The sequence below is a fragment of the Poromitra crassiceps genome (assembly GCF_964638095.1).
Source record: "Poromitra crassiceps genome assembly, chromosome: 2".
Classification (NCBI taxonomy): Eukaryota; Metazoa; Chordata; class Actinopteri; order Beryciformes; family Melamphaidae; genus Poromitra; species Poromitra crassiceps.
In genome coordinates, this window is record NC_139624.1 from 75,393,618 (window position 1) to 75,537,796 (window position 144,179).

Below are 144,179 nucleotides of genomic sequence, written 5' to 3' on the forward strand. Positions count from 1 at the left end.
AAGCAAATTGGTGGGGGTCTATGAGATGTTCTACCTCCTCACGTAGTTTTTCTACTATAATACGTTCTAATGATTTCATCACTATTGATGTTAATGCTACTGGTCTGAAATCATTATTTTCCTTAGGACATGATTTTTTTGCAACAGGAATGATTACAGCTTTGACATCATATACTCACCCTAGCACTGTGTCACGTTGTCCTCTGGCTGGTTTACAGAGTTGAGACCATGAGACCTGCTGCGACCCAAGTAACAGACTGGGTGAAGCAGATAATAGTCTCTGAACTACTGAACAAAACTCAACCAAAGCAGTTTCTCATGCTGCCATTTCCTACAGTAATATTTTGAGTATGGTAGGACCTTTAATCATCAAATGAAGCAGAAAGAGCATGGTGCAGATTTAAAACAGCACAGTGCTGAACAGCAACAGCCCATTCACACTCACCCAGCAGCCAGACTGGGTGCGTGATATCACGAGTGTTATACGCCCAGATTTATTTTTTTGCTGAGCATGTGCCAGCTGCTTTACAAAAATGTGTCTACAGTACATGCAGCTATGTGTGGAAAACAAAAGAGATTACTTTTACATTTGAGTAACATACCTGAAGCATCCAGTCTTCCTAGCAGAAATATCCCTGTGGTCATCACTAAGGTCAGTATCCTGTGACCTTTTGAAATTTCAAAACTGCGGAGAAGCAATAATGCAAAGGAACCACTTTAAATAGTCAGAAACGTCACTCCCATCATATGCTGATGTGCTGCCATAAGAGCAGGGTTGTGTGCATAATATATAACTCTTGGTGAAGTTTTTCTAAGGACTGATTCAAGATTCAATATTGATTTGCCATGTCAACAAGTTGATTGGGATTTGTCTTAGTGAGCTCACATACAAAGACAAGCACATAAAGTCATGCATTCACACAATACAAAACAACAATGGAAAGAGCATGATTTGACAATATTGCATCATAATACATTATTGCACTGTGGTCGCTCGCTCTTTCTGTCACATGGGGGAAAGTGTGCCGCAGACCCTCAACCAGGAGACCAGAGTTCGATTCCCAGCAGGGGGAAAAATTCGATTAAAAAATTAAATGTCACGAGACTGTTCGACTCTACTTTTGTTTTTAATTACGTGTGCACAACACTGCGTGCATGTGCGTTTTGTGCATGTTTAGTAGTGGGCGTGGCTTGGGTTGTTTGAGGGTGCATGATGTGGCACAGGAATTGGGCCATGGCCTGTTTGGCTATAGTGTAAGGTTACGGGTTAGAACGGTTACAATACCATGAGGGGGGCTCTACTATCACAACAATTTTAACTCCTTTTGGGTGCAAATAAAATTCAGAGGCAGGCTAAACATAGAAGAAGGGATAAATATGCACTGTGAGTTTACTGGTCAAACAGCCTCTTTTCATAAACAAACAACTTCAAGTGCCGGAGAGGTTTGAAACCACTTGGGCTCATAAAAAAATACCTCACAGAGAGAATACAATTATAAGATGTATACAATAGAAATATACATCATTAATGTACATTATCCGATGTTGTGGTAGCTTATGCGTGTACACACATGCACCGGTCAATTTGTATATTTACCGACAGCATGGTACATGTACGTAGGCTTATATGATGTAGCCTACGTAGGCGTAGCGTAGCCTATATGGAGTGGTCAGTTTGTACATTTACCGGTGATGTCAATGTACAAGTAGCTCTCCAAACATTCCCACCTAACCCCTGGTTGTCTGCACATGCCCTGGTTCATGTGAAAACTATTCACATTTACAAGTGCTGTCGCAGATTTCCCTCTGCGTTATTCAGTCATCTGACTCACTGGAGGCAGGCTGCAGGTATTCACTCTGCCATTGGCTCCATCCATTTCAGTGGGGGTGAAGGGAAATCCCTTTCCGCTCCCTGCGTGTCGCTCTCAAATGCCTCCGCCCCTGTGAAACAACAACGCTAGCAAGCAAGCTAGCAACACATGCTGAAAATGGCAAGTTTTGATGAAGATTTGGATTGTGCAATAAAGCAGTCCTGCTTGGTACTTTCGGTGGATGGTTGTAAAGATAACAGAGCCTCCCCCCCCCACACGCTATACCAGAGTGAGCTAGTTTCTCCTGCGCTGGTACAAGCAAGTCAAGCAAGACTATTTATTGAGTGCCTCTCAAACTTTACTCCAATATAAACAAGACGCATGTTCAGCGTACAGTATGTGCTTTATGTAGCTGTCATGTTTTTAAAATCTAATTATTGACTTACAGTAGACCTTCGATGCAGAATCAAGATTTTTTTTGGTGCATCTAAGAATTAATTCATTTCCATTCATTGTTTCATTTTTGCACCTAAATAATCATTGGACAATAAAGGTCAAATGAGTCCTTGCAATAGACCCTTTCGAGGTGTCAAAAAGCAATGTCTCGTCATAGACGCTGGGTTAGCTGGCTCAGCCTGGCTGGGGGCATGGTCAGGGTGGGGTAAATCCCCTGTTCCATCCATTCAACAAAGTTAGAATTTAGCTGCTAGCCCAGCCCAGGCCGACACGATCGGCGATTTGACCACCACATTAAACGCCCATCTGAACAGACGTCTTGTGTTCTGCTTTAGAATCCCCTTTATTTTATTTATTTTATTCATTTATTTGGACGGGACAGTGCAAAATTAATGAACACAGAAACCACAGAACAGATAGTAAAACCTGGAACATAGTAAAAGTGTAAAAATTGCCGGATTTAGCACGAGGCTAACTTCCATCCGTTGTCCCCCAAACCTGTAGTTTAGAGTCGCAGCACCGACCTGTGGTGAGTCAGCCCATGAGATATATGGACGGTTTTACCCCACTCGCGCACCAGCCGTATAACTTTTTGTGGGCGTTCCCACACATGCCGACTGTCTCTATTGGTAACTTAGGGAGGCCCCCCATTTAAAAAGTCATAGCATCGCCACTGTCTGAAGACCCCAAATAAAACATGTTGAAACTTGAGAATACTTCACCCAATGATGCCTTCAAATGCTCCTCGTAAACTCTGTCATCTGAGCTTGACAGACAGACATTCAAATGCTTTTGGTCAGCAATATTAACAAATGGACCCTGCTACTAAAGTAGCGTTTTGGGTGCTGGGTCTTTCCCAAAATGCATTTTCGTGCGTTCATGTGTCCTTCATGACACAGACAGGGGACAGATTTTTTATCCTATTTTGGAGTGCCCATTGGACCTCTTTCCCTCATTATAACGTTGTCATCTTGGCAGTTTTGGATTTGATTCACCTAATTTTTCAAGTTCGACTTTCCCAGTCGTGTGCATTCACCACTCGCTCAGGGGTGTCAAACAACATTTTCCGACAGCACTTGAAGGCAGCACTAGCAAACCGAAGGGGGAAAACTATCCAGCCAACCAAGTCCTGCGGCGAGGCTGGCGCGTGGAGGCGTGACAGGCGGGAGGGAATGAACATTGAGTAACCCAACTCGTTTCATGCTTGAGACTCACTCGAGTCGGAGCAGTTGAAGAGAGAGAGAAAGAAGCAGCTACACACACAGTTCCCTATCATCTCACCGCAGGCTACTCGACTGGTAAGAGCTGATAAGAAACACAAACATTCACTCACACAAATAGTAGCTACACGCTGCGTGTGGCAGTCGGCTTTTTTGTGAGCGTGTCGCCGTTATGTTGCAGGTGTCCCAGTGAAGACAGACATGTCGGGGCAGCAGGGGCTGAACGGTCACGGTGACCGGGGCAAGGTGCTGACGGTGGACAACATGAACCCCAACGTGAAGCGGGTGGAGTACGCTGTCCGCGGGCCCATCGTGCTGCGCGCCGTGCAGATTGAGAAGGAGCTCCAAGAGGTAACGTTAAAGCCCACGAGCACGAGCCTGCTGTGTGCACGCGCCTCGGTGCAAGTTTCAGCATGTAGGCAAAACGGGTAATTAACGTATAATAGAATGTTCCCCCTGCGGAGCGATCATATCATCCTCATAATCAGGGCCGATCCTGGCCATTTGGGTGCCCTAAGCGTAATTGTTCTGTGGTGCCCCCCCCCCCCCCGTAAAACTTTCAATAACTGTCAAACGAAAGACTGCAAAATCATTAATTATGAACGATACTAGTGTATCTCACATTTCATTACATGTGGGAAACAAACAATTGTTAGAATTACTTTACATGTCAGCAAACAAGTGATTGTTAAACTGTACATGCAAGCAGGGGTGGACTGGGATCATAATTCAGGCCGGGCATTAGATACCAAGCAGGCCAGGCCGACGTGCGTGCCGGCGTCCGAAGGGCGGCGGCGAAAAATTTGGGCTGTTTGAAGCCCAATTTGGGCCGTTTGAAGCCAGATTTGGGCTGTTTGAAGCCAGATTTGGACCGTCTGAAGCCCGATTTGGGCCAGTTGAAGCCAGATTTGGGCCGGTTGAAGCCAGATTTGGGCCGCTTGAAGCCCAATTTGGGCCGTTTGAAGCCCAATTTGGGCCGAGTCCAATTTTACAATGAGATGCACCCTGAATAAAGTAATAAACCCACTAGTAAACCAGTAGGCGGCGCCTGGCCTGCTGTTCAGTGAGTGGCCTGACTGAGGGCACCAAAAAAAAAAAAAAAAATTTTTTTTTTTTTTTTTTTTTTTTGGTGCCCTCAGTCACGTGATGCCCTACGCAGTCTGCGTACTCTGCGTAATGGGTTGGAGCGGGCCTGCTCATAATAATAATAATGCTCCAATGGGGATTTACCTTATGTATGTGCGTACAACGGAGTGACCTCATTGTAGCTAGTAGGCTACTCTGTATTTGGTAACTAGGCAGTATCACTATGGACACTTGCCTGTTGTAAAATTTCATACGACTATTATAGTTCTTTTTCATGAGGCTAAGGCCTTGGCCACACTGATCCGTCAGAAAATGGACAGAACGGATAGACGGATAGATGTATGTCCGTTGCATGTACAAGTAACCTACTTGTACAGCAGGTGGCGGTAAGCACCTTGAAGGTGTCAGCGACCCGCCTATAAACCGAGAGAAGAAGAAAGCTGGCGTCAGCTAGCCAAAGAGCATGGAAGGAAAGAGACGAAACTCCGGCCATTTTTGGAAACAGAATGCGCCTCGCAGTGGTCAGCTGCGGTAGCGCGGGCCCCTATAATCAGCCTCTCTAAACAGTAACTCAACGGGAGAACACTCTAAATTTCGTGGATTCACATCTTTTCTGGGCGTACTGTAAATCTTGATTTAAGTGGTGTAGTGCAGGGATGTAAAACAACAACCATATTGTGGAAACTAAGCAAAATTTTTCGTTTTTTTCTTTTAGTTTTTTCAAGATAAATAGTAAATGCAAAGGACCCGAGGTTAAAACCACGGCAACGCACTTCTGACGGAGTGGACGACAGCCGCATTAGCTATTTATCTTGAAAAAACTAAACAAAGAAAACGAAACATTTTGCTTAGTTTCCACAATATGGTTGTTGTTTTACATCCCTGCACTACACCACTTCAATCAAGATTTGCAGTACGCCCAGAAAAGATGTGAATCCACGAAATTTAGAGTGTTCTCCCGTTGAGTTACTGTTTAGAGAGGCTGATTATAGGGGCCCGCGCTACCGCAGCTGACCACTGCGAGCCTGTGCGAGGTTCTTTTGGCGCTGTCACGCTTCCAAAAAAAAAAAATGGCGGAGGCTGCTGGGCGCTGATGTTGCAATGGGGCAATATGGAGCTTTCAGTTCTTTCCATAAAAGTTCTTTGAGCTAGCTGTTAGCTCTGTGCGCTACGTTACTTATGTGGCAATAAAATGCCACCGAATGACCAGATTAGATGGTGAAATCAGACGGTGACACTGACTATCACGTTGTACAACAGCGGGATGGTGTACACAGCAAATTATAGCCTCCTTCACTGCCTCGGCCGCCATCTTTGAAAAGTTGAAACAAATCTCGGAACGCCTCCTCTCGAGACCTCGACTCTGATTGGCTAAACGGACAGCGACTATCCGACCATCCGATACGTCCATCCAGAAAAAGTTCATCCCTCTTCAACTTTCTGTCCATCAAAACGTATGCAAATTTTCTGGATACGTACGCTTCTGAGTGCTCCACGGACAGTCGGACAGCTGTCATTGAAAATGAATGGAAGTGAACAGAGAAATGAACGCACACGGACAGACACCACGGATCAGTGTGGCCAAGGCCTAAGACAGCACACGTGACAATATCCTCCCGTGTGTGTGTGTGTGTGTGATGGAGGGAGAGAGAGAGATGGACGGACAGACAGATGATGAAACACTCAACTCTACAACAGCTGTAATTTAATTTCAGCCACATGCTTGCACTTGCAGCGCAGATTTGAGGTGACAGCGAGAAGTTGGTCTGCTAGAAAGCTAGAAGCTAGAAAAACATTGAAAGTCCCCGGGTGATTTGTGATTTTAGCAATCCACCAGCTAAAAAAAGAAGAAAAAAGTTGTTTTCCTGCTCTGTGTCCACATGATAGCGTATGGAAGGAACTGCGTTGCATAATGGTATGGAAAGAGAGGGATGTAGGAAGACCCTAGCCTACAGGGTGTTTTGCTGAGCGGTTGAGGGGGTCATAGCAGGACAGACAACAGCTCAGCTTTTAAAACGGCTTGAGTGACAGTCAGAGGTACTAGACCCTTTATCATTCACTTCTGCAATGCTGCACAGAACAGACCACTGTGGCCATATTGACCCACCATGCTTTCCTGAGGAATGGCGAGCAGGATGCACATTACAGAGCTGTAATGCAAGAAGCTCTTCAGCTCCGTCCTCTGCACCGACAGCCAGTCGGGTCAATCAGCTGGATAAGGAGCAGGTGGAGTTGGCCTGCCCGTACACTTCACTCCCTCCTCTAGCCTGCCATGCTGCAGGGTCTTTACATAAGCGGGGTGCATTCTCTCTCCCCTCTTTTGTCTGGTCTCTCCTTTGAGTTTGCGTGTCTCTTCTTGGGGAATGAATTGACTGGACTGGACTGAGCGGGAGCTGAGAGGCCTCGGGGTGTCAGAGCTCTTTCCTCTGTGAGGAAGGCTTCTGCACAAAGTACTCAGGTTCTCTGCTTTCCCTCCCTCTGTGACAGGAGAGAGGCCACGCTGTGTGAGGTCACTGAGGGTTGCAGAGAGTGAACCATAACCATATCTGCAATGCCATAAAGATATCTTATTAGTCCAACATTATGTAACACAGCTTGTTCTGCCATTATAGCTTGCTGTTTTTCCCTGTGCTGCTGTGTTGAAAATTAATGCAAACTAACTATAGAAAAAGGAGCGCATCTTTTATTTCCACCTGCACCTTAAAATCACATGGTGTGATTTATGATGTGACTCATGAGTGAAAACAGCCCGTATTGAGTTTCTGCTGCAGCTGCCCGGTCAGCTGAGACACCGCTTCCTGTCTGTCAGATCTGTGACTGGCGCACTTTTACTGGCTCAACAGATTGTGTGTGTGTGTGTGTGTGTGTGTGTGTGTGTGTGTGTGTGTGTGTGTGTGTGTGTGTGTGTGTGTGTGTGTGTGTGTGTGTGTGTGTGTGTGTGTGTGTGTGTGTGTGTGTGTGTGTGTGGGGTACACGCGTGTGATGATGACCCTCAGATCCTTAGCCAGACATCTGGCATGACACTGTAGAAAGCTAATTCAGGCTTGGATCTCTCAACTGCTGGGGACGTGACAGCGTCGACGTGACAATAGAAAGAGCGAATAGGGAAAGAAGAAGTTTTGAAAATTTGACTGAGTTGTCAGAATCACACAAAGTTTCTCATCATCGGTTTGCATTGCCAGAGATGGCTGGAACAACATTTCTACGGACGTTCCTGTACTTCTATATCCATCTATGTTTCTCTTATTAAACACTTAATGGGAAATTTAGCAGAAGTAGGCATCGCGCGTGCCTCTATGACATCGTAATTAGTGCAATCACCTAATTAAAGAATCCGGCTCCGTCAGGTCACTCGCGCACAGCCCAGGGGCCGAAGCCTTCGTCTCCATCTGATTCCTACCTATTCTACCTACTTATACTCCTATCACTTATAGCCTCATACTGATGACATCACTGATGACATCATCACTTATGACATCTTCACTGAACTATAGCCTCAGCCTTAGGGCAATCAGCCTTAGGGCAATTAAGGTCATTAATCTGCCCTAATAAAAACAAATACCGCTCAGTCAGTCAGGTCACCCACACGGGTGCCCTTTACACACCCTGAAGGTTTCAGCCCGATCGCACTTAAAACGGCATAGCTGTGGCCGAACACAGAACTTGAAACAAACAAACATTGCCCACATACTCACTTTTATATATACACTGTATAGATAACAATAGAGAACAATCAAGTTCGTTTTGGTAGAATTCCACTGTAATCAGTGTGTGGATGTCTCAGGGGTTTGGCAGTGTGAATTTAATTTAATTCGGTGTCCCGTCAAAAACAGTAATGGGTCAGATGATCAAACAGTTGTGATTTGATTTTCAATAATCATTGTTAAATGTTGAGGGAAGATCAGGGGATGACCGCTTCGCACTAAAGCCCTTTTCCCACATGCGCTTTGTACCGCAAAATGACCGGAACGTGGTCTAATGCCTGCATGTGAGAAAGGTGTCGTGCCGGTATAAGCGCGACCCCGTCGTCGCGGAGATTTCACCACTTTCGATCCAGTCAGAAGAGCGGTATGCGCTTTAGCGGATACTAGTGAGAAACGGGTGCAGTCATTTTCCGCGACACTCTCATGGGCGAGGTGTACACACGTTGCTTAATGTTCCAGCGGGCATAATCTAATCATTCGCGCACATTAAAGCAAACTGGCGAAATGATCTTGTGATAATAAGAGCAGTAGCCTATGTCAGCTTCATGTGTGGGTGTGCTGATTTTCCCCTCTCCTCTCTGCTCGCTCTCTGGCCACAGTCCGTCCTCCTCCTTCAGTCACAGCCCGACAGGGACTAAGCAACATTGCCGACAGCGAAGTCAAGCCCGGACACATCAAACGAAGCCAGTCTGTAAAAAGTGCTTCAACGCGACGCAGGTGAACGGATAAACAAGCAAACTTATTTCACCATTCGGAGTTTTGCCGACACGTCACTCCCCACTCGCTCTGCAGTGCCGCCCCCCCCCCCCCCCACATACAGGCAATTTCGCTGGTAGATTCCGACATGCCAGAGGAGAGGTGTGAAAGGAAATGTCCGATATTGACTTACAGGTAATTTTCCGGTACGCATGTGGGAAAACGGCTTAAGTGAAGTGTGAATTGAGGATGGTTGTCAGGGCAGGCTCTGTGCTGCTGACTGTAGCCTGGGAAGCAGCAGGGTAGGGCGGTCAGGTTCTGCTGGTGTAATGGGTGCCTGGTGCTGCTGACTGTAGCCTGGTGAGAAGCAGGGTATGGAGGTCAGGTTCTGCTGGTGTAATGGGTGCCTGGTGCTGAGTGAGCAGGAGACTGGTCCCTCTCTCACAGGGAGAACAGCAGTCTCTTTGTTGGCCGAGGACTAGAAAGGAACTGCGCTGCGTCCAATGATTCAGATCTTAAACAAACTCACCTCTCTCTTGAGGCTAACCCACATAAGCTTGCAGGCCGTGCTTGTCCTTGGCGTGTAAAGACACACACAGAGAAATGCAAATATTGTCTCAAACCTTAAGTGGTGTGTCACGTGTGTGTACACTTGAAGGCAGTTACCCTGACATTTTGTCACACAGAGCACTGAATTATGGGAAGCAACATGCAAACAAGACAATTTGACATTATTATACGGTTTGCATGATTCAAATGATCAATCATGGGGTGTTTATTGTTACTGTATCTGTAAAAAACCTGAGTTACAGTTACTTATCCTGCAACTCAGATTATGAGGAGAGACCGGTTGAATGTGGGAAGGTCAGAGAGATTACTCGGACTTGGGACAGCAGCCCAGTCGAGCGAGTTAGACCCTTAAACCCTGTTCTAGTGTGTCAGAAGAGAGACTCTGGTTCTGATTGTTTATTAGATTCGATTACCGGTAGATTAAATTTAAATTGAATTTAGGTCATTGCAGCAATATACTGCCACTTGGTTTATCAGTGATTATGGCCGAGCTCTAGGAGCAAACAGCCATACAGAGGTGTTGTTTTGCCACCATATATAATCCAGTTATCACAGAGCTACTGGACATGAGACTTATATGAGTCATGTTGTGAACTACTGTAGGTATAGTCTAAAGGTAAGGCTCTAAAGGTAAGGCTGCTTTTGGTTTTGGTGACTGTAGCTCTGTTAAGTCATGCCTGAATGAATCGTGCCTCCTGGGTCAAACGCAATCCAGCCCATCCAGTTTCGTCACAGCTATCCCATCATTACTGTAATTACTGTAACAGCTGTCACTCGATCATCACTGGAGGAATCTGCCATGTGACTTTCTTCTGTCGACTCTTTGCTCTGATACATTCATATTGTCTTTGCAAAATGCCTTAGCAGATGCATTGAGGTGATCGCCACACATATGACATTGTGACAAAGGGCATAGAGAGCCGCAGGAATGAGTCCAGAAGTATACTTCCGGGTTCTTCAGTGGAAAAGTATGGGATTTAACAATTTTAACAATTTATTATTTTACGATTTAACAAACAACAATAAGGTCTGTGGTTAACACAAGTTTATAGGAACGCAAATCTGGGTTCTGCATGATAATCTTCACAAACGTGAATAACTTTTAAGACTTTTGGAAAGTTTTTTTTAAACGTGATTTTTATAAAACGCTTCAAAAGGCATAAAAGTCATTCACGTTTGTGAAGAGTATCATGCTGAACCCAAATTCACGTTCCCATAAACATTTGGTAACCACAGACCTTATTTTATGCATTTAAGTGAAATCCCCATTCTAAAACTGGCCGCGATTTCTGGATAAAGCCTACAAAAAGACGTCATCCCTGCGGTACTCTATTGACTACAACATCAAGACAAGCCGCAGTAGGTTCTGTAAAGAGAAATACTACTCAGAGGGATGTTTCTGCCCTAGTACTTTAGTACATCCAGATATTGTCCAAGCTTCAGTAAAATGGCACGGAACTTGAAGAAAACAGTTAAATGAATCAACACGTGAACCTGGGACACAGCAAATCGCAGCACCTCATCTGCAGTGCTAACTTTAAAAGCATGCTGAAATACCTGCACTTCCTCAAACATTCAAAGCAGATTTGTCTCCTGGCAAATCACTTACATCACATCCTATCTCCTGGCAAATTGCTTACATCACATCCTATCTCCTGGTAAATCACTTACATCACATCCTATCTCCTGGCAAATCACTTACATCACATCCTATCTCCTGGCAAATCACTTGCATCACATCCTATCTCCTGGTAAATCACTTACATCACATCCTATCTCCTGGCAAATCACTTACATCACATCCTATCTCCTGGTAAATCACTTACATCACATCCTATCTCCTGGCAAATCACTTACATCACATCCTATCTCCTGGCAAATCACTTGCATCACATCCTATCTCCTGGTAAATCACTTACATCACATCCTATCTCCTGGCAAATCACTTACATCACATCCTATCTCCTGGCAAATCACTTGCATCACATCCTATCTCCTGGTAAATCACTTACATCACATCCTATCTCCTGGCAAATCACTTACATCACATCCTATCTCCTGGCAAATCACTTGCATCACATCCTATCTCCTGGTAAATCACTTGCATCACATCCTATCTCCTGGCAAATCACTTACATCACATCCTATCTCCTGGTAAATCACTTACATCACATCCTATCTCCTGGCAAATTGCTTACATCACATCCTATCTCCTGGTAAATCACTTGCATCACATCCTATCTCCTGGCAAATCACTTACATCACATCCTATCTCCTGGCAAATAGCTTACATCACATCCTATCTCCTGGCAAATCACTTGCATCACATCCTATCTCTGGGTAAATCACTTACATCACATCCTATCTCCGGGGGAATCACTTACATCACATCCTATCTCCTGGCAAATCACTTACATCACATCCTATCTCCTGGCAAATCACTTACATCACATCCTATCTCCGGGGGAATCACTTACATCACATCCTATCTCCTGGCAAATCACTTACATCACATCCTATCTCATGGCAAATCACTTACATCACATCCTATCTCCTGGCAAATCACTTACATCACATCCTATCTCCTGGCAAATCACTTGCATCACATCCTATCTCCTGGCAAATCACTTACATCACATCCTATCTCCTGGCAAATCACTTCCATCACATCCTATCTCCTGGCAAATCGCTTACATCACATCCTATCTCCTGGCAAATCACTTGCATCACATCCTATCTCTGGGTAAATCACTTGCATCACATCCTATCTCCGGGGGAATCACTTACATCACATCCTATCTGCTGGCAAATCACTTACATCACATCCTGTCTCCTGGCAAATCACTTACATCACATCCTGTCTCCTGGCAAATCACTTACATCACATCCTATCTCCTGGCAAATCACTTGCATCACATCCTATCTCTTGGCAAATCACTTGCATCACATCCTATCTGCTGGCAAATCACTTACATCACATCCTATCTGCTGGCAAATCACTTACATCACATCCTGTCTCCTGGCAAGGCCTACATTTTTTTTTGTTCGGTTCCGGTTTCCGACCGACCCTGTCAATTTACGTGCGACCCAAATTTATTTTATGAGCTTGTTGATTTGACGGTGGCGCTAAGGGGCGGGGTTTGCCACTGCGCAAAGGTGCTTTCCGCTACGGATACTTTAAAACGAAAATGGCAGGGAGCATGACGGACATGTGCTTTGTGTCGCTTCTCTGCCCATGCAGCACTAGCGTGCCAACCAAAATTGTGAGATTGGGGTTAAAATCATTTGAAAACGTGCTTCAGGAAGTTAAACAGTGCCCTTGTATATTCGTATCAGCAGCCGGCAAAGTGGACAGAGCTGACAAATGGACGGATATCGCCAGCGATGTGGTGTCGACCCCCACTCATGTCGTCATTTCCACCACATATAACAGCACAGTACAGCTCTACTCGACCTGGTCTTACTCGTCTCTACTTGATATAGACTCGGTTTCCATTAGCAAGTTTACTCACCTCCGCCCACACCTGGTCGTCATAGCGACCGCATATCTGCCCTCCGCCCATAGCCCAAGTAGGCTATAACGTATAACGTTAAAATTAAATCCATACACAGAACTTTTCAACTGGAATACTGGTGCCTCTAAATGACCTACATGTACATGTACTGTACATGGGCAATTGTGGCAATCGGCCAGGAGAATGGATATCACTTTGTTGTTACTCAAACTCACATGCATGCACTGCGCGAGGGACGGGAGTCACGCTACGGGGAGAAGTGAAGCCACTTCCCCGGTGGCAACTCACCAGGCAAGACCGCGGCTTCGCTAAACCCCCGCCTCCGGCCTAGCGGAGCTGACGTTACACACAACTCAAAGGGCTTCCAGAGGAGCGGACTTTTTCTCTCTCAAAACAATTGAAAACCACCGTCATGTTAAAACTGAGCAAGGAGATCGATTTTATTTCACCAGAGCCGAAGGCAGCAACACAAAAGACTGATGGAAATATGGTTAGCTCGTCAGTGGCGTCATGGCTTTATTTCAATTCAGGTATTTAGCACTGAAGTGCACGGCAGAGCTAGAACCAGTGCCCTCGACGGCTCAAAGTATTTAAAATCAGCACGTTTTAATAACATTGAAGCATTCATATTGACTTAAATATTTTGTTCATATAAAAATGTGTGTAGAGCACAGTGGTAGAGTACCGTACATCTAGGCTATGTTATGAAAAAAGTATCCATCGCTGCTGTAATTTTAAGGAAAATAAAAATATATAAATATTTCCTATCTATCCCTTGCTGCCACTGGAAAAAAACAAATAAATAAAATAAAATAAATTCCCTACTGACCCATCACCTCAACTGACAACCAACAGGAACCAAACTTTATTTTTCTTTAGGCCCAAATCACTTGCATCACATTCTGTCTCCTGGCAAATCACTTACATCACATCGTGTCTCCTGGCAAATCACAGGCAGAAACTGAGATTGAATGGAGAAATTAGAGAAGTTGAAGACAAATGCAATCTTTTATGAATTGTGAATGAATCAAACACTAGTATACAGCAGTGTTTCCCATACATAGGGGCATTTATGGCACACCGCCACAATGGGATTTTGACCACCACAACAAGATGTTGATGTTGATGTTGATTTTTTTTTTTTTTTTTTTTTACAGTGCACCTGAACGCTACATGCAAGATACCCGCTGAATAAGTGTCCAAATGTTCATGTCATTCTGGCCAATACTCCACTTCTGTTATAGCATTTCAGTCTGGAATATGGAATATCTTTCAATAATCTATGATTTAGCTGCTAAATTGTCAAATACCGCCATCTGCTCGCTACCCAGGCACTTATGTATGTACTTAACCTAACTAGCTTAACCTAACTAACTATCCGGTAGGGATGGGCATTTCTAGCAAAAACACTATTCGAAATTCGCTGGCCAAATTCGAATTTAATTCGAAATTCGAAAATAAAAATAAAAATGTAATTTTTTTTTTTTTTTTTTTTTTTTTGGTGAGTGAAATGTTGCATTGTCTCCCCTGATTCTAAGTCTACGGCTTTATTAATTAATATAAAAAGCTTCTGCTGTGGATTTTTAGCTCAAACAAGCATTGCACCACTGAAGTAAAGAACATGTTACATGACATTGACATTTTCGAAAATAAAAAACAGTTTTGACAATCATGAGTGGTTCATTAAATATTTAGTAGGCTCAGGTCTGAGTGCCAAAGGGGTGCCAAAGTCACCCCCTCTCCCTCTTCATGGGATTTCATCCGCCATTCATTTTTCCATAAACCTTGCTTAAAATGCTTATAAAAATTGTTTTACTTGCTCAAACCAAGCGATTTGACTATACTTAGAATCAGGGGAGACAATGCAACATTTCACTAATTTTTTTTTTTTTTTTTTTTTTTTCCGAATTTCAATAATAAAAGTCGACCTTGATAATAACAACGATTATTCGAAAATTCGAAATTCGATGCCCATCCCTACTATCCGGTGTGTACAACATTGTCAGCCTAAACTCCGGCTGACACCCCAAAAACCTACAATCCGCTACAGAAAAATGTATATTGTTTGTTTATTAACTGGCCCCTCGCCTTCTATCATTTCACGAAAGTGGCCCCCGGGCAAAGTATAGTATCCCTGACCTATAGGGAGAAATTTAGTTTGTCATTGTAAACCCACAGCACAGTAATGATGACATGTTCTTCATAGATCTAGCCTTTTCATTTTGCTCTTAAAGGAACACTCTGCCCATTTTCACCCAGCTTTGTATCATTAGAACATCAGTAGTATATCAGAAAACTGTAAAATGTTTTGAAGTCTATCATTTAAATTGACAGTTATTGAGTGTTAAAGTGTGGACCAGTGACATCACTGGTCCACACTAACTCAAATTAATAACTCATTAACTCAAATCAACTCTAAATAACTGACAAACTAGATGAATGACTTCAAAACCGTTTACAGTTTGAGAGTTGATTTGAGTGAATGAGTTATTAATTTGAGTTAGTGTGGACCAGTGATGTCACTGGTCCACACTTTAACAGTCAATAACTGTCAAATTAAATGACAGACTTCAAAACCGTTTACAGTTTTCTGATATACTACTGATGTTCTAATGATACAAAGCTGGTTGAAAATGGGCGGAATGTTCCTTTAAGTGCTTTCTCAAAGTACACCAAATTCATGCATTTTACTTTAAACTGTTAAAAAAAAATCTCGCGGGGGAGCATGACCCCGTCTGTGGTCCCCCACCATTGAGATATAATATTTTTTAGACCACCATCACCATGTCGATGTCCCCCACCACAATAACTCTAAATCCTGTGGGAAACACTGTGTCTCTGTCATGGGTATTTAACAGCTGCAGTACACACATAAAAACACCATTGAGAAAGGGTCTGGCCATACGCGTTATTCACTTTTGTTCTCGTGTGTGTGTGTGTGTGTGTGTGTGTGTGTGTGTGACGTGTGTGTGTGTGCTCTGTGCGCCGTGTGTTTGTTTTCTGGCAGTGTTGCTATGTTGATGATCTGTGTTTAGTGTAATGTTCACTGGCTTTGTGCAGCACTTGAACTTCCGTTGGTTTTTAAATGTACTTTTTAAATGTTTGACTTGACCTGAGTACGGTTTTTCTGAAAGTACCATGGGGGGGCGCTGTGGCTCAGGAGGTCGTCCACTAATCAGAAGGTCGGTGGTTCGATTCCCCGGCTCCTCCAGTCCGCATGTCGAAGTGTCCTTGGGCAAGAAGACACTGAACGCCAAATTTCTCCCGATGGCTGTGCCAGCACCCTGCGTGGCAGCTGGCCGCCTTCGGTGTGTGAATGGGAGAATGTAGGTACATTGTAAAGCGCTTTGGATAAAAGCGCTATATAAATGCAGTCCATTTACCTTTACCATGGTCTGTGGTGTCCATCGTGCCTGAAGTGAAACTGAAAGGCAGATTTGATGAGTCAGACACTCTGACATATGATGAGTCAGACACATATGCTTCCTCTGTCTGGAGCCAATGAGGCAACTGGCTGCCAGCAACAGGGAGCAGCACCCAACGTGATGTCACATGACCATCTAAAGCTTGTGGCATACTCTTCGCGCCCAGCCAAGCACATAGGGCGCACGGCGATTATGACGTCATCGCACGGGGCGTGTCGGAGGGCGAGGCCTGAGCGCAGCGCGGCGCGTCCATGGAGATTTTTCTATCAGCGCGTCGGGTTTTGCTGCCTGTGCCTGTGAGATCTCCGTGGTAGGCTATCAGTGGATATCTGCTGTGATTGAGTCCTCACCGTCGTAAAGTTGCCTTTGAAGCATGGCGTTCGATTATAACGAACTAGTTGTGTGGCTTAGCCTTCCCAAATGTTGAGGGTCGTTTTTTAGAATTTAATACATAGAATTGGGAACGTTACATTCAATTTCATTCAGACTGCCTGGAGCCTGGAGCTGCGCACTGAGTATGTTCTGTTTTGGCCCGTGCAGAGTGCGCGCGCCCTCCTCCAAGCCCCGCCTCCAGCGCGTGCGCGAAGAGTATGCCAGAAGCTTAATGTGACTGTAGCAATACCAGGAGCAGCTTATCTAATGTGACTGTAGCAATACCAGGAGCACGCAGCTTATCTAATGTGACTGTAGCAATACCAGGAGCAGCTTATCTAATGTGACTGTAGCAATACCAGGAGCAGCTTATCTAATGTGACTGTAGCAATACCAGGAGCAGCTTATCTAATGTGACTGTAGCAATACCAGGAGCAGCTTATCTAATGTGACTGTAGCAATACCAGGAGCAGCTTATCTAATGTGACTGTAGCAATACCAGGAGCAGCTTATCTAATGTGACTGTAGCAATACCAGGAGCACGCAGCTTATCTAATGTGACTGTAGCAATACCAGGAGCAGCTTATCTAATGTGACTGTAGCAATACCAGGAGCAGCTTATTACACACAGGCACCAAATCACATCATGCAGGTGTCGCTCAGGGCGGAGAGCTGAAGGAGCTGTTGATTCAGTGGAGATGAATAGCCAGTGGATAGATGGATAATGTATTAGGAACAAAATTAAAATAGACTATTTCACCCTGCGGTTTGATTAAGGCAGCAATTATTGAGTAACGGTACTTCCCCAACCAAAACAGTGGAGTTTCTGTCTGTGAGCCCCTCCGTGCCCCCCAGTGTCTCTGCCAAAGCCCACCCTTCCTCTTCCATAGGCCCAGTGCCAAGCTGACTCTGTGCCAGTGTCAAGGTTGCTAATGAGGTGTGTGTGTGTGTGTGTGTGTGTGTGTGTGTGTGTGTGTGTGTGTGTGTGTGTGAGATGAACAGGCATCACTGATTTAATTTACATGCTAAGCCATCAGGTGGCAGGGAAACCAGACAGTGGGAGGTGTCCTGTAGTCATCAGTTCTCTCTCTCTCTCTCTCTCTCTCTCTCTCTCTGGTTTGTTCAAACAAATGCTTGCAATTTAGTGGAGGAGAGAGGGACAAGGCATCAATAGATCTAATCGAAGATGCTATTTTCCCACCGCCGTCAGAGAAGAGAGGATTCTGAGGGAGAACTTGAAGCAGCACTAAATCTAATAGAAAACATGTTGGTGTTCCTACCATGATGCACTTTCCAATTCAAAACAAACACATGAGTTTTCTTTCACTCTCTCTGTTAGAGATTTCAGATTTCAGATTTCTTTTTATTCACACACACTTGAAAAAATATATACGGTAACTTGAAAAATGAAGGAAACCAGAGTGTGCAAAAGGGAACCCCGAGGAAGCTTTCTGAGCTTTTGGTGGGGACCCACAAGAAACATAATTTCTGACATTAAATAAACAATTGTCATACAATATAGAACAGACAAAACAAACAAAACAAAATAGGACAGGGTACTGGCCTAATACCCCCACAACGTGTAATACAGGACATAGGACAGACAAGACAATTCCCAGACAATTTCAATTCAGATATGTGGCTAATAGTTGATTCTTCAGTATTTTTTTAAAAGAGGAGACAGAGTGTGACATTTTTATAGTTTCATCGAGCTCGTTCCAGATCTGCGGGCCCCTACACGCAACACTAAGATTAGTGCAATGCAGTTTTCTAGTTTTGCCACGAATAAGATGTTTCGTCCTAGTGTCGTGTGCGTGCAGAGGCACACAGATTGGAACGAGCTCACATAGGCGGCGGTTTAAATTGTATGTAACCTGATACATCAAACAGGCGTTCTGGAAATAATTATATTCAGTAAGGCGTAGGAGATTATAATGATAAAATAAAGGAGCAGTTGGTGAGTTGAAATCAGCCCATGATAGTGCTCTGATAATTTTTTTCTGAAGCGTCTGAAGCTTTTTCAAATGTGTGGGGTAAGTGTTGCACCATATAACATTACAATAATTCAAGTGAGGCTCAAAGAGTGTTTTATATAAAGTCAGAAGGGCAGAAAGAGGAAGAAAATGTCGTAGTTTAAAGAATAGACCAACATATTTGCTCAGTTTTTTACATAAAGCATCTATGTGGCTCTTGAAATTTAAAAGCTCGTCTATAATGACCCCCAGGAATTTAGTGTAACTGACTTTTTCGATGGCCCGACCATTGATTTGGGGCCGGACAAGTTCAGCTTTGTTATCATTTTTCTTTGAGCGGAATAAAATATACGGTAGTTTGTTTTGGTAATGTTAAGAGAAAGTTTATTACAGATGAACCAGGTGGCAACTTTTGATAGCTCTTCATTTAGGATTTGGTCTAGCTCAGTTGGGTTTTTGTGGGAAATGAATAGATTGGTGTCATCGGCAAATATTATTTTATGGAAAACTTCAGAGGAGTTGACAAAATCATTAATATATAAAATAAAAAGAAGTGGACCCAAAATGGAACCCTGGGGGACCCCATAGTTGATGGTTTTGAGGGAAGATGAGACATTGTTTATGGAGACATATTGCTGTCTGCAGTTCATGTAACTTTTAAACCAGCTGAGTGCTAGCCCTCTGATGCCATAATGCTGAAGTTTATAAATTAAAATATCAAAATCAATGGTATCAAAAGCTTTAGACAGATCTAGAAAGACACCCACTCCACAATCACCTCTGTCACGGGCATCATTAACTTTTTCAATCAGATCAAGAATGGCCATGCAAGTGGTACTCTTCTTCCTGAAGCCATACTGAGCAGGCACGATGATGTTCATTATTTCCAGGTATGAGGCTAGTCTGTTGTAAATAATTCTTTCCAAGATCTTAGAGAGTGTGGGGAGGATGGATATGGGTCGGTAATTGCCTAGATTGTTTTTGTCACCGGTTTTAAAAATTGGAATGATTTTTGCTATTTTTGCTATTTTGGGTACGGTTCCGGAGTGAATTGAGAGGTTACAATATGATAGAGGTTCGGCAATGACATTGGCTATAGTTTTTAGAATACGGCTGGAAATTTCATCAGCACCAGATGAGTTTGAGCTTTTCATGTGCATGATGATTTTGAGGACTTCGTGCCTGTCAGTTGGCTCCAGGAAGAACGAGTTGATGAAGTTGCCAGATAGAAATTGCTTATAAGATGCACCTATTGGTTTGTTTATGTTTTTGGCTAGGTTCTCTCCAATGGAAACAAAGTAATTATTGAAGCTATCTGATAGACCGGCATTGCGAGTGGTGTGTGAATGTATTTGTGTCAGGGTCAGGGAGCACAGTGTGCTTCTGTCCCCTGTTCAGGACATCATTCAATACTAGGGATGGGCATTTCTAGCAAAAACACTATTCGAAATTCGCTGGCCAAATTCGAATTTAATTCGAATTTCGAAAAAAAAATGTAAAAAAAAAAAAAAAAAAAAAAAAAAAATTTTTTTTTGTGAGTGAAATGTTGCATTGTCTCCCCTGATTCTAAATCTACGGCTTTATTAATTAATATAAAAAGCTTCTGCTGTGGATTTTTAGCTCAAACAAGCATTGCACCACTGAAGTAAAGAACATGTTACATGACATTGACATTTTCGAAAATAAAAAACAGTTTTGACAATCATGAGTGGTTCATTAAATATTTAGTAGGCTCAGGTCTGAGTGCCAAAGGGGTGCCAAAGTCACCCCCTCTCCCTCTTCATGGGATTTCATCCGCCATTCATTTTTCCATAAACCTTGCTTAACTCATTGAGTGCCAGCCACTTTTGGAGAACGGATGCTCCCAGTGCCAGAGTTTCAGAGCGTTTCAGGGATTTCTCGAGGCCCACAGAATATTGTGTGATATTACTATGTAAACACTGAACACGCACAAAGAACGATGAGACTCTATTCTATCATCTGCAAAAAAAAGTTTATTGATCCCATTTTCCGTTCTTTAGTTATGAGCCGGAGAAGATGGCATGATTCATCCAAAAACAGCAATTTTTTTCTAGAAGCTGAGATAATTGGCCTTTTGTGAAATTAAACATTTCAAGCACATCACTGACTCTGAAGCTAATCTTTTCTAATGTAGTCACACCTCAAAAATAATTTCCTTCAATAAAACAGTGAAGGCCAGGGAATTCTGTTTGGCAGAATAATATTTTTTAGCTACAACCAGCAGCGCTGGCCCCTGCATGCGCTGCTGGTTGCAGCTTCTTGCTGGTCTTGATTTGCTGCTGGTGGGCATCGGATATTCTGGCTTGCGTTTGTCAATCCTGTCCTGCTGCCTGGGTCTGTCTGGGTGTTGCGCGCTGCTCTGCGTGCCCCCCCCCCCCCCCCCCGCCCCGCCCCGCCTCGCCCCGCCTCGCCTCAACTGCACACTCCTCCTCCTGTCTGTGGTGGCTCTCTGCTGAGTTTGCTGTGCGCACAGTGAAGGGACATCGACATCCTGCTTTTTTACAGCGTTCCGCGTGTGTTTGTCACCAGCAACGATGCTTCAAGTTGAGAATAATAACAACTCCACGGTGTGGATGTGCGGATGTGCTGTCCGGCTCAATTGTGGGAGCAGATTGGCTGCTGCAGGCACAGCTGCAGTAACGTGCTTCAGCATATCGATGCATACGGATGCGATGCGATTTCCGTTTCCATAACGACTTCTTCTTTGTTTTTTCCTTGCCTTTCTGTTATGTGGAGAGCACTGTCGCCACCTAAGGGTTCTGTAAAATAGGTTAGACACATCCAATAGCTATAATATTTGTACAGGAGAGGCAGAAGGCTTTGATCGACGCCCCACCGTCAAAAAACGCAATTGACGAACATGTCCGTCCTTGGCACTCTACGTTACTATTTGAAATGACGAACATGTCCGTCCTTGGCACTCAATGAGTTAAAATGCTTATAAAAATTGTTTTACTTGCTCAAACCAAGCGATTTGACTATACTTAGAATCAGGGGAGACAATGCAACATTTCACTCAAAAAAAAAAAAAAAAAAAAAGATTTTTTTTTTTTTTTTCGAATTTCGAATTTCAATAATAAAAGTCGACCTTGATAATAACAACGATTATTCGAAAATTCGAAATTCGATGCCCATCCCTATTCAATACCTGCCACGACTTTTTAGAATCACCTTGCGAGCCTAGAATAAGTTCTGTGTAATAGTCTTTTTTAGTTTTCCTTATAATATGAGTAAGCTTATTTCTATATAATATGTATGTATTTTTATTTATGCTACTAGGATTTTTAATATAATATTTATAGAGATTATTCTTATGCTTTATAGATTTTAGGATGCCCTTAGTGAGCCAAGGATTACCGGTAGTTGTTGCCGAGCGGCGCATGATAGTTTTTTCCGGAATAGTGGTTCGTATTGCATTGGTGATTGTCGTGGTCAAGTTATTGAATGCAGTGTCGGTGTTGTTGCAGGTATAAATGTTATTCCATGCTTCTGCTTTCAAACTGTCATTGAGGCGCTGGAGGGTCTCCTCATTTATTACTTTTGATTTTGAATTAAGGTATGGGGGTGGAGGCCCGCCAGCAGAACCAATGGACAGTATTACCGGAAAGTGGTCAGAGATGTCAGAAAGTACCACACCAGATGCTAATTTGGAGTTATTGATGTTAGTGATGACATTGTCTATGATGGTCTTTGTGGAGTCAGTGACTCTGGTATAGGTGTTGATAGTGGGAAAGAAAGAAAAAGAATGTAGGGAATTTAAGAAAACATTTTTTGCAAAGTCATCTTTAGATAAATCGACATTAAAATCTCCAAGCAGCACACAGTTCTTATTTTTAGCATTTATAAGAAACAGCGTTTCTTCTAGTTTGGATTTAAATGTGTCGAGGTCTGCGTCGGGAGGGCGATATAAAACACCCACCACAAGATTCTTGCCATTTCTACAGCTTAACTCATGGACAGTACAATATAGCTTAACTCCACAGAGAGACACAACTTGACATTCTTTGTGCATTAGGTTTTCCTCCAGGCAGGTTACTTGTCCAGCCATATAGCAAGACAATCAATCAGTTTAAATTGGACACATGCTCATTGCTTGATGAAATGTATTTAATTCTTACACTGAAGGCCCTACCACTTTCTGTTGTATCAAAGTCCAATTTTCATGAATCGTAACAGTAAAAAAAAATGTCACAACTGTTGCAAAAGTTTAAGCACTTTGTGTTGTATTTCTTTCTGGTACTTTCCAGGATGCCATTGAATTTTGCCCACAAGAGAGGAAGGAATAGTGACCGAAGGGAAATCCAGCTGTTGCACAGCAGCCTGTTTCTTGGATCAAATCTGTCAATCAACTACTTTCAGTTGTGTTCTGACCCCTCTCTCTCTCTCTCTCTCGCTCTCTCTCTCTCTGAGCATGCTCAGACACATTCAGGCATCCTTTACATACATTACACTTAAGGCGGCGTTCACACAGGACGTGTGTGAACGCTTTGGAAATCATGTCGAGAGCGCTTCCATTGTGCACAAAACAGCGCACGGAGCGTTTTTTTTTTTTGCACGTTGTTTTGTTTCCCCCTGCAGTCGCGTGCAGTACAGTTCAGGACACAACGATCACATGGACAGTAGCCAGCTGCTTTTGTCTGTTTGATGTTGTTGACTGTCAACATGAAAGCCAGATTATTGCCAATTCTGTCAGCAGCGGAGGTTGAAGATCCCTCTGGGAGGAGAAGAGGTAGGAGAAGTGGAAAAGACGAGCAGCATGCTTTTCCTCCAAATGTTCAACCTTTTTCAGTTTAAAACGCCCAGAGCGCTCCGCCAAAAAAATGAGACACCACCAGCGCTTAAACGCCAGGTGCGCCAGGTCCTTGAAAGAGGAGTGCACTTAGCGCGTCCTTACATAGAGAATGAATTGCAGAAAGACGCTGGCAGCTCAAATAAGCGCGCTGGGTGTGAACGCCGCCTAAGAATGAGATAATAGAAACGACATTTATCTTTCTTCCTCTGTTTCTGTATTGAATATAATACTTATACCAACTATACTTGTACATTACTTATCTATAAACTTTTTTTTTTCCGGTAATAATTTTGTGTTATATCTTCTTTTATGTGACCTACCGGAGCAAATCATCCAGTCAGCATCCTTCTATGTGTGTGTGTGTGTCTGCAGGGAGTCAAGAAGCCTTTCACAGAAGTCATCAAGGCCAACATTGGCGACGCCCATGCCGTGGGGCAAAAGCCAATCACATTTCTCAGACAGGTTGGATCACCTTGTACAGTTTTGCTTAGAGTGCAATTGAATTACTTACGTACCTGTGCATGATGTCAGGGAGCCATCCATTCATTCATCGTGTATACAAAAGACTGTCTTGTATTTCCCTCTCAGGTCTTGGCTCTGTGCTCTTACCCCGACCTCCTGGAGGACAACAAGTTTCCGGAGGACGCCAAGAACAGAGCGCGACGCATTCTCCAGGCCTGTGGAGGACACAGCATAGGTCAGACTACTGTCTTTCACTTCCGCACGCAGGTCTATCTGCCCCTCTGCCACCATCATCTACCTCCTACTATTTCCATCCATCTATCTACTAGGGCTGTGAATCTTCACTGGCCTCTCGATTCGATTACGATTCAGAGGGCTACGATTCGATTATAAAACAATTATCGATGCATCTCGATGCATCTTAAAACGATGCATCACTTTTTTCCCCCAATACATGATTTATTTTTTCTCACTTTCTTTTTTCTCACTATGTGGCTACTTTTAAAATAAAGTGCATTTGGAATTGCATTGTATTATGATACATAATTAAAATAAACAAATGCATTTACTTCCATTATATTTTATTAATACAAATGCTGCCCTCTGTTACAAGAGTTAGCCAACAGGTGGCAGTCAGGGTTCCAAGAATGCAGGAAAGCCACAGTAAAAGTGGAGAGTGCAGAAGAAGGAGAGTGCAGAAGAAGAAGAAGCACAAGCTTCACTGACGTTAAGCTTTACTCACGTTAAGTTGCAATAAAGAACGAGTCAAAACATATAACCTGACTGGGCATCCATCATATAAACATGCATGGTACCAGAAGCAGAACCTTGATGATGCGACAGGACACCATTCCACCAGAGCTAAGTTCAACACATGATAAGCAAAAGTGCTAAAGCTAGCTGCTAGCCGACGAACGGCTTGTATCTCCGTAACCATAACTCGTAGAGACTCAGGGGTGGCAGGTATGTTTTACAAGAAAGTGCTCGTCATTGTCGACGATAATGTTATCTGACCTGACTAACAGTGGATACTCCGCTTGCTGGCTGTGTACCGAGCTCAAAGTAGTAGGCTGTTTTACCCCCTGCACTGTCCGCTACAAAAACAACTCTCTTCTTCATGACGTTCATTTGTATTTCGCGCCTTGACGGCCGGAAGTGTTACCATGACCCGGAGGAATTTGGCCCACTCCCACATCTGAACATAAGGTGAATAGGCTACATACAGTAAAACACAAAAGGCTGTTATTTACCCTTTGTCGCCACCTGGTGAGTAAATATATATGTAACTAAAACCATTAAAATTGACAACCGGTCCGCAACTTTTTTTTCCATGTATCTACCGGGCCTTGGCACAAAAAAGGTTGGGAACCCCTGCTCTAGAGGCATCGCGAGGCATTTCTATTTGACCGTAGAAATGTAATAATAGATTTTTGACATTTGTGAATCGATGCAGAATCGCTAAAGCTAGCTGCTAGCTGACGAACGGCTTGTATCTCCGTAACCGTAACTCGTAGAGACTCGGGGTGGCAGCGTTAGATTCGGGGTGAAAAAATACATATAGTCCGTTGATGGCATCGCGATTTGACCTTCCGTTTCCCAGAAAATGTAAATAATTTAATAATCGATTTTTGACATTTGTGACACACATTTGTGACACATGTGTTTCAAGTGTATCTTCCTCTGTTTCCCAGGTTCCTACAGTGCCAGCCAGGGCATCGAGTGCATCCGTCAGGATGTGGCTCGCTACATAGAGAAGAGAGATGGTGGAATCCCCTCCAACCCCGACAACATCTACCTTTCCACAGGCGCCAGCGACGCCATCGTGGTATGAGCCCTTCTTATTGTCTCCTCTCACAGCGGCGTGCTCACTTAGACCAGCGGTCCCCAACCACCGGGCCGGACCGGTACCGGGCCGCAACGGATTTGGTACCGGGCCATGAGCCCGGTCCACCGAATTAAAAAATAAAAATAAACATAGGCTATAATATTAGGCTATAGGCTGTGTGTGGGAATTGCATTGAACTTGGCGTTCTCGTACAGTATGTCTGCGCTGCACCTTTACTCACCCCTGCCACACCCACAAACACACATGCACACGAGGTAATTAAATGGTGATGGCCCGCTGACACATGTTGGGTGCAGCGAGCTTGACAAAACGTCACTTGAGTTTCTTCAGAATAGGCGGGGGAGATACTGTAAAAGGAGACAAGACAGCGCGGACGGTGCGCCGCGCGACTTAGGTCTCATAGAAAGAAAGAAAGAAAAGCTGAGGAAGGCTGCAGCCCAGGCGCGCTGGAACTATAATTAAGTAGGGGGTGCTGCAAGGAAGGGACGGATTTGATGTTTTTTTTTACTTTTAGCCATATTTAGAGGAATATTTAATATTAAATTAACAGTAAGAAAGAAAAGCTTTCAACTTGACATATACGCTTGCAAATGACGGTGGGCTGAAAAGTAGGCTATGTTTGACATCTCTGCATTCTGGATCAAAGTTGAGGCTAAATATCATGAGATAACGCAAAAGCACCAAAAACGTTGCTTCGATTTCCAACATCATCATCATCATCTCTCCCACCACCCCTCGATGATGTCTTGTCTTTTTGCAGACAGCCCAGGGCTCCATATTGATGAGTTACAATGTTTTTAGGTTGTATAATAAAGTGCAAGTTCATGCAAGGAAAATACGTGCTGTGTGTCTAATATCACGACCGGCCCCTGCCGGTCCGCAGCAAGATTGTCAGTATTAAAAAGGTCCACGTTGCAAAAAAGGTTGGGGACCCCTGACTTAGCCCTTCTTATTGTCTCCTCTCACAGCAGCATGCTGACTTAGACCAGCATGCTGCTGTGTCTTCATGCTAAAGCCACAGTACTGTAGGGAGGTTTTCTGAGTTGACAGTTTGTTTGAGCAAAAGTAATCCCCATGTTGGGTGAACAAACTGAACATTAGCCACTCTTGACAGTGCCCCCTGTCTGAAACCACTTCTGCTATGTTTGTTGTGGGGGAAGTGGTTGTGTGTAGGGCAGGCCTATTCAATTGGCGGCACGCGGGCCACATCCGGCCCGCAACCAACCTCCGACTGGCCCAACGAGCATATAGAGGCCATAGACGGCTATGACCTGTCACCCAGGTCTGGACCTCTGGAATCATGGCACAGCGCAGTCCGTGTTTGACGGCCTCTCCCGAGCTTTTTAAGCTACAGTGGGGCTTCTGGTATCACCAGAAACTAGACATCCAGATGAATGCATAGGCAGCCATGTTATAGTGTTGCACGGTTTACTGGTTCCTACCATCTACCCCGGTGCCTAAACGTCACGGTGCCTACTATACCAGCTGCTTTAAACGACGCTACTACCGTGGGACACACTACTACCATGGACTGATGGTGCCAACCAAGCACAATGTGTTACCCCTGTTCTCAAACTCACTGGTTTCAGTCAGAATATTGACATTAGCACACCCTCTTCTGGAACAAACGAGTATTGCCTGCGAGGCAGCAACACGTGTGAGTGTTTATGTTTGTGAGCCAGCGGTCGGTGGAATTGGAAAGAGCTAATGAGGTTTGTATTGGTGTCATTACAATAGGCCTACTTCTTAAACCGTGTGCTGTAACGTGCTATTAATGTTAGCTAATGGGGTGCTTGCTTGCTATCATGCTTGCTTTTGTAGCGTAGCATTCGCAATGTAACACTATAATGTTGTAATCATGTTTGCTAGTAGTTGCTAGCGTTAGCAACGCAACTAACGTGTGTCGGGTTAACGTTAATTAATGTGACCTACTTCAGAAGCACAATGCTCACACCCTTTCCCCCACCAGATACAGCAGGTTAGTACGCCCTTTCCCCCAGACAATATGGCTCCGTCATCTCACACACTGAGACAACGTTTAGAGCAGGAGGGCTTTGCTCCAAGCTGTCAATCAGCAGCACACCATTGCTGCAGGCTAGGTTACCTAGCCTGCAGCAATGGTCTAAAGTCTAAAGTTTCAAACTTTGAAATCCATAACAAATCAGGCATACGTGCTACGACTTTGCAACTTTAACCGAAATGTGGGCCCAAATGAGGAGAAACTTTTGTACACTGCAACCTATGGCCAATATTGAAGTCTAAAGACTGCAAAACTGCTAAAACTAATTAAACCCTACTCCTCCCACATTTTTTCTTCAAACGACACCAAACTCCAGCATCTGCATCTGGGGCTGCAAATCTGTCCTTGAATCATCTTTTGTTAAATATCAACCAAGTTGTACTTTGCACATCTGTGATTTTACTGCACTGGCAGATGCTTGTCACTCTGTTATTCCCTACCCGTGCCTGTTTTCCCTACCCACTACTGCACTATTAGTAGACATTCACTGCCCCCTCTCTACTGTTCCAGGTAACTACACTGGGACAATTTTATGGCTTAGAATGTATACTTGTAATGTTTAGTCTCATTATAAATGTGTGAGTTCCTCTCATTCCTTTTTAGGGTGTCAGTCTTATTTTATGCAACTGTCTTGTAATGTGGCAGCACCAAGTGGCAACCCCCGGAGCTGAAAATTGAAGCCAATGCGGAAGTGTCTTAAACCTGCATTCTCAACAGGGGGCAACTCCACTGGCTGCAAAAAGAAGCCATGCTAGCTGCTTCTGGCTAAAAAAAAAAGAAAAAAGTGGCGATGATCAAAATGCCAAACTCGAGGCTTCAAAACAGGTATCCACAAACCAATGGGTGACATCGCGGTGGCTACTTCTCTTATTATTATACAGTCTACGGTCAGCGCCAAATTATCACGTCTTAATTTGTTGTGCATCTGTTGAACCTGGTAACTAAAATCTATTCTGAAACGTCCTGCAACTCCCCGCCCGTCTGTACATCCATATACAGTACATTCTCCAAGATGAGAGCTCCGTATCCTCCTTACATCCACATTCCTCCTCCCTTCTCCCCTCTTCCTCCCAGACGGTGCTGAAGCTGCTGGTGTCCGGTGAGGGTCGGGACCGCACAGGCGTGATGATCTCTGTCCCTCAGTACCCTCTGTACTCGGCCAGCCTGGCAGACCTGGGCGCCGTGCAGATCAACTACTACCTGGACGAGGACACGTGCTGGAGTCTGAACGTGGCGGAGCTGAAGAGATCCCTCACTGCAGCCAGGCAGCACTGCAACCCCCGCGTCCTCTGCATCATCAACCCTGGAAACCCCACAGGTAGGTGTGCCCAGGCTGCTTTCTGTATTAAGGGGAATTTTAAAACTTTAACTCAATGCTTGAAAACTTCCACGGGCAATTGACACATCATGGAACAAAGAAGAATCGGGTCTGCACACTGTAGCTCAATTTTAGTCCATTTAATATCCATCCACAGATGTAACGTCTGGAGCTACTGCTCCTCTTCAGACAAAGTACCAAATGCAGAAGCCATCTTTACATACACACCTGTGATCTGGTCATGTGATCGTCACATGATCCCAGTGAATAGACATAAAACCCACGGATACACATACACAGTAGAAAATACAGAGACATGTTACAAAAACATCAATATACAACTATAATACAGGAAATATAGATAATATTAAGATAATAACATCAGGCCGAGTGGCCGTTAGGGATGGGCATCGAATTTTCGAATAATCGTTGTTATTATCAAGGTCGACTTTTATTATTGAAAGTCGAAATTCGGAAAAAACAAACAAAAAAAATACTTTTTTAAGTAAAGTAAAACAATTTTTATAAGCATTTTAAGCAAGGTTTATGGAAAAATGAATGGCGGATGAAATCCCATGAAGAGGGAGAAGGGGTGACTTTGGCACCCCTTTGGCACTCAGACCTGAGCCTACTAAATATTTAATGAACCACTCATGATTGTCAAAACTTTTTTATTTTCGAAAATGTCAATGTCATGTAACATGTTCTTTACTTCAGTGGTGCAATGCTTGTTTGAGCTAAAAATCCACAGCAGAAGCTTTTTTTTTTTTTTTTTTTTTTACTTTTTTTTTTTCTTTTCCGAATTTTGATTAAAAGTCGACTTTGGCCAGCGAATTTCGAATAGTGTTTTTGCTAGAAATGCCCATCCCTAGTGGCCGTCATAGCTTAAATATGGCTAGACCAAAAGAAGCACATCTACAGATCCTTTCCAAAAGATTAGAATATCATGGAAATACCATGGATGACCGTGGGCTTCAGCGGATTGTCAAGCAAAGACGATTCAAAAATTTGGCGGAGATTCAGAGGGAGTGGACTGAGGCTGGAGTCAGTCATAACTGAGAAGTAACTGCTGATTTTCTTCACACTATTCTAATTTCTTGTATATTAAAGAAGGGATGACCCTACAAAATTGGCATTAGCAATCAGTAATACTGTATCTAATAAGCTCTGATTGTCGGAGACCTTAAAGCATTTTAGTGGACAGCACAGGAGTCATTTACTGTAATTGACACCCGATTTACACGTCATACAACATATTTTGACACTTCTCTCACTCTTGTCTCTTTTTCTGCAAGAACAGAACGTACCCTAATGGTCAAACTGTGTTGTTCTGTGTGATAGGTCAGGTCCAGAGCAGACAGTGCATTGAAGATGTGATCCGATTTGCTAAAGAGGAGCAGCTCTTCCTCATGGCTGATGAAGTAACTTACCCATGTCATTTCCTCTTTTCAAAAGTGTTTCCCTTTCTGTGTCTGCTTACATAATACTAATCTCAACTCATCCCCTTGGTCCAACTAAATTGAATCAACTGTAATAAATGTTCAGTGACTTTGTAACGTTGGCTGAGCTCTTCCCGTAAGGGGGTGACTTCTGAAAAACAATGTATCCCTCTTGTATTTCATGTACTGTAGTACGGGATGCCAAAATGTTACCCATCTACCATTCCTGATGTTGAATTTGAACAAATTGCCTACTCAGCTTTCAAGTATTCCATTTAAAGCGCATTCCTTGTGTATTTTCTTCTTTTCTTTTTTATACATAACCACCATTATTGTGAAAACAACACGCAGTAACTGTACACATTGATGTTTACCAACTCTAATAATCCTTTTGTATGGATAATTATATCTTTAAAAACAATCTTATCCAAAATGCTCTCCTTTCAGTAAATCTATATTGATAAGGATGTCTTCTCAATCAAGTCTTATGCACTAACGTTGTTTTCCCAATCCAGGTCTACCAGGATAATGTGTATGCAAAAGGCTGTGAGTTTCACTCCTTTAAGAAGGTTCTGTTTGAGATGGGAGCAGAGTACTCCAGCACAGTGGAGATGGCCTCCTTCCACTCCACCTCCAAGTGCTACATGGGAGAGTGAGTCGCTATGGCTGCACACGGCAGCACGCACATACTGTATGCACACGCACACACACACACACACACACACACACACACACACACACACACACACACAGACACACTCACAAATAAGGCACATGGAAATATGGATACATTACAGTATATTCATTTATTTTACATAACTTTTTACATAACTTTATGGATTTATTAATTCATTTATTTATTTAATTAGTGTTATTCTCTATGTTCCCTTGTTGTAATTAGTTGCATTACCTTCAGTACTCTTGTTGTAGCTCTATCCTTCTCTCTGCTGCTGCAACATCGGCCATCTATCTGCTAGGGGCGGGACAAAATATCGATATATCGTGATACTTCCTCTTGCGATACATTTATCGATACACTGGCGCCCGTATCGTGATACCATATTGTGCTGCCATATCGTGACATTTATCCTGAAATGTGTAAACTTAATTTACACAGATTAAAAAGATTTTAGTGAGGCATTATTTTGTATCCTTACTTTAAACATTTTAAATTCACACGTGGAGTCCTGGCAAGTGTCAGTCAGTGTGTGTTACACTGCTTTCACACATGTCTGGAATTCAGGAGTTATCTAGAGCAGCGTTTCTCAACTGGTGGGTCGTGACCCAAAGGTGGGTCGCGGGCCGTTTTGATTGGGTCGCTGACATTGGGCCAAAAAAAATAAATATATATATATATATATATATTTTTATATTTCATTTGAGTTAAATTCAGATTATTGAAACTGGATTAGCCTGACCAGTTTTACTTGTTTAACAAGCTGAAGCATATGCTCTGCCTGTAATTCAAGAGAAGTCTGCCTTTTCATTTCATATTTAATTTTAGTTCAATTCAGATGATTGAAACTGGATTAGCATGGCCCCAGTTTAATTAAAAGTTATGACCAGTTTAACTAAAAAGCATATAGCCTGCCTGTGATTCAAGAAAAGTCTGCCTTTTTATTTCATATTAGTTCAATTCAGACTATTGAAACTGGATTAGCATGACCAGGTTAACTTGTTTTATTATTATTATTATTATTAACTTGTTTAAAAACATATAGGCATGTAAGTCAAGATAAGTCTGCCTTTTATTTCATATTTCATACAGTTCAAATAAGACTTTCTGAGCATGACCAGTTTGACTTGTTTAAATTTAAAAACATATAGGCCTGTAATTCAAGTCTGCCTTATTTCAATTGGTTTTTAGCCCTAGTTGCACTTCTGTTGCACTTTTTTGTTCATTTGAGGTTTTTAACAGTGCATGAAGGCATTGTGTATTAAATTAATGCGCTATTTTTTGTGCAATAAATTTGAGTGATTAAAAAAAAAAATCAGAAATTTGGGTCGCGACTTCATGACAAGGAAAATAGTGGGTCCTGAGGCTCCACCAGTTGAGAACCACTGATATAGAGGGCATCCGTATGGCATTGTATGTGTGAACAAATTTTGGTGGCTCATGCGCGCTCCCGCGAGACTCCTCCTAGCCGGAGGGAAGTGTACCCCCAGCCATAGTGGCAGGAGCGGATTGTCCCCCCCCCCCTCCAGTGCTCCGTGAAGTAGCCAGGTCAGTGAGTGCATGAGGACAGAGACAGAAAGCAAGCGTGACAGATTATTATTATATAAATAGTCGATGTGAATGAGCGAGCAAAAAAAACATCATGCCATCATGTTTCAGTGTTTCCAAATGAAGCTCAAACCTGCTCCGTGTGCGACAGCCAACATGTTGCTGGATTGAAAGGCTCATGGCTCTGATCTGATTTCATGTCTGCTTCGCACAGCACACACATTTAATAAGCATTTTTGGACGCGAGGGTCGTCCCGCTTCCCAGTATTGGACATCGCTAGGTAGGGTATCTGGATCTGGTTGCGTTCATGCCTTTGATTTAACGTTTACACAGCGTTTGTGAAGATTCAATGGCAGAACCGTAAATTCCAAGTAGCGTCAAGTCAGGCAGTACAAAACGAAAACTTCCGGGTATAACCTTCGCAATAATGGCAATTAAATAAAGTAAATGCACGTGTAATGTTTTTTTGTGTGTGTTTCGAAAGATACAGAACGGAGATAAACTGGAAGAATATCTGCTCCCTTCGAAAAGTCAATTTTAACCCGTAGTGAGTCGACCATTCTGATTTTTTGTTACTAAGTAATACAACATTTATTTTATTTTGAAGGTAAAAACGTCTAGCTTCCTCTATTCTGTATAATTCTAGTAGGTTTGATGCATTTTAGGACTGAACATGGCAACGACCTGTTTTCTTTGTAGTGCTTGCGACTCGAGGAAATCGATGCATCTGGGCGTGAGTTGTAGGGTTGTTTAATTAATTACTAACGTTATGCGCAAACGATTATATGCCGTGAACGTTAGGCAGTTATCGCCCATTATGTATTTTTAGTTTTCACAACTTCCCATTGTGTGGTCATGCCCAAATTCCCCCACCCCCGCCGCCCGCCCCCTCTCTACTTTACAAACTCTGCAGAGGTGCTACTCATGTGAGAATGCAACATGCCTCATGTGTGAAAGGGTACACTTCACGTATCATCCGGGGCAGGCTCAGTGGAGAGTAGGGATGTTCATTTTGAAAAATTTCCATAATCGAAAATTAACGATCAATTATCGATTATCGATCATATTAATAATAATAATAATATATATATATATATATATATATATATATATATTTTTTAAACAAAATGAATGCCTATGGCAGAAAATACGAAAGACAACGTGTTCTCCTCAATGAACTCTTTATTTCAATGTCTCTCCTCTCCAACACTCTGCTGTCCCCGGCGCATGCCGGTGTGAATTCCCCATGTTTAAAACAGTTTTGTTGGCACAAAGGCCCGTGCCCAGCCAGAAAACTAGAGACTATATGAAGCTCCACCTCACGTTAGTCGGCTGTGCAATGGAGTGGGGCGAGGAGGAACGAATTCCACCCAAACCTAGTCCGCAATTATTATTATTATTATTATTATTTTTTTAATAATAACAAAATCGATAAAAATTCCACATGATCGATTCCATTCCTTAACGATCAATTATCGATTTTCGATAACTGATGAACATCCCTAGTGGGGAGCAACCCTCACCTGATCCGCAGTTCATGTGTGAAAGTAGCTTAAAGAGGCACTATGCAGACTGCACTTTGTTGTACATTGTTTCATTTCATGTCGTAGATTAAATTTCTTGCAATGTAGCTATTATTGCAAAATCGCCGTATCGTGATTCCATTGTTATCGAGTAGGGATGGGCATCGAATTTCGAATTTTCGAATAATCGTTGTTATTATCAAGGTCGACTTTTATTATTGAAATTCGAAATTCAAAATTCAAAAAAAAAAAAAAAAAATGTTTTGAGTGAAATGTTGCATTGTCTCCCCTGATTCTAAGTATAGTCAAATCGCTTGGTTTGAGCAAGTAAAACAATTTTTATAAGCATTTTAAGCAAGGTTTATGGAAAAATGAATGGTGGATGAAATCCCATGAAGAGGGAGAGGGGGTGACTTTGGCACCCCTTTGGCACTCAGACCTGAGCCTACTAAATATTTAATTAACCACTCATGATTGTCAAAACTGTTTTTTATTTTCGAAAATGTCAATGTCATGTAACATGTTCTTTACTTCAGTGGTGCAATGCTTGTTTGAGCTAAAACTCCACAGCAGAAGCTTTTTATATTAATTAATAAAGCCGTAGACTTAGAATCAGGGGAGACAATGCAACATTTCACTCACAAAAAAAAAAAAAAAAAAAAAAATTTTTTTTTACATTTTTATTTTTATTTTCGAATTTCGAATTAAATTCGAATTTGGCCAGCGAATTTCGAATAGTGTTTTTGCTAGAAATGCCCATCCCTATTATCGAGGGCCAAGTATCGTGAGTTACTCTGCGATTTCCATGCCTACTATCTGCAGTGCATACCTTCCACATTTGTTTTTGGAAATAATACCTCAGTTTCTATTGCTGACTGGCACATCACCCACGGGGCCATGCTTTGTGTTGACCCTGGCTCTGTTGGTGACTGGTGTATCAGGTGTGGCTTCCGTGGAGGCTACATGGAGGTGATAAACATGGACCCTGAGGTGAAAGCCCAGCTCACCAAACTGGTGTCGGTGCGTCTGTGCCCCCCCGTCCCTGGACAGGCTCTCCTGGACCTGGTGGTCAACCCCCCACAGCCCGACGAGCCCTCCTACAACACATTCATGAAGGTGAAACTGACCTGCGCGCTGGCTGTGCTCTTACTGTGTTCACATACACAGTTTACTCATGCAAACACACCCCATCGTCACACCACACACATGCCATATGTCATGCAGATGCACAAGTCATATGTCATGCAGGTTTTTTCCTGTATAGAGGAATGTTTGACACCCCCAAATATATCAGGCCTTTTGGGGATGGCTAAAACCATCCCCAAAAGGCCTGATATATTTGAGTTCAGGACAACCCTGACTGCACACCAACTCAAAATCAAGCATTTTTACTGGATCATTTTAGAAAATTTCACAGTTAAAGTCCCACATTTGTACCTTCAAACGGCTTCCCTTCTAAACCTTTTGGTGCTGTAAAAAGACATTGCTCCATAAGTTCTGATAATGACTGATATATTTGAGATCAGAACAACTCTGACTACACATCAACTCAAAATCAAGCATTTTTTACTCTATCAAATTAGAGAAAAGTTAATGTCTCACATTTGTACGTTGAAATTACTGTCTGAAACGTGGGGTGCTGTGAGAACGCATTGCTCCATAATTTCTGACAATGACTGGTATAGTTGTGTTCAGGATAACCCTGACTATACTATACACACAAACCCAAAAGTCAAATGTACGCATGACAGTAAGCATGATGGGACATGCTTACTGTCATGCATAGTCACCCCCCAAAAGAGCCATTCTGAGCCAGGAAAAACCCTGCACATCAAACCTGCCTTTGCAGTTGCTCACTCAGTGCTCAGTCGTTGCCAATAATCAGATTTGGGAAGTATTCTGATGAAAAGCTTATTGCAGGTATTTCAGTTCTGTACTCTTGTTGGGATAATAGTGCAATATTCATTCTACTGAATTGTATTTCCTTAATTTCATTTCAACAATCATCATACATAAATAAATCAGTCAGTCATTAAAACATGTTTGTTTATTACTGTGGTACCTCTTCCAGAGTAGCATGGAGATTTGAGCTTTGCAAAGAACAATGCATGCATCATGGATACCACCAAGCACCGCGGAACCGGTCAGGCCAAATTCTTTGGTAGCCACTTACTGTATATCAGATTGAGTGATGGCTATGTGCACACAATTTCCCCCCTGGAACATACTGTACCGCAAATGACACCAGTACGACGGCCTACAGGGCATGCTAGACGGATGTGAAGTCTCTCCCTCTCTTTCTCCTCTCTTCCACTGACCAACTCGGCACAAACCAAACTCCATGTAAAACAATTTCACATATGATTGCATACCTTTTAGAACAGCAGTGTGTTGAGACTCAGAGCTCCTGGACATGAAATGTGAGATGTCCCATCTGTGGATAAACTAAAAGATGAATCGCAATAAATAATGTGCTTCTGTATTTCCAATGATTTGATGGAGAGAGCTCATTATACTGTATATCTACAAATATTTCACATTTAGCAAATGTTATCCATACTGCTTATTTCCTATGATTTCACTCTATATAGCACTGTAAGGTCGGCTGTAGGAAATGTGAGCCGAGTGCTGCATAATGGTGCATTCCAAGGATTCCATGTGTAACCCGTGATATGTAGCTGGGAAGCGAACCAAGAACCGCATGGGGGACAGACGCTCTAGCAAGGAGGCTAAAGCCCATGAGCTCTAGTAGGTCCCAGAGACTGAGGTTTACTCACTGCACAGCACTGTGCGCTGGCTACCGTTACACATGTGTGAAAGAGCCTGTCAGGTTTATTTTGTTTTTAATACCCGTTTGTAGGGATGTCTCAATATATCGTCCCACAATATATTGCGATATCAAAACGTGACAATACGTATCGTTGAGATAAAATCTCATATCGTGAGAAAAAGAAGCTGAACATGGTGTGTCACTGATCTGCATCTGATTGCACGCTCGCTCTCCTTTTCATTGCTTTGTTTGAACAGACGAGGGATGTTACAGACACGGAGGATGAAAATGGTGAAATTACTCAAATCAGCGTGGAGGATGCCCCCTCAACTTACAAATCAATCGCAAAAAAATATTGTTAAAGTATCGTATCGTTATCGTGAACCCAATATCGTGTATCGCATTGTGACACCCCTACCTGTTTGTTATTGTTTCATCATTTAATTACTCAGTACTTTGTGCCATTTTGTCTGACTATTAAGCACGTTTGCAATGTGCCAGTAATATTTACGAGCCTTGGAAATATTTGTAATTGTTTGTAGTTTGGAAGTGCTAACTACATGTTTCAGAGTCAAGGACATATAAACTTGTTGATGAATGTATAAAAGTTTTCCTATCCACTTTTCAGGCATAATAATGAGTACACATTTTATTTGGCAGAGATGAGTTACTCCTGTGCACCAGCAGAGGGCGTGATGTGGTGTGCACTTGAAAAAATCACTGCCAGGGAAAACTGTCCCTCAGATTTTCTGATGATGACTCTTCTCCCTATCGCTGAGCACTCTGACCTGCTGCCCCTGCAGGAGCGGACAGCGGTGTTAGCAGACTTGGCAGAGAAGGCCCAGATGACGGAGGACATCCTCAACACGGTGCCTGGTATCAGCTGTAACCCTGTGCAGGGAGCCATGTACACCTTCCCGCGCATCACCCTGCCCCAGAAGGCCATCGACCAGGCCGAGGTGTGCTCTCTGCATGCACACTTTATTATCTTGACTTTTTTTTGTCTCTTTCATTCTTTTGAAGAGAAACTCCACACATCTTTCAGGACAGGGCAAAGACAAAAACGTCCGTAATTAGTGAAAAAAGAGTCCCGCACACTGTTAAGTTGCAATCAAATTTGATTGCAACTTAACAGTGTGCGGGACTCTTTTTTCACGTCTCTTTCATTCTTACCTAAGTCCTGATTTGCTCCTGTGATCATGTCTACAGGAGAATGGCCAGGCCCCGGACATGTTCTACTGTATGAAGCTGCTGGAGGAGATGGGTATCTGCCTGGTGCCAGGTAGTGGCTTCGGACAGAGAGAGGGAACCTACCATTTCAGGTTAGCCTTGACTCCACCTCTGTTCTGGGCCAACATTCTGTTTAAAACTACTATTTCCTGTGTAATGGCAATATCATGATAGCTATACACTGATTCTACTATGGGCTAAAGATGGGTATTTTGTACCATTCACCTGCTAATCCAATACTAACATCTGATTCTCTATTGTCTCCAGTGGTTTAATTTGTTCAATGTTACAAATGCAAAGCACACTTTATGGTCAAAATGCCATACTCAATGCACATAAAATGCACATAATACAGAATACTGTGTCTCACTACTTCATCATGTGAGTGGGCTCTGTCTTTCTGTCTGTCTGCGATTTTGTTATTTGTTATTTATTTATTTGTTCCGATCATGATGTTACATACATGATAATACATACATGCAATTCAATATATACACATTCCATGGCCGGAAAGGAGCAGGAAGAAGATTCTACATTGTGAGATTTGTGATGATTTTGGTCCGTAATGATGTCACTGATGATGTCACAATGTCTATGACATCATCAGTGATGTCACTCGAGCACTCGATGTCATCAGTGATGGTCACTCGAGCAATTGTAATGTCACTGATGATGTCACAATGTCTATGACCTCATCAGTGATGTCACTCGAGCAATGGGAGTCTATTATGCAATGTGCGGACTCTACTTTTCTCACTACTGATCACTCACTGACGTCATCAGTGATGCGAAGTTGGGAAGTTGTGCGCTGAGTGATGTTACTGGAGCACTCCATAATGTGATCAGTGAAAGGTCACTCGAGGAATTGTGATATCATCAGTGAGTGATGTCATCAGTGATGCGAAGTTGAGCAGGCGAGGCCACGCAGCAGCCGAGCTGCGGGCGAGTAGCTAAAATTGGCTAAGTGGTGTCTGTGGTGGTGCTGTCTGTGGCGGTGTCAGTCACAATTTGTCACAGAAGTGATGTCATCAGTGATGTCACTTGAGCAATTGTGACGTCATTAGTCATGTCACTCCAGCAACTGTGATGTAATATGAGCCGATGGCGCCTAGGTCGGTGTGCGGTGTCTGTCAGTCATGATTTTGGGAGCCCACGGAGCGGGTGATTTCCATAACTGCAGCCATGGCACATCATCTCCAGTCTCCACCCTAGGAATCGATTCCTAGTTTGACAAAATTACCTGATTAAAATACAACGAATAAAACTTTCCCAAAATCACACTTTCCCTTACCTCGCTTCTGCTTTTATCCGTCTCTGTCCAGGATGACCATCTTGCCTCCCGTGGAGAAGCTGAAGGTTGTTTTGGAGAGGATCCGGGAGTTCCACCAGCGGTTCACAAAAGAGTTTTCATAACACGGTTCCTCAACCTTTCTTCGATTTCATCATCTATAATCTACGCCTCGGAATCAATAGCAGAAACTGACATTTCCACTACCATTTCCGTCCATCCAACAGTGCCAGTATGTCTTAAAGTGCCTTGGTGTGACTGAAGCAGCAATCCTAACATTGCCTTGTGTGGCCCAGCTCTCTCCTGTGTCCAAGGCTATAAGAAGAGAACATGGTATTTTTTTTATACCGTTATGGTTTTTTCACTGTTTTTAAATCAGGGAAGACAATGTGTAAATACAACATAAAATGTGCCATAATTTACATGATGCACTTTTCCCAAACTGGCCAGGTGTACTGGTAAGAGAAGATGATGTGTAATAGTGTTGTGGTGTATTGTCACTGTCGGTATCAAATTAACAAAGGCATTTCAGCTGTCCTAGTGTCATAAATGCTGCTACTGTGGGGTGGTAACTCTCCTGTCAAGAGGTTTACTGTACAGCCAAACTAGTTAATGTGTCATACTTTTAACAGCATGGTCCAAAAGAACGTGATTGTCTCAAGTACTGTAGTCTTTGGGTGCAGAGGGTGACATACGTAGTGAAAGGGTACCTAGGAGAACTGTGTTCCAGCTATGTAGCCATTTGTAATAATAACTAATGGTGAAATTGTTTTCAAATGTGAAAATAAAAGTTAATTTCTCCGATGCACCTCATTACTGACAATTATGCTATGCCTGCTGCTATTACATTTGAAATAAGTATGACGCACATATCAGGGTTCCTACACATTTTCCATTTCAAAATTCCAAACTTTTTGAGACTTATCTTGAGATTTTTCAGACCATATTTGACATCTGAGTACACAACGCCAAAAACAACCTCACAAAGGGACCTGTCAATTTCTCTGGGCTTTGGTGTCTGATTTGAAAGAGAAAGGTGGGATTTGAACCAGCGAACTGTGCCAAGCAGCTGTTTATCTGACTGAGCTCGAGTCGGGGACTTCATCCAGTCTCCTTCAGCTTATTTGTATCTTCAAACTACTGGTGCTAAAGATGCATTACTGCATAATTGCCGCAGATATTGGTCATGGATGTTGTTGGACTTGGTACAATTAATAAGGCACTTGGGGCAGAGCTGTTGGCTGTGCCGTACAGGCGTCGAAAACAAAATAGGGACAATAGTCTGGAAACACATTTTACATACTCTTTTCCTTTTTCCATATTTATCCAGACCTGGAAATGACTAAAATCAAATTCCATACTGCGTAGGAACCCAGTGCTCATGGTGGATAAAGATACAGTATAATTCTGTTTCTCAGGCACGACTCCAGGATTTTTTCTAAGGGGGGGGGGGGGGGGGGCTTGGGGAAGCCTAGCCCAATATGTGGGTGTGTTAAGAAAATAACCGCTTTTCATGACTTCAGTTACTTTATAATGAAGTCTCCCGCCCCCAAATAAAATCAGATATGGCACACAGCACATTCAAAATAAATTTAGTTTTCAAATGAATTTGGCAGAATATAAAAACATATATATAGCTATAATACTACACTACAAGTGACCACAAGGCAATGATAAAAACTTTCACATGCAAAGGTTTAGGCATGAGGAGTGATTGGTTAGGTTTAGACATAGTGATGATTGGTTGGGTTTAGGCATGATGAGTGATAATTGGTTGGGTTTAGGCATGAGGAGTGATGATTGGTTAGGTTAATATCAGGGTAAGAAAAAGTCCACAATGGAAAAAGCCGTGCTTATCTCTATCACATCTATATCCCATAGAGATAAATCTCTATGCAATCTAAATCCCATAGAGATAAACAGTGTCTATCTCTATCACTTTTATATCTCATAGAGATATATCTCTATCACATCTATATCCCATAGACATAAACACTGTTTATTTATGCAGTGTGATGATTGGTTGGGTTTAGGCATGAGGAGTGATGATTGGTTGGGTTTAGGCATGAGGAGTGATGATTGGTTAGGTTAATATCAGGGTAAGAAAAAGTCCACAATGGAAATAAGTCTTTTGATTGATTGACTTTATTCATGGATATAGAGACAATAAAAGATCCAAGGGATAGCATGTAAAAGTGTAAACACTTATTTCCAACATGGTCCCTGATGTTTTATTGTTTTCATCCTCAATTTTCTTAAATGTATGTATTCCTGCTGGGCAGTTGTATAGTATCTTTTTTATCAAATAAATTCAATCAATCAATCAAGAATGACTGGTTATTAACTTTAAACATTTGTTTATTTAAAAATAAAAAAGACACTAAAATGTTTGAGGGGGCTTAACCGGGGTTTGGCAGATTTGTGAGGGGGCAGTGGGTGTTGCACGTCTCTGCTGTTTCTCAATCATGTTCCAAGTTGACCGGTGTCATATGCTCCATTACAACCTTAATAAGCAGGTAATAAGAAAATAAATCATTTTACACCAGTAGCCTCACTTCAGTGCTGGCCAAAAAAGAGCCATCATTTTAAGTTTTATTTAAAAAGACTTAAATCTCCAATAGTGCTTACATGCTTTTAGAAACAGAAGAAAGCAGAATCTCTTGGTATGAACAGAAACTAAAACAACGATTGAACATTGTAATCACAGCAACTCAGTAACACCCTTCTCCTCTGCTGCCCTCCCTTCCTTCACCCTCCCAGAAGACTCTGCGCTAGCATGGTAACTAAGAGTTCTTAGCTACGTGGTGAGAGAGAAACTCTCAAAGTTCATCTTTGTTCTGTGACAGCGTCGTGGCGTGTTCTTCCAAGAACTTGCTGAACCCTTCCAGTGTTCTGTCGCCGCCCTCGAATTTGATGGGGGCCTGCTTGCTGTTGCTGGGGGCGAGGTATATCGTGGGGAAGCCCTCCAATTTGTAGTTCTCGTTGGGCACGTCATTGGCCGTGGCATCCATTTTGGCAATCACCAGGTTCTTCTCCCCCTTGTACTTCTTGCCCAGAGCCACGTAGTCAGGCTCCAGCTTCTTACAGTGGCCGCACCACGGGGCGTAGAACTCGATGAGGACGTCCTTCTTGTTATCCATGACGATCTCATCGAAGGTCTTGCCCACCACCACCTTCACTGCTCCTTTGTTACTCTTTGGCACTGGCTGGGACTTGATGATGGGCTTCAGCTTGCCTGTGGATTGGGACACATGCACAAAATACATTCTGAGAAATTGTGATTTTAGATTCAGTGTGAATGGTGAGCAAAGTGCACCCTTCAGGTTTCCTACACATTTTGCACGCCAATTTTTTCCAGACAACTAGTTTTTATTTTGTTGACTAGATTGGTCAGTGTTCAGTATTATGTATGGTGACAGTGGCCGGGCAATATGTCAACTAGGTCATATCGCTGCATAGCTGAAGATTATTGTTCATACCAGACATCACTGTGTATATAATGGTGTATGAAGATTGAACGAGCCTTTATCCTCACCCCCCGCCCCCCAACCTTTGTAAAATGTAAGACCTGGAGTCTGGACATGAACACATTTGTTTTTCAGACCCAAATATTGTTGAAATGGTGCAACTCTACTGAAGAGAAGTAATTTGTCATGTGAGAAACTACACTTGCAACATCACAACTCAAATAAGACCTGCGCTTGGTGCTGCATTGACATCATGTCACCCTTCAAAATGTACAACTTTGTAAGGACACAAACTATATGACGCACCTTTCTTGAAGGCCATAACAAAGTCTCTCAACACGTCAGAGTCTAACTCCTCGGGCTCCATGGCAAATCTCTTGCCTCCCTCTGCCAAGATGGCCACATTGACCTCCTCTCCACTCTCACTGAGGCCCAGGCCCTTCAGCTCGTCAGAGTAGTCCTCCTCGTCAGCGATGGCAAAGGTGTACTCTGGGAAATCCATGGCCACCTCTAGCACCTTGGACCTCCAGAATTGAGTGGCTATGAATAGGAGAAACAAAGAGTAAGGAGATGTGTTACAAAGATGTACTTAATAACAGGTGTTGGTGATTATTTGAAAATCACATTATTGTAGTTGGTGGTGGGAGTAAATGTTGGTGTGTTGAACATATTTTCAACCATCAGAGAAACTCACCAATCCTGTAGTCAAAACTGAAGTCGATGCCATAATACACGACCACCAGTGGCCTTTTGGTGTAGCGCTTCAGGCCATTGCTCTGCTTCCTATGACCCACCAGAGGAACCACATGCTTTTGAAAGAACTCCTGCACCTCTGACACTGGCGTGGAGTCCTACATGAGGAAGAAATCAATGCAAGTTATGTATCTGAAACTAAAGAGACTCTTTTTGCTGTTGTCAGGAAAGAACCTTATCGCTTCATTTTGCATTTTAACCAAACTGAAAGCCCATTCAGAGTTTCATAACCCACCAAATCTGTTCAAAACTCCACGTGATTTTTTTTTATATGCACTGAAAGCCACAGACGAAAGAGAGGGAGAATAGCTGACATTTTTTTTAAGTCAACTTTCTGCAGAGATGTTTTCATTTGGCAGCAACATTTTTCTGCTAGTGACAGTAATTACAAGGCTCTGGCCTCATCACCCAGCCTCTGTGTTTCACCGTGCAGCTGGAAAGTGACAGCGAGTGACGGGAAGAAAAGATAAAAATGAGGGAAATACCTTCACAGTGAGCGTATGTGACTCTGGCTCGTACTTGGAGCGGAACTTTTCGGGCTGAACCATGACGATCTGCCCGGGGGAGGCCTTGAGCAGTTTGGCCACATCCGAGTTGAAGGCGTGGCGGAAAGTGAAGTCTTCCCTCAGTGTATTACCTGACAGACGGACACGTACAGTCGATTGGCTCAAAGATGACCTTTTTGCTACGTTGCTTTAGACCAGGGGTTCCCAACCTTTTTTGGCTTATGACCCTATTTTGACGTCGCAAAAATCTAGGGACCCGCGACATTCAAATTCCGGCACACCATTGATAATGTCATCAGTGACATCGTCAGTGATGTCACATACTATGCATCTTTTTCTCCGCAGAATTCTGACTCAATTAATTAGTAATGTCACATAATGCAACACCTGCAATTACCACTCATCGCCATAGGTGTCACCCAAGAGAACAAAGCTGAAATCTTAGAGATGATCACTTTAAACTCAGAACTAAAATTTAAAAAAAAATCTCAAGTGACCCTAATCATCTTCAGTAGTATTAAATTGGGTCTGGTGTGTAAAAAAAAAGAAAAAGAAAAATCAGGCGACCCTATTTGAATTCCAGGTGACCCTACTTAGCTATGGTTGGGAACCACTGCTTTAGACACACCAATTGTAGTGTTGTGTACTTACAGGCCTCAATGTAGATCTCAAAGGCTGCATCCTGCTCACTGGAGAACAGCCCCACGATGACAGCATCATCACTGTCCTTGATGAGCTCTTGCACCTGTTTCACTGTCTGCAACTTCTTAGAGGGAGGACCTGCCTGCTCACCCATGTACTCAACAATGCCTAGAGACACACACACACACACACACACACGTGTAGGTCAGCGACAGTCTTTGAATCAGAAAAGGGGACTTGAAATGTGCAGTCTCTCTCTCTCTCTCTCACTCACACACACACACAGGTAGGGCTGCACAATGAATCGAATCACAATCAAAATTGCAATGGCGAAGTGACTCAAGTGAGTGCAATATCCAAATCGCAAGAGCCTGCAATTATTATTTGATCAAGGTCAAATGTGTCACAACAACATACCATTAACCATCATCAATTGTTAATTAACACTTCACTAATCTTTATATTAAATGAAGCATTGTGGTGCGACAGAGATGCCAGCAGCCTACAAAATCCTATTATCCAGATGTAAGGGAACATGCTTGTTTGGTACAGATCCCAGTAAAAATCACATCACATTTTTATTTTTTTCAGTGAAAATGAAATGCAAAAATGACCATTCCCACTAAAATTGCATCTCAATATCTGTCAGTTTTTTTTTTTGCATATCATGCAGCCCTACTATGCACACACACATAACCGCCTTAGCATGCAGTGAAAAACAGAAATGTGAGTGGCAAGGTTGGACGTGAACCCTTAGAGGTGGCATCACATGTATACATTGAGCCTATTCCATCAGTAACACTGGGATCGCTCCTACATGATACATGACCTACCATGCTGCTCTCTGGGTCCATTGTATTCAAAGATCTTGCCCTTCCTGAACATCTTGAGGGAGGGATAGCCGGTCACCTCGAAGCGTGTGGCGAGCTCTGTCTCAATGGTGGCGTCCACCTTGGCCAGAGGAATGGGAGGGGTGCGCTCGCTCAGCTCCTTGGCTGCCTTCTCATATTCTGGGGCCAAGCTCTTACAGTGTCCGCACCTGAAGGTCCAATTAAAACAAGCCATTGATTAGGGAAGCTTCAATATTCTTAAGAGTTGCAATAGAGAGTCAAAACTCACTTTTAAGCCAACAAAACCAGTATTGATAGTGAAATAACTTAAGATTAACCAATTTCCACTTTCCAGCTACAGCTGATGGCAAAACATTGCTTTGAGCTGCTACTTGTACTGATAGTATTTCATGCCATTTCCAGTGATGACTGACCATGGAGCGTAGAACTCCACCAGGATGATGTCGGCGTTGTTAACAGTCTCATCAAAGTTGTCCTTGGTCAGCACCAGCGTGGCCTCAGGCGGCGGCTTCCAATCTGGCTGAGCCACCTCCAGCACCCGGGCCACAATAGCTGCAACAAACAGGCATTTACCACATTATCCACAATGGCTTTGATAGCTATTCTTTTTGGAAAGAGGACAGGTACACATCCCATTTTGTTCTGCATCTCTCCTACCCTCCACTGCCCTGGCTCCATTGTATTCCACAATTTCCCCCTTCTTCAGGATCTTGATGGTGGGATAGCCCGAAATGTCGAACTTGCTCGCCACCTCAGTGGCCTTGGTGGCATCCACCTTGGCCACAGGTATAGGCGGGTCATTCTCCTTGAGAGTCTGAGCGATTTTCTCATACTCTCCGGCAAACTGTTTGCAGTGGCCACACCTGAGAAGCAAAGAATCCAGAAAGATCCACAAATTATGAAGTTGACAAGGACGTGGGAAAAGAGTCATAACTTTAAAATATGTTTGTAAATATGGTGGGACTTAAAATCCTAAAAGCTATATCATTTTAAGATGTGACAGATCCTCATCAGGTTGCATTTTTCAACAAGCCACAATGTCAAGTTAAGCAGGTTTAGCTCGTCATGATCATGGTAGATTCCTCTAGCTGAGGATGTAAAAACTTACCATGGAGCATAAAACTCAATCAGCACTGTGTCCTTGCCCTCCATGAAAGTATCATAGCTCTCGTCTGTGAGAACCAGCACTCCATTCTCTTCCTTCACCGTCCCATCATCTTCATCCTCCTCCTCTTCACCATCACTATCACTATCTTCATCGTCAGTCGTCTCCTCCTCCTTCTCCTCTGCAACATCTTACACAAGGAACGAAAGAAATAAAGATATAAGCCATTTTAACGTTTCTCCAATCAAAATGCTACTTGCTACTAAGAGGCTTTTCCGTTTGCCTTCACTACCAACAGGATGCATGTTAGTGAGCAAGACTGTAACGTTACCCGACTTATTTTCAATGAGCTCTTTGCCACACCTAAGAGATGCAAAGAGTTATTTTAAAATAAGTCAGGTAACGTTACTATGGGTCTTGCTCACCAACATGCATCCTGTTAGCTAGTAGTGAAGGCAAACCCGGATAATATGATAGAGATAATACTTTATGACAGGCCTGCTGCCAAGTGTTAACACGGTCTGCACCATTTGTGTCATAGACTGTGATTTGTGTAACTCACTTGACCATGACAACCATGTTAACGTTTACTAGCTCGTTCTATTAGCTAGCATGCTAACAACAGGACTAGCAGAGTATTTAGCGAACACAGCTAACGTTAGTTTGAACTACCATTGCGTCAGTGGTCGCAATGTTTATCACAGTTCCTCGCTCATACAGTAACTCCATAAGCTTGCAAAAGAGGCGACACTCACCATCTTCACATCTGACGACAGTTGCAAAATGTGCAACGCCAAGCAGCACAATCAGCAGCAGTGCAACCTTCCTCATTGTCAAGAGATGATGCGGTCAGTCTCATGCGATGTAGCCGGCTAGCTAATAACGCTAATGGCTGTCATGTAAATACTGATTAGCAGCTGTGTAGTCAGTTGAGTGGGGTCAATACTGATGTGTGGTGATAAGTGTCTTCACTCTTTAGTTTCATACAAACTAAACACTACTGAAAGCACGCACGTACCTCCTCCGCCTGGAACTTGTATGACTTGCCACGTTCTGATTGGTCCTCATCAGCAGCCGTCCTCCAATGGTATTTCGCCACTCAATTCCTCAATAGTGTACGTTGGAAACTGCCATTGGCTAGTTGGGCTCATTGTTTGCTTCTTGGAGACTTTTCAAGGGACCTGTCACCTCAGTCTGACAGTAGCCTACTACGTGTGTGTGAGCTAGTGGCGAAGCAGTGATTCTCAACTTTTTTCACATCACGGACCCTTAATTTAGTATAGATTTTAGGGCCATCAAATGAGGTCCCATTTGATTTGATTTTGTCCAGGTCCCCCCATCTGAAAATATTTTTTGCTTTAAATGTTTTATTACAGAAAGTGACATTCTGTCATTATGTTAGTTATGGATGGCATTATAGTTCAAATAAAATATTCGCCTTTTTTGCTGGGGACCCCCTGGAACCCCCACATTGAGAACCACACCACCACACCATTAACAAACTTGTGTCCTGTCAAAGTTTCCTAGTGCAAGACATTGAAGCCCTACTAGGTTCAAAAACGATTCCAAAGTAGTTGCACACACACAGTAATATATCTAAAAATAGACCCCAAAAGATGCTAGTTGTATCAATCATCAGTACTGTTATGTGGGCCTGGTAACATTGATATGAAAATAACACCACCTCTGTCCCTACCCTCTAACTTTTGAATCCTCTCCTTACTGCTTGCTCTGATGCGGTCAGTCATGCAATTTCAGTGCACACTCTGAAAAGTCTTTATTGAAACACTGTTCGTTCAGCTAATGATAGCTTACATGATGGCTTGAGTGAAAACTGAAAAAAGTCCACACATCTGTGATCGGTTATGACACAAAACAATATACCGTAGTTAGTTACACAGCCCCTTTACCTCTCACAGTCATGTCCTATAAGTGTCACGGTGTAGCAACGGTAATAACAAATATTTATAGAGCAAAGTAACCGAGGGCAATATTTAGAAAAAAATCCTTTCAGGCTCTTTGAGGTTCCACCTCAGTCTGCCTGCGGTGTGCAATCTGTTTGCATTTTAAGATAATCCCACTGGCTCTGATGTGCAAGACAAAATCAGTCAAACACAGAAAATTCAAGTAAAATGTGACCCAACAAATAGTTATTTGACAAAAGTGGATGCCTATAGCAAGAGATGGTGGACCCACTTATAAAATACTAGTAATCTCGCTATGTGCTGTCGATTCCTATGGTGGAGACTCTGGAGATGATGCATCATGGTTGCAGTTATGGAAATCGCCCGGTCTGCGGGATCCCAAAATCGTGACAGAAAGACAGACACCACCCACCCACCTAGGCACCATCATGCAACTTTGCGCCATTATGACATCACTGATGACATCACAATTGCTCAATCACTGATGACATCACTTCCATCACAAATTGTGACTGACACCAAGCCCACAGACAGACAGCACTTAGCCAATTTCAACTAAAGATGATTGAGATGATACATGGTAGGAATCCTCACAACCTAGACTTTTAAGATCCTCTCGCTAATCACTTGCACTGTCCCAGCACTGTCAGACTGGCTCCAGCTGTGGCTCTCCGGATGGATCACTGTTTCCCCATCTCTCCACTCCAAGGCTTCTCATGGACCAGAACCTCCACCACTACCTCTGTACATGTGTACCTGGCGGCCTGACTGCCTAAGTTAGAGTCTGTCCCACCCTTACTGAGACCCCTGTAATCCTTTTTACTTAACCAACAACAGCTGTCAGTGGTCGTAGTCCACTGGCTGGTTTGATTCTGCAGAACATCACTCTGGAGCGATGCAGGCGCTGACCGCTTACTGGGCCGGTGATCTGGTGTCCAAACTGACCCCAGGAGGGAAAGGCAGCTTTGTCCCCTTGATGAAGGCTGGAGCTGTCTGTCTGTTGGAGGAGCTTTAGATGTTGCTGTATTTCCTTCATATCTTGCTTCAGCTTGCAGAGGAATACTGATGGTGTCTAAGGAGAGACTACTGTCTTTGCTCTGGCCTTGTTGCTGTAGGAATTGCACTGTCTCCAATTCAAGCTGAGACCTGGTGGTGCTGGAATAAATTGCCATGTAAAGATTTTGTAGCAGTAAAAAGTGAAATTCATATAATTTTTTTAAATGTAAGGATTTTTCTCTATAGGCTCAATAAATGCTGGTCTAACTTTATTACCTGAACAGGTGAGATGCAGGTGAGTGTTCTTCATGGCTTGGCAGACAGAGATCACTGATGTCTGTGTGGTAATTTGCTATCGTCTCTTCTGTCATGTGTGTCTTTACAAAGCACTGTAAACAGAAACAGTGTTCAAACAGCAATATAAGCTGCTTGTGTGCTATAGACCCTTCTCATGGGGGCCATTTTGTGTCGAAAAGGCAGGCTAAACACAGGTGCAAGCAAAACACTAATGAGGGTTTCCTACTTCCATGATTGGAATTTGGAAACCCTCATTAATGTTTTGCTTGCACCTGTGTTTATTCGGCCTTTTCGACACAAAATGCCCCCCGTGAAAAGGGTCTATTGTGCTTTATGCATGTGTCTGAATCTTTTTCTGGATGTCTGTGTCTCACCCCAGGCCTGCTCACCTGTGTGTCCACACTGCAGGGCTTCTGTGTGGGGCAGGTGGAGGGACTGTCCTCTCTGTAGCGATGGGCCTCGGGTGGCAGAGTGTGGTGCAAGCTGCCGGAGAGTGCGTTGAGCCTGAACAAGAGCTCATCCACCAGGCTTTCAAACTCCTCGAGGTAGTAGTTCTAAAAATACAAGGAAAAACAAATGGCTTGAGATCGTCTTGTCCATGGTCTCATCTGTTTACTGTAATTATACCAAGATATCACAATTTATTTGACAATATGTTGATTTAAAAAAATTCTATACATATATATCTCACTATATAAGGAGGAGGGCTCAACTGCGCATGCTCAGAACAGCGCGCAATATTTCTAGTTATTATTCGTATTCAAAGTAGTTTGTTCGCTGTTTAAGTAGGCATTTTCTCACCTTCCTCCCACTGTGGTTCTCTGTCCATCTTGGTCTACGCTGGCCAGTGAACGCAGAAACCCTGCGTCTGATGTAGGTGGCTGTCTCTGTCAGAGTGAAGACATCTCTCCTACAGTGAGCTCTTTTGGCAACTCTGACCAACGAAGACACCACACACATCACCTGGGAGGAAGAGAGATGGCTGTTAGAACATCATAGATAGCTGGATCTCTACTCATTAGTCCATGTACGAATGTATAGCAGGCACTTCTACAAAGAATGACAACCAAGGGACATATTTAAGGGCATAGCTCATTCATCCATCCACTCAACACCCCAATTCATTCAAGCATCATTATGCAGAAATCATCCATTCTCTCATATATTCATTCACTCACAATCTGGCTGTCTAGAATGGTTTTAAACTCACGTCTGACACCGTTGAGTGAGTAAAGCATTGATGGCAGATATGTTCAAATGAGAATGTAACTGCTTTTGTACCTAGTTTTAAGTTTTTACATGATGATATTGTTTTCTTCAGTTTTTTCTTTTGCTATGAGTGTTTAAATAAATGCTACAACCGATTACATTTCCTTTTTACAAAAAAGAAGAAGAATCAGAAATGTTCATACCACTGCTGTCCACACCACAGAGAAGATGAGAGAGAGAGGGTAGACAATATCTGAGAAGCTGCTAGGAGCCCCGCGTCCCGAGAGGAAGAGGCCCCTGGCGGCCCTGAGGCCCCGGCTGTGAGACAGCAGGGTCTGAAGGGAGCTGAACGCATGGGACCTTTGTATGAACAGCAGGTTCCCCACACAGGACAGCGCCACCAACAGGAGAATTCCTGACACCTGTAACACCAGGAGGGCCGGATTATTAGCACTTCTGACATTTTGATAAGAAATAGCTCTGTAAACAGTATTTAATATGGCTGCAGCAGATTTGAGAACATGTTTTTTGAATGGGTTAAAAAAAATCGCATCAGTATCACGTGTGTGGGACACTCATATCTCAAAACTAATCTTGAGCAAAGACAGACCCTTACCATGTACGCACATAACCTCTCCATAATCTTGTTTATAATATAATATAATATAATATAATATAATATAATATAATATAATATAATATAATTGTGACTATTTAATATCATTTAACACATTCTTTTCTCTCAAATTGATTGTAGATTGATTTGGAATGAAGGCCTTTCATAATGTCAATGACAAAGGAGTATTATCATTCTCACTGTGTGGTACTGTGTGTTTATACAGTACCATTGGCCAGAAGAGGCTGGAGAGTGACTGTGTGAAGACTGTAACAGATGTAGCCATGGTCCTGTTCACCTTCAACACAGACACACACCTCACAGAGAGGAGGAAGAGCATCACGCCACGCAGTGTACGGATATGCTGCAGACACAAAGGACATGGCCATCATCATCATCATCAGTCATTGTCATCATCCTCAGCATCAATGCCTAAAAAATCTCTAAAAGCAACTCAAGTGTTGATAAATGGATGCAGACAGACATACAGTTTTCCTCATTATAATAGCATAGTAGGATATAATAGGATAGTGTGTCTTCTTAAAAAGTAGTGTATGGCATGTTAAATGCAAAAGTTGTTTTGGTAATGTTATATCAATAAATTACTCAGACCTGGCCTATTCAAGCCATTATAAACTAAACATGAAGCAGGACATACACTGAACTGTTACTCAAGAGTAAATATTAGTTTTCCTTTCTCTCTCTACCTCCCTCTCATCTCTTGTTCTCTCACTCTCGTCTTCCCTCCCTCCCTCCCTCCCTCCCTCCCTCTCTCTCACTTGTTCCCAGACAGCCAGGAGGCTGACATCGACGTGTCCTCCTCTGTAGTCGTGTCTCTGCAGCAGGTCCACAACCTCCAGGGTAATAATGGAGTGACAGATGTAATAAACACAGTACACGATGATTACTGTCAGCAGACTGACCTGCAGAGAGAGAGAGAGAGAGGGGGGGTTATACTGCATGTACAGTATAAAAAAAACACGATTTCAGACGGACAAGCCCGTCTTTTATTGTCACACGATCACACATCAACACATGAATGGCCACAAGCACACGGTGAAATTTGTCCTCTGCATTTGACCCATCCTGGCTTGTCCTTTCCTCCGGGGGGCAGGCCAGGAGCAGTGGTCGCTTTCTCGTACAGCGCCCGGGGACCAACTTCGGGTGTTGTCGTCACTGGTCGGATGACGATGACGATCTGATCTTCTGCATGTTTTTAGTGGGGGGGGTTATATACGGAGGAACCCCCTGGGGGAGCACGGGGAGAACATGCAAACTCCACACAGACAGAAAGGCCCTTACGACGAGATACCCCTCCTGGGCAGTGGGCACTGAAGATATGGGGGGAACACAACCACAGCGCCCACAGTGTCCCAGGCGAGAATCGAACTCAGGACCTTCTGACTGTGAGGCGACAGCTCTACCACTGAGCCCTGTATGTATACTGTATATATATATATATATATATATATATATATATATATATATATATATATATATATATATATATATATATATATATATATATATATATATATATATATATATATTTATATTTATATATATATATAAAACCAGTAACATTTCATTGACCACCATGCCCTTCAGATACTTTTCCCCTGTGACTTATTTGACTGGTTTGTTTGTTAAAGACCAGTTTGCCCTTTCAGCTAGGTCACTGCGATCTTGTTTGTGTGCATTTGTGCCTCTGTGTGTATGTGTGTGTTTGTGTACACGTGTACACACTACTAGACTAATGATACTGTAACTTTTTCACCTCCAGCCAGTTGCAGGGTGTCCTCCAATATCCCATCAGCCCTTGCTGCCCGACAGAGTGCGCTTGGCGACAGAGTTGCAGCAGAGACAAGAGGAGGAAGAGGAGCTGAAGGGGAGGACGAGGAAACATGGTGAACCTTCAAGCCTCTCGACCAATCAAGAAAACATCCTGAAGTTTTACTCCAATTACCAAATGTGTGACTTTCTTGTCCTAATAGGAATTCATACCTCTGGCTATTTCCATTACTGAGATACTGAGATAGTGGCTATTTTGTAGGGATTCATAGGAGTCAACGCTATCTAACAAAAAGCTAACTGACAAAAAGCTGGCCCAAAATCTCATTAGCCATGTCATATGTCAGCAAAATATACAGTCTTATCATTTAAATCAAGTCCTTGTGCGCACTTATTTGGATTATAGTCATACTTATTAAAAAGAAAATAGCAGGGATATTGAACTTATGGAAGGCAGATGTCCTCCTACTCATACTAGCACCTAATTCAGGGGTGGGCAACTATTTTTCATGGGGGGCCACATGAGAAACCCAGATTGTTGCCGGGGGCCGAACAAATATTGTCATGCCATAACCCATGGATGGGCAACTTTGATGATAGAGAGGGCCACAAAAAAATGTCCTCGCTACCAGTTTTTGCTGAGGGCTGAACATTTTGGGCATTTGAAGGCAGGTTTAAAGGAATAACTAATTTTAAATTAACAGTTGTGATATCATTATTCAGTCTTAGCCACCAATATTTGATCCTTTTCTCACTCACTCCTATGTCACCACCTGCTCTCCCTGCAGGGCTTGAAATTAACTTTTTTCACCATCTGCCAATATGGCTGCTAGATTTTAAAGTTACCAGCCAATTAGAATTTCCACTAGCCGAAATGTTTTTCTTGAAATAAACCAGAATATGAGTGGGTTAATTTAAGCATAAGTATCAGTAAGTGGCTCAATTTCTACTTCAATGTAGAACAGTCATTTCTTACACATGAGATTACTTTTAGCCTTTTAGTCATAAATATTATTGAAAGATATTCCATATTCCAGAGTGAAATGCTATAACAGAAGAGTATTGGCCAGAATGACATGAACATTTGGACACTTATTCAGCGGGTATCTTGCATGTTGCGTTCAGGTGCACTGTAAAAAAAAAAAAAAAAAAAAAATGTTTTTGCAATTCCATCGCGGGCCACACAGGGGGCGCCCGCGGGCCGCAGGGCTGTATGTTGCCCATGTGACCTAATTCATAAGCTGATTATAGTTTAATTTTTTTTACCTGGCAGATCATAATGCCATAGCCCCATACAGACGGAGTGTGATAGATCCTAACTGATTGGACTTTGGCAGAGGTCAGTAAGACACCGGTGGGGCTCTGCTCAGTGAGCAAGGTCACACTGCTGAACAAACTGGGTGCAGGGCTGTACAAGGTGATCTGGACCTTCAGGGCCACCGTTCGTCTGCCCAGCCAGTCACCTGAAATCAAGAACTTTAGTTTGGACGCAGCCTCGGACCTGGAGAGGGTAGAGGAGATCTGGTTAATGATGATGTTCGCGTTGGTCAGGAACAAAGAACAGGTTTCACAGATGGGGATTAAAGTTAATCTCACAGGAAATTATTTCAATAGAGATCTCCATTTGGAAAATATTTTTCTTATATGACCAAGGCTCAATCCATATGCACAAAACCACCTTGAAGCTGACAAAAAAACACACACAGATACAAACACTTAAATAGAGTGTAAAATGAGTGTGTGTGTGTGTGTGTGTGTGTGTGTGTGTGTGTGTGTGTGTGTGTGTGTGTGTGTGTGTGTGTGTGTGTGCGCGTGCGTGCGTGCGTGCGTGCGTGCGTGCGTGCGTGCGTGCGTGTGTGTGTGGATCTGACCTCGTGAGGCCGAGGCCAGCCGTAGAGCTTGGTCCTGAGTAGCAGCCCAGACGACCACACATCTGTTGAGTCGCCGCCGTGGGAAAGATGAGAGCGGAGCTCGGATAAAATAAATCTCTGCTCCTAAACCAGAAGAGGGGAGGACAGTCTGTGACCCGGCCAGCCGTCCCACCAGAGACCTGGGCAGAAATGAACTCAACACCCTGCAACGCCTGGAGAGAAACACACCAAAGTCAATAGTCGCCTACAAACACACAGTCGGAGGATACAGTCCATCAAGTCAAAGGCAAATGCAAAAGATTATTTGTAGTAGCTGTGATACTGTGGTAGCATAAGGAAACTTAGTTGAGTATCTCCAGTATCACTATCAAGTATCGACTGCATCAGGGCAGAGCTTTCAATTCCGTCAATCCAAAATGTAAATAGTCACTGCAATTGATCATAACTAAATAGATATGGATATTACAGTATTTTCATCCCAAAAGTTCAATATTTGAAGATGTATTTATTCTTTTAGATAGGACACTGTAGGTTGACAGGAAAGGAGAGAGAGAGGATGACATGCGGCAAATGGCACAGGTCAGATTCGAACCCGGGGCGGCCACAGGAAGGACTAAGCCTTTGTTTATTCCTTCTTGAATTGTGTGTATTGAAAATTAATTGTACCCAACCCTGGAGTGAGTGGCATTGGTTCAGTTGTGGCCCTGGCCAATATTGGTGAAATGGCACCCACTGCTGGAGGATATGACTGCATATAAAGCAGCTGTTCTATGAGGAGTATTATATTTCCAGAACTAGGAAGGAAACTGGCGAAATATAATGCATAACAGGTGACTGATTATTTGCTTGAAATTGTAATTGTAATTGGTAAAAATATATCACTCAAGATGGTTGATCCAGTGTTTCACTTTTGGATTATTTTACGATCACAAACCACAATCATTCTTGGTTCAGTAATAATAATAATAATAATAATAATAATAATAATAATAATAATAATAATAATAATAATAATAATAATAATAATAACTCAGTAGTAATCCTTATATTATAAAAGGGAGCATGTGTGCATTCTCTGTTCTCTCGCTCTGTTTAAATTTTTGTTTGTTTGTTTGTTTGTTTGAGAGAGAGAGAGAGAGAGAGAGAGAGAGAGAGAGAGAGAGAGAGAGAGACAGACACATTGTGCACGCGAGATGCCTAGTACTAATTATAATGTCCAGTGTTTGTAATCAAATGAGTCAGTAAAGGTTAAGTAGTCTAATCCTACATAATGAAACTGCATGTAACCTGGTTATGAACATAATACTAGTATAATGTCAGTTGGGCTACCTGACACTGAGATGAGTTGGAAACCTCACTCTTCCAGAGGATTGGCTCTCCAATCAGAATGTGTGTTTCTTGGATGGCACCAACCTGAGGAGCAGTGAAGAATGTTTCAAACATCATGCCTAGTCCTAGGCAAAGACAAATGTTCTTTTAATGTGTGGAAACGAATCAATGTATCACAAACTAGCTAAGAGCTAACTACAAGTCCATTGACCATTTCTTTTATTACTTTTATTATACTTTTTACATAAGTGAAGTGATTCCTACCAAACTGAAACTCAGTTAAAGTTATCTTGTCATTTGGACCGTGGATGAATCCTTTCCAGAGAAGCTTAGAAATTGAGAAAGTGTGGAAAGTCCCTGGAGAGCTTGTCTCCGCTCACCTTGGTTGGAGCAGAAGACTTCTTGTACAGTATGTTCAGCAGACTGGTCTGAGTCCACTTCCACCAATCATCATGGGTTTGGATGGACAGAAATAGATTATGTTGGTCCCTAAGTAAAGATAAAATAAGATTATGGAGTGTGTGTGTGTGTGTGTGTGTGTGTGTGTGTGTGTGTGTGTGTGTGTGTGTGTGTGTGTGTGTGTGTGTGTGTGTGTGTGTGTGTGTTTGTCTTTGTGTGTGTGTGTGTGTGTGTGTGTGTGTGTGTGTGTGTGTGAGAGAGAGAGAGAGAGAGCATGTTCATGTGTTACCTTGTGAACTGTATTCTGATAGCTTTGTTGAGGCGGTAATGGTCACTGAAGGAGCCGTCGTAGGTTAGACACAGTAACAAAACCAGCATGGATACATTGAGAAACAACTCCCTGGATGAGAGAGTGTGAGAAAGAATGTCTCATTTCGACGTGCACACACAGACGCACACGCACGCTTGCACACACACACACACACACACACACACACACACACACACACACACACACACACACACACACACACACACACAGGCAAACACACACCTGAGTGTTTTATGGATGAGAGTTTCTTTTCTTTTCTTCTCCCGAGTTTTCTTCAGCTCTGCTGGAGTGGGCGGGCGCACAAGACGCAGGTACCGGGCTCGCTGACGGGTTACAAGCAGCTGTCAATCAAAAATAATTGGCTTAATGGTCTTAAGGAATAGAATAGAATAGAATAGAATAGAATAGAATAGAATAGAATAGAATAGAATAGCCAATACCCTTTCAAGGTATGAGCATCCTTCCTGAGGGAAGGCAGATGGCCTGGACTGGAGCTCTTCAGGTCGATAACCACCATGTTGGCTCCACAGCTTTGAAGCCTCTATCTCAAACCCAGTGATACCAGAGAAACTAGAATAGTCCGGCCTCTTCCTGTACCACAAGGACACGATCACTGCCACTATAAGTATCTGAGAAAAACAGAACAATGCAAAGTGTTGACTGGCTAAGAATAGTGCTTGGCTGTTTGTGTGTGTGTTTTTTGTTGTTGCTCAAATTTAATGACGTTCATGTTGTGGGTAATATTAGTTTGGGATTAGGAATTATACAATAGATTTGTTCAGTAAAACATGTGATTTAAGACTGGTTGGTATTTGATATGTTGGGCTTGGATCAGGTTTGAGTGTTTAGGTGGGTTTACCATGGCTGGCTGGATGAGGAAGATACAGGTGATCAGGGAGAAGAAAAGGGAGTGGATCCAGAGCAGGACGTTGCTGCTGGTGAACCTGAGACACACACAATTATAGTGAGATATATAGAATATATAATACATGTGATATGTTATATTACAGGACTGATATGGCATACTATATTATATTACACCATATCAATTAAGCATGATCTGCTCCACTGGCTTCACACTCAGGACCTCACACAGTTTCATGATGGCCCAGGACGTTATCTCATGCCCCCTACCTTATTGCCAGCAGTACAGAGAGCAGCAGGCAGCAGAGGGACAGCAGCAGACACAGTGCCCAGGCCAGGTGGAGACACCAGTGAGGTCTTGGTCTGACTCTTCTCCCTGACAGCAAACGCTTGCCGTCCTCAAAGTCAGAGTCTGATGAGCCTTTCATTTGGGCGACTGGATCCTTCACTAAATCCCCATTTGTCTCTAGATCTTTGTTCACCAGATCTTTCTGCGTTACTAGATTCAAATCCTTCCTATTTGTTGACAGAGCTTTCTGTGTTGCATTATTCCTGCTGCTCTGGCTTACCAGATCCCTATCTTTTCCCTGAGGTACTGGGTCAACATTGTTCCCCTCACTAATCAGATCTTGGAGAGCCGGTTCCCTATTGTCCTGGATCTCAGGAGTGTCCTCCATCCTGCTGACTAAATCTTTTTGGATGACAGGTTCTTCGCTTTTGTCTTTATTCACCAGATCCCCAGTGGACACTGAGAGCAGGTCTGCGCCCTACAGAAAACAAAATAGATGTAAGATGCCAGATAGGGATGAAGAAATGTTGTTAGAGAGCGGGACAGGGGCAGAGACACAATAAGAGATCCATAGATTTTTGTATATGGTGCAACCTGGTATTTCTTCCTCCAGGCTTCCTGCGCCCACTGCTGAAGACCGCTCCAAGAGAGATGGGACTCCAATATACTGTCATTCACTAACATGGCATCTGGAGAGGCATGACAAGCACAGAGATGATGAGGCAAGACAAGATGAAAAGATGCCAAATTGTATGAAAGAAGGAGAAAATGAACTTCTTCTATAAGGTTGACATTTTCATTCTCCCTTCTTGGGATAGAGGAGAAATTGTGTGCTGAAGCTCGACTCATTCCATGTCAGTCCAAATCTCACCTTCAAAAGACTCATTTTCAGGCTTTCTTTCCAGCTTCACTCCTGACCTCATCAGCTTGACCTCACGCAAACGGAACAGGAAGGATATCATCGTTGCCACGGGCAACACTGCCAGCACACTACACACGCCCGTCGTCACCGAAACAGCCGATACATCGATAAGGCCCAGCTCAAAAGCCAACTGCAATCAAGGGACCAGTAATCAATCAATGATGCTTTGTGGGCAGTGTGACGCAGAACTGTGCACAGATAAACGCAGTACTTTGAGGCTAACTGGGTGCCAAGCAGCTAACATGCACAATAGTTGACCTACCTGGTCCTCCATCTGTGATATGAGTAGTGTGTTGACACATATGTACCCCAACAGCAGCAGCAGACAGACACTGAGCCGCTGAGTGTGTGTGAATGAGCTAGTGGAGGGGCGGCTGTACACAGACATCCAGAGATGGAAGTCAGCCAAGTAGTCAGATAGCTTGAGATACAGCAACTGCAGGTGGAGAAAAACACACAGGGTCATATTGTAGGTTACAAAGATTCAAATGCATGGTTTGTTTGTGTATGCATGTGTCTTACCTTGGAAAAGCCAATTCCCTGAGTGCAAACCCTGAGCCTTCTCTCCACCCGGCCGTCACTCTCGCTGACAGCCAACCAGCATTGACCGAGGAAGAGCCAAGCGCGTCCCATCACATGCCCTCCATTCACCTACATTCAAAGTAGAAAAACGATCAGTCCCCATAGAAAGTCCAAGCAAAAACCTCTGATTCTGTACTGAGATTTGTGAAGAAGTAGACTGGTATAGGAGGAAAGGAGACACACACACACACACACACACACACACACACACACACACACACACACACACACACGACACTTACCTCACACACCTCCACTTGTTTGAGGTACCAGTTTGGAGAGGGTCCAGAGTTGTCATGCCAGAGGTGAAGCCCCCACACCGGACCTAGGATGTCTGGTGCACTGGGGAGTCAGAACCAGACATTATCGTACATTAGGATTCCAAAGATTTCATCACTGACTACATTTATAAGCACACCTGTATAATTATTCAGAATCCTGATTAATAATCAAGACAAGTAGTAGTTGCAAGTAGTTTTCAACACAGATTACAGATCTTAACCTCAACATGAGAAATCCAAATAAAATTCAGCGCATATACAGATGAATGAACATCTTATGCTTTTCATTCTATAGTTTTTTTTCCGTTAGCTCCGTTTATATTGGGATACTTGTGATTAAGAATGAAGATACATAAAATAACTTAACATGATGAAAAATGCTCGAGCTCAACTCAATGCTAATAATATTACCTGAGTATAAATGTGTCTTGAGAGTTCCTCCTGAATAGAGTGCATTCTGGGACTTGTAGTTCTCTAGTCTGTGAGGACCCATCTTCCCCATATAGCACAATGTAAACCTGATAAACATACACAAATTAAACAAAGGTCAAGATGTAAAAAAAAAATAGTGGTCTTTGCTACTAGTTTGATTGAATCAGAAGCTGTGGGACCATTTACTGCTGAAATTCAGTTTTTACAATGTAGTCTTCACCAGCAGCATTAGCCAAGACTATAATTAATGTAAGACCTGAAATCATACAGTACATTATAAGGGTTATATTATAAAAAATAAAAATAAAAAAAACATTGTTTTTCACAGTCTAGTTCTATTGCCTACTTTTGCCAGCCTACTCAGTGTCCAGGGATTGTTGTTGGTGTTATATTTACACTTGTTATCAAAGAACATCTGTTGAATTCTCACAGAGCAGCTCAGTTGTTTGTGTATAAAGAAGGGAACTGAGGCTCGTTAGCGACATGATTTCTAGAGTTGATATTTCAGAATGAAGAGTGCTGTAGCTCTGCTGGTGCTGCTGCTCTGTCTGTGCAGGACGTGGGCTCCGACAGAGAGTAGAGGGGTCTCAGAGGATGACATCACACAACTGGGTGTCAGTGCAGGAGGACAGAGCGAGAGGACAGAGGCTGAGGCCCAGGGTATAGAGACAGCCCATGAGCAGAGCAGCAGCAGGCAGACGTTCTTCACCCCAGACATCTGGGCTGAGCTGAAGGAGCTGAGAGACATGGTGGTCGAACAGAGGGTGGAGCTGAGGAACAGCAAGAGCAAGATGGAGAAACTGGAGCAAGAGAACACAGGTAATGCAAGTGTTGCAAATCACACTGACAAACAAGAGATTAATATGTGATCAAGGGGAAAACGGTCTGTCTGAAAACACCCAACTAAACCTACTTCACACAAATAATATTCAAATGTGTTTAGATCTGGAAGGCAGAGTGCGTGTCAGTGAGATGGATGTGGAAGACCTCAAGAGGAAGAATGCAGGTATGCATAAACCATTACTTACCTCCTGCGACTAAAAATGAATTATTCTGTTTGCACTGAGAATTAGGGGTATACGAAAATATTGATAGACTTGAGTATCGCAATATTATGTTTTGTGACACTGTATTGATTCTCAAAAACAAAAATATGTTAATGAATAGTCTACATGCAAGATTCATGGCAGTTGTTTAAACCCCCAACCACTATATAGCAGTGTTGTATCTTCAGTCGTTAAGACTCTTCCACTTTTTTTTAACTCAGATTTTATGCATATGGTGGTGGCTTTATACTATGATAGTTTTTCCTAAAATTAGATTTAAAAAAAATCACAATATACTGTATCTCTCCTTCCTTACAGTATCGAGATATGCATCATATAGATTGGCAGATTCTTGCCAATACACAGTCCTACCGAGGATGACAGTGGCTAACCGAGGAGCATTGAGTGCAACAGGATGTAGATGACATCAACATCTATGAAATTAAATGAGGGAGAAGTGTTTGACATTATGCAGCTGTGATTTAAATGGAATGAAATGCCTGATGGCTGTTAGCAGCCACGCAGCTGCAGTGTAGTGAGGCTCTACTGTAGCCTATGAGGACCCTTCAATACTGACATCACACTCAAGTTCAGCAAAGTCTTCACCAACATCGGCCAGGCCTACAACCCGACTACAGGTCAGAGATGCTCACAGGTCATTTTTTGTCAAGTCTCAATGCTTTGAGGGGCAAGTCCAAGTCAAGTCTCAAGTCTTTGGTCACAAGTCCAAGTCAAGTTTCAAGGCTTTGAGGGGAAAGTCCAAGTCAAGTCTCAAGTCTTTGGGCACAAGTCCAAGTCAAGTCTCAAGTCTTTGGTCACAAGTCCAAGTCAAGTCTCAATGCTTTGAGGGGCAAGTCCAAGTCAAGTCTCAAGTCTTTGAGGGGCAAGTCTAAGTCAAGTCTCAAGTCTTTGGTCACAAGTCCAAGTCACCGTTTACTTGCAACGGTGATGAACTGTAGAAACTGAATTGCCCCCCGGGGATAAATAAAGTTTTCTCAACTCAACTCAACTCAACTCAACTCAACTCAACTCAACTCAACTCAACTCAAGTCTCAAGTCTTTGGTCACAAGTCCAAGTCAAGTCTCAATGCTTTGAGGGGCAAGTCCAAGTCAAGTCTCAAGTCTTTGAGGGGCAAGTCCAAGTCGAGTCTCAAGTCTTTGGTCACAAGTCCAAGTCAAGTCTCAAGTCTTTGGTCACAAGTCCAAGTCAAGTCTCAAGTATTTGAGGGGCAAGTCCAAGTCAAGTCTCAAGTCTTTGGTCACAAGTCCAAGTCAAGACTCAAGTCTTTGGTCACAAGTCCAAGTCAAGTCTCAAGTCGTTGGTCACAAGTCCAAGTCAAGTCTCAAGTCTTTGGTCACAAGTCCAAGTCAAGTCTCAAGTCGTTGGTCACAAGTCCAAGTCAAGTCTCAAGTCTTTGGTCACAAGTCCAAGTCAAGTCTCAAGTATTTGAGGGGCAAGTCCAAGTCAAGTCTCAAGTCTTTGAGGGGCAAGTCCAAGTCAAGTCTCAAGTCTTTGGTCACAAGTCCAAGTCAAGTCTCAAGTCTTTGGTCACAAGTCCAAGTCAAGTATCAAGTCTTTGGTCACAAGTCCAAGTCAAGTTTCAAGTCTTTGGGCACAAGTCCAAGTCAAGTCTCAAGTCTTTGGTCACAAGTCCAAGTCAAGTCTCAATGCTTTGAGGGGCAAGTCCAAGTCAAGTCTCAAGTCTTTGAGGGGCAAGTCCAAGTCAAGTCTCAAGTCTTTGGTCACAAGTCCAAGTCAAGTCTCAAGTATTTGGTCATAAGTCCAAGTCAAGTCTCGAGTATTTGAGGGGCAAACCAAGTCAAGTCTCAAGTCTTTGGTCACAAGTCCAAGTCAAGTCTCAAGTCTTTGGTCACAAGTCCAAGTCAAGTCTCAAGTATTTGGTCACAAGTCCAAGTCAAGTCTCAAGTCTTTGGTCACAAGTCCAAGTCAAGTCTCAAGTATTTGGTCACAAGTCCAAGTCAAGTCTCAAGTCTTTGGTCACAAGTCCAAGTCAAGTCTCAAGTCTTTGGTCACAAGTCCAAGTCAAGTCTCAAGTCTTTTGACTTTGAAGTATTTGAGGGGCAAGTCCAAGTCAAGTCTCAAGTCTTTGAGGGGCAAGTCCAAGTCAAGTCTCAAGTGTTTGAGGGGCAAGTCCAAGTCAAGTCTCAAGTCTTTGGTCACAAGTCCAAGTCAAGTCTCAAGTCTTTGGTCACAAGTCCAAGTCAAGTCTCAAGTCTTTGGTCACAAGTCCAAGTCAAGTCTCAAGTCTTTTGAGGATGAGTCTCAAGTCAAGTCTCAAGTCTTTGGTCACAAGTCCAAATCAAGTCTCAAGTCTTTGGTCACAAGTCCAAGTCAAGTCTCAAGTCTTTGGTCACAAGTCCAAGTCTCAAGTCTTTTGAGGACGAGTCTCAAGTCAAGTCTCAAGTCACTGTGTGTGTGACTTAAGTGCGACTCAAGTCCAAGTCTCAAGTCCAAGTCCCCATCTCTGCTACAGGTAGCCTACTGACCTCTCACCTACACACACTAGCAACTTAGGATTCTTCAGTGAAGTCAATATGTGACTCAGTGACTGTGATGGGCTTTGCTTTGTGCTTAAAGTCATTTGTGGAATGTCTGTTTTGCATTGTTTGCATGTTTTGGATGTTTTACAGCCGCTGGCCACAAAGGGGCGTGGCAATGGCATGTCTTAATCACAAAAAGGTGCAACTTCCGCACAGATTCATGTAACACCATGAAACTTTGTAGAAGTTTGGTCATGGGCCAAGGACGAACGAACTGATTAACTTTCCACAGCCACTGGCCAAAAGGGGGTGTGGTAACAGGTGTGGCCATTCTGGCCAATCACAAAAAGGCACCGAACTTCCAAATGGATTCATGACGCCACGAAACATTGTAGAAAGGTTGGAGGAGGTATGTCTCTACCGAGTGCCCTCTAGTCTAGTTTATTATGTTAACCCCACCCCCACCCCCTCAGTAACACTACATTATGGTTTGCTAGTTAATGTTTAATTATGTTAATGAATCCTTGATTAATCAGTATTGATATAGCTACTCACCACCTCTTAAGTCACTATGAAGTGATTAAGCACTAATGAATTAATGAAGACAACAGCAAAATTGTTAATTGACACAATCACAGTTTATGCATGTGTTTATTGTATCCTGTATTCTGGCTCCCCCGTCTTTAAAATATATATTTGTATGGCTGATAACAGATTTTGTGGGTGAGTATGGTTGGCTAATCAAACAATCTGTTTTCGGGCTCCTCTCACTGATGTTCTCCTCTGTAGGCATCTTCACAGCCCCAGTCAGAGGAGTCTACTACATCAGATTCACAGCCTGGGAGGAACGCACGTCGATATCTATCGGTGCTAATCTCTATCACAATGACAAGAGGATGACGTGGAACTCCCATTACAATGGCGAGATTGAACGCGTGAACATGTCTAACACACTGGCCCTGGAGCTGCAGGAAGGGGATGTAGTCTACATGCTCCTCCCCTCAGGCCATGGTATCTGGGATGATGCCTATAATCGAACCACCTTTAGCGGCTTTCTGCTCTTCCCTTTTTGAGGGAAACAACACTGTTGGCTCTCAGATGCCAACAGTTAATTTGCTAAACGTTTCAACTCAATAAAGCATTTAACAAGTCCAAATTAGACCAAGAAAGAGATTACACACCCTGACATAATAGAACACAACCATATTATTTCCCCTATTCTGTTTGTAACGATCTTTTTCAGTTTCATTTGAAGAAAAAAATTGATTTATTGTCTATGGGAAAATAAATTGCGGAAGAAAATCTCTAGTACAGTGCTGAAGCAGGAAGTGACGTTCACTTTGCCTCTCTATTGAAAGTCTTACCTTGGCGCTCATGTGGGCTGCGGAGCAGAGGCCGGTGTGGATGGTGACAACATAGAGGTATGGGTCAGATGGAGAGTTGTCAGAAAGGTAGTGGACCCTCCGACTCTTCTCTGAGACCACATCAGCTTTCTTACATGCTGCCAAGCCCAGGGTGTACAGGCACACACACAACAGCAACACAGCAGCCACTGTCACATCACTGACCACACTGAAGTCACATGGAGGGACAGACAGTGTGAGAGGAAGCTGTGTTAGGCATTTCATCTCCATTCTCACTAACAAAAGCCACAACAAACAGGCAACAATGAACATTGATAGAAAGAATAGAACCCGCACACACTTATGCTCCAAAGATGAATACTTCAGATCATCATCAGAAGATGACCTGATGAAGAGCTGAGGCTCGAAACGTTGTCTTAGTAAAGCATTCAACTTTGGAGCATAAAAGTGTGTGCGGGTTCTATTTTTTCTATTGTGATTTCTATCTAACCCAGCACCCCTCAAAGTGATGTGTGTATTTTTTCCACATTTTATGAAACAATGAACATTGAAAGGCATGTTGTTAACATGTATTTGCGGTTTGTGTTTGTGTTGTATTGAAGCCTGCATGCGCACTAAAAGCAAAAATGTTGACAGTAAATGTATATTGATTTATATTGATGAGGATGAGGTCACCTTAGGAACTGGTCCAGATCGGCTGCTTCATGGCTGCTCTGGATCTGATGCTGCACCACAGTCAGTGGCCTCAACTGGTTACAACTGAACAACAACAAATAACACGAGTGAAGGAGTGATTCCGTTATGTAATGCATAGGTTTAGCTGTGTGTGTGTGTGTGTGTGTGTGTGAGAGAGTGAGTGAGTGAGTGAGTGAGTGAGTGAGTGAGTGTGTGTGTGTGTGTGTGTGTGTGTGCGTGCGTGCGTGCGTGCGTGCGTGCGTGCGTGTGTGTGTGTGTAGTTTATTAGGATGCCCATTAGCTGCAACAAATGCTACAGCTATTCTTACTGGGGTCTGACGTGTGTGTGAGAGAGTGCCTGCATGTGTATTGTTATTATTTTTGTGTGACTGCATGTGTGTATGCCCACACACACGTAACGTAACACATGTCTTACCTGCAGTTGACAGCAGTGGTTGTCTTTCCTTGCTGTGTTGCACAGCCGTGGGGTGTCCACGCCCCCTGGTGGGCATCCCAGGACAAACACAGGCTGCTCTGCAGTGTGACGCTGTAGCTCACCTGGCTACTCAGGTACTTGTGTCTGGGAGGCTTCCCATAGTCAGCGTTCAGCAGGGCCAGGTAACCCACACCTACTGCTATTTTTCGCATTTAATGAAAGAACACGCCAATGAAAGTGCATAATAATAATTAAAGAAAAATCGGAGACACTCATCACACTAACTAAGCATTCTGTTATGTTGAATAATAATCTGCTACTCTAATATGATCACAAGATGTTTTTACGTGACCTTTCTGTTTCACAAAAACAGAGTAAATGAGAATTTAGTCATTTAATGGTTAGCATAATACAAAATCATCATCTCCTGTGGTGACAGGTGTCTCTGAAATTCTTCTTCTGCATTGTACATCGCAAAAACCTAATTTAGTAGTTTTAGTATGTATTAAGAAAACAACAACAACAACAAAATATGAAAGATCTTTGTGGATGATGATCTTCATAGATTTGAGCAGCAGATGAAAAGAGCAGGAGAGAGTAAAAGAGGGCAGAAAACTGAAAGACTAGAAGGAGAACGGAGAGTTTCTTACTATTGAGGTAGGAGGGAGGCAGAGTGAGTTTTGTGGTGTTGGTGTCCCAATGATGAATCGTGTGCAGATGGTACAGGCTAGGAGTCGGCCTCTCCAACATCCTGGCACAACAAAGATACACACAGGTAAGACCATTCTCTGTATTACTCCATGGCTTTCCCTATTGACTTTGATGAATTAACAAATGACTATTATCACAACATACTGTATAACCTTACCGTTGATGGTGGTTGTGTTGCTGCTAGGTGTTGCTTTAAATACTGTAAGATTATGGCTATGAACCAACACACATCACTGTGAGTCTACCTGAAGAGCAGCATGATGGGAAACGTCTTGTTGGGCGGCTGCGTGAACGCCACACTCAGCTGGATGGCCTGCTGCAAGTGCTGCTGGGTAATGTTGAGGCTGTGGTAGTTGACCTGGCTGCGCAGGAGGATGTACTCTCTCACAGAGCTCTTCTACAGCAGAGATGTCATTGCGCTTACTCATTCATGAATCACAAACTCAAAAGTCATAAAATGTTTTGAATAAGATAACAATTTACATTTTCTGATATCACCGGTCACCTACTTGCGTGGAAGTATGTGTTGTAGTAGAGTTGAACAAAACCGGTTTATGCTAGTAATAAACATAATTTATAATGTCTACAGTATATCTGTTCAGGTATCAACAGAGTTGACTTGACCATGGCCAGTCAATCCACAACAAAGAAAAACTAGAACGACCGCAAGGTGGACTTATGCCTCCGCCATTAGTTCATTCTGGGGTCCAAATCGCCATTTGAGGCAAATTGGAAGAGATTCCGTCAAGGCGCTCCTGTGATGTTGTGTTACAGAGCTTGGAAATTGGGTGTGTGAGAGGTCACAGTGACCTTGAACTTTGACCACCAAAATGTAATCAGTTCATCCTTGAGTCCAAGTCAGTGTTTGAGACAAGTTTGATTAAATTCCGTCAAGGCATTCCTGAGATATCGCGTTAACAAGCTTGAAAATGGCGTTCGAGAGCTCACCTTGACCTTTGACCACCAAAGTCTAATCAGATCATCCTTGAGTCTAAGGCGATGTTTGAGGCAAATTTGATGAAAGTCCGCCAAGGCATTTGTGAGATATCGCGTTAACAAGCTGGAAAATGGCGTTTGAGAGGTCACAGTGACCATGACCTTTGACCAGCAAAATTTAATCAGTTCATCCTTGAGTCCAAGTCGATGTTTGAGACAAGTTTGATTAAATTCCGTCAAGGCATTCCTGAGATATCACGTTAACAAGCTTGAAAATGGCGTTCGAGAGGTGACAGTGACCTTGACCTTTGACTTTTGACCACCAAAATGTAATCAGTTCATCCTTGAGTCTAAGTAGATGTTTGAGGCAAATTTGATGAAATTCCGTCAAGGTATTCATGAGATATCGCGTTAACAAGCTGGAAAATGGCGTTTGAGAGGTCACAGTGACCTTGACCTTTGACCACCAAAATGTAATAAGTTCATCCTTGAGTCCAAGTCGATGTTTGAGACAAGTTTGATTAAATTCCGTCAAGGCATTCCTGAGATATCGTGTTAACAAGCTTGAAAATGACATTCGAGAGGTCACAGTGACCTTGAACTTTGACCTTTGACCACCAAAATCTAATCAGTTCATCCTTGAGTCCAAGTCGATGTTTGAGACAAGTTTGATTAAATTCCGTCAAGGCATTCCTGAGATATCGCGTTAACAAGCTTGAAAATGGCGTTCGAGAGGTCACAGTGACCTTGAACTTTGACCTTTGACCACCAAAATCTAATCAAATCATCCTTGAGTCTAAGTCGATGTTTGAGGCAAATTTGATGAAATTCCGTCCAGGTGTTCCTCAGATATCGCGTTAACAAACATCGTACGGACGGACGTACGGCCGTACGGACGGACGGCCGTACGGACGGACGGCCATACGGACGGACAACCCGGATCCATAATGCCTCCGCCTGGCTATCGCCGGCGGAGGCATAAAAACAGACAAGAGATGAGAAGAACTGTAATCAACTGTCTAATCAGGTAGTGACGCACATTTCTGGGGGGTTGTTTGAACTCGATGTTGATTGGCTGAAGGAGGGAGTGGAGTGGGATCTTTCTCCTAGTGCTGCACGTGTAGAAACTCAGGTCAACCACTGGCCCGCTCAGCTGGAAAAACAAGAGGAAAATGAGAATGATGCCTTGCCTTGTTGAGTCACTAACTTCCCACTGCCTCCTGTCTCACCTGAGCAGGAGCGCTGGCCCAGGAGTACGGGCTCTGGGTGAACTCGGTCAGCAGGCTGAGCACACAGGGTCCATCCTCAGAAACAAACACAAGCTGGTTCAGGGACTCAGGCAGGTAGATGGTGGCTGAGCTGCTGCTGCTGATGATGGTGGTGGTGGTGGTGGGGGTTTGGTGTCTGTATGAGGCGTGCAGGGCCATGAGACTGGTGCCGACGCTGTGCTGCTGGGTCTTGCTGAGCAGGATGTACTTCTGAAATAGAGACGGCGGATTTCAGAGAGACATAAATAAGGGGCATGACTGTTGGTGTGAGCGGACATGTTTACAAGTTTGATTTCTCTCACCAAAACCAGGTCGGCAGCAATCCGCAGGCTCTTAGTTACAAGTTGCACGACTTGCTCTGTAGAAAACGCCTTTCCCTGTTTGATGCTTTCACCGTTAGACGAGCCAGAGAGGAGATAATTGGCCGTGATGTCATCAGTGTTGGCCGTTTCTGGCGTGAGGTCATCAGCAGTGGCAGTGGCCTGGAGGCTGTACGAGAGCAGTGTGAGCAGTGTGTGGACTGTCCTCTGGTCCAGGCAATACAGGACCAGGACACCGGACTCAAACCGCTCTGAGATGTCCTGAATGTGAGCCGTCACGTGCGCGGCACTCACTAATGTGACCTAAAAAGGGTTAAGAAAGTAATAAATAATCAATCAATCAAGCCAGCCAGCATCATCTTCCAACAGGCAATTCAACAACTACAATCGATCCAATAATAGGCCGATGCTTCCCTGATTACAGTATGTATGTTCATCCCTTCCTCCATCCTTCCTTTTTAAAGGGACAGCTCACCCTAAAATCCAAAATACATATTTTCCCTCTCACCTGCAGTGCTATTTATCCATCTATATTGTTTTGGGATAGTTGCCTGAGTTTTGGAGATATCAGCCGCAGAGATGTCTGTCCCCCCGCTTGGCCGCTCTGATCACAATCTGGTCTACCTCAGATCCAGCTATACCCCGTTGGTAAAACAACTTCCTGGGACCTCCAGGACAGTGAGGGTATGGTCAGATGAAGGAATGGAGGCTCTTAGAGCCTGTTTTGAGGTGACAGACTGGCAGGCACTCTGTGACCCACATGGCGAGGATATTGACGGGCTCACAGAGTGCATTACTGACTAACTTCTGTGTGGACTGCAACATACCCACAAAGGAAATAAAATGCTAGCCTAACAACAAGCCGTGCGTAACTAAAGACATCAAGGCCATCCTGAACGCCAAGAAAAGAGCATTTAGGTCGGGGGATACAGACAGGATCAGAGCCATCCAGGGGGAGTTGAAAGTGAGCATTAGAGTGGCAAAGGAGGGCTACAGGTCGAAGCTAGAGTCGAAGCTCCGTGAGAACAATATGAGAGAGGTGTGGAGGGGTGTGAAAGCCATCACTGGCTTCAATCGAGCTGGTGGCAGGGGGGTGGAGGGGGGGGGGTTGATCGGGCCAACAAATTCAATCTGTTCTTCAATAGATTTGATACAGCTGGCCCGGGGGCCCCCTCCCCCGACTCTCCTGTCTGCAGCATTCAAACAGCAGCCCCCACCACACGGCTCTCCCCCCCCTCCCTCTGGCTCTGGCTGATGGCCCTCCAGATGACCCACAGGACGTATCACCTTCCCCTCCCCCTCATCCCCCAGGCCATACCCTGTCACCCAGAGCAAAGGCTACACCCCCCCCCCCCCCAAAGGGCTTCAGAGCTGATGATGCCACCCCCCCCCCCCCCCCCGCCACCCACGCTGACCATCACAGCGGACCCCAGGTGAGGAATCAGCTTATGAGACTACACACTAGGAAAGCAGATGGCGTCAGCCCCATGGTGCTCAAAGCCTGTGCCCCCCAGCGGTGATGTGGAAGATGTCCTGTATCGTTCCTGTACCTAAAAAGCCAAGACCCAGTGGCTCCAACGACTACAGGCCGGTAGCTCTGACGTCCCACATCATGAAGACCCTGGAGTAACTCGTCCTGGAGCAGCTCAGGCCTATGGTCAAACCATCCCTTGACCCCTCCAGTTCGCCTACCAGCCCCTACTGGGAGTGGAGGACGCTGTCATCTACCTGACCAAACACGCCTACGCCCACCTTGACAACCCGGCTAGCACTGTGAGAGTCATGTTCTTCGACTTCTCCAGTGCTTTCAACACCATCAGGCCGGCTCTACTGGGTGAGAAGCTGACGGCGATGCGGGTGGATGCCCCCCTGGTGGCCTGGATTGTGGACTACCTGTCTGGCAGACCACAGTATGTGCGCCTGCAGAACTGTGCGTCAGACAGAGTGGTCAGCAATATGGGAGCACCACAGGGGACGGTCTTCTCTCCCTTCTTCTTCACCATCTACACCACGGACTTCACCTACCAGACAGAGTCTTGCCACCTTCAGAAGTTCTCTGACGACTCTGCGATAGTGGGATGTATCAAAGATGGCGACGAAGATGAGTATCGGGATGTGGTGGCCAACTTTGTCACATGGTGTCACATGGGGTCAGTGTTGACATAGTGGAGGATTACAAGTACCTTGGAGTGTACATTGACAATAAACTAGACTGGGCTAAGAACTCTGATGCACTCTACAAGAAGGGGCAAAGCCGTCTCTACTTTCTGAGACAGCTGAGGTCCTTCAACGTCTGCCGGACCATGCTGTGGATGTTCTATGAGTCGGTAGTGGCTAGTGCCTTCCTGTATGCTATTGTGTGCTGGGGCAGCAGGCTGAAGGCAGCGGACGCCAACAGACTCAACAAACTGATCCGTAAGGCCAGGGACATTGTGGGGCTGGATCTGGGCTCTCTGACTGCGGTGTCGGAGAAGAGAACGTTGTCCAGGCTACGCTCCATCATGAGCAATGACTCGCACCCACTCCATGGCGTGCTAGTCAAACACAGGAGCACGTTCAGTGAGAGACTGATCCCACCTAGATGCAATACGGAGAGGCACAGGAAATCATTCCTGCCTGTGGCCATCGGTCTATTTAATGCCTCTCTTAAAAGGGCACCTCGGAGACGCTCAGTCTCCCTGAGACTGAGCCAGCCGATAGGTTAACTGTGCCTGGCTGAGCCACGTGTAACGTATAGGGCAAGCCGACTTAATATAAGTCCAGTGTGCAATAAAGGTAATTGGCACGTAATGTATACAGTACTTACTCTACTTATTTTGCTTGCTTTAGACGTATTCTACTTATTTTGCTTATTTTTGCTCCTATCGCCTTTTACTACTGTTTATTCTATGCTATGTTGTGTTCTTATTCTGCTTATTTTGCTTACTATCGCATTTACTACTGTTTATTTTATGCTGTGTGTGTTCTGTGAGCGAGCTACTGTAACCTGTCCCAATTTCCCCCCGGGGATCATTAAAGTCTTTCTGATTCTCTTCAATACAATGGAACTGGATGGCACTCGGCTTGTGGTGCTCGAAGCACCAAAACAATACATTTGAAAAACTCAACAGCAATGTCTCTTTCCAGAAATCATGACCCGGTTACTCAAAATAATGCACAGACTTTGTTGTGAGCAGTTTCATGTAGGAACTATTTTCTTTTGCAGTCTCATGTAGGAACTAGCTAGCAGCTAGCGGCTGTAGTTCGGTCAAAAGAAAATAGTTCCTCCATGAAACTGCTCATAACAAGGTCTGTGGATTGTCTTGAGTAACGGGGTCATGATTTCTGGAAAGAGACATTGCTGTTGAGTTTTTCAAATGTATTTCTTTGGCACTTTGAGCACCACAAGCCGAGTGCCATCCAGTTCCATTGTATTGGAGAGAAGGCAGAAACTCTGCGGCCGATATCTCCAAAACTCAGGCAACTAACATAAAATGATATAGATGGATAAATAGCACTACAGGTGAGAGGGAATATATGTATTTTGGATTTTAGGGTGAGCTGTCCCTTTAACTAATCAACCACATATCAGTTACTGTCTCCATTGACATGATGTGACAACACAGAGAGTGTGAGAGTCACCTACCTGATGGGTGACTTGTAGGAGGTCTTTGAGAATGTAGATATTGTCTGTCATTGATGCCTGCCAACAAATTACACATGATCGAAATGTTGTAAAAGGTGGAGTTTAAAAAGTAAAGGTTTTTAAATCCGGCTGTGTGTGTGAGAACGAGGGAGAGATATTCTGAGAAAACACATTTTCATACTTTGAACATAATCCAACAATTGCAGGTTGTGCGTTACTTCAGTTCATCTTTTCTTTTTTACTTAAATTTTTTATTGATTTATGCACATTTAGTCACATACAAAACAAACAATAAACAAACAAAAAACGAGCGTTGGGTGTGTCATTGTTACATGATTACATTCTGTGGTTCATACTACTTCAGCTCTTCTTTCAGGGGTTAGGGTGGTGTCTCTGTGAGGAGGGGTTTCCTTGTAAGTTGTCCATTTGTCCCATTTTATTTCAAATTGTGTCTTTTGAATTCTCAGGATGTGTGTAAGTCTTTCCATTTCGAAAATCTCCTCTACTATTTCCGTCCAATGAATCTGGGTGGGTGGTTCTTCCTTGTGATTGCCTTCTTGGTTGCTGCTAGCAAAACTTTAACCAAATACTGATCCTCCCGCTGTACATTTTCGTTGGTTAAGTTACTTAGATAAAGCACCTCACACATGTTAGGTACCTCGTATCCCAATATTGCTTTCAATTCCACCCATATTTCTTCCCAATATTTCCTAATTTTCTTACATTCCCAGAAAACATGAGCGTGATCTACATTTCTCTCCCCACAAAGCCTCCAACACGTATGAGGTGCTTCAGAAAATTTACTTTTTGTCTTGGGAGTAATAAAGAACCTCATGATATTTTTCCAGCAAAACTCCACATCCTGGAGCTGGTGGTCGTTTGCTGTACACAACATATATTATACCAATCATCTTCAGTTATTTCTAATTTACATTCCTTTATCCATCTATCTCTAGATGAGTAGAGGATCCTCTACTCATCATCAAGCCCTGATACAGCACCAATATCACTCTGCTTGTGTTATTCTTATAGGCATTACCCTGAGCCCCAATCACTCCGCTTATCTGTTCCGGAAGGTCTGGTTTTATTTCCTTATTGAAGAAGTCTCTGACCTGCAAGTACCGTACCTAAACAAATCTTGCTTCTCCAGGTCAAATTCATTCTTCAAGTCCCGAAAACTTTTAATTTCTTTTTTATCTATTATTGTGATTATTGCCGTAATGCCCTTGTTTGCCCATTGTACAAAACTGATGTCAAGGGTCCCGGGTTTGAATTTGGGATTATGAGTCAACCAGCTCAGTAGTTTGACCTCCCTCCCCAGATTGTATTTTCTGACCACTATAAACCAGGTTCTCAGAGTAAACACAGTGATTGGGTCTAGCTCTTTCTCCTTCTCTTTAAACAAATTTCTATTTGCTATCATGTTTTGAACTTGACTCCCCTCCTTTCCTAATTCAATCTCTTTCCATCTTGTGATGCACTTTTTGTCACACCAACAAACCAGAGGCCGGATCTGTGCAGCATAATAATATTCTAGAAGGTTCGGTAAGGCTAGTCCTCCTTTGTCTTTGGGAAGTTGAAGTGTCTTATACTTAATTCTTGGTTTCAATCCCCCCCAGATAAACCTAGAGATTTTCTTGTCCCAATCCTGAAATTGTAGTTGGGGAATTTCCACCGGTAGGGATTGAAACAGGTACAGAATTCTCGGTAGCACATTCATTTTTATGATTTCTATTCTGGAACTAAAGTCTACTTCAGTTCATCTTTAACTAGTAAACTGTATGTGTGCATACCTGGTCACTGATCTCAAGCTCGCACGCTGTGGGAATGAGCACATTGCGTGTGTGTGTCTGTGCACGCGTGTTGGCACTGACGTCCATGCTGAGTCTGTTTAGGACGCCGGAGAGCAGACTGATGTAGTTACGAATCTCCACACTGTTTCCGAGCCGCACCAGAGCCGACAGGTTCCTTAGACCTGACTCCGAGCTAGAGAGAGAGAGAGAGAGAGAGCGAGAGAGAGAGAGAGAGAGAGAGAGCCGAACAACATGTACACATTACAACAGTTAGCACAATGTAGCAGACCTGCAAAGTATTTTTTATACCTACTGTATGTATGTAAACGCCTGTATGACTGGGGTTAAGACAATACAAGAAGTTACAAAAAGATTAGACAATTTGATTGTCAAAGTGTGATTGACCAAGTATCTCTCAGGTGAATTGTTGTATAGAACCTCCTTGCTCAAATAAGGTGCGGTATTATTTGCAAGTACAATTCAAGTAGGCTCTGTAGTGTGGTACAATGGTGCTTGGTGTGTCTTACAGTTCCAGATCAGGGTCGAGGCAGGAAGGAGTGTTTCTGAGGAAGCTTGGTAGGACTCGGACAGTGACAGGACAGGGTTTAGTGGCCGTTCCAAACCTGCTGCTCCTGATCTCTGTGTATATGATTACTATGGGGACAATGACAATAGATCAAGGACTCAATCAACCAACCAATCAATCAATCAATCAATCAATCAATCAATGCATCACTTTTACAGAGAACTTTGTGGAATAAACTGCCATGATGATGCAACTTTGTGTTTGTTGTGCACGCGCGCGCACTTCAGATAACATTCCAATAAAGATTATTGAAAAAAATATTGAAAGGTGTGTGTGTGTGTGTGTGTGTGTGTGAGAGAGAGAGAGAGTGCGCGCGTGCGTGCATGTGTGTGAGAGAGAGAGAGTGCGCGCGTGCGTGCATGTGAATGTATACCTTTATAGTCATCACTGGGGTCACCAGAAGGAAGGTTGAAGTAGTATTGGAAGTCTCTCCCTTGGTACAGTGTCCTGCGGGTGGTGTCTCCTACACTGAAGCTGTACTCATACAGTAAGTCCTGTTCAGAGCATGCAATCACAATAACAATCACAGAGAGAGAGAGAGAGAGAGAGAGAGAGAGAGAGAGAGAGAGAGAGAGAGAGAGAGAGAGAGAGAGAGAGAGAGAAAGAGAGAGAGAGGGAGAGAGAGAGAGAGAGAGAGAGAGAGAGAGAACGGTGGGGGATTGGCATTTTAGGTTCTTAACTTGAGAGCATAGCATGAGTTTTAGTGCTAAAAGGAGCATCAGATTTGCATTTCCTGCAGTTAAGGAAGCATCATGTTGCTGAGGTGGCCTCCTATCTTACACAAGCACCAGTGACGTAATTCTGTTTCAAGCCATGTCTTAAATTTGACAACTAAATTTGCCGTGTTTGCTCGAGAAATGTGTCTAGTTTATTAGTCATCTGAAACTCATGCAGAGGATAGAAAGTACACTAAAGTACTCCTCTACATTTGGATAATGTATAACAGTCTAGGTCTGCTCTTCTGACACCAGATAATGACAGACAATTCAAACAGCACAAGGAGAAGGAGACACATCATTGAGCTCATGTTTAGTTTGTGATAAACTAGTGAAACTACAAGGGCACTCAGACAGTGCACACCTCCGCCAAGGCTATTAGTCCAGTCTGCTATCTACATTTCAGATCGGAGTCAGATCAGATCCACTCCTAAATGTAATGGGGTCTTCCTTGGCCCATGCTACACCCTTCCACCAAGTGTCATAAGAATCAGCAGAGTATCTTCCCGTAATCCTGTTAACAGACTAACGGCACCGAAAACATCACCTCCTTGGCCGAGGTAATAAAAGTAGTTCAATATTACTGCAGGATCCAAAATTAACTATTTTCTCCACCGGCCAAATGGCTAGTGAATGTTCACATTTTACCTGCCACTCAATAGATTAGCATTGTTGTTGTTTTGCTTGCTGTAGCCTCTACTGTGTAGACTAGAGTGGACCACTTGTGCGTATTTTTTTTTTTACCAGCATTTGGCTGGTGGCTGGTGCTAATTTTGGACCCTGCTGCCTATGCTATTATTAGTTACACATGCAGACTCTGAACCCTAGATAATCAGAGTGGGTCAACAGATGCACTCAGCCAGTTCCCGTAGTGTAGTGGTTATCACGTTCGCCTAACACGCGAAAGGTCCCCGGTTCGAGACCGGGCGGGAACAGCAGTAACTCTTTTGAAAGGTACTCCTTTAGTCAACAATCTAATGCACAGTAAGCATGATTGCTTGCATGCATGTGTGTTAGCTTGATTATTAGATTATTTCTTTGTGTATGTGTGTGTGTGTGTGTGTATGTGTGTGTGTGTGTGTGTGTGTGTGTGTGTGTGTGTGTGTGTGAGATATACCTCCTTTCCCGTGGTGCAGAAGATGCTAAAGTGTGTGTGTATCTCCACCCCGTTGCTTGGCTGCACCTGGCAGTTCATTCCTCTTGGAGCAGGGTTGGTTGCTAAAAAGAGCTGAGTCCGGCCCAGGACGGTGTTATGGGATTCTGAGTTCAACAGACAAACCATGACAATAGTATTATCGTCCAGCTATGAGGTTGATACCATTTATTTAAGAAAACAAATGTATGTGCTGACATAGGACCAACAATACAGCAGGCCCTATTCCATTAACCCACATGGCATCTATTCTGCATCAGCACTACAGGATTATCCAAACTTCATAAAGCAGTGCAGCAAGCCTGTGAAAACCAAGACTTCTGTGATGCTGCATTTGTTCCATTTTTCTTTCCCACAGTGCCACATAACATTCAGTTAATGTAACAATTTAATCACATAACATTCAGTTAATGTAACAATTTAATCACATAACATTCAGTTAATGTAACAATTTAATCACATAACATTCAGTTAATGTAACAATTTAATCACATAACATTCAGTTAATGTAATAATTTAATCACATAACATTCAGTTAATGTAACAATTTAATCACATAACATTCAGCTAATGTAACAATTTAATCACATAACATTCAGTTAATGTAACAATTTAATCACATAACATTCAGTTAATGTAACAATTTAATCACATAACATTCAGCTAATGTAACAATTTAATCACATAACATTCAGCTAATGTAACAATTTAATCACATAACATTCAGCTAATGTAACAATTTAATCACATAACATTCAGTTAATGTAACAATTTAATCACATAACATTCAGCTAATGTAACAATTTAATCACATAACATTCAGCTAATGTAACAATTTAATCACATAACATTCAGTTAATGTAATAATTTAATCACATAACATTCAGTTAATGTAACAATTTAATCACATAACATTCAGCTAATGTAACAATTTAATCACATAACATTCAGCTAATGTAACAATTTAATCACATAACATTCAGTTAATGTCACAATTTAATCACATACCATTCAGTTAATGTAACAATTTAATCTCAACTACAAACTGTGAAAATTTCACATTGGCCCATATTTAATAATATTTTAACTACCCATTGCAACATCTTTGGAAATCTCTTGGGAATGTACTTTTTGGAAGTATAGTATATTATAGTATATTAGAAATACATTTGGAACTAACAAAAGATTTTTGGCCACAATTTAAACCCCCATCTCACACGGATTATGACTGATATTTGTACTTAGCTTTTGGTTTGGTTGCTTTGCTTTTAGATAGCTAGCTGTAGCATCCAAAAACACAAATGTGCCATGGGACTGTACACAATCTGTAGTTGTTCTTTCTCTCATGGATCAGTGCTGATATTGATAGCATCTGTTATAATACACTTAAAGCAAAACCTGTGTTTATGTTTGACTTACTGGCAGTGACGTCCAACATGTATCTGCTCTCTGGCCTCAGACTGAAGGGTCTAAAGCTGAGGAGAGGGGAGGAGATTCCTGGAGAGACAGAAAGAGAGAGAGAGAAAGAAGACTGAAGACTAGGCTCTGAGCGAGAGAGACGTGTGTGTTTTGTGAATAGTGTACCTGTGTACGTGTAGGACTCAAACAGGCCTCTCTCTACCGGGTCTCGGGGCAGGTCGAGCAGGGTGTGCTCCTGGAACACCAGAGAGGGCCCGGAGTCCACCAGATTACTGCCCTCATCTTCACTTGGTTCTGGATCCAAATCTGAGTGGCCTTCTGGACCAGAGCTCTCACCACCCACACCTGAGAATACACACAAGTTAACACACAACCTCTCACACTCATAATCATTTGCACACACACATGCACGCACACACGCACCTATGGGTCTGCCTTCCGAAATCCCTGAGTCTCCCTCTTCTACGCCCAGGAAGGGAACATCGTAATCCAAATCTGTGAAAGAATCAACTTTAACACACGGTAGACACATACACTCAAACCCTACATGGGTACAAGCCAGAATCATGCAAAGAAATTGGTCAAGTATGATGCATGAATATTTGGTAGGAATTTGCTCCTCCTCTGATGCGACCAAAAGCGTATAAGACGAATCAGCGTGACGCCACTGCCACCCAGAAATGCGGAACCCTGCGGCAGTTAACTAGTATGAGTTGTGCCAAACAAACATTAATATCTCAAAAACTATATATCAGATCGCTTATATTTTGACATTCTGAGTGAGAGCAGAAGTAGCTCAAGAGTTTGATGTATAATATAATATATGCATGTCATGTTAAAGTTGTGTGAACTGTCGCAGTTTTTAAAATGTAAACAGGGTCAACCGGCTAGAGTCAGACGCTCAAACTCACGCTCCATAGGGTTCCATTGCCATTGCCACCCAGTGAGCCCTAGATAATCAGAGTCAGTGTCAGCAGGCACACTCAGCCAGTTCCCGTAGTGTAGTGGTTATCACGTTCGCCTAACACGCGAAAGGTCCTCGGTTCGAAACCGGGCGGGAACAGCTGTGACTCTTTGAAAGGTACTCCTTTAGTCAACAATCTAATGCACAGTAAGCATGAGTGCTTGCTTATAGATATATGTATCATATATCATATATATATATATATATATATATATATATATATATATATATATATAATTCATGCAATTGACATTCATGTACATCTATTATCACTTTTTCATCAATCCCTTTCTGTGGAGAGAGATTATTTTGGATCTTAGCATTACCTGTAATATTAGAGCTGTGTGTTTGGTTGCCAGACAGTCCTGGCGGTGCTCCGGTGGGCTTCAAGCCAACCTCTGAGGAAAAAGGTGTTGAAACAGTTGATAGGGTTGGAATGTATGGATGTATGGATCTACACAACCGCCCATCAATTCATCTGTTTCCCAGTCTGAAGCAACTACCTCTCATTTTTCCTTACCTAGTCGACCTCCCATGTCAGCACTCTCCAGGACAGGGAAACCATAATCTGAGTCAGCAGAAGAGTCAGGGTCAATGGGGAATTCACTGATGTCGCTCTGGCCAAAGGGGGCAGAATATCCGGTGCTACCATTGTCAGGGACAACAGGGGGGTGCTCAGAGAAGGGGTACAGAGGGTCTGGATGCTCAAACTCTCCCAAACGATGATGATAGGGCTCCTCTCCTGGATATAGAAAAAAAAAAGTCAAAAGCTTAATCAACTACCCATTTTAACCATGACATTGCACTTCTTAGGAATTGATGCCCACGCATTTTTGCAATTTACAATGCTTTTCAGCTTTACTTCTACCCCTGAACAAACATCATTTGCAGCCACCTGTCAAAGTAAAACATATACAGTTTGTAGACTTTATTCATATCAGCCAGGATGAATAAATCCACATTCTAGAAATTAAATTAAGCAACACTGTGATAGTAAATATTGCTGCTCAATCTGACCTGACAGTGCTGTTCTTACCTGACAGTGCTGTTCTGCTGTTGACTGAAGACCAGCTGTATGCAGGGGAGTGCTGCTCAGCAACATCGTGTGAGGTGGAAGTCGGGTTTTCCATTTGAACGTGCAGATTTATGCCATTGGTACCATTGGGTTCTATTAACTTCTGTTTCTGGGGGCGACCACTTAGGAATGGACTTTGTTCTGGAGGAGGCAGGGAGAAGGAAGGGAAAGGGGCAAACAGAGGTGTGGTAACGGGGCCGCCATATATCGGGGTTGTAGTTTGTGTCTCAGCATCATTGGTCACATGTGATGATGACCCACGGGCCATGTCCGATGACATGTTTTTGTTTGTGTTCGATGACGTCCCACTGTCAGTCAGGTTCAGATTTGGCGTGAGCTGATGATCAGTGACAGGGGTGAAAGGTGAACGTATGGCTGGCGGATGCAGGGTGGGAGTCCCAGAAGTCAGATGGGGAGCAGCAGGACCCCCGGTGATGGCTGATGGAGCACTGAGATCCACTGTGTGACAAAACGGGACTAGGGAGAAGAGCACACATCAGACTGGAATTTGAAGAAAACAAACTATGAAAATAGGATAGGATAGGAATAGGAACTGCCAAAATGTTTCTGAAATCACTACACAGAATTAAGCTACAACTAGACTACAACTATACACATGTCATTGTTTTACCCTCTATGATAGACTTAGAGGAGGCATTGACCAGGTACAGGCTCCAGGTGTAGTGAATGTCTTCTGGGGAAACATCACAGCTCTCGCACCCAGCGCTGACAGAGAAGGCCTGGTCCCAGTTCACCTGCTCTCCCTGGCACTGGAGGCAGTACACTGACACCTTTCTGGATTGGAATACCACATTAAAGTACATGTTAGAGTTTCAAGGTGTTTTAACGTACTGTATATTCTCTGATGACACTTCAATCCTAAATACAGAACAGTCACAGTCATTTAAATAGAGGGACTATTAACTCATTGAGTGCCATTGACGTCTAAAGACGTCAATTCAAATAGTAACGTAGAGTGCCATTGACGTCTAAAGACGTCAATTGCGTTTTTTGACGGTGGGACGTGGATCAAAGCCTGATGCATCTCCTGTAAAAATATGGGGGATTTTGAAGGTGTATACCGTAAAATACCAATTAGAAGCCGACTTCCAAATTGCCGCGGGTCCCATATATAAGCGGGGTCTGGATACATATTTTGTACATAAAAGCAGGTCCCAATTTGACGCCCGGTTAGTTTTTTCAATGTTTTCTTTTTACCTTTGTGACATCCTGTTGAATGCATCTCCCAAACACAACGAAGAAGGAAAATCGGATGAAGAAGACGAACAACGAGGAAACGGGAACAACGAGGAAAAAAAACACATGCACGAAAAACTTGCTGATCAAAATTCGTTTTCCGTCAACATCTGATGATTCTGAAAATTGTGTAAGCATTTCCTGAAGATTTTTATACACCAAAACCGACATCTCTGGTGTAATAATTATTTTGAGAAATGTGCCTTTGAGGTATGTTTCCCTGCCAGCGGGCATAGAAGTCGGCTTCTAATTGGTATTTCACCGCACACTGCAGCGGAGGGGGCAGCGCATGCAGCCAGCGGAGGAGGCAGGCATGCAACAAATAATCTGCTCACATGATGATCATGTTCTCTCACCTTCAGCGGAGAAAGTTTAGTGGTAAATACCGGTAGGTCACAGTTCAGCTCAAATTTTATTTGATTTCATGTACAGGTCAGAACTGGCATGCAATGTGCTCTGCTGCGCTGAGAGGGAGGCGCGGCTCTCCCCATAGACAAGCAATCGTGTGGAGGGCTGTAGCCAACTCATTAAAATAAATGGTTTAAATGAACAATTTCATACTATTTACAATCTTTTCTGAGCAATATTTTTGTACAAAAATAATTAAAGCAGGTCCCAAACTGCCGCAGGTCCCATATTGACGCGGGGTCTGGCTACATATTTTGTCAATTAACGCCCGGGCTAATAATTGGTATTTTACGGTAAGCTATTTTACAGACCCATTAGGTGGCGACAGTGCTCTCCGGATTAGAGAAAGATGAGAAAAAAAGAGTAGAAGAAGCCGTGGGGAAACGGAAACCGATGCATGCTGTAACGTTAGCTGTGAACAGCAGCCAATCTGATCCCACAATTGAGCCTTTCTGTCTCTGTTGCGATAGTTTCTCCATATGATTAGTTGCCAGAAAAGGAGCACCCGACACCAGCGTCTTTCTGAAAAGTTAAATTATTCTCAGCTGGAAGCGCTGGGAGCCGGCGCATAAAAACGGCGGAGCGCTGTGAAAATAGACGCTGGGTGCAGCGCACTTTGAAACGTGCAGCAGAAAGTTCAGAGCAAACGCAGCAGAGAGCCACCAGAGACACTCCCACGGAGGAGGAGTTTGCAGTTGAGGGGGGTGGGGCACGCAGGGCACCATACAACACCGACCCAGACAGCAGGCTCGATGGACAGATTGGCAAACACAAGCTGGAATACCTGATGCCCACCAGCAGTAAATCAAGACCAGTAAGAAGGTGTAGGGTATGCGCACGCAGGGGCCAGCGCTGCTGGTTGCAGCTAAAAAATATTATTTTGCCATCAAAATTCCTTTGTTTTTGCTGTTTTATTGAAGGAAATTACTCTTCAGATATTTGAGGTGTCACTACATCAGAAAATATTAGCTTCAGAGTCAGTGATGTGCTTGAAATGCTTAATTTCACAAAAGGCTAATTATCTCCAGTTCTAGTTTGAAACATCTGTTTCTGGTGAAACCAACCTATCTAATACTGCTGATAACTAAAGAACGGAAAATGATACAAATAAACTTTTTTTTTCTGATGATACAAGAGAGTCTCATCGTTTTTGGGCGTGTTCGGTGTTTACATAGTAATATCACACAATATTCTGTGGGTCTTGAGAAATCACTGAAAACGCTGTGAAAGGGCTGGCACTGGGAGCGTCCGTTTTCCAGAAATGGCTGGCAGCCAATGAGTTAACTCTCACCTGATCAGGTTTGGTGTTACTGTAAGAAAGGTCTCTGATGACACTGAGCGCTCTCCGCTGTGGACAGTGAGCGTGAACTGGAACTGGTCAAAGTTGTGTTTCAGGAAACTAGCAGGAAACGTGAACACAGAGGAGGAGGTGGGGACAGATTGGTCGAAACAGGAGCTGACGATGGAGCTGATTGGCTTACATCTCCAGCTGTAGCTGTGAAGAGAAGAGTAGAAACAGTGTGTGTCATGTCTTTGTGACAGTGCCCAGCCCACATGTAGCCTGGGTGAACCTAGCCTTCAACGTGACGTCACAGACTATGCCTGTAACATAAGTACGTTTCATGACTGATAGTACATAGAGGTCCCGTGGAGGCTGGGTTTACCCAGGCTAGCCCACATAGGCTTACAAGACACACAAAATACAAAAGATACAACACTAAAGGTCCTTACACACCGAGCACGTATTTTTCGTGCGATTAATTCGCACGTCAATAATATTTTCCGAACCTATATCAGTCAATGCAACTGTGCATACCAACGGCGAAGTTTCGCCCAGCGTTATTGCGGTGTTTATTTTTTCGAACCACGTTCGATTTTTCAGAAATTCGCTTCCGACGTGTACACATCTGTGGCTGTGATTGACAGGTGGGTCAAAACTCGCATCGCAATTCCGTGCTGTATATTCGCATCGCTCCCGATGTGTAAGGACCTTAAGAGTTACGTATTATAGTCTTATCTTGGAATATTACTACTCTTGTCCATGCCTGCTACTTACAGCATATACCATGCTTAATGCAAAGTATTTTTGCTTTATACTGTATGTAAGAAAGTCTATCAGCTAAATTACCACAATTCCATTGGTTGATCCACTGGGAAATAAAGACTATTGTATTTTCCAAAAGCTCACACACACCCAAACCAGCCAGTGAGACCATGATTGCAATTCCAAACACATAGTTGACTGGGAAGTGGGAACTTCTCAAAAGTTATAGATAGAACACACATTAACCTTTCTCAATGGGGTTCCAAATCTATCAAGGGGTTCAATTGTGTACCCATGGTCCGTACCTGATTGGGTTCATGGGGAAATCAGGGTTGAAAGAGCGCAGACCATCAAGGGTTACCACGGTGCTGTTCCTGTTGTTAATGAAGACATTGGTGCCACCCTGGATGAAGGCCACTGGAGGGCTTGGAACCACCTGCAGTCTCACACTGTAGTTACTGTAAACCACACTGCCGACGATCTGAACCTGCCAGCAAGCAGCTTTGGAGTCAAACCACAATCGCTCAATTCTGTAACATCAGGAATACCGTTTTTCCTCTAGTTTACTCAACGCTACAAAGATAAACTAAAAATCATACTAAATAAATACTATTATGGACTGAAAGCTATCGCAAATGGAAAATAAGAGAATCTGTACACACGTGTGTTGTTGTAATGTAATACAGGATTATAACATGTTTTCGGCCTGGAACTCCAATGAGGATAGTTTCATCCTTGGACAATACGTTTAATTAAAACATATTGTTGCTGTTATTATGTGTGGCAACTCAGCAGATATGGTACCAACTGATTTGAAACGTCTTCCTCTGCCTCCTCCGGGCTACTGTACTTACCCTGGCTATAGCAGTGTAGGTGTCATAGTGCAGGAGATGGCTTGGCAGTATGATGCTCTGTCTGTGTGTGTCTATGAGAGGCAATGGGAAGGCGTGGCCGGCAGAGTCATAGAACATCCAGGTGTAGTGAAGGCCTTCTGAGATGTCACAGTCTACTGCAGTCTCATAGGTCACCCCCAGACGGATTGCCTCATATCTCCGCACCTAGATGGAGAGAAGAGATCAAATAAGGGAAGTGAACAAAGGAGGTGAGGAAGAAGAGAAGAGGAGAGCGAGACGAACGTAGCCTATTTCTTTTTACCTAGACTTGACCATCAATAGCCTACTGCATGCATGATACTAGCAGGCACGCTTATCTCTATTGTCATCATCACACAACACAGCACAACACGTGCATGCATGCAGTGGGCACAAACACACACACACACACACACACACACACACACACACACACACACACACACACACACACACACACACACACACACACACACACACACACACACACACACACACACACACACACACATGCTGTTAACGGTGGCCAGTGAAATCCAGTCACTGCTTTTAACCCATACACAGCATGTGGGAAGCAGCCAGGAGCAGTGGGCAGCTTACAGCGGCAGGAGACGTTCCTCGTCTGTCGTCATTGGTCAGGTCAGGTGGAGATCTTCTTGCATGTTTTTAGTGGAGGTTATGGAAGAAAGTTAACCCCAGGTGAACACAGGAAGAACATGCAAAATGAACAAAAAGGCAGTTTTTCACAAGATAACCCAACTGGGCACCAAGGACATGGGGGGAAGACACACGGTCCAGTGGTGTAGTGGAGGGTAGACGCAGGTAGACGCCGTCTACCTACTTATTTTTCATCCGGCTTTGCATCGACTCAGTTCTAAAGCTCCTTTGATGCGCATCCATTCAAGTTTTTTCTCCTTTCTGCCTAAAGTCTCTGCCGGGCAGATTGAGATTCCACCAGGAAACGTTGCATTACGACCGCGAGGTGAGGCGGACACCGGAGCTGGTCGCAGCCTGTCTAGTGAACGCTTGTGTCCACCAGAGGCGTCCCCGAAGCGGCTCTCCGCTCTGCTCCACTAAACAAATTGGCCTGTGTATTTTCGCTTCTCTCTTTGAGTTGCGTCAAGCAGCACAGAGCAGATTGAGCTAGACATGAATTCACGAGAATAATAAAATAAAACATCCTGTAGATTTTCAAAATAAAACTTGTTACTGTATATCAAGAGAGAAACAGTCACACATTGGGGGGGGGGGGGGGGGGGGGGGGTGCAATTTAGCCTGCTTTCTATATTAATGCATCCCTCAATTATTTGAATGCTTCCATTATTTTGGCAGCTACTTTGGTTCAAATTAACTTGTTGGCTTGAAATGTTTGTATAAATGAACTCAATTCAGTAGCCTAATGTTCAGGTTATGGTAGCCTAATTGTTCTCATTGTTACATTGTAGCCTATAATTCAATCAAAATGTTGTTTTTGTAGACACCAATAATGACTGCCCAGTAAAAGTAGTTGAAACTAGTAAGTATAGTTAAGTATATACGGTATATAAATATAGATATATAAATATATATATATCTCAAAAAGCAGCAGGGCGTAAATTGCAGTCTACCCACTTCTCCAGCGACTAGACTAGACTACACTACCACTGGACACACCCCTCTGTGTCCCAGGTGGGAATCAAACCCAGGACCTTCTTACTGTGCCCCTAAAAGGTTGCTGTCAGAAGTGGGATTCGAACCCACGCCTCCGTAGCGCCTTAGACCGCTCGGCCATCCTGACTTTCTGCAAATGGATCAGTGATACCTAACAGTTACAAAAACATTCTGAGGGCTTCTATTCAGTTTACGTAAGACTCCTGTACATCTTGTAGCCTACCTGTGCTTTGAGAGGGCCCATGTTTTTGACTGGCGGTGGCTGGCAAGGGCGGTCGACCACAAAGATCTGACTGCTCAGAGAGGCCGAACTGACCAGGTTAGACACAACCACCTCCATTCTGAACTCTCCTACCCTGCAGGGAGAAAAACAAGCCCATAACGTCACATAATAAAACAGTAGCCTATGTGCACAATACTGCACATACATTACACTCATGAATGAGCAGTGGCAGGTTTTAAGATTTAAATATTGAGTTAGCTTGGCAAGAGCATAAGTGGCTATTAATCAGGCTTGATGGTACAGTCAACATTACTGTGACTACAAAACCACGTCAATCACGTTACCCTGCTAGCCGGGCGCCCAGGGACCCTAGCATCTCCCATCAGACAGCCGCGCTGGGAATTAAAACGAGTCCTTACCTGAGCCAGAAACTTGAAGTGAAGACGCTATCCAATGCCTAACACCATCTTCTTCTAAATAACTGTTGTTGCCGCTTCCAAATTGTTGCATAAAACCCACTTTCATATCGTTGATATAAAAAAAAATCCTTGATGCAATACCATTCAGGAAGTGTGGGGGGCAGTAGTGTAAACACAGTGCATCGCTGTCCGTACTGCCCCCCACACTTCCTGAATGGTATTGCATCAAGGATTTTTTTTATATCAATGATATAAAAGTGGGTTTTATGCAACAATTTGGAAGCGGCAACAACAGTTATTTAGAAGAAGAGGATGTTAGGCATCGGATAGCGTCTTCACTTCAAGTTTCTGGCTCAGGTAAGGACTCGTTTAGATGCGAGAGCGGCGCAGCTGTCTGATGGGAGATGCTGATAATAGGGTCCCCAGGAGGCATATTTTTTCCCCCTATAATTCAATCAAAATGTTGTTTTTGTAGACACCAATAATGACTGCCCAGCAAAAGTAGCTGAAACTAGTAAGTATAGTTAAGTATACGGTATATAAATATAAATATATAAATATATATATATCTCAAAAAGCAGCAGGGCATAAATTGCAGTCTACCCACTTCTCCAGCGACTACACTACACTACCACTGGACGGCCAACACCCCTCAGTGTCCCAGGTGGGAATCAAACCGAGGACCTTCTTACTGTGCCCCTAAAAGGTTGCTGTCAGAAGTGGGATTCGAACCCACGCCTCCAGGGGAGACTACGACCTGAACGTAGCGCCTTAGACCGCTCGGCCATCCTGACTTGCTGCAAACTGATCAGTGATACCTAATAGTTACAAAAACATTCTGAGGGCTTCTATTCAGTTTACGTAAGACTCCTGTACATCTTGTAGCCTACCTGTGCTTTGAGAGGGCCCATGTTTTTGACTGGTGGTGGCTGGCAAGGGCGGTCGACCACAAAGATCTGACTGCTCAGAGAGGCCGAACTGACCAGGTTAGCCATCATGCGGAAAAAAATATCGCCCCCGGGAGCTAACGCTCAGCGAGGAGCGCCCGGCTAGCAGGGTAAGTCAATCACATTAATATTCAGGAGAATATCCCGCGCATACTGTGGCGTCACGCAGCTCTCTCCTCCGCTGTTCTGGAGGAACCCTGTCTGTAGTGTTAGCATTTATCAGAGAGCCAGTAGATGACGAAATGTAAAAATACAAAAACATACAAACCACTTAACCTAGCGTTAGCTAGCTGTTAAAAGTTGCAGACACACAAAAGAATAGGCGGATACAGGCAAAAGTTATATCTGACTCCCTTTGCATAACGTTAAATATTGAGGAGAACCTTGACAAATCACGTCAGCCACTCGAGCTAGCGGATCTACCACGTTAGCTTAGCGGCCAGGTTGGTTGGTTGGCGTGACTGCCTCAAATACATTATGCGAGCAATCTGGGAACCCATCGGTTACTCGAGAGATTACATTGCAGGTGACAAATTCAAATGACTTTGCGCTGCTGACAGTGAGCACAACAAGCGTTTTGGTCACTTTGGCCCACCAGAAATCAAGAAAATACAAAATGACTGCTAAGAGCCAGGCCGAGCCCAAGTAAGTTATTAGCTAGCTAATAACCTAGTCTAGCAGGAGAGGCCCTCAGATTTTGAGGTCCCCCATCTCGAAAACTAAAGCCTTTTTTGAGGAGTTCCCTCTACTAGACTACAATGTTAGTTGTTGTTGTCTTCTCAGTCTCAACAGAATGAAGAGAGCATGAAGATGGGGTCTATTCCACAGTGGAATTGTATACGGTCTTCATTTCCTTCACATCACAGTAGGCTGCTTAGCTCTATATGGTACTAAATTGGTGAAAGTATGAGGCCAGGGTAGGCCACAGCAAAAAAAAAAAAAAAAAAATCAACTTTGTCCACGAATGAATTAGGTATCGTAAATACACATAGTCTAGTCAGTAATGGGTTAAAGTTTAAACAATTCATACTGAGAGTGAGACAAGACACAGACACATGCAGGCCTACACCTCCAACTGTCATGTCTAAACTGTAGACGTATCAGTCCAACAACAGAACACACCCAAAATCAAGCACCAAAATCATCATAAACTCAGTGCTGTTTAAGGTTGTAAGTTCTACCAGCAGTTACTTAGTCCGGAATAACTAAGCTACCATCAAGATAAATATTGAAATGTGATTATCTTGAAGATTTCAGTTTTGTTCTCTTTGGTGACACCTATGGCTATGAGCGATAATTGCAGGTGAGATCCGAACTCTTGCATCATCTGTCACCCTCATCACCACCATAGACAGTGTCACCACAGACACCCAGTTCATAAATGCTTCAATACTGAAAATGTGAAGGCTTCCGTCAATCTGCCATAGGCTCAATCACCATTGTGTTAACTCAGTTGGCGATAGATATTAGATAGTGACTTAACAGACATTTATTTACATGAAAATCTTTGAGATTATCACCAAGCTATAGTGTAAAATGCTAGTTTAGTGCAAACTTCTGCCTCACCTGTGGAATATGTGCTGCTCCGTGTTCTGTCCCAGCTTGGAGGTTCCGTCTCCAAAGCTCCACAGGTAGGTGAGCTCCGTCCCCACATTGACCCGGCAACTCACACTCACCGTCTGGTTCTCCAGGACTGAGGCCCGGTGGACCAGCCTGTTGATTTGCACTGCCCTCTGGACCACCACAGGGAACGGCTCAGAGGTGAGGGAGGCAAGACCACTGGATACGACTACTACCACACTGTATCTGCATCAGAGAGGAGAGGAGGGCGTTTGATGACAAGGTAATAGTCACTGAGTGTGCTTACATGCACAGAGCGGTCTAAATAAATACTATCTTACCGTAGTTCCTTTTTTGGGATTTGAAAAGGAGTTAGATGCAATTCTTATTCACATTTATAATAACTGGGATATGAGCTTGTCCCAGCTCTGGATTGAATTGGATACTAAACTGGATACTGTGTAAAAATGCACAAGCTCTTTAAACTATATTAGTGCATAACTTTGGAATATTCATGTTCATTTAAGTTAAACACAGTCAATGTGACATAACATTGTAAGTGAGAAGATACTCTGAATTTTTACCGCGCTAAAAATAATGGAGGGGAAAATAGCTGTTCAAAGGCAAAGAAAAACAACACATCTGGATACAGCACTGTCAATAAAACGGATGCATAAAAACTCACATTCACTAATGACTGTTTTACAATGAGCACTTTTTGACAGATCAAATTGTAGACTAACCTTTAGCAGCATCTTTTAGTCATTTGGAATATAATGAAACTATCTGCATAAAGCATCTGCATCGGAGTGTGAAGATGTCTGAGTCGTGTACCTGCCAGGCGCGCGGTATCTTTTGGTGACCGTCCTTGTGGGGGTTCTGACAGGCCTGGAGTCTCCAAAGTACCAGAGGAACTCCAGAGGGTCGGGTTTGTCTGCTACAGCCAGGAAGGTTATATCTGTGTTTGTGGGATAAGCCTGCTTCGCTGCAAAAATCCTCACGGCTAGGGGACAAAACAAAACAAACATGACATACCGTAGGCTAGTCTACATGTTCTCTATATGCCACAGATTATAAATGTTCCATCGTACAGCTGTGTGTGGGAAGTCGGATTAAGGGTATGTGGACTGGTCACTGCACTAGTGCCTCCTCTGGTCGGTTGGGGCACCTGTTCCGGGGGAGGGGAAGTGGGGGAATAGCATGATCCTCCCACGCAAACGTCCTACCTGTGAAACTCATTGCTGTCAGCTGAAAAGAAGAGGCTGGTGAATGCACATGTATCGGAGGAAGCATGTGCTAGTCTACAACTCCCCCCAGATTGGCAAAGGGGGTGAGCAATGACCAGGACAGCGGGAGGAATTGGCAAAGTACAATTGGGGGCAATCAGAACAAAATCTGTTTGTGTAGGATGTGTTGAAAGGGTGTAGCTTATAATGTAGTCCTGAATACTGTGCAGCATTATTATCCATTATTTTTACAGTAATTGGCTGGGTTTCCCAAAAGCTTCTTAGCGCTAAGAAGCTTCTTTAACCCTTCTTAAGGCCCCCTTAAGAAGCAAACGCGTTTCCCAATTGCTTCTTAGCCTAAGATGATCTTTCGTTACGAAGGCATGCGTTTCCCAAAAGCTTCTTAGCGCTAAGAAGCTTCTTTGACCCTTCTTAAGGCTCCCGTAAGAAGCCAACGAAGCCAACACGTTTCCCGATTGCTTCTTAGCCTAAAATTATCTCTCGTTAAGAAGGCTGCGTTTCCCAAAAGCTTCTTAGCGCTAAGATGATCTTTCGTTAAGAAGGTTTTGTAAGAAGGGTCTGGGGCATTCTTAACACCTTCTTAATGACGAAACACTGACAGATCCAGCCGCGTCAGGCAAAAGGAGATACTTGTGTCCACTGTTCCTCTTGTGTTTTTCCCTTTTTCCTTTCTTTCATGCCCCCTTTAGTCTTTAAAATTGGGGAACACTTGAAAATCTCCCCTCTACGTATGGTTACTTGTGTTTTAAATGTTTTACCGTAGGCTATATTCCTCTAATCAGAATGGATTCCTTTTATAATAAGAATGTTGTGGATTTATATAGCACCTTTCACAGAACCCAAGGTCGCTTAAATTCTGTAGTGTTTCTAGCAATTTCGTTGTATGCTGTGTATATAAAGCAATTTGAACTGCAGTCCATGTCTGAAATAAATAATGTTTAATAGAAGAAGTTCTTGTTTAACATGACCACGATTAGGTTATTCTACAACAGTATTTCTCAACCACTGGGTCGTGGCCCACTGGTGGGCTCAGAGTGCCATCTAGTGGGCCGCAGAGGACCTCTCACATCGAGATTTTGGACAGCTCCAGTTAAGATGCTTCTTAAGAGCCTTCTTTAGCGATGTGTTAAGAAGGCTGTTAAGAAGGCGTTTGGGAAACACTTCCTTGGAGCCTTCTTAACTCCTTAAGAAGCTTCTTAACTCTTAAGAAGCTTCTTTGTTGGGAAACGCAGCCATTGTTGTTAATTGGAAGAAAAAAGTTGGCATCCCATTAAATAGAGATTAGAATGCTATTTTTCTCCCATGATGCAATACAAGATGATCGTGTTGACGCCCGAAGCTCAGGTTTGCTTGGACAGTGATCAAGAATGTAAGACTCAGTCAGGGATGAAAGCCAGAAAGTACTAAACTTTCTAGTTTGTCTGTCAACAGCTTGGCAGTCTCACCTTCAGATGAAAGCATGAGATCTTAATCAAACTCAAGTTGCATGTAGCAGAGATTACAGCTAGGGGCCACTTTTACTGTACAAAAAAAATAAACATGAAAATATTAATTTCATATTTTTGTCACATAGTTGATCAATTCATATTGCTCTATCCAAATATTGTGTACTTTTCCACACCTATCTAACAAAATGGATGATAGTTAGGAATAGTTCCTTACCATTGACAGTTTGGCTGTGAACAGGACTTTGATGGGTGGCTGATGCCCACATTTCATTAACGTCAGATACACTCACTCTTTGGTCAGAGACAGCAGGACGCACAACCACCTGCAAAACACACACACACACACACACACACACACACACACACACACACACACAAGCCACATGTGGATCTGCAGTTTTCAGAGAATGAAGCCAGTGGAACGTAGAGTACTCACGATATGGATGGATTCTTGCATCCAGCCGTAGGCATTGGAAGCGTTTACAGACACCGTGTGAACGCCCTCTCTTTCAAAAGTCCAGTTCTACAGGCAATGGATAGTATGAGCATTTAGAATTAAATGATTTCAGTGATTAAATGGTCAAAACATTACATTTGACAGTGTAAAAAATATTTTGAATGTTTGCAATATATTGCTGCTATTGTGATACTGTTGTGTCAGACTGCAGGGGTATTTTCACAGTCCTACATACCACAGTGCTACTCAGACAGTCAAAATCGCGGATGCAAGCCTTCTTTAAACCCGTCCTCTCTTCATCCACCTTGTCCTTTTCCTCCCTTTCCTCTTGAATAAACCACCAACAAAACTCCACTTGGAGACCCTCGCCTATGTTTGCCTGCAGCGTGACAGAGTCACCCAGGTATGCTGTCGCCACAGCCCCCCTTTGGGAGTCTGTCTCTGGGAAGGGGATGCAGGAGGAGCCGCTGAGCTGGCCGTGGAGCAGAGAGATCACCAAACCATCTGGAGAGCGCTGCACCACAGAAACATGGAGGGTGGATGAGAGCTCGGACAGGTGGTTGGAGACGTGAATGCCTAAAAACAGAGTGAGAGGAAGACAGAAATAGATAGACATAGATAGATAGATAGATAGATAGATAGATAGATAGATAGATAGATAGATAGATAGATAGATAGATAGACAGACAGACAGACAGACAGACAGACAGACAGACAGACAGACAGATAGTTAGATAGTTAAATAGATGATAGATTAACTGAATGTAAGCCTTTCTCCAAATTAATTATTCATTGTTCAACAAAACAGGTTTTTCTCATATTGACCTACTGATTTTATATTTTCCAGGAGCTGCCAAAATCCAGTCAGCTGACACACTGAATGAGCCATCATCCATTACAGTGACATGATGTGAACTTTGACCTTTAGAGCTTCTCTCTAAGAACTTCACAGTGACACAGGAGAGGTTCTGCTGTCCAAGACCCTGGATCCCTGAAAATCATAGCAAAATTCAGAAAATAAATATGGTGATCTTTGTAAAATAATCTATGTAAATATATATAAAACTTAAATAAAATATTCTTGGTAAAGATTTTCTGTGTAAAACTTCCTACTTTTACATAAAAAGTTCACCACATTCTGGGTCAAGCATTTGTGACCACAATATGGATCAAATATTTTCTTAAAACTAATCATTATTATTTGATAATAAGATTTGGATCAGTTATGGTAATTTATCATATCTTTATCCATTTGTTCATTATATAATTATCGTTTTCAATGTATATCATAATAAATTCTTGAGCATAATTTTAACTAAATCCAACAGCATATTAATCAATATTTCCACAATATTAAGAAATTATGAAGCAATAATTATCAAACAATTTAAAAAAAAATCTATTTCACCACAAAACTTTAGGCAGCCACACATGTTGGTAATTAAAAACCCTTGTAGACCCTACACTAAAATACCCTCACCGTCCCCCTAAGGACAGAACTTCCCCAATTTCATAGTAATTTGTTTTTGTTTCTTATTAATTGGTAACTTCATTCCTCATTATATGTACCAACATTTCATTCAACTCAGAATTGTAACCCCTCAGATTCCAGTTTGTTTACATCCTGGTACTGTTTTTAGACTGTAAAAAACACATATAGCCTAGTGAAAAAAATCCGTCCTAAAGCAACCACCCCACCCCCACCCCCGAGAGCCTGGGATATGTCAAATGGGCTGTAACAGTTTGTTTGTTTTTGCAGTTGAAAAAAATTCCTAATTGAAAAGCATGTAAAAATGCCTTTTTAATGCAAAACATTAAAAAGCCAAAAAAAACAAACATTAATTACATGATGTTAAGCATTCATCCTGGAGGTAAGGCTTCAAACTTGATTTGAAATTTGGATTTGGTTTTACCCACCATTTTGGCATAGGGATCCATAGGGATAAATTCCATGCAGTTGACATATGTCACCAGGTGACCTCCTCCCCCCTCCATGCCAGAACATGGAAAATAGTTAAACACAGCGAAAATTACAATTGTGGTGCCTTACCTCCAGGATGAATGCTTAACATGATGTAATTAAATATCTTTTGCAAAAATGGCTGGAAGTCCAAAAATATCATAAAATAAATAAATTCACAGCACTATTTGACCATTTACAGCCAAAAAGTGCCATATTTGCACTTCCTGGGACTAATTACCTGTAAGGCTTCACATTTTAAGTTTCACTGTAAAATTCAGTTTTCCACCATTTCCCCATGTTTGGCATAGGGATCCAATTCCCATACATTTCTGTGTATGCCAAACATTGTGAAATGGGGGGAAATAGTCAAACACAGTAAAAACTACAAATTTGAAGCCTTGACTCCAGGATGGATTCCTAACATCAGGGAATTCATGATTTTTTGGAGAAATGGCTGGAGGTCCAAAAAAGTGTTGTTTTGTGCAAAATGAACATTAAAACCAATGGGAAAACGATGAAATTGACATTGATGCTAATGCAATTTTCACCAACCGCAAATGTTTTCCTTTTCTTTGGACAATTCCAAGATCTTTGGTCCAGGATGAGAGGATAAAAAGATAACATGCATGACTTTTGTGAAAAATGGCTGGAGGACCCAAAATAGCACTTTTGAATGGAAGTCAATGAGGACGGAATGGATAAGAGTATTTTGACTACAGGGTGACAGGAAGTGTGAAGAGTGTTGCAATTTTGTAAAAAAAAATAATAATACCTGGGCCTAATTTCAGACCGTTTGGACTAAAAATCTCAAAATTGTCGCAACGCAAATCTTAAAAAGTACAGAATCTGTCCCCAAGGATTGATCCAAACTTTTAATTAATTTCTTCCCAGCTGGCTTTGACGGTTTGTACGCATATCCCTTTATGATAGATGGGTGAAAATTTAATTTGAATTTGTATTATTATTAAATAAAAGCAGGAGCTACACAGACAAATTCTGCCTTCAAGGCTTGAGATGCCAACACAATCAGAACATTGTGGAGCGGTTCATTGCATGGAGGAACCCTTCTTCTCTGGTGGCTGACCTGCAGGCTGACTAGGGTCCCCAGCCAGGTTTCCAGACACTTCCATGATGAAAGGCGTCCCAGCCTGCACTTTGTCTGCTGAGGAACACACACTAATGTTGTGGAGAAATGGTCCATGAGTTCTGTAGACTGCAAAACTTCCCTGTCCATCTCCACGAGGCAGGTATAAGACACTCTCAACAGTTCTATAATAACACAATAAAGAAGAATACAGATCAATCACAAGAACATACAGGGTCATCAGGGTACTGACATACACAACGGGTAACATGGGTATAAATTATGAATTGGTCCTCAAAAACAGGAATTGTATATGATTTTGGCATAATTTATTCTGTGGGATTGTAGATGGTGACACATGATTTGTGCTTGTAGCAAAACAAGATGAAACAGGCCTATAGTTTGCAAGTGGACATTGAAAGAAAATGCACAGTGCAGATAGCCACAAATACATGAAGAAGAGGAATTGGGGATGTCTCACCTTTCTCCTGTGATATCTTTTGGCCCATAGGAAGATGTGTTGAGGCACTCACTGATCACCAAACCATGTAGCTCATTGACACAGTAACAACTCTCTACGGTCAGTGCTGCAACCTGGTACCTTGAACACCAAATACCGAAGATGAAATAATGTCTACTTAAACATAACAATGCCTGTCTCTGCTGTCCAAAGGTCTACCAATCTATTTGATGAAGCTATCAGCTATTTTGAATGCAAGTCAGAAGAAGGTGTATAGCCTATATTCATTTCACGTTTTAAGCAAAAAAAAAAGTTTTAAATCGCCTACATGATTGTCAGATTTTTAGAATAGGCATACATGATGACGGACTGCTATGACGTAACTAAATATTACCAAAAATTGACCATATTCATTCCATAGGAAATAAACGAGTAGCCTACAAATAATAAGGTCACTATAATCCCTATTATTATAATATTTTTCGTTTTGCTGGGTAAAGTTTCAGACAACATCCAAAATACCATAGGCTATCACATCAATTTTGGTCGGGTTAGGGTTACAGCGTGTTGTTTTTCCTCGTTTCTCTCACCCTTCATAGAGGCAGCGTTGAGAGCAGGTTACAGGGTCAAGGTCATTGGCACTCATGGGTGCGTAAAGACCGAGCGCTCGGGAGTCGCTGTCGCTGAGACACCCCATGAACCATGGCGAATCATCCTGACCTGAGGGGAATTGCAAAAGACAAACATTTAAAACCCGTTAAAACGGATACAATGTGGTGCATAAACAAACTAAACACAACATGCCTTTTCCATTGGGAGGTTCCGCCAAGACTGGAATGAGAACAAAACTCAGGAGCAGCACAGCTGATACAGACTGCATTCTGTTTGAGTCCTGCTAGAAGAGAGCGTGCTTGCCCGCAGCCTAAAATACACGGTTTTGACTTGGAGACGCATTAAGAGAGAATAGAGAGAGAATGTCGACACCACCCAGGCCACGCCTATTGTAAAGCCAAAAGACAGGGCTACTGTATGCAGATGGAAGACAAGTGTAAGGGAGGAAGGAAGGTTTAACTGAATATAGATGAAACACAATGACCTTCACACCAAGGCTATCATACGGCCTCTCTCTCTCTCTCTCTCTCTCTCTCTCTCTCTCTCTCTCTCTCTCTCTCTCTCTCTCTCTCTCTCTCTCTCTCTCTCCATATATCTGTTCAACGGATGTAAGGACTTGGAGACAATGTTCCGCGTTAAGGTGGTGTTGACTTGAGGCCGCACCAGGAGTAGGCTAATTTCAAATTTATTTATTTTCCATTTTCACACGTCACGTCTCAGTGTCCTTTCGACAAAGGTCTCTGTAGACAGGCACATAGCCTCCTCGGAGGCTATAACCTTGGCCCTTAGATGTAGACTTATAGCAGACCCATTATGGCCTGCTAGATCACGATAGACTTTAATTTCATTTTGTTATGGAATTATTTTACATTCATATTGGCTTCCTTGATCTAGCACTGCATTTTTTCCAAGAGAAAAAGGAGTATGAATGAAACCTGTCATTAGGCTATAAGTGAACCCTATCTCTCCCTCAATATATGTGACTACAATCAAAAATTAATGTCCATGCCATGCAAAGAGGTCATGGTCGTTAAACAGGTCAACATTAACCACATTTATTACGCCATATTTTGACACCCAGTTTGACACTATGATCATGTCAGTATAGAGTACCGGCAATTAGCCAATATCTGTCTGTCTGTGTAAGTGCTCTGTTGTTATTATTAGTCTATTCCATGGATGGACAGTATAACTATAACAAACCGACCATGACAAGGCTCGCATGCTTCAGGTAGCCTATAGGCCTACAATAAATCAGAGGCGATGCATTATTTAGTTTTTCCATTACCCGAGACCAACACATCGAGGCAAGGGCGTTATTGATTTGACTGTAGGTAGACTACACTACTACACTGTCCATTACAGAACATCATGTTGTGACAACATGATGCTTTTAAGCCGGTGGGGGTCAGAGTAGTAGCATTGTGACTTAACGGTCTTGCCAATATTTGGGAGAAACCAGTTTGGATGCCAGCCGAATTGAAGAGCCCAGTGGCCTATTAGCCTATTGAACCAATGTTCAATAAAGGATCCTCCACAGAACATGAGTTAAATGCAAAATCTCTATATAGGATATAGGCTCCTATGCATCTTGTCCCGTAGCCACCGAGCCTTAAACATGTATTTTTCTTAAAACGATAGTGGAATGTCAGCGGGGTAGCCTACCAATCCCATAGTTTCCAAAAGTTTCTTGAAATCACTCCTCTAGTCTATGCCTACTGCCCAATTTGTCCACTTGTCCAATTCTTCAAAGACATTTGCACTGAAAACAAGTGATCTGATCTCAGAGATAGCCTAGAGATCCCCCCTTATTGTTTTAAGAAAAATAAGAATATAAACCTCGGTGCATTTTAGGATGCACATGTTTGCCATGTATGCCAGTTTGCCAGAATGGACAATGCAAAAACGCAACAGAACCCGTGCGTATCTTGCCCTATGATCCCGCAAATGGCATCTTCGGCGTGCAAGTAACTCCGCCGTTCCACCTTAAAAACCTCTTCCGGCTTTCCAGACATCCCCTTTAAGAGAGCGCCTCCTCCCCCCCTGTGACCAGCAGGGGGCGCTGCCAGACCGCGCTATCTCTTCAAACTGACTGTACCAGAGAGAGGCAGTGCGGGGGGAATCAAACACATTTTGCCTGTCCATTTTATAGGCGACGGAATACCGTACGTGCATATTTAGGTGTTTTCGTTGCATCTCTTGTTCAGGGATTCTCCACGTTTTCACACCGCGGGCCCTCAAACAGACATACATTAGGCCACAGACCCACAAAATGACTGTTTGACCAGGGACCCATATGAAAAGATTTGTTGTTGATTTAATATTGAGCAGCTGTAGGCTAACTGTTTTCACGGTAGGCTATGTGGGGCTACATGTATAGAGGGTGATCTAGTCGTTCTTACAGCCTCCATCCTATAAGGCTAACTGAGATAATTATTTGTGAATTAAATTATAGTCAAATTAAATGATTCGTTGTTTTTGTGGGACCCACTGGAGCCTCTTCAAGGACCCCTGGAGACCCCGGACCGCACTTTGACAACCACACCACTGTGTTATTGCACCTCAAATTTCACTATAGGGTAGAGCTTAGTCGTGACAGTTCATAATCCCCCTGCAGGCCTGCTAGTTGAGACTAATAACGCTTAAATAACCCAGTTAATTCGTTAAGCGTTGGCTTCGTTTCAAAAACGCGCACAAGGTTATACAATCAACATATGATTTAACCAACGACACCTTTTAAAAATGATGCTGCCAGATCAACGTGACGGCGGTGCGTAACGGAGAGACCCGGTCATAAACAGCCTGTGGAAGCGTTATGTAAGCGTCTGTAGTCTGCCCGAGTTCCTACCGGGACCGCACAGCTGACTCCACTCCGGTGTGAAGTCGCTTGAGGTGGAGGGATTCTGCAAATGTTGTCTTCATGCTGTTATTGTAGCCTATACAGCCAGGTACAGTGGAGTGTAAAGAAGCCACCTTTACTAAATGTACCTATCTACCTTTTTATTTGCACAATAGAAGTAACCCTTTATCGGCTGACAGCCGAAAGCCCTAAACCTAGAATTTATAGCTACTGGTGTATTTTATATGAAGATGGGGGGGTCTTAAAATGAAGGGAAACAATTGGGTTGTAGCGAAATAAAGTCCCCATCTGCTGCATGCAAGCCATTTCATGCTGAGACAAATTCCCAGTTTGATGGAAAAGTTCACAAGAGACATTTGTCCCCCCTTGACTCTTTATTTGGTCAGTGGTTCAGCCTTCTGATTTGCAACCACATTGTTTTTGTTTTCTGGTATAAATATTGCAGCTTCTGTCCTTTCAGTTTACACAAATGGAAATATGCAGACTTTCAAACTGAATTTACACGTTAGTGGCGATTAATCTTCAAGCAAAATATTATCTTTCATATGTTTTAACCGGAGCCTTCCCGAGGGGAAAAAGGCTGGTGGATGCCTGACTTTAAAACAGCATGAATCATTTGTTTTACAATATGTAGCCGACAATTTAACAAACTTGTATTTACCGTGATCATTCTCCCAGATCTTTTTATGAAAGGGTTTATAGCCTACACTTTAATTGTGAGACAAAAATGAATCAAATACCTATAGACTCACGAAAAAATAAAACATAGGCTAATTTAATTATTTGCAAATGATGTCAGGTCACCATATTGAATATAAGACAAACGCAACAATATGGCTTATCCAACAATGCCGTTGACTTCATTGAATGAAAAGTACAATGAAGTTCAATTAAAGTTTGGTTGCATGAAAGGACAAAAGTAGTTCCCCCAATTAATTTAGCAATTTTAAATATTTGATCATCTTATCGACAGGAGAGAGCGGTAAAACACTGCGTTATGTTTTTTGGTGCCTAAACAAATCACATCAAATCAGATTAGCAGATCAGGAGCAGAAGTGATGGCAGCACTCTGGAGTTGCGAAACTGCAATTATTCAATTAGCCGCTGATGAAAACAGGACAGAGAGTGAGAGAGAGTCTCTGCTTCCTCCAGAGAACGTTTCACTGCTCTCTCTCATTTCTGCCTGTTCACCGTTTTCACATTCTATTCTATTCTGCCACAGTTGAACGTTAATTTTTTTAAGTAATTGTCTTTGAAGTAAAAGAACAATAAACCATTATGTTCTCTCGAAAAAGAGAAACATTTTCACAAATTATATATTCATATTTGCTTCTCACAATTGTAGGGTGCAGGGCATATAAAAACGCCATCCTGTCCAAGCCAAATAAAGTTAAGAATGATGCTGTCAGATTGCAGTCTGCTTTAACAGCCTATAGCCTTAAACATCCTATTCAAAAGCTATTTGACGACGCACTATGCCCCCGGGGGAAGAGAGGGTCTCTGCGGGCTCGGATTACACTCCAAACAAGCCTCAATCAGGCCAAACTAACGGAGATCCACCGTACCATGCAGATCTTATCACAACCGGAACACCGGGGGCAGTCTCCGGTATTTGGCAACAACGGCTTCATTCATCATTTTCACTATGGTGCCAAAATGAGCAAACCCTTATGAAAAGAAACACATGTAGCCTAGGCCTATATATGCAATAATAGCTACATTTTATAGGCTACCATATATAATATCGCATCAAAAGCACAAATTATCATGCTACCATATGCCAAAACATTATGTCCACAGAAAATGTAGCCATATAATATGTGAAACCTTTATAGGAACAAAACAAAACAAAACAAAACAAAACAAAACACAACACAAAGGATGTACAATCAAGTAACCCACTGAGAACCATGCACGCTGTAAGGGATATTATATGGCTAAACTCACTATTATCACTATGGCAGTCTATAGCCTATAATAGTCTATTGTAGGCTATTGTATACCGAATAGGCCTCACTAATACAGGAATATTATAGTGATGCGTATATAGGGCACGGAGAATACCATAAAAAGTATAGGCCTAAGTCACTATAAACTCACTAGCCTACCACAGACTGCAAGTGCCTATAGTGATTTTTCATTAGGGGTTTAATAAGCCATAAGCCAGTGAAATCAGGCCTATATGTTTCTCACCTGGTGGGACAGGACCCAAAAGTGGGTCACAGGGCCATTTTGAGTGGGTCACAGATGTGTGAGGAAAGAAAAGTTCTTCTGCTTGAGGATGCTGGTGTCTGTGGTCAACATTACTGTCTTTCAGAGGCTAGTGGGCTCATTTATAAAGCCAGAGTGCAGAAACTGTATGAAATTAGAAGACCTAAGGCATCTATTATATCAATATGTCATGCAGCTTGTTGCAAAGGGGGCTAAATGACGCTGCAAAGTTAGGCTAAATTCGGAAATTTGGGTCATGACTTATAATAACTAAGGAAAAATGTGGGTCGTGAGGCTAGACCAGTTGAGAACCACTGTTAGATACAATGATGCCTGAATCCCCAGCTTTCCCCTTTGTCCCATACCCTGAATACCCAATAAAGAAGTGGGCGAAAAAAGTTGGCTGAAACCTTAGCTAGCAGCGGCCAAGTGTCCTATTATATTTCTAACCCACGCAATTTAAGAAACAGCACTTGGAAAGGAGAAGAAAAGAAACTCATCTGCTCAAATCTGCTTTTGACACATCGTGTCTCCTGCCTACGTGCCCTGCAGCAAGGCAATAGGCTGTCTTTTTCACCTGTCTGATGTTTGACATATAGCCCTAATGGCAGATGAGAATGTGTGTCTCGTAGGCCAGGGGCCATGAGACTGACTGACTATTCAGTAATCAACAGGCACTGGACTCAATGTGCTCATTATATGCATATGGAAATTCAATGTATTTTTAAGTGAGTTTTGTAGTACTCCGATTGGAGGAGCTGCTTCTGAAAAGAACGGACGTCCATTTTGAGTTAAGCTGATCATGCTATATGCTTTTTTTTTTTTTTTAAGTCACTAACAGGTTATTTGAAGCTTTTATTTGGAGATAGATAGATAGATAGATAGATAGATAGATAGATAGATAGATAGATAGATATAGATAGATAGATAGATAGATAGATAGATAGATATAGATAGATAGATAGATAGATAGATAGATAGATAGATAGATAGATAGATATAGATAGATAGATAGATAGATAGATAGATAGATAGATAGATAGATAGATAGATAGATAGATAGATGTAATAATACCACACAAAATCTAAAACATATTGCATGTGTAATGTCAGATAGCACATGCCTCTGTGTCAGTGTGGTTTCAGCGGCTCTGCTCTGCATGGCTTTTATCCCCAGTTGGTCCAGCCTGGACTTCGCAGCCGCCTGTTCCCTGGTATGAGGGGTCAAAGGTCAGTGCTAGAGTTGGTTGTGTTCAGATCCCCCAATAGTATGAGATGGTCTCAACTGACCTGTCATTTTAAAATGGGGACTAAAGTCAAGATACTCTTTTTCAGTCCATTTCTATCAGGCTGTGCATTCTTACCAAATAAGCCAAAGGTTTATCTCCACTCCACAGCTCATCATGGGATGTTTGTGCTCTATAGCCTCTATTTCTCTAGGCTGTTATTCAATAAGGCATGTGCATTGCTTGTAATTTATAAATACTTAAATATTGTGAATTAAATTATAGTTGTATTATGCATGGACCTATAGTCATTTCCCCTGTCAGCAGGTTATAGGTCGGTTTCCATAAATGTTGCCATTAAAACGATCAACCAAGTGTTGTTGAAACATTTCAGTGAAGGCGACTTAGTATGTTCAGCATAAATATTTTTTTATTTTTTTTATTTTTAACAAATGCAAATAGTCATCTATCTATCACATGGCAACAAATAACCCCTGATTGTGTGTGTGTGTGTGTGTGTGTGTGTGTGTGTGTGTGTGTGTGTGTGTGTGTGTGTATGTGAGTGGAAGAGAGTTTATTGATTCCAGCTACAAAAGTCTCGTGCCTTCCGATACACCAAGTTTTAGAAACGCATGGATATGGACATACATAGCAATACATGAATTGTTATTCGCCCGGAATGGGTTTAGTTCTTTAACATTTTCTGTTATGTTTTTAACAAAACTATAGGCTATTCATGTCATGCAAACACGTTGAAAACAGCTCAAACATGAACGATGTTCAGTCATTCGTGTGATAGGATTAGGCAATTTTAAAAAATGCACAAGAGGAATTTAAAACTTCAATTTTTTTTTTATGTGGGTCATAAGGCATCAATCTATTCAACATTTACAAAGGCCTATAGGTTAAATTGTGTCTATTATTTCCAGGTAGCCTATTGCCAATAATATCACATTTATGGTGCATACATTAAGGAGCCAATTCCCCGAATCGCAACATTTTATTTATTGACGATATATGGCTATTAGCCTCATTTTAATAGGCTAACGTAATTTTTTTTAAACATACTTTTTTTTAACAGTATAGGCTAATTATTGAGCTTGTTGTTTTGAATAACCCCCCCCCAAACAAACAAACAAACAAACAAATAAATAAATAAATAAATAAATAAATAAATAAATAAATAAATAAATAAATAAATAAATAAAAATAAATTTTAATAAAAACTTCAAATGGCAAGATTTTTTTATGAACAGTAAACATGTTGGTATTACACATTTGCAAGCTAAGATGAATCAGCCCTCTATGAATTCCTGCATGTGATTCTGATCATGGCTGTATTGAGGTCACACTGCTCGTAGTGGGCTTGCACTTGAGGCAAGACATGATTGAATTGCTTGCTGATAATTGATTGAATTGTGTTTTAGAACTAAGTTGCAAACTCCGTATGCATGCTGCATCTGGCTCTTCCCTCTTCTCAGAAAAGCCTTTGCAATGGAGTTGAGCTCCATGACTGAGCAGAAGCCCTCTGGAGCTGGTTTTCCCCTTCCTCCCCCAGTCCCTCTGGCCAGGGAAATCCACCAGGCTTTATGTCTTTGGCTCCCTGTGTGTTTCTAAACGTGATTTCAGCGCTTTGGGGTCAGTTATTAACTTGAAAGCATTCAAATAGGCTGCACACACACTGGAACATAGGCTGCATTAACTTGAGTCTTGAGTCTTTTCAGTTACACTCACTAATGTGGTGCTGCAGCATCAGACATTTTGTAGATTCTCATTCTTATTAGTAGATAACAGAACCAGTTAAATTTTATGTATTATTTATTATTATTATTATTATTATTATTATTATTATTATTATTATTATTATTATTATTATTATTATTATTATTATTATTATATAACCATATATATATAGTTATAGTTATATATATAGTTATATCGTTATAAATAGTTATATATATATTAATAATATTGTTATGATTGTTATTTAACAATCATAACAATATCATAAAAGCCATTGAATAATTCACACACACACACACACACACACGCACACGCACACGCACGCACACACACACACACACACACACACACACACACACACACACACACACACACACACACACACGCACACACGTTAGACATAGCTCATTTGTAATAGTGTTGTACCTGTTTAAAATAATAATGGTATATTTGGTAGCTATAATTTTACGTCAGAACATTTTTATGATTTTAATAGGGCGCAATAAATTCTCCAAGTAGCTCCACCTTTATTTTAAATTTAAACAAATTAAAACCATGCTGCATAAAAAGACCGCATGCTGGCGTTTGAATGTAATGAAAAAAATGAAAGTTGCAGCAGCAGCAGCAAGGCGTTGATCCCATGCATGCATCTCTCCTCCGCAGACTGGCCTCCATCGCTCCCTCCCTCTGACCCGGGGTCTGAGCAGGAGGATGCCGGCCGGCGGGGTTGGGTTGGGGTGAATCCCAGCCGAAGCATCGCTTCCCTTCCTCCGTTAGAAGTTAGAAGCTACACGATAAATTTAACAAACACTTTAGTTGGATTAACACATGAGTTAATGTGCGTAAATTGTGGTCATTATCCCATATCCTTTAACCTGCTTTCAAAACTGCAAAATGTGGAGGAATTACTATAGCGGCGATAAACCTTTACCTGTAAACAACACAAAACACTTTCTCTCCTCTCTCTTATTTATTTATTTATTTATTTATTTATTTATTTATTTATTTATTTATTTATTTATTTATTTATTTATTTATTTATTTATTTATTTATTTATTTATATTAATTTTCTTTACATATGATCGCAGGAATATCAAGAGGCCTTATTCTGCTGTATAGGACCCTAAAGCAGTTTGAATAAAATAAATTAAAATAAAATATGATTAATAATTTATATGCAAACTGCAATTCTATTCACTCGGGTGTAGAGAAAAGCAGTATGCTTAAATGCTTATAAATCAAAATATGCTAATTTTTTTAAAATTCGTAGCCTACACAGGTGCTCCATATGGCTCAAACTCGGAAAATGGGACGATGTAAAAACTTTTGTGAGAAAGAATCAAAACCTTTTGTATCCAAATAACCTAAAAACGTCACATTTTCAAGAAAGTGAGAAGGAAGGGGAATGGTCTGAAAAAGACGAAAATAAATTTCGTCGGATCCATTTAATTCCTGTTACCCGAGGGAAAAGCAGATCAGCACCGAACCTTCTGAATAGCGAGATTGGCCGCGAGATTATCCCACTTTTTCGTTTGGAAACCGCTGCAATGGCTACTGCAGCTCATGGAGATCTCACCACGTGTAGCATTTTACGCATTTACCTAAACACTCCCCACCCAATTAAAATATATATTGAAATGATAGCCTATAGCCTACCACAAGTAAAACTTGCATCATTGACTTTCTCAACAACTTTTGGAATTCACGGCCTGTCAGCTTCCCATAGTGCAAACTCTCTCTCTCTCTCACACACACACACACACACACACGCACGCACACACACACACATGCACACGCGCGCACACACACACACACACACACACACACACACACACACACACACAGGGCCGTAGCCAGAGTTCCGAAATAGGGGAGGTCCAGCAAGGGGAGGCGGATTCAAAAAATTGAGTTTTTTCCCCCCCCTTTTTAAGCCATATTTAGAGTAATATATCATTTTAAATCAACATTAGGATTATACTGTTGTGATGTCATTATTCAGTATATTCTCTTTCATGTCACCACCTGCTCAGCTCTCCTGTCAACATAATTGTAACTAACAAACACAAACTGTTTTAGCCAAATTCATATCAAAATGACACCTACAAACACAGGTACACAACCCAAGCCGTACACAACACACAAAGTCATCATCGATAATAAAAAAAACATACAGAGGGACATTTATTTATTCCTGATAGGAACGATTGAAAAATAAAATAAAATATATTATGTTGTTTTTAACTTTACACCACCTCTTTTTGTTACTTATTGGGTCATGAAACTGAAACCATGCATATAGCCACCTGCATACCTGACTTCGGGAGCTTGGCAATTGGCATCATGCATGATTAGCCAGTAGCATCCCAACGTGTCACACAGGTAACATTACTTAAGAGACAGACTAGACACTTACTTTCTTGGTTGTTGCTAAAAAATCTGTCAGTGTCACTCACTGTCTGTCGTTCACTCGCTCACTGTCTCGCAGCTCGCTCACCTTCAATTATCTCGCCAGGCAGACAGACAGTCATCACTCACCACCATGCTGCTGCTCTCTCGGAATCAAGTTACCGCGGACGCGGCGTCAGATGACTTCCTGCCTGACCTGCCTTTCGTTTCAAAATAAAAGCGATCCCGTGTTTTTCATGCTTTTCCATGCAGATTGTTTTATAAAAAAAAAAAAAAAAAAAAAAATTTTTTTTTTTTTTCCTCTGAAATATTAGGGGAGGTCCGGACCTCCCCGTCCTCATAGCTAGCTACGGCCCTGCACACACACACACACACACGCACACACACACATGTGCACATACGCGTTACGCACACTTGTGCACACACGCGCGCACGCGCACGCGCACGCACACACACACACACACACACACACACACACACACACACACACACACACACACACACTCCTAAAACCACAGCATAAAAGTGTTTCTTTTTTTTATCTTTCTGTCCTTACATTTCGATTTGCATTTAATTGAAAGTTGTATCTGTTGTAGGCTACTATATATGGATCAACAACAGCAACACGTTGACCCCCTTTACTGCATATTTATCCTCCATTATCGGCTTCAAGTCAGGGGCAAAACGTGGCATGTGATCGGTTGAGTGAAATATGCGAAATGTGCAGTTTGATCCGTGGAAGGCCTCAGTCGGACTCGGAGTTTGCTTCGGTGCGTGGTTTTCTCACGCACGCAGAGCCATGTCAGTGCTCTTCTGCTCTCCACGACCCTCCTGTTTTCACAAAGCCGCAGTTCACTCATTCATTCTAGATAGATCCTTATTGTCTGTCCCTGCACCGAGAGAGAGAGAGAGAGAGAGAGAGAGAGAGAGAGAGATAAAGAGAGAGAGAACGAGAGAGAGAGACAGGCAGAAAAGCATTCATTTAGATAACTTAAAATAAATAGAAGAGAGCAGATATAGTTTAGGCATAATAAGTGGTGCAGGTTTGCTTAACACTTCCTGCACGCAAAACCTCATTCTCCCTTGCCAAAACTTCAGGCTTTCCACCATTAATTTTCCACCAACATATTGTGAGCTTTTGAGTGACCTTTGAGAAGGGGTGAATGACAGTCAAATACTTTTACAGTTGAGAGATTCAACATAAAAAACGTCCTGACAGCTTTTATCGGCCTCTGGTATTTAATTGTCTCAAAGATCAATGCAAAGTGCTGACCCTAACGCGGCCAGCGTCTGTCAGCATTACCCATAACTTCGCTTCCCAAACAGGGGGAGAGCAGCAAATATTATCTTGAGCGCATGGCTATTCAATCAGAGCCTGCAGCCTGGCTCTGATTGAATAGCCGAACCCTTTAGGAAATTGGATTTTTTTTAAATTGTGGTGAAACTTGTTTAATTCTTTTCCTCTCTCCATTGTTATTCTATAGAAGTTACAGTCTGCTGGTTCCCAATCCGCACTGGAATTTAACCCTGAAATGCCAGCAGCAATATAATGGCTTGTCTCTGCTCCCATGGCCCCTTCCAGCAGGCAGGCATGCCGTGTTGGGGCCAGACAGCCTGCTACCCCCAGGTCCCCTTATCAACCTCGGGGCTTTAGCCAACCATATACCATAAAGTACCATTAATCAGCAAAACATCCCGTCAAACATGGCGGATTGTGTGGAGGGCAAGTCTAGTCAAAGCTCTGAAAAGTTATGGTCCTATATAGGCAATATTCCCAACGCCAAAGGAGCACTTTTCACATAGAATATACTGCCATAACGTGTCGGTTCTCAGTGCGTTTATGACGACCTTATTACTTTATTTCCTATGGTAATATAGCCACCATAACCTACTGCAATAACAGCCTATTGCAGGGACTTATTCTAAAATGCTGTAGCCTATATGCGAGTTCTTTTTCGTAATGATGATTCGTTTGACACTTGGGCCCTGCCTTTACATAAGCCTCCTTAACTGCATGCAGACCCATAGGGGTGTTGGTTTTATGGGCTTCTCTAAGGTTGAGCGTCCCTATTCTATATAACTGCAGCACCGTGGAGTACTGTTTAGGCCATGAGTGCGTGTGCTATAGCCTACTGAGGTTTGTCTGTGCTCCAATGTAAGTACAGCATTAACAGAGTAGGCTTGCACAGTCTCACAGTGGTTGGAGAGGCTGCGCGTAAATGTCTGTGGTTTGCCTCTTGTTATTATTGCAAGCAATGCAGGCCTACCGCTTCTTTCGCCTCACACCCCTCAGATGTCCTGGGAATGTAACCCCATATGATATGCTCCATGCTCCATTTTTAAGTTATCTTGCAAGCAGAGTCGCCAGTATATAGCAGCCTATATTCTCTGCAGCTTATCTAGTTGTTTTACGTCTAAATGACTGCGCAATGTGGGTCAACACGGATCTATTTCCTCTCGATTTAATGAATTTAAAATGTAAACTGAAACCTCCTTGCGTTATGACAGAATATAGGCCTAATTCTCGATTATTTGATGATTGCATTAGGCTGGATGTGACTAATTGTCCTGTAGTGTTTCGACACAAGTAGCCCATATAGCTAGCTGAACTGATGGGTTGAAAGGTAATCGCCTAAACGTTCACAACACTTTATGACAAGACCTGCAAGGGGAAGCCGGAAACCTGGATGTTAATTAGGAATTAATGGGAACCGTGTGTTCAAAATTAAAGAGAAAGAAAAGGAAACCCCAAAATCCCCAAAAAGCATATAGCTCTGCTTTGTGTAACATATAGCCTAGCTATTAGGCTACAACGCATGCAAGCGCCAGGCCAATCATCATTGTCCAACTGAAAAGAAAGAGAAACATAGTCTGATTTACACTCAGTCGCGTTTAATGAATGCTCATAATAAAAAAGAAAGAAAGAAGGGGAAAGTGCTTCAGAAATCCACCGTTCAAGTTTCCATTTCGAGTGCAGTTGTCCTCATATTCACAACAAAGTCAATAGACCATACAAAAGAACCCCAGAAAATTCACAAAAATAAATATTCAGTTTTATACAAACAACCAGTGACTTCAAATTCCGTGTCAAAAACCTGACCTCAAGTATTGTATAAAAAAAGCTATAAGTAAATGAGTGAATGAAGGGGAGGGGGAGAAGAGGAGGGGGGCATAGCCTATATAGCTGCTGCACGATGCAATTGTTTACATTGATAGCATCACTGGCAGAGAGCTATTTGTCTTAACGGTGGAAATGCCCTCCCAACAGGCCATTACCACCATCTCCGTCCCTCGGCCGCGCATTGTGAATACTGCGTGAGAATAGGCTGCTTCAGGGGGGTATAGACCCACAGCTCTGGGTGCAGCAGGCTATCCCTCTTCGTCCTATGCCGTGCAGCCTGCTTTTGACATGCGGATTAGAGGTTGAAAGCTTCCCCTGCAACACAGCAACCCATCCACCCCCCCCCCCCCCCCACACCCACCAATCCATGCATGCAACCCCCTCCGGTTTACCCCGACCTACTCTACTGCAACATAGGGATCATTTAAAAATAGCTATTTTCGTTCGGAGGCGAGGAAATAAGTTCAAGTTTGTATATCGTCGTCTCAACGGGATAGGGCCGTATAGCAAGTGGGGCTTCATCATGGGTGGAGGGGGGGGGGGGGGCTTTAATCACATGGCTAAACATCTACCACATGTAGGCTATATTCACACTGATTTAGGCAGAGTGAAACAGAGTATTTGTACATTTTTTTTTACATTCACCCTTTAAATGGTTTCTACAATCCTCTGAATGAATGCACCCTTTGCTGTTGCTGTGCTTGTGAGAAGGCTGACATCATTCATAGGCTTTGGGTTTGTTGTGATCTGGCTCACCATAAGCTGGGCCTCTCTTTGTCGCAGACAGAAAAGCCTGCCAATTAGAGCGCGTCCTGGACTGCCTTTTAAAAATCTATACCTAAAATGTCCACATTTAGGTGCAACTTCAACCATTTTAATTATTATATTAATATCATTTTTGGTGGAATCGATATAGGCAATAGGCTACATTGATGTCTAAAGTTGATGGTATAGCCTATATTTTCGGGGATGAAATTGGGGGTCAAATAGCTTGAATATTAAAGTATTAGGCTATATGCACATCTTATACATTCACTTAGTGGCCATATTTCAAAGGTTACATAATTGACGTAGGCTACTATATTCTGGGAATTAAAAAAAAAGCAAAATGTCAACTCCTCAAAAAAGGAGAAAAAAAGCTGATTGTATTTTCGGTGTCTTTGAGGGTTATAGGCTACAACCTAGAACTGTGTCTCTAAATGAAGATCAGGTCTAGTTTCAAGACGGCGCGCTTAAACTAAAAATAGATCAATCGACATAGCATGTTGCAGAATTATAATGAAGATCAGAAACAGGCAGCAATGTGACTGTCATGTTTCCACCCTAAACATGTGCCTGTATAAGAAACCAATATGTGGGTTAGTCATTCAATCTATAACCAAAGTCCCATCTTTATCTGTTGCCTTTCAGCATATCTGATACTTTACAGGCTATAGCCGAAAACCCCAAATCTGAAACAAGACCCCCAACAGTATGGTATCAAAGTGCAATGCCTATCACTTGTGCTTTGTCGCATTGTTTCAAAGTAGCCACTGGGCTACAAGGTGTTGTAGGACGTTGTTTTGGTGTGTTTTCCCCACTTCTGAATCCCACCAACAACATAAGCTATTGTAGGCTAGCCTACATTGTAGTTATCTCCGTGTTTTCACATCTTGAACAAATGTTCCATACGTAAACACAGATTCACCTTGGCAAATCTATGTGATATGCTGAGGAAATGTGTGGACGAATGGATCTGGAGGGACATGAGCACTTAAATCCAGCCATAACGTGAGACCTAACGGCGTGTTATGAAGGCCTGAGCCCTATTCTTTTGATTGTCTGTACATAAGGCCTGTGTTGTGTCTGGGCCTGTGTCTGTGTACGGTCAAACATCAGGAAATACTCTGGAGAAATAAAAACAAGACTGAAAACCAGATCACAAGCACACACACAAAAATAAAATAAAAAAATAAAACAGCCACCTATTCAATTCCTGCCAATTCTAGTAAAGGCGTGTGATGTATACATTTACATTGATATCCCATGTAATAATTCGCTGGAAACAATTGTGTGGCCAACTATGAGCACGAAAGTCATAAAGAAAACACAGCATCGAAAGATAAAGTAGGCTATAGCCTACCAAGTGGCACAGAAGGGGAAACCCTGGTTTTTGATTTACCAAATCAAACTGTTCTCAGTCCCAGCTCGACAAGAGCCTCAGCAAAGAATGCTGTGATATTTTTTTTACCGCTCTCTTTTCTCAAACAAAGCACAACACTGAACCCCTGGCAGTAGCCTACAATCCAACAGGTCGAGCATAAAGGCGAAGGAGAAACAATCGAGTTCAGAAAAAAGTCAAGTAAACACACTTTTGAAAACCCATGTAGCCTATTGCTTAGGATGGATAGCTTATTTAAAGACAAGTTTTTTTTTAGCATAAATCCAACGAGCGGTGTCTCACAGTCCCGTGGGCGTTTTCTGAGGCTCCAAGGGGGGATCTTTCGGGTCTCGGAGGATATTTCCTTGAACAAACTTCAAAACAACGCGGAATGTAAATCCATTGAAATGGGAGAGAAAAATAATTAACAGCGACAAAAGTACAAGCCATTTGGTGCGTGTGGCGTTAAGACTTGGCTACGATTAGGTGGGAGATATAGCGATGGCGAAGGCTTTTGTTTTTTCGCAGTAAAAACACCTCAGTATTTCCTGGTTCTCTGAGCGGGTGGGGGAGGGAGAGGCTGGCCGCCGGGCTGCCACCTCCACACGGGGTGGGACAGAGGGGGAGGCCCGGGGCCCCTCAGCGAGTTCAGGGAGTAAGCGGGGCACAAATCCCCATCGCTGCCGACAACCAGCGACGGCGGAGACGGGAAATTTGCCATCAGGCTGAAAGGCTTCTTTGCGGGCGATGTGACATTGCTGCGTTTGCGTCTGCTCGATAAATCCTCCGTATATCCCTCACAGCCCGCGGGGCGAAAAGAAGAGGCGGCGTTGTCGACCGTGGACACGTTTTGTTTTGTGTGCGTCCTGGAGACCCTTGGCTTTCTCCCCCCCAGTGCCGGACTCCTGCAGTTGTCCCTATGCTCCCCCTCCTCTGCGCAAATAGTTTGGGTGCTGCTGCATTCCTGAGGGCCACAGGGGGACTTGGGGGCTACGTCGGTGCTCCTCTCAATGGCTTTAGTCCCGCTGGTGCTGAAATAGTCCCCTTGTTTGATGTCTCCGCTGGGATATTGTCCAATGCTGCTATCCGCCTTGTCTCCTTTACAGTGGACTGCTGCATAGACCTGGCTCTGGTATTCATATTCATCACAGCTTTCCTCCACTTTAACTTTCACATTGTGGAGGTTGAAGGGGGGTGTCCTGGCTCTCCTGCTGTCAGAGTGGGGCCCCGCCGCGGCCACAGAGGGCTCCTCCGCCTCGATCTTTATTTTCTTGAGCGGAGTGGGCAGTTTTAGGTTGGAGGTTTTCGCCTCTCTCTTGTCGGTGGATTTGGGGGGTTTGGCGTCTTTGTCGTGGTCACAGTGTGCGCTCAGTCCCGGGGGGCATTTGTTGGGATGGCCAGGTGCTATCCTGCGTGGGGAAACGGCGTTATTCCGGTCAAATCTGGTTGGATCCCCGTGCGCCTCAGACACTTTTCCCCTGTTGGACTCGGTGAAAAAGCTCTCTCGAACAACAGTGGAGTTGAATTTGAGTGCATGTGAAGAGTCCTTTCTAGTTTCACTGCATGTTAAGTCAAATTTCTGACGTTTCTCCGGTCTATAGTCCCCCCGGAAAGAGCCAACATGGCCCAGTGTCTTGTGCTGTTTCTGTTGTTTTTCTTGTTGCTGGTGGTTGTAGTGGAAAGTGGGCTGTAGAACCAAAGGTGCCTTAGTGTTGAGAGTTTTGGTGAGGGAGCCGACCCGGGCCCGTCTGAACCGGATGCTCTGAACCGAGACTCGGCTGGACACCGAACTGGAGTCGGACTGAGAGGAGCTCTCCTCCTCATCTGAGCTGACCTCTGAACTCTCTGACTGGGTGTCATCTTCATCCTCCTCCTCTTCCTCCTCCTCCTCCTCCTCCGAGCTCACAGAGTTGCTGGTGGTGGAGAAGCCAGAGCCAAAGTCCGAATCATGGTTGGCCCGGTCCGGGTCGGAGTAGGTGCTGGACTCGGTGTCGCTGCTATAGCTCTCCGGGAAACTCGGCTGGTGGTGGTGGTGATGATGATGATGGTGATGCTGGTGATGATGGTGATGGTGAGGTCTGGGGTCTAGGTAGAAATCCGGATCAAAGTGGAACGCGCCCAGGCTCGTCCCGTGACTGTCTGTGGATGATTTGGGCTGCACGAGCAGCACCGGTGGGACGTGTCTGCTCCTGCCCCCCTCGCGCCTCCTCTTCCTTTTGTGAAGTAGGTCGCCGGTAGAGCGCGAGAGCCTGGACTGAGCAGCTATGGCGGACTGAAGCGCCACCGGCGGCCGGCTCACTGCGCTCCGGTAAATCGTGTGCCTCTGGCTCAAAGTCACCCGGTTCCCCGTTATTTGAGACGTTTCATAGTTTTTAAAGTGTTTGTAAGCGGACTTAGTCGCCGAACGGCCATCCCGTCCGTGGGGTTTGTGGTAAAATTGAGGTAGTTTGGATTCGGGAAGGCAAGGAGGCAGCTCTCTCCTCTTGCCGGCTTTGCTGTGAAGTGCCAGAGTCTGCGGGACGCCGTGCAAACTAAACCAAACTTTTTCCTTCCACAGCCCGGCGTCCGCACCGAGGAGCCCCGGGGACTGCCCCTCATCCCCGGGGGAACCCTGCACAGCCTTCGCCTTCCTTTTGTTGGACTTCAGCACCCGCTCCGTCTTGCAGGAGAAATACAGAGCCTCCACGTCCTCCCGCGATATGAGCGTGCATTTGGCGGCGTGGAAAGCGATAGAGTTGATTGCCTTGAGCTTCCGCAGCTCGTCCAGGTCGCAGTGGTGCTTCTTCACCTTCAGGTGGTCCATGCGCTTGTGCACGGTGGTCCGAGGGATGTTCTTCAGCAGGTCGGTGAAGACCTGAGACAAAGCAAACATTTGCTTGCCTTTGATGAGCAGGTATCCCAGCCTCACTCCCTGCATCTCCTCAAAGCCACACTGCAGGTCTCCCATGTTTTATATCCGCTCCAATGTAGCTATTAATCCATGTATCCCCCTCTAAGTATATTGAGGAATAGCCAATAAATGGCAACTCAAGGCATCCTGCTCATGCCTTCAAGCCGTCCACACTGCTGCTGCTGCTGCGTCATGAAATGGCAAACTTTGACATGCACAGTTAAATGGACCTGAATGGGTTGAATGAGCCGACAGCATCCACTCGTCGCCCCTGGCCCCGGGCCGGCATGGTGGAGGAATGCGACGGATGCGTCCACCAAGCCGGGGCTGCTGCTACCTGCCTCTGTCGGCTCCACTCCCCTCTGGTCGGCAGCAGGACGAGGGGTAGGTGTACACCACTGCCACAGCCAGAGGGATAAAACAGCGAGAAGGGAGGGAGAGAGAGAGAGAGAGAGGGAGAGAGTGGTGAGTGGAGGGGAGAGAGAGCGAAAGAGAGAGAGAGGCAGGGAGGGAGACTCAGACAGTGAGAGAGGGAGAGAGAGAATAAGAGCTAAAATGCAGCTGCTATTCTGGCTGCTGCGTGAGCCACAAATAAAATGACAGAGAGGGAGGTGCGCCAGTCTGGAGACACCTTCATCAATTAATGCCCTCGGAGTCGACGCCCATTGGACGCCGCTGACAGGTGATGCAATAAAAATGGATATTCCACCCCACCCCCTTGATACCCCTCTCTCCCACTCCCTGCCATTACCATAGTTTACAATTGTGCCCACAGCATCCGTTGTTTGAGTAAATAATGTAGTTATGACAAGTTCATATTTCACATATTTCAATATAGCTGACTAGAGCTGCTGCTAAATTTCAAACCAGCACGTCTAGGTCTAGATATGCTATTCCCGTTCAGTCCGTATCAAAATATAGGCCTACTGTAAATTATGCTAGTCGACCGGTAGGCTGAAATGATCCAATAGCTACTATCTATTTCAGACAGCTTGATATGGCTAGCTTAAACAATAGGTTCCTTTTTCTACCGCAGAGACTTTTTGCACGGTATACGTTGCCCTGACCAAGGCTCAACTCATCTTCTTTTGTTTGCTCTAGGTTTTCCAATGATTCTTCCTCCATGCTATATAGGCTAGACCTGACCTACTTTTACGCGCGGTATTTGTTCAGCTTGCATATGATATAGGTAGGCCTTCTAATTTGTTATACCTAACAAATTAATCTGCATTATTGAGGAATCGTATTGTTTAGATTTGTTTGTCTTTCGCCCGACAACTATTTTTACAAATGCGTGTGTGTGTGTGTGTGTGTGTGTGTGTGTGTGTGTGTGTGTGTGTGTGTGTGTGTGTGTGTGTGTGTGTGTGTGTGTGTGTGTGTGTGTGTGAAATAATGAGAAATGAGCTGGAAAACAGGATATCGGCTATTGCATCATGCATGCAGGAATCATTTCCAGAATATATGATCAGCCACATATCCTATCCCTCAGGAGGGAAAAAAACGCGTGCGTCATCTACGTTGGCTATTCATGGTATTCACGTGGATTAGAGGGGCCATGCTAAACCGGCAAATCCCTGTTAAATTGTAGCCCCGTTTTCAACACGGTAAAACACAGGCACGGGAGCAGTGATTGGACGGGGGAAAGTGCACAGTCAGGGTTGCTTTTCCCACAACATTTTCTGTCTGCTATTGCAGGCTTGTCCCTTTTTCAAAAATTCAATATGAACCCACTTGGCATTTTTAACATGTGATCTCAGAGCGATAATTTAGAACATATTTATAGCATATAGCTTGAAATATTGTAGTTATAAATTATTTATCAAGACTTAATCTTAATTCGCTACGGGGAAGAGAGGAACATGTGTGGGATTTTTGCACGTCATGTGACATATTAACAAAAACAAATTATAGTTATTAATTATGCTGCTGTCACTTATGTGGGCTGTACATCTTTTCTACACACTTTCACATTTATAAATGTGAAAAATGATAAATTATTTATTACGCGCTTATGTGCACACACTTGTGCCCCCCAACACACACACACACACACACACACACACACACACACACACACACGCACACGCACACGCACACGCACGCACGCGCACACACACACACACACACACACACACACACACACACACACACACACACACACACACACCCCACACACACACACACACACACACACACACACACACACACACACACACACACACACACACACACACACACACACACACACACACACACACACACACACACACACACACACATATGACTTCATGACACCCGCTCAAGCGCAGGTACGCGTGCACGCCAGGCACAGATCTGCACACACACAGATGGCGCATACAGAGATGGGGAAAACGCGCCACCAGTGCTGTCCAAATAATGTAGCTGTAGCCTATGCTAATTGTCTAAATTACTGGTATAGGTCTTAGGTGTTTGGACGGGATATGTTTCACCCCTCAGCAAGATTTTTCAGTAGGCTGCCCTGCGTTATGTTCAGTCTTTGTTGTCTTAAAGGCTGCCTTGAGTCCCTTGTGGCGCATCGCTGACGGGCAGGGCTGTGTTTGATGGGCCAAACTCATAGCCTACTCATCACCAGTCATTATTTACTTCACTTGGGTCTTAACATATATGGTGTTGCATCCAAATGTAGTCTATACTCCAGAAATGATTTTATGATGCCCACATTAAGATAAGGCTCGAAATATAATGTGAATGTATCTAACCTGCCATACGTTTTTATTTATAGGATAAGTACGTGATCAGGAGGAGGCTACATATAAAAGGAAAACAACAAAGCATATGCTGCCTGGATAGGCTATGCCTATGTTTAAAAAAACTGCAATGATGTGGGTGTTGGAGATATAGCTGATATGTAGCCGAAAAGAGCGCACACAATATACGTGCGCGCGCACGTTCACACACTTCACACATTTTTTGCAACTCCGCAGGCACTCAATTCGGTGTGTGTTGTGTGTGCGCTTGTGTGTGTAAGTATATATAAGTACTATACGCAGTTTGTTGTGTAGGCTATACCAAAAAATATGTATTTTCATTTGCGTTTTGCTTCTATTGTTGTCAGTCACTGCGCTATAATAGCATATCCATGGAATATTGTTATATCCTGATTATAAGATAAAGTTAATAGTGCCAATAGACCAATTTTGTTTATTAAATGCAGCCATAACATCCAGGTTGAGTCATAAGCCACAATGACACTATTACGCACGATTACGCACAACCGCTGGCTTTACGCACACGTTTGTTTACAAGTTTGCATACTGCGGGTGCTGGACCTGCATGTGTGCCTGTGCAATTGTCAATGTGTTGTAGAATTATATAGGCTATCAATTCTCATTTTAGCTATGGTAGCCTACTCCGCTCCAATTCAACTCGTTTGTGGACAAGTCACTATATTGCACCGCACCGCATGCATGTCATCGCATAATGCTGAATGTAACAAGGTCCTACACGTTTCTATATTCGCTTTGTTGCAGCACAACTTGCTTGTCGCTTGCTGAATTCGTATGACAACATTAATAGTTGGTGCATGCAGAGTTTCTTGGCTGCAGTAGAGTGAAGTGAGAGGAGGGGCAGCTTGTTGAGGCCCGCCGCCCGGATCCCCCAGGGGAATGAACTCTGATCCAGAGCCACGGAGCACCATGCCCGGCCACAGAGATCCACGGAGGAACAGACGTCAGGGCTTTTTTGATCCACACCGACGTCTTTCAGGCTACACGTCTTGCCATTTGAACGTGATTTTCATTTTTCGGACACATTTTTTGTTGTAGCCTACTCTTCATAACACATATCGGTATATTCACTGGTGTAGACCTGACTGTATAGACCCATGTAACCAATTCCCTTCCATTGACCCAAATAAAATATGCGTACAGTCAATTTGGATGCACAGTATACACTTACTGTGCAAAATGGACTTTTCATGTGCGCTTTGACTCGAAAATAATTGTCCTGACATAAATAAAATCAGACTGAAATTGTATAATGTCATATTTACTGCAAAGTGTGGACATGCTCCATGAAAGTGTGGCCCACAGGTCTCAGAATAATTTTGAAAAATATTGACCAATGTTGTTGATAAGAAGCAGTGTTAATAAGTTACTCACAGCCTATTACACACACGCACACGCACGCACAGACGCACACGCACACACACGCACACGCACGCACGCACGCACACACACACACACACACACACACACACACACACACACACACACACACACACACACACACACACACACACACACACACACACACACACACACACACACACACACACACACAGACACGGTTAATTTGCTCGACACAATAATAACCTGAGCAAACAGCATTCTGTTTCTGAGAATGGAAATATCTCAAGTGAATTATCCATAAATGACATAAAAATACAGCTATTTTAATTCAGCATAGGACTGATTTTGATCAGAAAAAGGGAATGCTCCAAAATGTGCTATGTAAAACAATGAGCCCATATCCTGTTTGAAACAGTTTTTTCATAACATTTGAATTCATAACTGGATATCACAATCGCGATATTTTAAATGAATGAATGAATAAATAAATAAATAAAATGTCCAGAATGGCTCAAAAAAGTGAAAGGCATGTTATAGGTGAAGGTCTCTCTCTCTCTCTCTCTCTCTCTCTCTCTCTCTCTCTCTCTCTCTCTCTCTCTCTCTCTCTCTCTCTCTCTCTCTCTCTCTCTCTCTCTCTCTCTCTCTCTCTCTCTCTCTCTCTCCCTGTAGATGCATATATGGCACCTATTCCCCTCTTTTCCTCCGTCTGTCGGACTCGGCCGGGCCGGGGAGCGAGAGGGACCTCATGCTCGGCGCAGACTCCTTACCACAGCTCGCTCAGGACGACCAACCCCGGTCTCCTCCATTCCCAAGCGGACATTCATCACTCCTGCATGAGACATGTTTGTGATAATGTGGCACGCCTGAGTGCAGGGATGTAGTGCAGGGTAGCACCTACTCACTTTAGCCTACTCACTTTTGTTTGGGGAATGAGTTTACTTTTTATAAATCTTTATTTCAAAAAGGTTTAGAGGTTTACAGGAATAACACTGGCTTCCCTCCTTTGAGCTAATGCCAATTATCATCTAAATTCATAACAGCGAAACATGTGAGGATGACGGAAACAAAACATTTTCAAAAAACAATAAAGCAATAGGATATACTTCTAAAAATATTCTTTTCAAGTTTAATGATGGGTGTTTGCCCTGTGGCGATTCCTGAGTCGAGGGTTTTACCATGCACCTTTTGATTTTCCACTACATCACTGGTGAAGACCGAGGCTTTAAGGAGGAGATGGACGGATTATCCTACTGGCCTGAGACAGCCACACACGCGCGCACGCACACACACACACACACACACACACACACACACACACACACACACACACACACACACACACACACACACACACACACACACACACACACACACGCGCACGCACACGCACACACACACGCACACACACTACAATGAACAGTGCTCCAAATGTAGGGATAAGCCTCCCCCTCATTTTCCCCATTTAAAACGAGTATCGAGCTAAAATATAGCCTACAACATCTGTGCGATGCAGGTTAAAGACGTGAAGAAGTCATTGGCTATCTGATGAATTTGTTAAATGCATTAATGAGGGGGGAAATTATTTGAGGTGCATGGAGCTCTCTGGCCATTTAACCCCTTGGAGTTTTCTATAGCAAACGTGTTGCTGCTGCAGCACAGAGTCATCTGAAGTTTTATGGAGACACTTTGTCAAGGAGGCGCAGGCACTTGTAATAAGAGTATTAGACTTTTTATGTCACAAACCCACTGCCATGCCAAAACAATGAATTCCACTCCACCCCCCCCCCCGCTCACCACCACCCCGGAGAATGTGATTTTACATGCAATCTGAGCCTGAAGTGTGTGTGGACAGTGGTGGGGGGAGGGCCGGCTCTCTTCACCTTTCACCCCGCCGTGTTGGGACTATTTGTATTTTCCTGGGCCCCTGTGTTACTCGCAAACCTGCAGAGAAGCCTGGGGCTAGAGGCCTATCGATAGAGACTAGAGGCCTATCGATAGATAGGCCTCTAGCCTATGAGGACTAGTTACTATAGAATAGGTTTTAACCGGGGAAAACACGAAGTGCTTCGACTGCACGCATGCGCTCATTTGGGTGCTCAGACATTCCTCCATTCTTCAGGTTTTGAACTTTTCGATATGGCTTTGTCCTATCTAGCGGGCAGCGAATGGAAAGGGCTGAAACTATCAGCTCAACAGCTGATGGCTACGCAAACAAAACAATTATCGATTACTCTACCGAGGTGATTGGATTAAAGTAGGCCTAATACGCAATAGACAGGCTCTCCCTCTCTTACCAATCACCCATGTTTTGCTTATGGCACCCATGTTGCGACCTCGTTTCATGTGCTTCCTCCTGGAGAGAGAGAGAGCGAGAGAAACCACACATCAAGCCTACATTTTACAAAGATATGATCACAACAGAATTACGAGTAGGCCTATCACGATACCGCATAAACAGGCGGTACAACATATACGTGTATGTATATATATATAGCCTATATATAGCCTATAGGCTTATATATATATATATATATAGGCCTATATATATACACACACCATGATAAACTCACTATTGAGTAAAAAAAAATTATATATATATATAAATAAATTTGTATATATACATAGGCTATTGTATATACACATACATATACATTATATATACACACATGCATGCAAGCAATCATGCTTACTGTTAATTAGATTGTTGACTAAAGGAGTAGGCCTACCTTTCAAAAGGGTCACTGCTGTTCCCTATATATATATATATATATATATATATATATATATATATATATATATATATATATATATATATATATATATATATATATATATATATATATATATATATATATAATCAGAGTGCATGGGTCAACAGATGCACTTAGCCAGTTCCCGTAGTGTAGTGGTTATCACGTTCGCCTAACACGCGAAAGGTCCCCGGTTCGAGACCGGGCGGGAACAGCAGTAAGTTTTTTGAAAGGTACTCTTTTAGTCAACAATCTAATACACAGTAAGCATGATTGCTTACATGCATGTGTGTTAGCTTGATTATTAGATTATTTCTGTGTGTGTGTGTGTGTGTGTCACTCTTGAGTATAGCTATATGGCTACTACATTATAAGCCCCTAAACTTTAGGGCCTAAAGGAATATAATTGAAATGTTTTGTGGCTGCAGCTCCAAAAATGTATAGTAACCTTTAAATTGAGCAGATGGATGAATAGCGGTAAAGCTATAATATTGAAAGTCTCCGAGTTATTTTTCAGTAGGCTATCTCCTTGCAACAAAACGTCAGTTGAATTCAGTTAAGCCTCTGTTCGCCGTTATTAGGCAACTGGAAACTTGTAGGCTATCAGAGAGAGAGAGAGAGAGGAGAGGGAGAGGGTAGATGTCCACCTCGCTATAGCACCGTATGTAGGTTATTAGTCTCTCTCTCTCTCTCACTCACACTCACACACACACACACACACACACACACACACACACACACACACACACACACACACACACACACACACACACACACACACACACACACACACACACACACACACACACACACACACACATAATCAAAACAACAACAACAACAACAACAACAACAACAACAACAATAATAATAATAATAATTTCCCCCAAGATTTCAATGAAAGGTGGTTGCTGAAATCAACCTAAATCCTGCAAATTTTCTATACACAATTATTTAAAATTCTTCCATATAATCTGTGGAATGGGGAAAAACAAACGTTTATTTCAAGGACGTTGCCTCAATCTTCTGTCCGTCCACCCAAAAACACTTTCTCACACATTTTGTGAAGGCGTAACTTTGCTACATCAATGGAGATCATATCAATGGCTAAACAGGTAAAAGACATTGTGCAGAATATAGCCTATAGCATCACTGTGAGAAACAGAGACAACCATGTCAGGAACCCTCGGCTATTTGTATTGGGCACATATAAAGTAGCCTGCAAAATATCTAAACTATTTCAAATTTTCTTTACCAACATATATATATTAGTCCCTTTATATGGAAAATGAATAGGGCGGGCCTATACCAATGGTTCTCAAAGTGGGGTCCGGGGACCCTAGGTCCTTGAGGGGGTTCTGAGTCAGCAAAAAAGGGGGATAATTTATTTTCAATATAATTCATAAGTAACACAATGACAGGATGTATGACTGTTTTGTTCATGGCCATGGGTGTCAAACACTTAACATCTAAGGTTTTCATGGGATTGTCAGTCCTGCTCTGTTTTTTTCTTTTCCTGTCCATAGCAAACACTGCAACAGGAAGTGAGCTGGGGTTCAATTTAGAATGTTTTTGTTGTCAAGTTAAAACTGTCTATAAGTAAAATCTTATCCGGTGGGGGATCCTGGAATAAAATCCTATCAAATGGGGGTCTTTGGTCTAATTTGTGTCAGTTTAGGGGTCCTTGATGTGAAAGAACCGCGGGCATATTTGGGACAGGACAACTATTCACCCATTTCTTCAAATAAACCCAGGCCGTGCTGTTGCACTTAAAGACCCTAATCCAAATACAACCCCAATATAGATGTGAACATTACAACAAAGCTTTTTGACAAATAGCATCCTTATCATCACAGAATGCCTTTAATTATATATGACCTCATTGAGGTCACCAACAGACAGTGCCGTCGCTGCAATGTTCTGTCTCAGAGAAGAAAAGCTTCTTGCTGACAACCTATAGGGAACATTATATACATGGCTATATGTGCAGACAGACTTTGACTTAATCAAGTGCAAGTTGTAAAAAAATCATTTGCCATTTTCAGTGTTTCAGTAGCTGCATGGGCCCCTCCAAAGCCGCTGCCCCCTCCACAGCCTCCCTTTGTTCTCTGCAGCTCTAATAGGTTTTCCCCTGCCACACACAATTCACTTTTTCCCTTTTCCCCATTCCCCCCTTTTAGTGCAGTGCCCAGTGTCGACTGGAGCATTTGAGCAATTTGAAATTAAAGCAAACAATGGGCAGGCACTCCCAGGGACCTCTCCCTCACCATATTACACGGAGGACGCTCGTGTGCTCTCACGCATTATTGGCAAGTCATTACGTTTCTCTGGAAACCCAGAGCGCGAGCTCGCTCAGAGGAACCGGTGATGCAAGCAGCAGCTGAGTGCTTGGAATAGCCTCTGTGTGTGTGTGTGTGCGTATTGTGTGTGTGCCTGTGTGTGTGTCCATCCCTAGCAATAACAAGGGGATGGTTTCAAATTAAAACTACATATTGAGAAGTCGGATTTGTAGCCATAGGATATTTTCAAATGAATTTCCACATTTTTTTTTTTTTTTTTAAGTTAAAAGGTAGCCATGTCATGTTACCAATGAAAGCTTTTCAAAGGTCTCCTGTCAGGCTGTGCAGTGCTCACGCCATGTGCGGTCTCCAGAACAATTCTTTATCATGTTGAAATAACTGTCAAACACCAGATATTTCAGTAATTTACAAATGACAAACTTCCAGCTTGGTCTTCTTGACTGTTCAGAAGTGGCTGAGAAACAACACAATCTGTCTCGACACAGCTGAACACTGTCAGCCAACAGCAGCTTGCTTTCTTACATTAGCCTAGCCCTCACTGGAGTAGGAACAAAAATAATCCAGTGTTATTAGTGTGCACTGTGGGTTGCAGGGATTTCTCTCATAGGAGAACTCCTGCTAATTGGCTCTACAAATGTAATAAATCAATCCATAGCCAAAACCAAAACGATCTCAAATATCAGCGATTATTATTTCATCACTGCCTATTCATTCCATTTAAAAATATCACTATAATTCTTTATCATGCAATCATTAGAAAACCAAAACATTGGATTGCATTCTTTCATTATCAAATTAATTGACAGAACTCTTATGATTTAGCAAAGCATCTTGTTGTAGTCTGTTAAAACGGTAAGAACTTTAAAATGTAATATTGATGTAGCCTATTGTCATAATAAAATGAGATATTTCACCATATCAAGTGATGACTTGTCAGTATGAGCAAGACTTGACAAATGATCATTTGAGTTATGACCATTACATAAGTGAGAGGCTTATGGCTTACTGAGCAAATTACTGTTTTGAGGGCAAACAAAAATCATACATCTACAAACAATCCATCTTTTTCAAGACTATGCTACTTTCAAATGATTAGCCTAAATCATACACAGCTGGAAAACATTCTACATTGCAACTTCAGAATGAATTTGGCCGGGACCTCAAGTTTGCAGTATGCTAAGCCTATTACAATAACAGTTAACCATTGAACCATTTTTAAGTCATTCAAATAACCACTGTTTTTTGTAGGCTATGCGTAGATGTGAAACATTGACTATATAAGATGGACAGGATGTCAGCTCTGCAAAAGTCAAGCCAAACGTCATACACAAAAGGGTGATTGACAGCTGTGACAGCCAGTCTCAAGCCATCACTGGCAGCTGCTCTCATGACAGCCCTGTGTACTTGTGTTCAGGAATAGCAAGTCGGTCAAGAGGAGATGAGCTAACATACGCTAATGTTACTTTACTACACTATTTGACTGTAGTCCAATTGACGGCCTATGCCAGGAACTCCCGGGTATAACATGAGGCCCACACAAGTTAGCACACAACCATGACAGGCAGCCATCAGCTATAGCTGTTTGCCTTTGGAGTCACACAAACAGACATTGAAGGTGTTATTGGAAGTAAAGCCTGAGGAGAGTTTTTATATGGATGTGGTTTACGCCAGCTCAGGGAAGTGCTTTGACTGTGGGGATGTTGTTCACAAGCTTCCTCTCCTCTCATAGCTGTGTAACAATACAGAAGAAACCAGGGGCGGACTGGGATCATAATTCAGGCCGGGCATTAGATACCAAGCAGGCCAGGCCGATACGGGCCGATGCGCGAAAAATTTGGGCCGTTTGAAGCTCAATTTGGGCCGTTTGAAGCCCAATTTGGGCCGTTTGAAGCCAGATTTGGGCTGTTTGAAGCCCAATTTGGGTAGTTTAAAGCCAGATTTGAGCCGTTTGAAGCCCAATTTGGGCCAAGTCCAATTTTACAATGAGATGCACCCACTTTAACCCTGAATAAAGTAATAAAACCACTAGTAAACCAGTAGGCGGCGCCTGGCCTGCTGTTCAGTGAGTGGCCTGGCCTGGCCTGCAAAAAAAAAAAATTTTTTTTTTTTTTGCAGGCCAGGCCAGGCCAGGCCACCGGGCATTTGCCCGACGTGCCCGATTATGCAGTCCGCCCCTGGAAGAAACAATTAAAGTTAGATTTAATCTGTTAAACCAACATTTGTTCCAAAAGGAATTAAATCATAATGTTAATCACCACAGAGCTGCAAAGATCAGTTCATCAGATAATTTCCCCCGTATGACAACTTTACATTGCCCAGTTGAGCAGCTCGGAGTCTGGCTGCTAGCAGCTGAGATGACCGACTGGCCCCGGTTCCTCAATCTCCGACATCGAAAATCTGATTTCTATACAGGTGTCATTTTGATAAACTGAGCTCATAGTGGGAATGTACAGGGTAATCAAAAATGATTCAAGCTTAAAGTGCCATGGCTAAATAAATACACTGTGTATTTATATAGCCATGGCACTTATACACTACTAATGTTATGAAAAGATGGAACCAGCTACGTAAAAAGTTTGGGTGAATGGGGGTGGGGGTATAGACCAGGGCCAGCCCTGTACATCTGGGGCCCTAAGCAGGTTAAGTTCGGGGCCCTGCCTCAGTGAAGTATTCATATAGCCAAAGTAAAGCTGACTGACTGCACTTGCCATTTTTACTTATATTTTGTTTTTGTATGAATGCTTAGTTGAATATAATATTATATATATTATATATATATATATATTAGTGATGCGCGGGCCGCAGTTATAACCGCGCTGACCGCGGATATCCCGCCCCGCGGGCGGGCCAGATCATAAAAATAAACATTCTGATTAATAGCGGATGGGTTGCGGGCGGTTGAAACGATGTATCATTAATGAGGAAAAATAATATTAATTATGTTCTCTAGTCTGTGAACGTATTTTAAGATACATTTTTCGTCAGGCACATTCTTAGTCGCCTATTGTAGATCCCCCAAAGGACCCACGGCCGTAAACCAAACAATAGCCATGTGGACGGCTCCACTTTTCGTCCATATATGATCAATGATGTCACTGTGGTGGAATTTTGCCTCAAAAAGGAGTTTCCGCTGAAGACATGTTTGAAGAGAAGATGCGAGAAGATGCGTATTTCCCCATACAATGAGGCAATCCAGTAAACTAAACTTAAAGCTATAGCGTTAGCCAAGAAAGCTACATGAGGGCAAGTGGTGAACTGCACATAATACAGCATGGAAGTTTATTTGGAGTCTTGGACTGCAGCGATTGCACCAACGGCAGCAGAAACCGTAAGTTCGCTCCTTTTATAGCGTTTTATAGCGTTTATAGCGTCGGGTGCATGGCGGGCGCGGATCTATAAATAGTATGAAATAATTTGTGCGGATTTATGGTGGGCGGACGGTTCATGCATACACGCAGATTAGGATGGCATAAAAGCTCATCCACGCATCTCTAATATATATACTGTATATATATATAGCATTAGAACACGGCTCTCTCGAATACTCGATTCTGATTGGTCAATCAACAATATTCACCGGTCATTATTTCTCGACAACCGACCGCTGCTCTGCCACACCTGGATTAATCAGTTGATAAGAGCTTTTTGTCAGCAAACACTACTAATTAGGCCAACCAGTTGCAGCTGTGGTGTCTTGTGTGCCAATTACGAATGAAACCGCTTTGTGTTGAAAACGCTATTAAAAAATCTATTTGAATAATTATTTTTGTCAGATTATTGAATGATTTAGTTGTAGGCCGTGTTCTAAGCGGGATAATGTATACTGAGCCGGTGATTACTGGAAATAATGACCTTCAGGTGAATGATTAAGCCCTCCGCTGCGCGTCGGGCTCAATCTTCACCTGTCGGTCATTATTTCCACAGTAATCACCGGCTCAGTATACATTATCCCTTACTTAACTGTGTTTGTCCACTTGGCAGCTCCGAACCTCACTTCAGCAATGCTCCTAAGAAAGTGATTTTTTAAAGCAGAAAATAATGCGAAGTGTAAATTAATGTAAATCCAGAGATGGATGATGTTATACCCATACAGCAGGTTTGGTTCCCCCTGGCGGCCAAGCAAAATAAAAAATAAAAAATGCTGTAATCACATTGAAATGGTTACTATGAGGCCATGTTTTATCACATGTGAATGCAATTGGGCTCTTTTGATTCACAAGAGTCTCAGCTTTGTTGCCATACCCAATTTCTACAATTCCATGACTGTTTAGGTACCACAGTGTGCAGAAATAGGGAAAGAAGAAAGGCAAGAATATCCTTTCACATGCAGAACACTGTGTCTTTAGGACCCTGGAGCTCTTAATCCCCATGTATCTGATCAGACATGACTGTAAAGGGCAGTTTAGAGTCCAGCGATTTATGGTCGTTGCAACCGACCATGACCACATTCCATTGTCGATGATAACGACAAGTGTTTATACTTTCAGCGACAGGCGTTGCGATGAACGTTGCGACCATCGTCAAGACTTCATGTATATTTATATATATCGTCATTTATATTTTGTATTGCCTGTCTGTACTTTTGCTAGCCTGATATTACTTCTGCACTTTTTTAAAGATAGATAGATAGATAGATAGAGTACTTTATTAATCTCCTGGGGGAAATTCTTGTGTTACAGCAGAAGCCAATGTCAGTACATCTCAGTAAAACACACAAGAGAACGAGTCTAGTCAAAAATAAAAATAAAATATGTCAGACATAGAAACCATGTCAGAAACATGTAAAGAAAACACAGCATTTAAGCCTATCTACAATAAAGTTAAATAAAAAATGGAATGGAAAATCTTAAATGGAAATCTTTTACATTTACTGTATTATTATCATTCAACTAAAGCACTTTGAATTGCCCCAGTCAGTGCATGAAATGTGCTATACCAGGGGTTTTCAAAGTCGGAGACTATTGGCTTTCCCTAAGGCAAAGGTAGGTAACTAACTTGGCTAGTTTTGCTCAGAAGAGCTCAACAGTCATGTGACGTTTCCTGCCCGGAAAGAAAAATCGAATCCCCCCCCCCCCCCCTCCCATTTTTTGTTTTTGTTTTTGTTCAAAGTGAAATGTTTTATGGTCACTCACGATTCAGTAGGTCACTTGTTGGCTTGGTTCCAGCCTTAAAACTCGTTATATAAGGATTTTTCTAAATTTGTATTGAGAAAATGAATGGGGAATTCTCTTCCAGGACTGGAGACATCACGTGACTGTTGAGCTCTATATTCCTGGATGCCTATCATTTTATTTGACCCCAGAGACACTCAACAATTGAGCCAAGATAGCCTGATATTGCTGTTTGAAAGACTTCAGACCAAATACATACGAAAGGTCTGTCTGAAGGCATTTATTTGTTTCTGACTCTGGGAAAGTGGGAAACACTATAAAATGCCTTCAAACTACTGTATCTCTGAACTATCTGATTAACCAAATGCGATCCCTTTTGATAACTAATGTAATAACTTAGGTAATATTTTTCACTTACATTCACTGATCCTCCCCTGAAATGGTTTGGATCTCCCCTGGGGAGGCCTGCCCCCCACTTTGAAAACCCCTGTGCTATACAATTAAAGTAGTCTTGCCTTGCAGTCAGACAGTGATAAACTGATTGTGGTCATAATAGGGAATTCATACAAAAGTTTAGCCATTTGGACCATTGAGCACTAGGGGTTTCTACCTTGAACAGCCACTATATTTGATTATATCCAGCTTACATTCCTCATTGGCTAAGCTACGTGGACAGGAACAAAATTATTGCCATTAGAGGCAAATTAGTAAGAAATGGTTGATGTATTTAAATTGCAGCTTGAAATCTCGATGTGATGTGAGGTCTAGGGACCTGTTTGAAAATAGTCATGCCCATTTAGCCTACTTTTGAAAAAAAAAGCATCAGACTTTAGAGCTATTCTGTGCCCACTTCCCAGTGAGCATAACATGGTTGGTATTTTTGCTTCAAATTCTTCATACCGGTATAGACCATTATGTGTCAATGGTGGGGACACAGCGTCCATATTTATGTCAATAATGTGAATATAGACAAATACCCTCAAATCAAAAAGGGTGTTTAGCAATGCAATGCAAACTATAGGCCTGTTTTTCAAAAGCATCTGCCCAACGCAGCAAAATCTGTCTTCCATCATACATTTATAGAAAGCCATATTTCAACTTAAATTCCTCCCCCCCCCACCCCCACCCCCCCCCCCCCACACACACACACACACACACAACTCTCCCAGCATGCTCTTAATTCTTCTTAATTGTTCAGCTGCTTCACTTAGTAGGCTAGGTCTTTTACTTTGTTCCTCTGCCTACCTACCTCCACGCTGCTGCAATGTTGACAAACAGTAAAAATGAAGTGGAACAGCCGCATGGTTCTACAAAGTTTCAAAGCATCTCGGCCATGTGGAACCAAAATGGCAAGGCGCTCTCTGGGAACCAATCGCATCAGTCCTTTACTTCCTGTCAGAGGCACGCACACATACAAATGCGTTACGTGTTACGCACTTCCTGTTCCAGACGAGGTCCCTTCTTCTTCCTCGCGCGGCGAAGTGGATGTTTTGGTGAAAAATACGCTGTCGAAAAGACATGTAAACACGACTAAAACATGACATTTAGACCGAGTGGAACCTAAAGCGGCATAGCAGGGGGGAGGGGGACGTTTTTCGCGAAGCTTTCGGTGCATCTTGTCGTCCTCCGCATGTCCGCTTTCTTCGTATCCGTAGATGGTCTCCGGCGAGCGGTGTGTGGCAGCGGACAACGACTTCTCGGTGAATAACATGAAGGAGATGATTGGAGGTTGCTGTGTTTGCTCTGACGAGAGAGGCTGGGCGGAGAACCCGCTGGTGTACTGCGATGGACATGGCTGCAACGTTGCTGTGCACCAAGGTAAGAAGATAAAAGTGTTAGCAACGCTAGTTAGCAGCTAGCTTGCAAGCTAACGTGTTATCTGGTTGCAAGGTTATGGGGAGCCCGTCAGGCTGAGGGGGGTCTGGCTGCAGACCTCCACTGTATGTCAGGCAATCTCCCAAACGCTGTCATGACAGCTCCATGCGCATGTCTCTTCTTATCTTCAGTTATTTTGAACTTCCTGTGCCCATGAAACTGCCTAATTAATGATTTAGCAAAAATCGTCAAGGAGACAACGTAGGCTATTGACTGTCATGATTTGGGGATAGTGTAGGGATGCTAACCGGGAGAGGGTAATTGCAGGAGTCCCCTCAGTTTCTAGCTGATGTCCCCCTCATTTGCTTGTTTTCATCATTCGTGCATATTACACACACACACACACACACACACACACACACACACACACACACACACACACACACACACACACACACACAATTCAACAGTCCAGACACATGATTTTAAACTTGCTCTCACCAAGGCCATGCTGAGGTCATGCTTCATTCATGCAGCAGGGCAGTTAGTCTATCTATTCTGATATGCAGCCGCTTTGAGTAACAAAATAGTGTTTTGTTATTGGCAAATTTACTTGCAAATAATAAGGCGTTGTCTTAGCTTCATGTGGTGGTTTGACAGCAGGGTTACTAGACTAGTCCTCACTACAAGCTCACTCATGACGTTCTGTGTTTACAAATCTAATACCCTTGCTTACATACGCCCATTACGCATACACTGGGCAAGAATACAAGTCAGCAGCTTTGAACCGGTGCAAATGCATGTTTGCACTTGCAGTGACATTGTTTTGTTTACATGACTGCAAGTCAATAACTGCCAAATTAACTAACATATCTTGTAGGGGCATGTCACTTGTGGACTAAGCCTGCATAGAATCTTTAAACATCTCTAGTAACGGCCTCAAAAAACAATATGACAGATTAATTTTCAACAAATTGTGACTTTATTTGAAGTTGTTGTTTTTTGTGTGTAATTTTGTGTAATGAAGTCGCACAAAACTGTGTTAGCTAGATAGCCTGTCAACTTAAGCAACATGACTATAGACGGTTTTCACCAGCTGCAACCCCACAGCATTTCCTTTTTCTCAGCTTCTTCTTCTGTGTTTTATGGCGGTTGGCATCCTTAAATGTTGCATTATTACCGCCACCTGAATTGTATCAGCTTCACAGTGCTAACTATTGACAGTGTCCACTTTCTCAGCTGTTCAGGGGAAATACTGACATAGCCTACTTCTATTTTTTTTATGTAAAGATAGGCCTATGCATGCAATAACGTACTGATAGTCAGCTTACTCTGTAACATGTACTTACATGTAACTTTTATTAGCCTCTCAGGCTAGCTCCGCGGACCAGACAACAACACTTCCTACTAGACCCAGCGTGTGCACGTCTTTCCGACAGGGGTGGTTGTTATGGCAACTATCAACAACAACAACTAACTACTACAATAGGCTACATAAAGACCGAAATAGGCTACGTTGTTAATGTGTCTGTCAGAGACACGGCCTAACGTTAACATTTAATATGAGCCGAATATCAGCCTGCGCTCAGCTATGTATACAGGAAGTAAACCGGATATTCAGGTGGGTTGTGATGGTTGTTATTGTTGTCAAGTTAAAACCGTCTATATGAAACGTGTTTAATTAAGGTCAGGTTTGTCTTGAAACTAATTTAATAAGAGTTAGACAGGAAAGTTGGTTTTATTGGACGGTGATATTTACAGTAAGCATTTTTGATTTTGTAAAATATGACAATATGTTTGACAAACATCTTGTTATTTACAGTATTTTTTTTTATCACATACTCCATTATTATAGTGAATGGGACACAGTGTATGCAGAATACCACATACGGTAATTTGTACTGCATGTTGAGTCACACATTTCTTAATTTGAACTCAATAACCTTTTGTGTGTTTGTTCTAAAAAATCTGGATTATAGCTGTTTATTCCATTGGATTATGGGCTCTGGTGGTCAGATCAGAGATAATCCAAAATTGTGTAGAAGTAGGCTATTTAGGCTAGTACTGCCATATTTAGGGTAGCGCTGCCTGTACTGACTAGGGATGAGCATCTGAATAAATGTCCATAATCGAAATTCAGAAAATTAACGATCAATTATAGATTATTGATACAAAAAAAAAAAATATATATATATATTTAAACTCTGGTAATAACGTTGTGCGTTATCGGCAGGCTGTGGCGATGCTGCTGTGTAGTAGCTCGAAGAATATCAGACAACAGTAGCGATGTGACTAAAATAACACTCACCATAACGTTTAACGCTATGCTGAGCCCCCCACTAATAGTGGAGGCTGAGAGCGGTGTATCTGTGACTGCTGCTACTTAATAACATTATAAACAAATTAAACGACTTTAATTCACTTTCCTCACCCTTGGTTGAAAATTAGGAAAGAAGTGTACGAAGTTTCATGTTTACAAAACGGCGTCTATCAGGTCCGCAGACCACCGTCTATGTGTGCTGCCTGGCTGCTGGCCCCCAATTTTTTTTAGTTCAGTTATACGTAAATACTCCCCTAGAATATTTGCATAATATCCATTAAGATACACTACCAGTCAAAAGGTTTGACACCATATTTTTCTTCCCTTTTTTTGTACATTTTGGAATAAAATGTGATCTTTTGTTGTTGTTGTGATGTCAGACTCTGCTTTGTCTCACGTTTCCCTCCATCTCTTCTCTCTCTCTGCAGCCTGCTATGGAATTGTGCAGGTGCCCACTGGACCATGGTTCTGCAGAAAGTGTGAATCTCAGGAGAGAGCAGCCCGCGTGGTGAGCCAAACAGTACACCCATTCATCATCTTTGTGTAAAGGACCAGGGGCTCACTCTCTGACAAAGACAACGGACAATATGTCAGAACATACCAGACTCCTGCACGCGTCCAATTTTGCAAACCCGTGCCCGCCCAGACCCGTCAATATAATACCCGTGCCCGCCCCGTTACCCATGATTATCTCAAAATCAATTCAAAACCGGCCCTGCCCAGACCTGTTAATATAAGACCCGTGCCCTGACCCGTTACCTGTGATTAATCACACAGGGTAGAAAGTCAGTCGCTCACTTTCAACCTAACCAAACTGCCACCGTTTCACACAGGAGGCGAATAGCAGTCTTTCTGGCTATTTGGCTGGTTATTTGTTTATTTGTTTAAAAGGATCCCCATTAGCTGCCGCCTAGACCACAGCTAGTCTTCCTGGGGTCCAAGACAATATACATTACATGACACACAATAGTTAAAATACAAAAACACATAGTAAAAGAAAAGAAGACAGGAAAAACAACAAATCTAAGCTAAGACAAACATTAGCTTAGTCAGCCAGCTATCTAGCTTGCCAGTAAGACAGAAAATAACACTTCGTTATATGACAATCTGTACTTATAAAAAACAAATCATGAATGGAAAAGTGATGTGATACGATATTTATTAGTGTGAGTGTAAATTAGCTCTAAGCATCCTTTTAAAACAAGCTCTCCGTTTAATGGAACAAATTTTGTGTGGTAGACAATTCCAAGTGGCTATGGACCTGTATATGACAGTTTTCTTCATGTAGTTGGTTTTAGGTCTAGGTAAATTCATCTGACCACCACTCGCCCATCTCGTGGAGTGTGTGTGAATCTCTTAACTATAAATTACGTTATTGACAAGAAAATTGGGAGTTTGATTTTGAACAACTATGAAAAAATATGAGTAGATTGGCCTTTAGCCTTTTCTCAACACTAAGCCATGAAAGACTAATATCCATGCCAGCTACGCTAGACCTGGGGGAGCACCCCAGGACCAGCCTTGCTGCCTTGTTTTGTGCTACTTGTAACTTCCCTAGTAGACAGTTAGATGCAGATGACCATACCACAGAGCAATAATCCAAATGACACAGAACTAATGTAGAAACAACTTGGCGAAGTAATAATGGTGTAACAAATGATGCACACTTTCTAGTAATGCCAACTGCTCTACCTATCTTGGCAACCACCCTTTTTATGTGCTCAGACCATGATGACAGTGAGCTATCAAGCCAAAGTCCAAGAAGCTTCACAGTTTTTACTTGCTGTATACTTTGACCTTCCAGTGTTTCCCATACATAAAGGAATTTGTGGCGGGCCGCCACAAAAGGATTTGGACCGCCACAAAAAGATGTTGACTATTTGACAGTGCACCTGAACGCAACATGCAAGATATCCGCTGAATAAGTGTCCAATAAATGTTCATGTCATTCTGGCCAATACTTCTGTTATAGCATTTCAGTCTGGAATATGGAATATCTTTCAATAATCTATGATTTAGCTGCTAAATTGTCAAATACCGCCATCTGCTCGCTACCCAGGCACTTATGTATGTACTTAACCTAACTAACTATCCGGTGTGCACAACATTGTTAGCCTAAACTCCGGCTGACACCCCAAAAACATACAATCCGCTACAGAAAAATTTATATTGTTTGTTTATTAACTGGCCCCTCGCCTTCTATCATTTCACAAAAGTGGCAAAGCAAGTTGAGTATCCCTGACCTATAGGGAGAAATTTAGTTTGTCATTGTAAACCCACAGCACAGTAATGATGACATGTTCTTCATAGATCTAGCCTTTTAATTTTGCTCTTAAAGGGCCCATATTTTGCTAATATGATGTATTATTATTTTATTGTTGGCCTCCAGTAGAGTAACTTATTGCATCATTCATAGTTGAAAAAACTCAGTTTATCTTGTACTGGCTCTCACTGCCCCCTTCAGTTCAGCCTCTGTATGAAACGCTCTGTTTTAGGTCCTGTCCTTGAAACCCCACCCTCTGGAAAATACTCCAGGAGGGCAGCGCGAGGAGTTTTTGTGTTTGGCCGCGGTACGTGATGCCCTGCTCGGCCAGCCGCCGAAGGAAATGTCCCGGCACAGCCCGGGCCGAGCGGAGCTAGGGGATAGATAGCTAGGGGGATGTTGATATATCAATTGATAGCCTTTGCTTGTTACGCCCAAGTCACGTTTGTTATCGATGGTCAAATTCGTTTTGACAATCCCTTGCTCGTTTATATAATTGTTTTACAGCTCCCCGCCCTGCCCGGGGAGCTTCACACTCAAGCCACAACACAACAGCTAATGTAGCTAGTTAGCTAACTTCCCAAATGCTTGTGACTATAGTGTGCCTCTCCTAGCAAAGGCTACACGGACCAAACCAAAATGAGGGCTTGGAGAAGTCAGCAAGTTGGACTAACGTTACAAGTTCTGAAAATGTGTGCCTTCGTCATTCATCGGTTGTTCATGTCTATGAAAGGCAGCTGTGCTGCTAGGCTAATAGCAAGTGCTAATGTTACCGAGCCGGTGGTAAGTAACGTTAGCGCTTCCTAGCTGCTAGGTACAACCGATGCTGGAATGAGACACATATTTTCAGAACTTACCACTTCAGTCCTACATCCTGGCTCACTTCCAAGTCGTCTCCTTGTTTTGTGTGAAAGTGAAAGGCAGATAAGGCCAAGACGAGTGGAAATTAGCAGCGCTACTGTCGGTCAGTAGAGTACTGGAGCAATGTCAACACAGGGAAGGGTGGGGGCTAGGGTGGGGGCTAGGGCGTGCGCGCGCTGTGCGCCGGCCGGCCACAACGCTTTGTTGCCAGGGTAACAAGTCCTGCCTGACATCACCAAAACTATGGTTCTCGCACAAAATCGAGTGTGGCTTGAAGGAGACTGCAGGGGGAAGCTGGATAGGGACAAATCCAACTGTGGCAGTTCTGAGGTTGTGACCACTCATTACAGGGAGGGCTGACAGCAGTATACAGTATATGCATTTACAAGTAAAAACAGCTTTTGCACGGAATGGGACCTTTAAGCTTTCTCAAAGTACACCAAATTCATGCATTTTACTTTAAAATGTTTAAAAAAATCTCACGGGGGGGCATGCCCCCGCACCCCCCTAGGGGATCTGCAGTCCCCCACCACAAATACTCAAAATCCTGTGGGAAACACTGCCTTCTATTAGTAAACTAATTTTAGGATTGTCTGACAATTATGATTAGAACCAAAAATTATACACATAGTTTTAGATACATTGAATATGAGTTTATTTGCTTTGATCCAATTGTATAAAATGACCAGCTCTTCAGACAAAACCTGGTTGAGCTCTGTACATGTAGAGGCCGCGAAGTAAAGAGTAGAATCTTCCGCATACATAGTCATCATAAGCTATTTTCACACATGAACTCCGGATCAGGTGAGGTTTGCTCCCCACTGAGCCTGCCCCGGATGATACGTGAAGTGTACCCTTTCACACATGAGGCATGTTGCATTCTCACATGAGTAGCACCTCCGCAGAGTTTGTAAAGTAGAGAGGCGGCGGGGGTGGGGGAATTTGGGCATGACCACACAATGTTGTGAAAACTAAAAATACATAATGGGCGATAACTGCCTAACGTTCACGGCATATAATCGTTTGCGCATAACGTTAGTAATTAATTAAACAACCCTACAACTCACGCCCAGATGCATCGATTTCCTCGAGTCGCAAGCACTACAAACAAAACAGGTCTTTGCTATGTTCAGTCCTAAAATGCATCAAACCTACTAGAATTATACAGAATACAGGAAGTTAGTCGTTTTTACCTTCAAAATAAAATAAATGTTGTATTACTTAGTAACAAAAAATCTGAATGTCGACTCACTACGGGTTAAAATTGACTTTTCGAAGGGAGCAGATATTCTTCCAGTTTATCTCCGTTCTGTATCTTTCGAAACACACACAAAAAAACATTACACGTGCATTTACTTTATTTTTTGCGAAGGTTATACCCGGAAGTTTTCGTTTTATACTGCCTGACTTGACGCTACTTGGAATTTGCGGTTCTGCCATTTAATCTTCACAAACGCTGTGTAAACGTTAAATCAAAGACATGAACGCAACCAGATCCAGATACCCTACCCGATGTCCAATACTGGGAAGCGGGACGACCCTCGCGTCCAAAAATGCTTATTAAATGTGTGTGCTGTGCGAAGCAGACATGACATGCTCGCTCATTCACATCGACTATTTATATAATAATAATCTGTCACGATGTCTCTGTCCTCATGCACTCACGAGCTGACTACTTCACGGAGCTCTGGAGGGGGGGGGGGGGGGGGGGGGGGACAATACGCTTCTGCGACTACGGCTGGGGGTACACTTACCTGCGGTTAGGAGGAGGCTCCGCGGGAGCGCGCATGAGCCACATGCACACATTCACACATGACAGCCATCCGCATGGCCTCTAGATAACTCCTGAATTCCAGACATGTGTGAAAGCAGCTTTAGCCTTCTTGAGTACATAAGGCATATCATTAGTGAAAATTAAAAATAGCAAAGGTCCAAGGCAGCTCCCTTGGGGGACCCCGTGTTTCAAGACCCTACTATTTGATAAAGAACCATTAAAAAATACTCTCTGCGACCTGTCAGACAAGTAACTACTAAGCCACGAAATTGCAGAGGGATTAAAACCATAAGAGGTAAGTTTAGAGATCAAAATGTTGTGGTCGATCACATCTAAAAGCTGCGCTAAAATCAAGTAATACAGTGCCAACAAGGTTAGAACTATCGATAGAAGTGAGCCAGCTATCAGACATTTGTATCATTGCGGTACAGGTGGAATGCCATTAAGTCATTATCAGAAAGATAATTGTGTATCTGATCAAATACAATTTTCTCCAATATTTTACTAAGTACCACTTCTATCAAACAATACAGTGTTATAATACGTCCAGCTAACATTGACTTCTCCAATCTAACACGTTGACTCCGCGGCAGAGTTTTGAATGTTTGTTGTGCAGTCTGTAGCATCAAACAATGCGGTATGCATACTTGAAACATGTTGGTTATGTAGAGAAACGAAGCGTAAAACTGTTTGACATAAGGGCAAAGTAGCCTACTCCATACAATCTCGCCTCTTGCCTCTGTCTGCCTAACCAAACTGGCTTCCGCCACCAATACAAACACCCCGCCTACGTCATGCACAAGATTACCATAAGTGACTGAATTCAGTCTGAGCGCAACACAAAAACATACATGGCTCTACGTTGTTCTCAAGCATTGCCCGCCTGCGCTTAGTTCATTTTTACCCTTGCCTGTACCCGTGAATTTATAGAAGTATATTTTTTACCTGTTACACAAGTTGCAAAACTAAATCTGGGAAGGGGCACAAAAAAAAAGAACTCCGGTAACGTTGTGCGTTCTCGACGCCACAGCCAAGAGGTGGCTCGAATATCACTTTATCAGACAACAGCAGCGCTGTGACACACAGCAGTCAACACACTACAGCCAAACAGAGGAACAAACAAACATGTCGGCTACTCACATTGGGTTGAAAATAGGAGGTCAGCACCGCCGGGGATAAACTCTTCCAGGATTATAAATTCGTGACAAAAAGCTCCTCATCTGTCCTGATTTTCATCCAACTGCTGTCAGTCCAACATAGCAGTCAAAGTAGCGTTAGACATGGAGTGCGGATATTATTATTTGCACGAAATGTTAATTTATTCAGGTAGGGGTGGGCGATATGACGATCTTAGATCGTTCATGATCAGAATGGCTCCACGATCTGCCTTTCCAGACAGATCGTTAGAATCGCGCTACACGCAGTGCACATTCTATCAGTTGCATTTCTATGTGTGAAAGACGCTTCCCAAGTTTTCCTCCCCTCCCCCTTTTCACTTTGCAAAGTGCAGCAGCATGACAACACGGAGCGGAGGGGTAGTTGGTTTGACACACACACACACACACACTTAAAGGATGGGTTTTCCGTGGGGAATATGAATATATATTAAATCTCACGCCCCTAAGGTTTTCGAATCCGTTGAAATTTTTGAAATTGGATATTCACTGCCAGAGATATCAAGCATCTCTCACATATTTTTTGGGCCAGCCGACGCGTTTCGCGTCATCTGGCCTAAGTCCGCCTTGCGGAAGTCGTGCACCTATGAACTACAACTGTTGTTGGCCATGGTCCCGCCTCTAGAGGTCCTCCACGCCCCTTCAGAGGCCTTGACCAAAACAAAAACGCAGCCATCTTGTCAACCGCCTAGCCTGCTGTAGCTAATATTAGCTTCCCATAGTTCCTTGCAAAGAGACCATTATCTCGGGAACGGAAGCACTAATCGACACGGGACTGGCGGCATTGGAAAGCTCGTCAAATTTTACATCTAGTAGTAGGTGGGTTGAAGTAACGAAATCAACGCTGAGCAATGTACCCGTTTTTACACATTTTTACAGAAAATAGTTACAACATCAGATGCGCGCAAATCCTACGAAAATGCCTTAAAATGCATGAAAAAAAATTTATGAAGACATCTCCCGACATATATACTACCGTTTACATTTGGTGCAATTTGGAGGCAATTGATTTTCGATTTATTTTCGATTTATTTCTTCTTCTCTCCATGTCTTCTCTCCATGTCTTCTTCTTCTTTGAGTTTTATGGCGGTTGGCAAACATATATGTGCATTACCGCCACCTACTGGAGTTTGATATCAGCCAAACGCCTGAGGGGTGGGCATGGAAACGAAGGCCACGCGAGCCCAGTGCATTGTGGGAAATGTAGTATTTCGAGTCCCCGCACCCCCCCCCCCCACCACCCCCCCCCCCCCCCACACACAGAGTGGATTTCTGGTGATATCTCAGGCTGTAAACAACCAATTTCAAAAATTTCAACGGATTCTAAAACCTTAGGGGCGTGAGATTTAATATATATTCATATTCCCCACGGAAAACCCGGCCTTTAACCAGGGCTTGCCTTAACACGAAGGACCTCCCGTCATCCCAGGTGTATCATCATAGCGTTAATTAATTTGGGGACGGAGCCGGACGATAGCCTAAACACACGCTCTGCTCGTTACAATGAACAGCGTTAAAAATGACAAGCCACACACACACACGCACACTAAACAGACATGCGGGCACTGGCAGAGAGACAAACAGGCAGATAGAGCGGAACTCGCGCAAAAAGTGTCTGAATCTCGGCTGCTCTTTTTGATAGTTTGAGTTCCATTTGCTTCAGTCGGACTTGGCAGTTATTTTAAATGCGAGGACGCATATTTGCTCCTAATCTGCCCTCATCCTGCTGCCTCGTATTCTCAGGAGAGCGCGTTTCTGCTCCACCTTATTTTCTCCCCCCCGCCTCTCTCTCACTGCTTAAAGCTCAACGCTGTGTGTGTGTGTGTGTTGAGCCGCATGTCTCTGCTCTGTCCCCACGCTCTGTCTGTCGGTCTCTCTCTCTCTCCATTAAATTAGCAAATTGACAAATGACAATCACGCAACTCAATCGCAGCTAGCCAATATATTCGTCCCTTCGCCCAAACCTACTGTATAAATAACAGTGAACCAAGACATAGATGGATGGATAGATAGATACATAGATAGATAGATAGATAGTAGGGATGGGCATTTTAAGCAATTTAAATAGTCGAGTACTCTCCTTCTATTATGAACGAGTGCTCGAGTACTCGCGCGGGGGGGGGGCGGGCTGTGTGATTACTATGGTAATTAACTCATTGAGTGCCAAGGACGTCGATCGACGTCAAAGTAAATAGTGACGTAGAGTGCCAAGGACGTCGATCGACGTCAAATACGTTTTTTGACGGTGGGACGTGGATCAAAGCCTCCTTTATCTCCTGTACAAATATTGTAGCTATTGGATGTGTATAACCTATTTTACAGACATTAGGTGGCGACAGTGCTCTCCAGATTAGAGAAAGTTGAGGCAAAAACAGAGAAGAAGTCGTTGGGGAAACGGAAATCGCATCGCATCCGTATGCATCGATATGCATGAAGCATAACGTTAACTGTGCCTGCAGCAGCCAATCTGCTCCCACAATTGAGCCCCTCCATGTCCGTTGCCACAGCCCATCCGCATGATCAGCCGTGGAGTTGTTATTATTCTCAACTGGAAGCATGGGAGCCGGTGACAAACACACGCGGAACGCTGTAAAAAAGCTGGATGTAGCGCACCCTTCACTGTGCACAGCAAACGCAGCA

The 144,179-nt window shown here is 43.0% G+C and overlaps 5 protein-coding genes across 6 annotated transcripts in view; 2 read left to right on the top strand and 3 right to left on the bottom strand.

Moving 5' to 3' along the window:
- The first annotated feature begins 3,438 nt into the window (after nucleotides 1-3,438).
- On the top strand, nucleotides 3,439-40,487 carry LOC310789867 (alanine aminotransferase 2-like). Its single transcript, XM_083651569.1, has 12 exons — nucleotides 3,439-3,565; nucleotides 3,669-3,838; nucleotides 24,014-24,103; nucleotides 24,230-24,338; nucleotides 25,795-25,928; nucleotides 29,044-29,287; nucleotides 30,629-30,708; nucleotides 31,242-31,378; nucleotides 35,416-35,590; nucleotides 38,048-38,203; nucleotides 38,454-38,566; nucleotides 39,797-40,487. The coding sequence occupies exons 2-12, from the start codon at nucleotides 3,689-3,691 to the stop codon at nucleotides 39,885-39,887; spliced, it is 1,479 nt and encodes a 492-aa protein (XP_083507695.1). The 5' UTR covers nucleotides 3,439-3,565; nucleotides 3,669-3,688; the 3' UTR covers nucleotides 39,888-40,487.
- A 1,458-nt stretch (nucleotides 40,488-41,945) lies between these two features.
- Nucleotides 41,946-48,099, bottom strand: pdia4 (protein disulfide isomerase family A, member 4). Its single transcript, XM_083654622.1, has 10 exons — nucleotides 47,842-48,099; nucleotides 47,090-47,276; nucleotides 46,639-46,844; nucleotides 46,395-46,533; nucleotides 45,964-46,169; nucleotides 45,140-45,298; nucleotides 44,468-44,619; nucleotides 43,924-44,080; nucleotides 43,536-43,769; nucleotides 41,946-42,997 (listed from the first exon to the last, which is right to left on the bottom strand). Exons 1-10 carry the CDS (start codon nucleotides 47,915-47,917, stop codon nucleotides 42,582-42,584), a joined length of 1,932 nt encoding a protein of 643 aa, XP_083510748.1. The 5' UTR covers nucleotides 47,918-48,099; the 3' UTR covers nucleotides 41,946-42,581.
- Nucleotides 48,100-49,691: 1,592 nt separating this feature from the next.
- On the bottom strand, nucleotides 49,692-99,272 carry pkd1l1 (polycystin 1 like 1, transient receptor potential channel interacting; the record flags this gene model as incomplete). The annotated part of the gene is made up of 51 exons (XM_083663037.1): nucleotides 49,692-49,898; nucleotides 50,694-50,858; nucleotides 51,106-51,267; nucleotides 51,717-51,935; nucleotides 52,359-52,427; nucleotides 52,909-53,052; nucleotides 53,907-54,011; nucleotides 55,187-55,421; nucleotides 55,792-55,914; nucleotides 57,809-57,919; nucleotides 58,073-58,191; nucleotides 58,291-58,479; nucleotides 58,710-58,794; nucleotides 58,985-59,481; nucleotides 59,598-59,692; nucleotides 59,875-60,055; nucleotides 60,188-60,361; nucleotides 60,448-60,576; nucleotides 60,750-60,849; nucleotides 61,200-61,306; nucleotides 66,133-66,340; nucleotides 66,808-66,891; nucleotides 67,244-67,442; nucleotides 67,894-67,994; nucleotides 68,200-68,351; nucleotides 70,120-70,368; nucleotides 70,461-70,781; nucleotides 75,897-76,089; nucleotides 76,424-76,550; nucleotides 76,856-76,976; nucleotides 78,316-78,458; nucleotides 79,771-79,848; nucleotides 79,936-80,115; nucleotides 80,194-80,265; nucleotides 81,061-81,132; nucleotides 81,255-81,476; nucleotides 81,771-82,286; nucleotides 82,441-82,604; nucleotides 84,766-84,969; nucleotides 85,824-86,005; nucleotides 86,373-86,576; nucleotides 88,264-88,396; nucleotides 91,196-91,435; nucleotides 92,024-92,192; nucleotides 94,317-94,407; nucleotides 94,577-94,917; nucleotides 95,264-95,332; nucleotides 97,389-97,573; nucleotides 97,870-97,989; nucleotides 98,439-98,568; nucleotides 99,269-99,272. 51 exons carry the CDS (start codon nucleotides 99,270-99,272, stop codon nucleotides 49,692-49,694), a joined length of 8,490 nt encoding a protein of 2,829 aa, XP_083519163.1.
- Nucleotides 99,273-114,706: 15,434 nt separating this feature from the next.
- skida1 (SKI/DACH domain containing 1) lies at nucleotides 114,707-117,115 on the bottom strand (the record flags this gene model as incomplete). The annotated part of the gene is made up of 1 exon (XM_083656162.1): nucleotides 114,707-117,115. One exon carries the CDS (start codon nucleotides 117,113-117,115, stop codon nucleotides 114,707-114,709), a length of 2,409 nt encoding a protein of 802 aa, XP_083512288.1.
- A 15,709-nt stretch (nucleotides 117,116-132,824) lies between these two features.
- Nucleotides 132,825-144,179, top strand: part of mllt10 (MLLT10 histone lysine methyltransferase DOT1L cofactor) — a 124,862-nt gene continuing 113,507 nt past the window's right edge. For both annotated transcript variants that reach the window (XM_083658225.1, XM_083658226.1), the window contains exons 1-2: nucleotides 132,825-133,149; nucleotides 135,895-135,974. In XM_083658225.1, the coding sequence (XP_083514351.1) occupies nucleotides 132,987-133,149; nucleotides 135,895-135,974 (243 nt within the window). In that variant the 5' untranslated portion in view covers nucleotides 132,825-132,986. The remainder of the gene's footprint in view (nucleotides 133,150-135,894; nucleotides 135,975-144,179) is intronic.

What these genes read in the sequence shown, in the direction of transcription:
- LOC310789867 (XM_083651569.1), top strand. Translation starts at nt 3,689, where the DNA reads ATGTCGGGGCAGCAGGGGCTGAACGGTCACGGTGACCGGGGCAAGGTG. An exon ending in CTGTGGAGGACACAGCATAG is followed by an intron (nt 24,339 to 25,794) that starts GTCAGACTACTG and finishes TCTGTTTCCCAG; the next exon opens with GTTCCTACAGTGCCAGCCAG. An exon ending in GCGCCAGCGACGCCATCGTG is followed by an intron (nt 25,929 to 29,043) that starts GTATGAGCCCTT and finishes TCTTCCTCCCAG; the next exon opens with ACGGTGCTGAAGCTGCTGGT.
- pdia4 (XM_083654622.1), bottom strand. Translation starts at nt 47,917, where the DNA reads ATGAGGAAGGTTGCACTGCTGCTGATTGTGCTGCTTGGCGTTGCACAT. An exon ending in ATTGAGTTTTATGCTCCATG is followed by an intron (nt 46,845 to 47,089) that starts GTAAGTTTTTAC and finishes TTTGCTTCTCAG; the next exon opens with GTGTGGCCACTGCAAACAGT. An exon ending in CACATACGCTCACTGTGAAG is followed by an intron (nt 44,081 to 44,467) that starts GTATTTCCCTCA and finishes TTCCTCATGTAG; the next exon opens with GACTCCACGCCAGTGTCAGA.